At 49.9% G+C, this 143,089-nt stretch overlaps 3 protein-coding genes across 4 annotated transcripts; 1 reads left to right on the top strand and 2 right to left on the bottom strand.

Annotated features, from left to right (window-relative positions):
* Positions 1 to 9,146: 9,146 nt before the first annotated feature.
* LOC132439279 (pancreatic lipase-related protein 2) lies at positions 9,147 to 26,217 on the top strand. 2 transcript variants are annotated; one of them, XM_060033545.1, is made up of 12 exons: positions 9,147 to 9,195; positions 11,725 to 11,879; positions 13,255 to 13,380; positions 15,169 to 15,303; positions 16,040 to 16,151; positions 17,588 to 17,707; positions 19,038 to 19,157; positions 21,161 to 21,279; positions 21,721 to 21,850; positions 24,083 to 24,194; positions 25,078 to 25,226; positions 26,117 to 26,217. In XM_060033545.1, exons 1-12 carry the CDS (start codon positions 9,147 to 9,149, stop codon positions 26,215 to 26,217), a joined length of 1,428 nt encoding a protein of 475 aa, XP_059889528.1. The 2 variants fall into 2 exon arrangements, with proteins under 2 accessions (XP_059889528.1, XP_059889530.1); XM_060033547.1 differs by having other exon boundaries at positions 25,078 to 25,245; positions 26,154 to 26,217.
* Positions 26,218 to 36,984: 10,767 nt separating this feature from the next.
* SPMIP5 (sperm microtubule inner protein 5) lies at positions 36,985 to 43,036 on the bottom strand. Its single transcript, XM_060034324.1, is given in 7 exon segments — positions 36,985 to 37,130; positions 38,250 to 38,350; positions 38,854 to 39,017; positions 39,019 to 39,050; positions 40,467 to 40,547; positions 40,550 to 40,684; positions 42,982 to 43,036. Coding segments are annotated over 7 exon segments (714 nt in total).
* A 2,823-nt stretch (positions 43,037 to 45,859) lies between these two features.
* HSPA12A (heat shock protein family A (Hsp70) member 12A) lies at positions 45,860 to 114,159 on the bottom strand. Its single transcript, XM_060033544.1, has 12 exons — positions 113,979 to 114,159; positions 79,045 to 79,130; positions 77,351 to 77,478; positions 73,594 to 73,780; positions 71,311 to 71,415; positions 65,402 to 65,518; positions 57,377 to 57,548; positions 53,705 to 53,791; positions 53,018 to 53,122; positions 51,805 to 52,063; positions 51,023 to 51,126; positions 45,860 to 50,089 (listed from the first exon to the last, which is right to left on the bottom strand). Exons 1-12 carry the CDS (start codon positions 114,019 to 114,021, stop codon positions 49,452 to 49,454), a joined length of 2,031 nt encoding a protein of 676 aa, XP_059889527.1. The 5' UTR covers positions 114,022 to 114,159; the 3' UTR covers positions 45,860 to 49,451.
* Between the last annotated feature and the right edge of the window lie 28,930 nt (positions 114,160 to 143,089).

Below are 143,089 nucleotides of genomic sequence, written 5' to 3'. Positions count from 1 at the left end.
AGAGGGTGTGGCGAGGATTCCCCAAGCGACTGTAATAAAGGCTTCACAGTCAAGGGCACAGGGTGGGCGCTCAGCAAACCGTGGTGATGGGGGTGGTGGGGCGCACCGAGCAGGAGAGACCCAGCGCTGGCCGTGAACCCGCGCCCCGGGCAAGCAGCACATCCAATCAACGGAATGGAGCTTCTGCAGACACCCCCAAACACCACCTCTTGTGCAGGCACTGGAGTGAGAGGGAAGCCGACTTCCATTCGGCGCCCAGGGGGTGCCCGGTGGTAGGGGGCCGGCACCTAAATAAACACCACCATGCTGCCCACTAGGGCAAAAAGCAAGGTATATGCCAGGCCAGGGGGGCCCAGAAGAAGGAGGAGTAAGATGGGGAAGGCTCCAAAGAGCCGTGGGAACTAGGCCCAGGCTTGCAGGAAGACGACCCACTGAGACTGCAGGCTGGGAGGCCAGCAAGGAGGAGGAGGCCCCCACAGACATCCAGGCAAGAAGTGATGAGATGTATGAGGGTGGCGGGTGGAACCAGGTATAATGAGGGGGGCGGGACTGGTCGGCCATGGTGAGAGGGTCCTTCCTGCTCAAGGACGGCCTGTCTCACCTGCTCCCCAGACTGACAGATACGGCCAATAACTTGGAGAAAAGGATTTTAAAACAAGGAGGAAGCTGAAAAAAGACTGCAGACAGAAGAGGCCAGTTGCCGAGGCTCCCCTAATCTGCTGGCCACACCATAAGCACACAGCGGAGGCTCTGCCCTGAGCCTCGGGTGACCTGGGTGACCTTGGGTTTGACAGCAGGTGCACCGGTAACCTGGGACAGGTAACCTGCTCCAGGGACAGGGAAGGCAGCTGATGGAGACCCGAGCCGGAGCAGGGCCAGCCTCCTGCTGGCTCCTCCCGAGTCCCTTTCCTAGAATGGGTGTAAGTCCTTTAATCGGATATACAGCCTGAGAAAATTCCCAGGAGGGCAGAGAACAGGTGGCTCCACGATCACCACCATTGACCTCGTGTGTGTCGCAGGGGCCAGCGGTAAAGCCAGGTAAGAATCAAGGGGCTGGAGATACACGAAACGTAGCCAATATTCAATTCATGAATCACTTGTTATTGCACACAAACAGCACATGACACAGCTTAGTCAGAGCAGGGAAAATCAGAAAGGTGGTAAATGAACACCCCAAGAAGAAGTAGGGAAGCAGGCATCTCGGCACGAGCAGAGGTCCTGGTCCTGCCACAGGCCTCCAGACAAGCATGAGTGGGAAGTCGCCCTCTGCTCTGACAGGGCCTCGGGCAGCGACCACCTGCAACAGCTCAGCACCTGGGGATCGGGTCCTCCAGCAGAGAGCCTTCTAGTCGCTGGGTTCAGTGTCTCTTTTCAAGGAGTGGGTCAGGAGGTGTAACAGTTACACCCAGGGTACCTTGTCTCTATCAGTTGCTCCTTCAGTTCTAGTGACGTATGTTACCCATCAAATGTCTTATCTAAAGTACCACTCAGTTTATCACTCTAAGACACTCGCAGTCCTACAGCGGACGTTCCAAGACAGCTAATATGGAAGTTCACACTGGCCACTGTGACTATTTTGAACTATTTATTTTGAACTATATCAATAGCTTAAATCCTATACGTTTCACACAAGGTAAGTAGGAACCGTAGCACAGAAGAAATCACATCATAACACCCTGGCTACTTATCAGTGTGGCTGCAGAGCCTCCACTTCCTGTCCCCACACACCCTTGACCTTAACGCACCGCCTGCGAGCTGGATGGGGAGATTAGGGCTCTCCGTGGTTACTCCGGGGGACACTTGCAGTGTCTATGTGGCCCCGGCAGATCTGAAATCCAGATTTCAGCAGCTGCGTGGGGCCAGCTTGATTAGACTTTGTTCTTTTTTGTTCTTTAAATAACAGAGGTGGTGCGTTTTTCAGAATGCATATGAATACGGCCTTTGGAGCAATGAAAATACACCCCATTCATAGTCAGTTTGTCAACATAAAGCTCAGGGGGACATTCAGTCTGGTTGGAAACAATAGGAAAAGGAACTGAGCCAGCAGTCAGGGCTCTAGTCAAGCCTGGTGACCTTGGGCAAGGGCTTTCCACCTCTCTGGGTCTCAGCTTTCTCATCTGTAAAATGGAACAGAAGGCTCCATCCTTAAGTCAGGGAGCTGTAAGATGAGGGAGGCTCCTTAGGGAGTATGGCCACAGTCTGACCCCAGACTCAAAGCTACCAGAAGGCAGCAGGCACGCAAAGCAGTGCTCGTTAGGATGGGCTTCAGACCCACCCAACTCAGGCCCTGCATGCTCACCCCAAGGTGCAGGAAGCTGGGCATCCAGGGGCTCGCGGGACTAGTTGAGGCAGCTCCAGGAGTGCCAGGGTTGCACCAACCAGCCTGCAAACTAGAATCAACTGGGAGCTTAAAAAAAAGATGGAGTCGGGGGGCTTCCCTGGTGGCGCAGTGGTTGAGAGTCCACCTGCTGATGCAGGAGACCCGGGTTCATGCCCCGGTCCGGGAAGATCCCACATGTCACGGAGCGGCTGGGCCCGTGAGCCATGGCCACTGAGCCTGCGCGTCCGGAGCCTGTGCTCCGCAATAGGAGAGGCCACAACAGTGAGAGGCCCGCGTACCGCAAAAAAAAAAAAAAAAAAAGATGGGGGGGTCTTGTCCCAGGCCCCACCCTGACCAACTCAAGAACAATCCCATGTACAGGCCTTTTTAAAAAGTCCTCGGGTACTTCTCCCCGTGCAGCTGGGTGAAGCTCCCTCAGGAAACAGTATTTCCTGAATCCTTTAAAGGCGAGTCTTCTCATCCCAGGCTTCCAAGTGAACTTATTCCTCATTCTCCAAGGGAATTATTAATTTTGTGTTTTCACCTAGATGATAATCTATTTTTTTTCAGTCAGTTACAGAGACAAGGTTTTCTCTTTGTTGTGGTAATTTGCAGTAAGAGTTTTGTTTCCTAAATTGATGTGCAATGAAATGATGTTAATGGGAATGTCCGGGGGGCGGGTGAAAATTTTTAGTGAGGATGGTGTCCTTCTATTTACTCAGGTCTGAGAAACCTTGGAGAGTATGGTCTGGGACTGAAAATGTGGAAGACATGTCCAGTGTCACAGGCTTTGAGAGCAGAGAGTTGGCTTTGGGACCCGGAATGGAAGAGCAAATGTGGCCAGAGAGGAGCAGGGAGGGGTGGGGGAGGAACGAGCCTCGGGGGTGGTAGCGGGGACCCCAGGGGGCTCCTCAGTGGGAAGATACAGCTGACATCCCTGGCAGCAGAACCCACAGGTGCAAAAGCTCAGGAGAGGAAAAGAACAGGTGTATTCCAGAACTGTGTGTCCTTCCATCTAAGCACTTGTAGGGTGGGAAGGCATCAGGGAAGAGCAGAAATGAAGCTGGGCGAGGCCACGTGGTGGCCATGTTAATTTTCTCGGGCTGCCATAACAAAGTACCACATACGGCATGGCTTAAACAATAGAAACTTATGATCTCACGATTTTGGAGGCTGGAGAGCCCAGGACCAAACTGTCACAGGTTCGGGTCCTTTCGGCAGCTGTGAGGGAGACGCTGTCCACGCCTCTCTCCTTTGGGTGGTTGCTGGTGATCTTTGCCATTTCTTGGCTTGTAGATATATCACCCAAATCTCTTCGTTCATGTTCACATGGCCTTCTCCCTCTGTGCATGTTTCTGTATCCAAAGTTCCCCTTTTTATCAGGATACCAGTCGTACTGGATTAGGACCCACTCGAATGGCCTCATTTTACCTCTGTAGAAACCGTAACTCCGAAAGGTCATGTTCTGAAGTCCTAGGGTTTAGGACTCCATCATATCTTTTTGCAAAGAACCCAACCCAACCTATAACAGTGGCCAACCTCGCATGTCCAGCTTAGGAGCTTGGACTCCACTTAAACTGGATCCCTCTCTACCAGATACCCGCAAACTATTCTCTTTAGTTAAAGCCCAAATTACGTAGCCCTGGTACAAGCCCTCTTCAGTGTGCTGTTCCTTGTTAGCTTGTTCAATCAGTTGAAATTGTATTTCTTTTAGGCAATCAGTGTCTGTGCCCCAAGGGACCATCAATTCCATGAGGGCAGGGCAGTAGGATACTCTGTTCCCTCCCTGTTACACCCTCAAGGCTGGAAGAGCAACCAGCACGCTCTGGCCGCATAAAAATGAACACGAAAGAGTGAACAGACATGTGAAACACGCATCTGAGGGCGTCAAGGAGCCACCCACAGGATCAGAGCTGGGAGGAAGCTCTGGGGGAGGCGGATGCGGTGCCCTAGAGAGACGTGATGCCAGCCCCTCGAGGGCGAGGGGAGGGAACAGATAAAAGAGGTGATGAAGGTAAGGAATGAACAGGTCTCAATAGGCCTCAGGGTGCAGGCGAAGGAGAACCCAAGCCATCCCCTCCCCCGGGCAGCGGCTGCGCCAGCTGGCAGGGCTCCCCAGGCTCTGACCCTGCCACTTGCCTACATGTGGCCAGTGAATGACTTTTCCCACAGGTGCTGGCCTTCCCTTCCCTCCCAGGGCAGACAGCTGGCAGGACCTCAGAACCTCAGGCCCCCAGAGAGGAAGGGGGAACGGAGCTGCCCCTGCCACGGGCAGCCAACTGGGAGGCGGCATGGGGCCCTGCCTTGGGTCACCTGTCACAGAGACCAGGCAGGTTCGGGACTGCTTGAGAGCACCCAGTGGGTCTGCCCCCAGCCACTGGTGACTGTGGCAGGGGTGCCCAGCCCTGTGGGGTCAGCTTGGTGCAGGGACAGTGTTCCTAAATCCACCGAGGTTCCCCCATTTACAGGGCAGCAAACTGAGGCCTCCAGGAGAGAGCAGCTGCACAGTAGGAGGCGGCGCCTAAAATCAAGGTTTCCTCCTCCATTCGCCCCAACTAAGCCCCTTACTTTCAGGGCCTCTGTTGCCTTGGCTGTAGAATGGGAATAAAAAAGGCGCTCTAGGAGCTACGATTTGATGGCCGCCGTCTTCTCTCAAGACACCTTTTGAACCAACACCACCTATTTCTCCTCTGATATTCAGCTCTCTCACGCCCTCAGCACCTCTTCCAGAGATTGTATCCCCGAGACGTGTGTGTTCAGCTTATTTCTCATTATCTTAGGTATTGTCACCTCTTGGATGACTCCTTATCCACTTTGAAAGAGGGGTTTCGATGCTGCGCTCCTTCAGGGTGACTCTTGCTTGAATTGAAAGGTGAGTCCTTTCTCTAGGTTGCAGTTTCCAAAATTTCCTGTGGGATCCCGGATTCGAAGACGACCTTGGAAGTACATCGCTTAAGTCACCCCTCATCTGATGCTTGGCTTCTGTCCATGTCTACTCAGTCACCATGTCATCCAAGTAAGGCAGGGGTCATGCCCCACCAGCAACGGCCTATCCTACTTCCCAGTGATTCTAACCTTTACAAAGCTTTTCCTCATACTGAGCAAATCTGCCTCAGTGGGTCCCTTGAGGACAGGGGTGACCACGACCTGCCCTTGGCATTTAGAACAGAGCCTGGTGACCTGGAAATAACAAGAATCACTTCTTGCCTAAATGAACTATAACCCTCCCCTTTCTTTCCAGCTCTGCCCTCCCAGGTGACTGTTGACCAGATGAAACACCACTGGCCACTCAGGTGAGAAGTTTTCCCAAGATTCCTTGACCAGTCTGTAGCTGGAGCCAGGAGAGCATAGACAATGGGAACCACAGATTATCTGAAAGTGTCTCACTAAATCTTTGTCAAAAATGACAATCAGGGCTTCCCTGGTGGTGCAGTGGTTGAGAGTCTGCCTGCCGATGCAGGGGACACGGGTTCGTGCCCCAGTCCAGGAAGATCCCACATGCCGCGGAGTGGCTGGGCCCGTGAGCCATGGCCGCTGAGCCTGCATGTCTGGAGCCTGTGCTCCACAACGGGAGAGGCCACAGCAGTGAGAGGCCCGCGTACCGCAAAAAAAAAAAAAAAAAGACAAGTCACAGAAAGGCTTGGCAGCTATTAGGATGGGTGGTGAAACCAGACAACTACACAGTCCAAACCCTTTCCTAACGAGGATGGAAATGTCCTCATTAGGAATATAGAATCAGGAAAGGGTGGTGCCCAAGGCCCAGCTAACCCACCAGATGGACCACAGGCCTCTGAACCACTGCGACCAACCTCTCTCAGGGGATGTCCAGTGGCTAGACGCACCTGCCAGGGCCCCAGTGACAAAAGATGGCCCAGTCCAAGGGCTTATCCAAGGGACTGTTTACAGAACTATGGACAGGGTTAAGGGAATCCACTAGGGGTACTAAATCACCAGGGATGTAGCAGCAGCTGGGAGCTCTAACTTCCCTGGAATCTGAAGCTTGGAGGGAGGAAGCTGTCGTGAGAGTCTGGAAGGAGCTGGGGCCAGGGGAGGAGCTGCTTGAGAGGGGCTGCAGCTGTCAGGAGAGAAGTGCAGCCACCACCCGACCACAGCACAGAAGGGAGGGAGCCTGGGGAAGAAACACCCCGACCTCTCCCTCCTCCCACCTCCTTCCCATTGACCGAACCCAACCAGAAGGCCAAGGGCAAGTGGTGCAGGGAGGCTGTCCATAGAGACAGCTTCTGGGCACGGAGCAGGGAGGAGAAGGCAGCAGAGATCCGGATGGTATCCAGCTCACCATTAGCTTCCAATGCTTCATCCTTTCATCCAGCAAATGTTTAGCGATCACCTAGTACCTGTCAGGCACTGTCCTAAGCTCTGGTGACACATAAATGATTCTATAGACCTTGACCCTGCCACCAAAGCAAGGTCTAAACAAATAATCCCTGAAATATAATTACCGGTTGGGATACATTCCGTGGAAGAAAAACTAAGGAACGTGATAAGAGATGTAAAGGAAGGTCTGGTTTCTCCACGGGCACTGGAGAAGGCTTCTTTGAAGACGTCACATTTAAGCTGAGCCCTGAGCGATAACTTCAGTTTAGGCAGGGAAAGACTGAGGGCAGTGTGTTCCAGGAAGAATAAACAGAGTATGCGAAGACTCCAAGATGGGCACTTTCAACAGACCACACACAGCCCGTGTGCCTGGAGTTCAGCGAGTGAGACTCCAGGGGAGGGAGGGGAGAGAGGCATGGTCCAGGTAACGCTGCACCCCGGTGAGGAGTTTGTATGTTTTCCCAAGAGTGGTGGGCGGCCACCGGCCCCGTGGCATGGGTCCAGGGCTTCCATTCAGCCTCATACTGCCATTCCAGGCTCCTCAGTAGGGCTCTTGATAAGCATGAGTGTCAGGCCTTGGACTAACCTCCTTCCTCAGCTGCAGGACACCCGCAGGAGCTGTGGGGTGGCAACATTGGGCTTTGGGGTCATTGAGGTATAGGTGACCCCACTCAGGTTCATCAGCACTTTACCAGTTCCACAAAGCTTGACTTTTCTTAAGCCCACTTGAGATAAGGAAGTTCATTCCTGGGCTTCCCTCAGCACCACCCTGCTCACCTCCAGCCTCAGAGTTCTCAGAAGGGAAGTTCACAAAAAAAAGAAGACATTTTCTACACTTGAAACCCTCCGGAAATTGCCGGCAACCTTGTGGGATAGATTGAAGGGCAGGAGTAGAATACGGAGCAACTGGAACTCTCACCCAGCTGCCGACGGGAGTTCATGCAGGTGCAGTCGCTGTGGGAAAGTGTTTAGCAGCAGCTCCTAAAGTTAAGCACGCACACACCCCAGGACCCGGCAATGCTACCTCTGGGGACAAACCTGAGAGAAACGAGTGCAAGTCTAACGAAAGACAGGTACTAGACTAGAAAGTTCCCAGCAGCATCGTCCATAACAGTTCCAAACTAGAAAGAACCCACGTGTCCACCAAGGCAGAATGGATACACCAACTGTGATAGATACACAGAAATGTACCATATAACATAGCGATAAAGAGGAACCAACTACTGATACATGGAACGACATGGGCGAATCTCAAAACCGTGTTGTGCGCAAGAAGCAAGACTCTAACCGGCACATACTGTATAATTCCACGTATATGCAATCCCAGAAGAGACCAAACTAATCTATGGTGATAGAAGTCGGAGCATGGCTGTGCGGGTGGTGGTACAGGGATCATCAGAGATACTTCTGGCTGCTAGAAATGCTTTTCGATCTGGGGCGTATACACAGGAGTATACATTTGTCAAAACTCATTAAACTGTACTCAAGTTTTCAACTTAAGATGTATACACTTTGGAGCATCTAAATCATATGTCAATTTTAAAAACAGCTGGGCAGCACCTGGCTTTCACCCCTCAGCCCTGAAGGAAAGCAAACACTTCCATCTTTCTTATCCCCGGGTCTTAAACTACATTGTTTCCCAACAAAGCTGTGTCTGAACAGTGTTTATTTGACTCTTTTGAGTGCCTCCACCAGCAGGGTTTTTACAACTCTGTCCAGCATCTTTGGAAGGATGCTCTCCACCCACCTCACCCCCAAAGTAACCAAGGGCTGTCTTCATAAACAGATGCTTCCACTGAACGGATGCTTCGGACTGCCCACTCCTGCACGGCTCTGCCAGTGTCTGCAGGGCAATGAGATGAGTTCGGGCTTCCTGTTTCCACGAGGCTTTTGAGTGGGTGGCACTACAGCTTGGAGTCTCCCTCTTATCACCTGGGGAACACGATCTTTTGGCAACTGTACTTGTAAATTCAGATTAACAGAGCCCTTTGCCATCCTATAAAGTCAGTTTCCCTTTCCTCAAATCTCACTTTATAAACAGCCCTGCTCCCCAGCTGAGCTGGCTTTATGTATTTATGATAACCTAGGTTCAAACCTGGCATGTACAGAGCCCTATCTAACCCCCACCCCCGTCCTTTTCTGAGGAATCCAAAGGATAAAGTCTGGTTATAAAAGGCCATGGCCAACCTGCTGGGCTGCAGGTGGAAGCCCTGGGCCACACAGTAAGTCACAGCCCCACGCGGGCAGGGAGCCAGGTAGGGGTAGGGCTGCCAGGGGGACGTGGCCCAGAACAGGGGAGCACAGCAGTGCAAAGACCCTGAGTGCAGGGTCCGAGAGAGGCGCTGCCCAACTCCCTGTGTGCAGGGAGGCCTCAGCCTCAGGGTCCCCACCTCGAGGGAGAGCCCCATGTGTGCTGAGGGCCGCCTGCCCTGTCCGCCAGCCTCGTGCCTGTGCACCTGGTGTCCGTGCGTCTCTGTCTTCATCCCCGAAGATGCTGCCCTCTTGGACCATCGGCCTTCTCCTGCTGGCCACAGTCAGAGGTGAGGATGCTGTCACCATCTCTTTGGTGACCGTGCCTGGGCTGGCCTTTGGGTGAGACAGACAGAGGCATCCTCATCACCTTCTCCCTAATTAATAGCATTATCATTATTGCATGAAACAGCAATCGCTACCAGTCGGGGAGTGATGACTCTGTGGTAGAGACAGGGCACCGTGCTCAACAAGGATTATCCCAGCATTGTCCAGCTTGGTTTCCGTCCTCCTGCAAAGGCTCCAGTGGCTGGAGCAGGCGACGGAGGTGGCAGGCAGCTGGGCCAGGTGGAGAGTGGGACGTTCTTGTCAGGCCCCCAATACCCTCAGTTCCTAGGCATAGACAAGTGCACGTCTGCAGACTAAAATCTTGTGGACGTGTCCCTCTGTGAACTCCCGTCCTGCCCGGCCTCCTGCCCAGAGGAGATGCAGACACCCACGTTCTACTTGTCCTGAAACCTCCCTTGTTACCAAAGCCCCCTTGAGCCCGAATCTGCTTATGCCCATCCCCCCACCTCCTCACACGTGTACCTCGCAGGTGTACCTCACAGGTGCTCTCTTTCCCACACTGCCGGGTCTTCTCACCTCCTCTCCCATCAGTCAGAACCCCTCACTGCCTGGCTCGTGAGGCCCCCAAACCCTGCTGAGCACAGTCTCCCCAAGAACAGACGTAGTCTCCTCCAGTCCCTGCAAGGGCTTGCTTCTGCATCCGGACCCTTTCCCCTTGTCTCCTCAGCTTGCCCCCAGCCCCCTCTTGCCTTTCTGGAATTCCAGCCCAGCCTTGCCGCCAGACCCGGCCCCCGACAGAAGAGCCCGGGTGGGGTCTGGCTGCTCCTCAGGCCTTTCCAACCCCTCTTGGTCTCCTTCGCTGATCTGCTGCTTCCTCCTGCCCCAGACACGGGCGTTTTCAATGGTCACTCCAGGTGCTCTCCTCATGTGTCTTTTCCTCAGGACTGCCCCCTTGTCCAGTCCCCAGCAGCACAGCCCCAGTCCTCCCAAGTTCCAGGCAGCTCCACCAGGGCCTCCCACCATGCCTGAAACTCACTTGTCCCCCACCAGGCTTGGACAGCACCCCCTCGCCCCATCTCCCCGCCTCTTCCTTAACTTCCTCTGCCATCAGGTCAGAAGGCCTCTCCCCTCTCCAGGCCCACAGCCCTGCCCCCAGGCTCCCCCACCTCTGAGCCACTTACTCTTGTCTCCCACCCCAGTCACCGGCTCAGCACCCCCAGCACCTCCCCACTACCCACCTAACACCCAGGTATCTTAACCTGGCATCGAAGCCCCTGCGCTTACCATCTGAAGCCAAGGTTGCTTTAACCTCCTGTGGCCTTTCCTGTGGGACGGTTCCCTCTTCCCAGAATGAATTCAACGCTGTCATTATTCCTTCCCAGTTAGGTTTCCTCTCTTTCAGGGCCGGGTTTCAATCTGATTTGTCTCTATGGCTCCCCAGTTCCTACTTTTATTCCCAGTTAAGCTTCTAGGGTTCAAATCGCGGCTCCACCACTGGCTGTGGCCTTGGGTAGCTGACTTTTCGTCTCCGTGCCTTGGGCTCTTCTTCTGTCAAATAAAGGTAATATTCATTCCTTCCTCATGGGCTGTTTGGAGGCCAATACTGGTAAAACACTAGTGTGGTATCCGGCACATAGTAAACAACAAGTATTAACTATTACCAGTTTTTGAATGAATGACTAATAATTGGCTCCATCAGTTGAGGAAGACTAAGAGAGAAAATCCATCGTAATCCTCTGGATTTGAAATTATGTCACCCCTGGTTATACTGGGGGTGACATAATTGTGAAAATATATCATGGACTAGAGAAAGGACCCTCGGATTTAGATGGGGTTATTTAGGTCATCAACTGCATGTACTGAGCCCCTACTATACACAGTATGATGCAAAAATAAATTCTCCCTGTTCTTAAGACATTTACCTTTTCAAAGAACAACAGGGAAATCTGAAATGGCAGAGAATAATTTGGAAAAAACAAAGGTGCATAGGAGGATGACGTGAAGACATGTGGACTGGACAGATACCCAGGAATGCCTACTGTGTGCATGGCCTGTGCTGGACGTAAGAGAGACCTCAAGACTCATCGAATAGCATCTCTGTGCTACGGCATTCGTAGACACTTGATAAATACATGACGGTTGATGAGTGGATGTAAAGGGCCATCTGGGAGTTTCCTGCAAGAGGTAGTTTTAAGGCTGAAGGTTCCCAGGAATTCTCAGTGATTCCCCAACCTGCCTGATGAACAGGGGCACTTATTAAATATGCTGTTTCTCGGGCCCCACCCCAGACCCTCTGAATCAGAATCTCTGAGGGAGGGGCCTGGGAGTGTGAAGATGCTCATTCACCCTCAGCCCCCAGGTGGTTCTTATCACCACAGAAGTCTGAGGAACACTGACAGCAAAGATAAAGATGAGCAGCGGCCTTCACCAGCCCTGAGCTGTACCCTGAAGAGTCCTCCCGAGTAGCTGAGGTGACATTGCTCCTTCTCAGACCCTCACAAGTGTCCTGTTTGTTCCTCTTCCTGCCCCAGGAAAGGAGATCTGCTACAAACCTTTCGGCTGCTTTTCCGATGAAAAACCATGGACCAGCATCTTTCAGCGGCCTTTAAAGTTATTTCCCTGGTCTCCCAAGGACATTGACACCCACTTTCTTCTGTATACAAATGAGAATCCAAATAACTACCAAGTAAGAGGGGCATAGAATGACCGCATGGTGGGGGATTTGGGCGCCCATGCTGGAGCCTTCACATGGTTGTCTGAGGAATAATTCACTGCCTTGGAACTTTTCACATGACGCTCCCTCACCAGTGTTAGACTTAGAGCCATCTTAGCTCTCGGGATCATAAATCCCTTCGAGTATCTGATGAAATCTATGGGCGCCCAACCCGGAAACGGACACATTCACACACTTGTGCACAGAACTGCAGGGCTTCCCAGGATTAGAACCCTGTTTGGGGAGGAAGGGGGTGTGAGCAGCTCTTATGGAGAAACCCAGACCTATGTATCCCTGAGAGGGTCTGGCTTCTTTCCAAACCAGGCAGTGGAGGGAGCATAGCCCCTCAGAGGGTAGGGGTCGGGGGATATAAATCCTTCCTCAGGAGCTAGAAGGGGAACAGGGGACATTTAATGACAAAGGAGAAATTTGGGGACCCTTGGAGCAATCTTCAGTTCCCAGAAGGCCTGCCAGGTGGAGGCCAGCAGGCTTCCTCCAGGTGCTCAGAAGTGGACAGGAAGAACTTGCTCAGAACTCAAGCAGCTCACAGCTCTGACCCCAAACCAAGTTTGAGAGAGCAGGGTGTCTGTCTATAGGTCCCCGAGGTCACCTACTGTCGGATTCTAGGTGACAAACTACCCACCCAGAGTCCTCATTTAAAAAAATAATTTTAAAAAATAAAATATATTTTATGCAAAAAAAAAAAAAAAAAAAATCCTGAGAAGGGACTCATAGGGTTCCCCAGATGGCCAAAGAGGTCCTGGCACAGAAAAGCTGAGGAACCCCTGGGCCAGAAGCATCAGGCAGAGGGGAGATGCACCTCAACGGAGCAGGAAGGGTTAAATGCATAAAATAAAAAACATTGGATTAAAAAGGACACTAATTATACTGGAAAGCAGTTATCAGAACATTTAAAAAGATAAATATGCTGCTTTATTATCTCACTAAAGAACAAGGTCTAGGAGTTGGTCTAATAACTTCTGTAATTTTAATAGTAATGAGTACAGATGATATTTTTAAATATCTGTAACAACTGTAATATAAAATGAAAATATCTGCCACCTCTATTGGTGACAGTGTATTGCTAAGTCTGCTATGTTTGTTGCTCAATTTCACAATTAACAAAAATGTTACATTTCAGTATAGAAAAATCAATAAACTTGGACGTTCTGAATTCTATCCTCCAACCCTAAGTCAGGAACTCCTGATCCAACTTCGTGGGAGTTGAATCTAGCCTCATCCAACTTCGTGGGAGTTGAATCTGTCACCTTGGCTACGGGAAAGGGCTCTAACGGGTCTGTGGCTTGGAAAGGCCAACATTCAAATTCATCTTTTCTAATTTAACCAGCGGATCAATGTCACTGACCTTAGCACCATCGAGGCTTCAAACTTCCAGCTGGACCGCAAGACACGCTTCGTCATCCACGGCTTCCTAGACAAGGGGGAGGAGGACTGGATAATTGACCTGTGCAAGGTAGGCGTTCACCCTCCTCACCTGGTGAGAGCAGCGCCCAGCACATGGAGGCAAACTCCGCATCCCCTGAGGCTGGGAAAGGATAACTTCCCAGGAGAGACGGGTCCATCCTAAAACCACTGAGGAAAACTCGGGTTCTCATGGCTACCCAATGTCAAGGTCTCCCAACCCACGAACCTCTAGTCAAACATCCCCTTATGAGGCTGAAAAGACCCAGAGTCCAATCAGAAAGTCCCAGAGGTGGAGACAACAGCAAATGACCTGGCGTTTGTCTCTGATGGTTTATATAAAACCCTTGTATGTCATAAAAAATACTTTACCCCCCGCAGCACTACTATCCAAAAGCATTTGCTGTGATGATGGAAATGCTCTATATCTGCACTACCGGATCAGGAGCCACTGGCCACCTGTGCTTACTGACCACTCGGCTTGTGGCCAGTGTGACCAGAGAACTGAATTTTAAATTTTATTTCATTTTAATTAACTGTAAAGAGCCACATGTGGCTCCTGGCCACAGTATTGGACAGTGCAGCTCTATAGTGATCATGAATATTAGGAATGAATTATTATTCATACCATCCATTTCCTGAGCACTTACTGTGAGTCTGGCATTGTGCTAATCATTCCACAGTCCTTGTCCCGTTTCACCCTCCCAACCACGCTGTGAGGTGTTATGGTTCTCATTTTATAGATGAAGAAATTGAGGCAAAGAAAACTTCAGTACTTGCCCAAAGTTGAATCCAGAGGTGGAATGCGAAACGAGGTCTTCTGTCCACAAGACACCACAATCCCGTGTGTCTACAGCTTTGGCCTGTAGGAGGTGCCCGTGGCACGGCTCTTAGAGGCTTAAGCTGCAGTGGGATAAGACCTCGAGCAGCTTCTGCCGGAGCGCTCTTTGTTCCTCTTGGTCTGGGGTTTCACACGTGCCTCCTGAGTTCCAGAGGGAGGCTACGCGGACCTGGGTATTGGAGAGCCAAGGGTATGTGGTCCACCAGGATGCCTTGACCCCCCAGCCAACCACTCCCAACTTCAAAATGCAGTCCAGGACCTCCCCAGATGAACAAAGGATATAGTGTAGCCCTTTCTGATGTTTCTTCCCTCCAGCCCCCAAGGGACCAGTATCTGTGCTTGGGTCACACTACATGATACAAAAGATGCATGTATCCGGGAGAGTTGTCTCCTACCTCGGTCTAAATTTCATCTTATTAAACTTGTCCCTCAATACTTTATATCTCCCATCAAAGCATTTTTGGGAACATAAAAGCAGCCTCTCTGTGGCTTCAACTATCTAGTATAAGGGTCTGCAAACTTTCCTGTAGAAGAGCAGGTAATAAATATTGTAGCATTTGTGGGCCATATGGTTTCAGCTCATATGGCTTCTGTTGTAGCTATGAGGCAGAGGCGAACAATCTGTAAACAAATGGGTGTGGCTGTTTGCAATAAAACTTCATAAAAGCAGTTAGCAAACTACTACCCGAGTGGATTTGGCACTCGGGTAGTCGTTTGCTAACCCCTGACCTCATAAGTCATCTTTCTGACCTGGTTGTGTCAATGACCATCTGTAAAACCTTAGACAAGTCACTCTGTTCCAGGCCTCAGTTTCCACATCTGCTAAGTGGGAGTAAGTATACCCAGTTCACAGCACTGTGGTGTGGATCAGGACGAGTGAGAGGAATGTTAAAGTTCTGACACAAGCTAGATGCTTGACGGTTGTGAACGCCTATCTGTGGAGTGTGCAACCCGTGGCTGTTAATAAACTGGTTTCTCCCTCATGTTTGTCTTTCCCAGAAAATGTTTAAAGTGGAGAAGGTGAACTGCATGTGTGTGGACTGGAAGCGCGGGGCCAGGACAGGATACACCCAAGCTGTCCACAACACTCGGGTCGTGGGAGCGGAGATAGCTTACTTAATACAAGGGCTGTCGGTAAACCCCTGCCTGGGCCACATCCTGTGGGTAGGGGGCAGGGAGAGGGGCAGGCCAGCACCCCGTGGCACCCAGGGGCAGCCTGGGGACCCATGGGTAGAGGCAGAGCCTGAAAGCTGGGAGCCCAAGAAGGACCTTTGCTACATGAAGCTGCAAACTTCCTCCCTCCGGGGTTGTCCTGAAGATCCCTAGCTGTGGGGCCTGAGGCAGACTAACCTCTTCAGGCCTCAGTTTCCCCTTTTGAAATAAGCCTTCCTTGCAGGCTGTTCTGGGAATTGTAGAGCAGGCTGGGCTGCCCTGAAGTTCTCAGCCCAGATGAGTCTTCACTCTCAGGGAAGGTCCCTTACGGCCTCCAGGAAGGTCGAGTCTGGAGACCCCCAGAGCCGGGCCCATTACCACGTTCTGCACTGGCCCAGCCCCTGCCGGGGACGAGGGGAGGGAGGTCCGCGGTGGGCTGCGTGTGGGAGCCGGCAGAGCACTGCCAGTCCCGGCCAGGGCGGCCTGCAGGTGATGCGCTGGCCGCTGGTCAGCACCGTTACCCCGCGCGCCAGCCGGACCCCGGGACCTGCAGACTGTGGCCAGCCAGGGGCCGGGTCGCGCTGTCCTAGGCGGCGGCCTGGAGCCGGGGGTCGTTCCTCCCGAGTTTCCAGCCTGGGTCCTGCCCCAATCCCCGCTCCCCGAGAGCCGGCGCGTCCCCACCAGGTGCTCTGGGACCTGACGCTCCTTCCCTCCGCAGACCCAGCTGGGCTATGGCCCCGAGAACGTGCACCTCATCGGCCACAGCCTGGGCGCGCACACGGCCGCTGAGGCGGGCAGGAGGCTCGGGGGCCGCGTGGGCAGGATCACAGGTAGGGGCTCTGGGCCGGGGCTGGGGGCGGACGCCGGCCCAGCCAGGGGAGCAGGCGGTGGAAGGAGAGACCCGCGCGCTTCCCACGGCCAAGGGCGCCCCTTCCGGTCCTCCTGGAACTGGTTTTAGGTGGTGCAGGGGACTTGAAAAATAATTGTTCATATATTTTCATGTGTACTAGAAAATACACGATTGTAAGCAAAAATACATTTATAAAAAAAGAAAAATATAACTAACACATTAAACTCATGACTTCAGGGTTATTATTGGTAGAGTATGGCAAAGTTTTTTAAAAAGTGAGCTGATTTTTGAAAAAAATCAATTTATCAGTTCCACAAATATTTATTGAATGTCTTCCTTATGCCAGGACAGGCAGAAAATGAAAGTGACTAGCTGAGACCTGCCATAGGAGGTGCTCAGTAAAGAATGAATGGAGGAAGGAAACACCAGGCAGAATGAATACACAGACAGACACAGACAACCGTTTGGTGCACCACATCAGTATGTAACTTAGGCAAACTGTTCAAGTCAGCATTTAATGAATGCGTCTGTTGCTCTGGGCACCAGGCTAGGTTTCGGGTGAAGGATAAAGGGTATTTTTCAGTTTGCAATGTCCTTTCTCTTAGATCTTTCCATGGGATTTTCACAGTAACCCTGCCAGGGGAGTTACTGTTGTTATCCCCACTTTCCAGGTGCAAGGAGGACAGGCTCCTGGCCTTGAGCAGCCAGCACTAGATGTAGGTCACCGAGTCCTGAGTGCCCTGCTCCTTCCACCTTCTGCTTGTCTTTGAAGATGAACTGGGCACGGCCCCTGCCTCAGGAAATCCACAGTCTAGTGCAGGAGGCAGACAACTAAGTAGACAAGTAAAAGTCAAAGCAGAATTAACGAATGCAGAAGAATCCTATGCAATGAGGAGGGAATGACCCAAGAAAGGAGAGGCTATGCTTTCCATGAAGAGGTCGTGTTTGAGGGGCTCTTGGAGGGGAGAGAGATTAGGGGAGAGTGTGGGAGAGCGAGCAGCAGGCCGGGGGCCATGACTGCAGACGCAGGGGAATGGGCCATGCAGGGCTCGGAGACTGTGGAGGAGCTGGGCTGGGCCCGGGAGCTCAGTCTTGGAGGGCCGTGGCCAAACAGAACGTGTGTGAGGGAAGAAAGGAAAAGGGAGACGAGGGGAGCAAGGGCACCATCCCAATCTTCCATGACGCCAGGCAGTGGGGATTTCTGGATGTCCTGTGACAGGCAACGACCCCACTGGCAGCCTTTCTGTCCCAGCCTCTCTCCCAAGCAGATCAGGACCTACAGACTCAGTTCTCCAAATTATGACTGCTGGGGCATGGGATCCTTTGCCCAGGAATCCCCATGGATTTTATGCGTACAGGGTTTAGATCCTGGGTGGTCTTAGAGTGCGGCCTCCCTGTCCACCTCCCCCTTCTTAGGGCTGGACCCGGCACAGCCATGCTTCCAGGGCACGCCAGAAGAGGTTCGGCTGGACCCGTCCGATGCCATGTTTGTGGATGTGATTCACACGGATTCTGCTCCCATAATCCCTTTCCTGGGTAAGTTCCTCACCCCACCTCTCAGGGACCAGGGCTGTAACTGATGAGAGCAGATCCAGGCATGTGCCCCCTGCCACCCTCCCCCACCTGCACACACATACCACAGGGTGGTATTCAAAATGGTTAACCAACCAGTCAAAACGGGTGTCAGCCACAAACAAACAGCAAGTTCAGCGCCAGTGATGTCAGCCTGAGGCCCAAGGTAGGACGAAAGGCTTCTATAACCTGTGGAAGGCTCCCTCCGTCTCCAGACTCTGCATCCTTCCCTAGTCTGTCAGTATCCAGAGTGGCATTTATTATTGATGTTTGACCTGTACTTGCAAAATGCAAAGGTAATCTGCATTTTTTTTCTTCTTTTGTCAAAGCTTTGCTTACAGTTTGTTTTGTTGGAGATTAAATATAGCCCTTAATTGAATTCTTCTAAAATTAACATTCTGTTTTCAATATTTTCTTGTATAACCACTCATGAAATGTACCAATAAAAGGTATGGTTTTGATGATCCTATCACTTATGAAGTGTTTACCATGTGCTGCATTGAACATTTTGCATGCATTAGCTCATTAATCGTTGTAACAACCCTGAAAAGTGGGTATTGTTATTACCACTTCATAGCTGAGGAAACTGAGGCTCGACAAGGTAAAGTAATTGATCAAGTAATTGTCAAGATCACAGATGTGTAAGAAGAACCAGGATGTGATCACAGGTCTAGGTGCTTCAAAATCCAAACCACCTAGCCATGATGCTGTGGTTCTCAATACAACAACAAAGTTTATGTGGTCTCAGTTAACACTATAATGTAGAAACCAAAATTTTAAAATGAATAAAGTAATAAAAAGTGCACCAGCCCTGCCCTGACATGTGTCTTCTGGTGCATAATGGTATCAGGACACCGATGATGGTATCGTTGTTGTTCAGGGCCTTCTCCTTTCTTTTATTTTTTACTTATTTATTTTTTTTTTTTTGTGGTACGCGGCCTCTCCCGTTGTGGAGCACAGGCTCCGGACACGCAGGCTCAGCGGCCATGGCCCACGGGCCCAGCTGCTCCGCAGCATGCGGGATCTTCCCGGACCGGGGCATGAACCCGTGTCCCCTGCATCGGCAGGTGGACTCTCAACCACTGTGCCACCAGGGAAGCCCTCTCCTCCTTTCTTGTCTTGCCAAGTGCTCATCTGAGAACTTCCGCAGAGCCAGAGACAGGGTGGCTGCACTGTGGGGAGAAGTTGCCAAGAAGGCTCTTCCTCCCATTGGAAGGAGCTGAACGCTCTTCGTGGCCACCACCTGACTCTGGAACCACTTCCCTCCCACTCATCTCTGCTGCCAATGTTTCAGGTTTTGGAATGAGCCAAAAGGTGGGCCACCTGGATTTCTACCCAAATGGAGGACGGGAAATGCCTGGATGTCAGAAAAATGCCTTGTCAACCATCATTGATATAAATGGAATATGGGAAGGTATGTAAATGAGGGAAGCAAGACAGCAGCTGCTCCACTTGGGGAGAAGGCAGGTGGTGTGGTCTGTGCCGGGCATTTTCACAGCAGTGGCACAAGATAGTTACTCTGATTAGCCCCATTTTACAGACGAGGAAATGGGGTCAGAAAAGTGATAAAACTTGCCCAAGGCCACCTTATATTTAAGCCCAATTTCTGGCTGCAAAGCCCGACCCCATGCCCAGCCTGCGCCTTCTCCCCCTTAGCAGGATGCTGAGACATGGGCTGCACTGGCGCATCAGTTAGGACCCAGCTTTGCCTTTGGCCCCCATCCTTCCTTCAGTGCAGGCTCCTTGAAGATCTGCAGAGCATAAGCAAAGATTTGGAGGGTTTTGACTTTCTTGCCATTTGCTATTGTCAGGTGCTAGGGATGGAAAGGGACTGAGCTGGTAAGAAGACGATGCGGGGAAGGGGGAGGACGGACGTGCCCTGTGGGTTTGAGGGGCACGTGCATGGAGGCAGAGGCCTGGGGGTCTGGAGGACGAACCTTGTACGTGTCTCCATTTATCTGAGAGAGCAGGCTCAGTACCCCTAATGTTAGGTGACCTAAAGTACCATCTCCATTAGCCGTCCCTTGTTCTGGCCCGGGGCTATTCCTGTTGCCCCTCCCCTGAGAACAGGCGTCACTCTCCTCCTTAAAAGTGGAGGCTTTGAGTCTGTGATCGTCTCATTGTAGTCTTTATTTTTCCTGAGTGGGGAGTTCCCCGAGGCCAGGGGCTGTGGCCTGGGTGACCCGGACTCCTCAGGACCCTGCGCAGGGCCTGGCGCAAAGCAAGCTCTGTGTCCAGCTTGTTACCTTGAGCTGAGCGGCCTTCTGCGGCATTTTGATCTTGCATGTGCTTCATGTGAAAGAGCAGAGTCGATAAAACAATAGCCAACATCCCCCTCCTCTCTGCTCAGCACCAGGTAACTCGAGGGAGGGCTGCTTGGCTGGTCTGATTTCTGAAAGAACACCAGAGTCACAGTGAGGGCTGCCCCCTCTCCGATGGGACGAGCAGGGCACACATAATAGGAAGGAGCCCAGGTTTAATTAGAGAGGTGACCGGTCGCTGGAACGTGCTCCTGTTGTGTGCGTGCAGAGTCTCCCTGGCCGCTGAGGAGCAATTACATCCGCTTGCTTCTCTAACATGGAATCCCTGGTCAGCAATTTTGGATGAAAGAGATAGTTAACTTCGAAACAGGTCCTATTGTCTGGTAATGAGTGTTGGTGTGGGGGTGCACGGGACTGGGGGGCTACAGAGAGCTAATCCCCCAAGCACAAAGGGCAACATTCCTTTCCCCACGGGTGGCGGATGGAGCCCAGCAGACCCCCAAGCAGTGGTCCCCAGGTATGCCAGGGTCACTGTGGATCACTCCATGGGAAGTTTGTACCTAGTAGCTGGAGACAGGAAAAAACAATTTCCCAAACAAGAGGACTTTGGTTTAAAGAGAAAGACGGTGAAAGAGTAGCCAGAGGCCATGGTGACCTTGCTCTCCATTGCTTTTACCTTATGCCTGGAGGAGTAAGAAGGAAGAATTTCTCAGCCTGAGACCATAGACAGAAAAGCTTGGTTCACGCGAAAGGTGAAGTATGATATATCTCTAACCAACGCTCCCCACTCCCCCAAGCCTTCGTTATTCATTTGCGTTACATGCCTGGCCCCCGAGGATTAGACAGAGGTGCTTGTTAGACCTTCTCACTCCCTAACACTTGCCTAGCCCTGAGGGGGGCCACCCCAGAAAATGGACAGTGCCGGGGAGAGGAAAGCGACTCCAGCCAACCACCACTACTAAACAAGCCCCCAGCTTTTCTACTTGCCCCGAAGTATGTCAAGGTCAATGACAGAAATTGTGAATTGTGACCAAGGGGTTCAGGGACACCAACACCCACCTGTGAAATGCAGAGGTGATTCCTCGCTGGGTCAGAATGGTTCGGGCTTCAAAAGTTTAATGCCTCTTGTTAGCGCCCTTGGCCTTTGCCTTCTCAGGAACCCAAGACTTTGTGGCTTGCAATCACATAAGAAGCTACAAGTATTACTCAAGCAGTATCCTCAGCCCCGATGGCTTCCTAGGCTACCCTTGTGCGTCCTACAATGAGTTTCAGGAGGTAGGTCACACCAGGGGCCCAGGGAAGTTGGTGGTGATGGTGGTGTTGTCCCTTTGGCTTGGAACAGAGCAGAGATGTAACTCCACGGCTAATGAAAGGAGGCACTAGAAATGCTGAGGCTTACAGAGCCTTCCTCCCAGGAATAGGATGGGCAGGAGGGGGACAGCAGACTTGAACTGTGCTGGGCCTTCCCTAGATCCCCAACTTTTCATTCTGGAAAATTCCCAGTGTGTGCAGGGATGCATGGGTAGATGGATGCGTGCCTGCATGGGTCAGTGGATGGGGGAGAAGGGGTAGAATGGACACATGAATGGAAGGAAGAATAGGTAGATGAGAAGATGGATGAGGGGTGGATGGATGGATGGATAGACAGGAGGATGGAAAGGAAAATGGGTGAGTCAAAGACCTACGACTCACAGACAGACTGTTTTCTTTCACTAGAGTGGCTGTTTCCCTTGTCCTGCTGAAGGATGCCCCAAAATGGGGCACTATGCTGACCAATTTCAGGGGAAAACCAGTGCTGTGGGACAAACCTTTTTCCTGAACACAGGAAGCAGTGGTAACTTTACTCGTAAGTTTCCATTTTACTCATTTAAAAATTCTTGCAAATAATTTCAGAGTATCAGCCTTATTAGGACCCTTGGTAGCAATTGACAGAAACTCACCTCCAACCAGTTTAAGCTATAATGGAAAGGCAGTAGAATGGCATTTGTCTTGGATCTCAAGTTCACCCCTTTAACCAAAAATCCTGATCAATGGAATAAAGTACAGTGATTGGCCCAGGCTGGGTCACATGTCCACCCACCCCGGTGGCAGGAAGGATGGATCCATTAACAGAAGAGGGCAAGGCTGGGCAAAGTCCCTGTAAGTCAAGAAGTCTCCGGCTAAATACCTCTTCTACCAGTCCCCCTGCACACACACAAGCACGCTGCATTTCTGTTGTTGTTTTGCCCAGCTTCTCATTAAAAAAGTACAAGATAGCGAAACGATCAAGATTCTTTTGTTAAAATTAATATCACACGGTAGCCGAATAGAAGAGCAATTATTTTTCAAGGGATTTTTACATTAAAAAAAAATTTATATAGCACTTCACAAAACTCTTTTCACTTACAGTATTTCATGTGATCTTCACAATATTTATCATGAAAGATCACGGTTTGGCACTCTCTGTAAAGTCTTATATGTATATTCCTTTAACCCAGTCATTCCACTTCTCAGAGTGTACCTTAGGAAAATACTTGCATGAGAAAGTGCTCAAGGGTGTTCACTGCAGCACTGTTTTTAATACCAGAAGATTGGAGAGAGAAACCTGGATACCCACCAACTGGTAAACCACCAAATACTGTACAGAACCGCTAAAAAGAAGGCGATAGCTCTATGTGCTGAGGAGAGATCTCTAAGGCATATTTAGTGAAAAGGCAAGCGACAAAACAGCCTGCAACATGTCATGTATCAGTCAGGGTCCCAACAGGAGACAGAACTCATCCAAGTGGCTCAAATGGAGAGATTTTACTGAAGGGCCTCCTGTTAGAGGTGTGGGCAGGGTTAAAGGAACAAGCAAGATTTTCATGTTAAATTTTTACTTACCCATATTCATATTTTCCAAAATTTTATAATAAAATATTTTTCTTTGTAACAAGAAAAAAAAGGGCAAGGGATGCCGAGGCCCCCGGAATCTGGTGGCTGTGCAGCTCTCAGAATACAGGGAAGGAGGGAGTTTCTGACAGACTCATGGTTCTAGAGCAAGGTGGGGGCCAGGGAGATGACACCCGCACCTCTCTCCTCTGGCCTTCTGCCCTCCTGCATACACCTCGTATTGGCTAAACCTAGCTAAAAGCCAGCAGCAAGGATCCTGGGGTGGGAGGCAAACATTCCGGAACACAGGGCAGGACGGAGAAAGGGAATCATTCTGGGGTGGGAATGGGTGGAGCGAATAGAGAATAACAGCACATACTATTTAAAGAAGGGAAAAGAAGCCCATATTCTTTTATATACATAGATGTGTGAGAGAAAGAGAAAGAGAAAGCTCTAGATCAGCCTATCTCAACCTCACACTACTGACATTTGGGGCTGGATAATTCGTTGTTGTAGGCGTCTGTCCTGTGCATTGCAGTTTGTTTAACAGATCCTTGGTCTCTACCCACTAGATGCCAGTAGCTCTCCACACCCACCCCACCTCACCCCCAGTGTGACAACCAAAGAAGCCTCCAGACATTGCCAAATGTCCCCAGGGAGGCAAAATCTCCCCCTGATTGGGAACCACTGGACTTGATTAAGTATAGAGACCAAAGTGATGACAACAGGGAAGGACCTGGGATGCAGGGCAGGTAGATGGGGTGCTGATGAAGGTTCTTTCTTTTTTTAATTTATCTGGGTTGTTTTTCTATTGAGAATATGTCCGTTGCATGTGAAAACAGCAATAAACTAAAAGAGCAGTAGGTGATTTATCCAAACATTATAGCCACAATCATCTCCCTCTCCCTGTGGCCTTTCTGGGGATGGCCAGTGATGTGTACCCAGGGTACACAGGTACAGTAACCGGTTGCCCTGCATCCATCAGGGCACATACATTGCTGTATCAACAAGAGATTGTGCTGAAGTATAAGATTTACTTCCTCGGAGTCCCTCACCCCCACCTAGAATCTGAATCCCAGGACCCCAAACCTCGTTTAAGGAAATCATTACTCACATTCACCCTTACCTCTCATCCGCGGGGGACGTAGAGCTTGGAACAAGGCTGCGTCCACGGGGTCATTCTTTTCAACAAGAGGAGTTATTCGAATGATTGTATTTCTTTCAACAGGTTGGAGATATAGGGTATCTGTCACACTGGCTGGAAAAAAGAAAGTGAGTGGGTACATCAGGATTGCTTTGTATGGAAGTAATGGAAACTCAAAACAATATGAAATTTTCAAGTAAGTTTGATAGTAAAGTGAAATGACCATACTTTCCATAATAGAGTCTTCATACAAGATTGGGTATAAACTGCTTTATAAATCTAGCCATCTATGATACAGAACCATTGAATCCTGGAATGTCAAACCTGGAAGGAAGGCTTAGCATCTGGTTCAATCACCCCATTTTACACATGAGAGGAGTGAGGCCCAGAGGGGGAACGGGCTATTTAAAATGAGACAAATGCTAACTCCTTTTGGATTGTCAGTCGTTGCTTCCTGACTTAGGTTTTAGGAAAATCAAATTCTCCTTAGGCCAGGCGCGTTTGTATGGCAACTCCCTTCCTGGCAACACACACACAGGAAGCCTGAGGCCAGCTTCTCGTTGCTGTGGTAGCCTCACACCTACTTTTGCTGGACATATGAGATACTTGGTAAATGTGTGTTGGATGAATGCATAACCGTGCTGTAAAATTAGATTCTGGATTTTGCACCAACTTTTACATAATAATTTTCGTGTTAAGTTAAAATTCTTTGACAACTTCCTGTGCTACCTATGAGGGGCTAACAAATGACCTCGGCTGACCCACAGGCATCTTCTAACATAAGACGTTGCATTAATATAGTCCTGCAGTGAACTAATAGGGTTAATACACCACCCCAAATATTTAACTTCCCTCTAGGGACAAACTAAGACAGTGGAAATCTAGAGTCCAGTATTTTTTAAAGGTCTGTTCTTCACAAATACATTTGTGTTTTAGCAACCCCTGGATGTGCATGAAGTCATACAACCTATTTGCAGAAAACCAGAAACAGCAGCCGTTGTTTGAAGAAAAAATAAATTGCTGTCATCCTATGTATTCATATAACCAGCTGATATAACATTTTCTGTCTATGTTTTCAGAGGATCCCTCCGACCAGATGCAAGTCATATGCATGACATTGATGTGGACTTCAATGTAGGAGAAGTCCAGAAGGTCAAGTTCCTCTGGAACAACAATGTGATAAATCTCTTCCGGCCCAAACTGGGGGCTTCCCGAATTACAGTGCAAAGTGGTGAAGACAGGGCTGAGTGAGTATCTTTCATTCCATCTAAGTTTTATTTTCTATATTTAGCTATCAATGTATTCACCAATCCATCCATGCGTCCAATCACCCACCTACCTACCCATCTAGGTATTCATCGACTCATCCATTCGTCCAGCCCTTTCTGCTCATCCACTTACCTATCCACTTATCCATCCAGCCATCTCTCCAGACCTGTCTCCTCACCCTTCTGGCTGTTCAGCCATCCGTCCATTCATCTACCCAACTCTTCATCTCAACTCTCCATCTATCCATCCAATTTACTTTGAAAAATCAATCATTTTCCTTAAGCCAAATTCAACTTGACAGGAGCAAGGCCTCAGTGGTAAGGCATCGATTCAAGAACCAGGCAAATATGAAACTCTTTTACCTTAAGCAATAAGGAAGACACGTGCAGTACTTGTAGGAAATCTCTGAGTTAATTTCAGCTGGGGTGCAGGTATTAATGTAAATTGTTTTGTTTGGAGACTACGGCATGTGTTGGAATCTAGCTTACAGGGGCGAGCTCTTCTCATTCGGAGGGAATAGAATCTTACTTGATAGGAGTTGGGAGAGTACCTAATTGTGTTTAAAATATGGAAACTCCTAACTGTGTTTAAAATATGATCCACCTTAAAAGGAGATCCTCATTGCTAAGCCCCAAACCCCCTAGACTTTGAAAATCTTTGGTCTGACCACTGATTCACTCTCAGCTCATTAAAAGCCCATGGAGGGGAGGAGGTCCTTTGAGTGGATTTGCTGGGTGAGAGTCACTTGGACTCTGCCTGGTGTAGCAAAAAGCTTTTCACTCAGAGAGGTCCAAATCCCAGCGAGCGGGCCAAAAGCCGTTTACTCATCTGAGGTCACGTTTCCACGAGCAAACGAGCCTCATGCTGGAAAGGTTTTCTTCCACAGGTATAATTTTTGCAGCAGCGACATGGTGCAAGAAGACGTTTTACAAACTCTGTACCCTTGTTAAAAATGTGGTGGCCTCAGAAGACCTAAATAGACATTTCTCCAAAGAAGATCTACAGACGGCCAACAAACACATGAAAGGATGCTCAACATCACTAATCATTAGAGAAATGTAAATCAAAACCACAATGAGTTATCACCTCACACCAGTCAGAATGGCCATCACCAAAAAAAATCTACAAACAATAAATGCTGGAGAGGGTGTAGAGAAAAGGGAACCCTCTTGCACTGTTGGTGGGAATGTAAATTGATACAGCCACTATGGAGAACAGTATGGAGGTTCCTTAAAAAACTAAAAATAGGACTACCATACGACCCAGCAATCCCACTACTGGGCATATACCCTGAGAAAACCATATATCAAAAAGAGTCATGTACCACAATGTTCATTGCAACTCTATTTACAATAGCCAGAACATGGAAGCAACCTAAGTGTTCATCGACAGATGAATGGATAAAGAAGACGTGGCACATATATACAATGGAATATTACTCAGCCATAAAAAGGAACGAAACTGAGTTATTTGTAGTGAGGTGGATGGACCTAGAGACTGTCATACAGAGTGAAGTAAGTCAGAAAGAGAAAAACAAATACCGTACACTAACACATATATATGGAATCTAAAAAAAAGAAAGAAGAAAAAAAAATGGTTATGAAGAACCTAGGGGCAAGACGGGAATAAAGATGCAGACCTACTAGAGAATGGACTTGAGGATATGGGGAGGGGGAAGGGTAAGCTGGGACAAAGTGAGAGAGTGGTATGGACATATATACACTACCAAACGTAAAATAGATAGCCAGTGGGAAGCAGCCGCATAGCACAGGGGGATCAGCTCGGTGCTTTGTGACCACCTAGAGGGGTGGGATAAGGAGGGTGGGAGGGAAGGAGATGCAAGAGGGAAGAGATATGGGGACATATGTATATGTATAAGTGATTCGCTTTGTTATAAAGCAGAAAGTGACACACCCTTGTAAAGCAATTATACTCTAATAAAGATGTTAAAAAATAAAAAAATAAAGGAGAAATGATAAAAAAAATGTGGTGGCCTCTATCTTTATGATAATAAAATTTTTAATGGGTTTGTTTTGATGTTGAAGTATTAGTTTGATCTTGAGGTGTTAGTTTGACATTCTCTATGTTCTGGGGTCACATTTCAGAAGAGATTTGGGGGGCTGGAGCCACTTGGCCACAGGTAATGCCTAGAACATCCCACTGGTCCGCCTCTGCCACCATCTCTCTCAGGGCACTTGGTGTGGCCTGTCCTAATGTATTTTACATCCTTAGACAGTGAAATTCTGTCCTGTTTGAAAAGGTTGCTTCCACACGTTGCCCACTCAGCTTTCAGCATCCTGCGGGAGAGAGCAGACCCCATGTGAGAGCAGCCTGTGGCATGAGTGACAAGCTCTAAGCATTATTTAGGTGAAACCTGCCTGCGCCATGGAGGAAGGGCTTTAACATAAGTTACTACAGGGCTTCCCTGGTGGCGCAGTGGTTGACAGTCCGCCTGTCGACGCAGAGGACACGGGTTCGTGCCCCGGTCCGGGAAGATCCCACATGCCGCGGCGCGGCTAGGCCCGTGAGCCATGGTCGCTGAGCCTGCGCGTCCGGAGACTGTGCTCCGCAACGGCAGAGGCCACAACAGTGAGAGGCCCGCGTACTGCAAAAAAAAAAAAAAGAAGTTACTACATGCACACGGCACAAAATGCAAACAACGCAGAAGAGCGCTCATACACAGGGTACTTTCCTTCCAGCCTCGCCCTCGGGCCTCTCAGTTCCTCTTCCCAGAGACAACTTAAGTTTTTTCCAGAAACATTCTATGTATAAATTTTCATGTACCCATCTCACACACCCCAGCCCCACCCCACCATTTTTTTTTTTTCTCAAACAAATGGAAGCATACAACACGCACCGTTCTCACCTTGCTTTCTTCACTAACGGTAATTTTGATATTATTCTCTAATGGTCCAGAAAGGGCTGCTTCATTCTTTGTGTGGCTTCACAGATTCCACTGAGGGATGTGATGTGGTATGTTTGTCCCTGCTGATGGACATATAAAATTTTCCTCTTATGAATATTCATGCAACTACTATCCTTTTATGATATTCTAACATGATACAAATTTGTCTAAGAAATGTTTAGGATGTTTATTTTGATCAGTATTGCCAAAGTACAGTCCAATTTACACTCCAACCAACAACACGGTAGGTTGAACTGTAAATTCAAATTGCCGCTCTTGGGGGCCCAAAAATTCAAATATTGACAATTTCATATGGTTTGTTCTAACATGAGAGTGTTTTGCACCCTCACCAATGTGGCAAATTGTCAAACCTTTTGTCAATGAGGCGCTAAAAGTGCTTTTCCCTATGTTGTGATTTGTGTTTGTTTTGTTATGAATGAGAGTGAACATCTTTTCAGTGTTTAATGGCCTTTTGTATTTCTTTTTCTGTGAATTGTCCAAATTGTGTGTCAATTTTAGGCATCTTTCAGATATAATTTTTACTTTAAGGAACTGTTTAATATTAAGAAAATTGCAATGTTCTGTCGTATGCAGATATTTTCCCCAACTTATCCCTCTCCCTGGGAGAAAACCAGAAAGCTAGTGGGAGGGCCTGGAGCAGGGCCTACACCCCGACCTGGGCCCCAGCTCATACAAAGATTCTGCAGATGCTGTAACCCCAGGGGCTGCCCGGAGGGCTCCACCCACCTCACCTCACACCTGGTCAGCGCTAGGTTTCGGCTTTCCTTCCTGAGCAGGATAGAACCTCAGCCTGCGTGGTCTTCTTTCAAGCCCAATGAGCGGGTAGGAGTCTGTGCTGAGCTCCTGGGGGGCTCGGTGCCACAGCAGGCAGAGCTGCTGTGGCCTGTGCAGAGTGTGGCCCTTCCAGGCTGGCCTCCTGCCCACTCATGGCCTCCCAATAGCTCCCAGCTGACCTGCTCACTCATTCCTGGGGCCCCAGTGAGTAAACAGGCTGGTGGGAAGCAGAGGGAGGCACTTTCAGGGCCTAGGATGGCAGTGGAGGGCACACCTGTTGGGCAGAGTGGGAGTATCCATCCACTGCTCGATTCTGAGAATCCGGAAATGGCTTCACTGAGCGACTCTGTGAATGGCGTCATGGCCACAGGGACTGGGGCTCGAGGAGAACAGCAGGTGAGTCAGCCCCTGAGTTTCCGAGAATGAGGCCAGAAGGAGCCCACCCTTCCCTTTACAGGAATGCCTCGAATTCACAGCAGAACCAAAGCGCCTGAGCTCAATACTTCGGGGTTTTTCTTTCATTCTTCTTTTTTCTTTATGTTTTCTAAATTTTTTTTCTTGAAGCCCTATACAGCATGTAAAATCTCGACCTGGTGCAGTGAAATAGGTCCTTGTCTGAGACCTTCTAGACTTCCTAGATCTCCGTAAAACTAATATAAATTATAGAACAGAGGTTCTCGGCCTTGGCCCCAGCTGTCTCTTTCCCTGTACTACGTGGGCTGGCTTCTTCACTTCTCAACCTCAGCACACCTGGGAATAACAGTATCCCTCCCTCACAGGGCGGCTGTGATGATTAAATAAGACAAAGCATGCACAGCACTTAGTACAGTGCCAGGCACATGGTAAATAGCCAGTAAAGGAGGCAGGAGGGGCAGGGAGGCCTGAGCTATTCTTTAAGAGTAACAGAGACACCAAGGACAGGACTGAAGACAAGAACAGCCTCCGAGAAGGTATTTGAAGTGGACCCAACAAAGGATTTGTATTCAGAGTGCATAAAGAAAAGGACAGCCACATAGAAAAGTGGACAAAATGATATGAGCAGGCAACACACAAAGAGACACCTGAATCATAAATGTTTGAGATTCATCTCACTAGTAATTGAGGCAATACACATGAAATCCTGATTACCCAAAATACAACTTCATCAACGACAGAGAATGAGCGAGGGTCCATATGTATCACCATGAATAGACCTTCCAAAAGTCCTGTTGAAGAGAAAAGCAAGTGTCAGGAAGATGCCACTTAGATAGAGAGGTTACCATGTAAGTACATTTCTGTTCACAAAATACTGCTACTCACTGCAGATGTGATACAAAATATCAAAAGAAGGACGTTTAAAATCCTCTAACAGTGGTGTTATATTTATTTTTCATTACAAAAGGATCTGGAGCAAATATGACAAAATGTTCATCTTTGCTAATTCAAGGTGGTGGTTACAATGGTGTTGGTCAATGTTATTTCTTGGTAGTTTTGATCTTTTATCCAAATTTAGGAGAAAAAGGAGAGAGGGGGGTGGTTTACAATACTTTGGAGTTCGGGACCTGTGGCTAGTAGGAGGGGTCACTGGTGAAAGGTTTCTAAGACCCCAAGATCGTCCCCATCTGTATTTGAATTCAAATCCTGATTTATCTGCCATTGTTCCCAAGACACACAGCAAGAGCCTCTCTCCTCTTACTCATGGGGACTTGTGTCTGTCACATCAAAACTCTCCATCTTCAGTCTCGGACAGTCTTGCCACTTGTCCTCAGTGTCTTGTTGTCGTCCCTGTGTCAGTGGCACTACTGATGAGGACCAAACCCAGGGCCTGGCAGCATCTTGCTGGAGCCAGCCAAGACCACCCTTACGTAAACAGCTTTATTTCTCAGCATTTACCCACCCAGGCACAAACCTTGTAATTCCACAGAGATCTTACTGAACCAAGATGTTAACAGCATCAAAGATGCAATACAAAGCTCTTCGTTAAGAACGGAGCATCTTCATCCTGTCTTCTCAGACTCCATAGGGGAAAAAATAATGTGAATACTTTACAAAGCTATTTCATAAAATGTTATGCTAAACGAACACCAAATTACTTTTTCTTTTACTAGCTTTGAATGCTAATAGTGCCGTTTATTCCTGACCTTCAGAAATATGAGATATTTTAAATGACAACTTATCTTGTTTGAAAACGCAAGCTACTTTAGACTGCATATCATTACTTATAAGTATAAGCGTGTGCGAGCATCACTCATTTCAGCAACCCATTTGTACCTAACTGATACATATTTCAGTTGACATTTATTGTTCCCCTGCTTAGGTGTCAAATTCCTTAATGATGACTCTGACAAAGTTGTAAGCTCGGTATATATAATTTACATTTGCTACCATATAATCGGTGTTATCTATTAGAATGCTATTTGTGACAAATCACGTTCCAAATAAAAATTGAATTGATTTTTCTGTTACTTTAATAGTGTGCCGCTCACAGCAAGCCTTTGATTGAATCTTAAACACTTTAATGCTCTGTTTTTGTTTGAGGCAGATCAGAAATGGAGTCTGCCTGATTCCCAAATCTAAAACGATTTGTAAAACAACAAAATCAAATTTCAAAAAGCATCTTTGTTTTCAAGCCAAGGGAATAAATTTGGTAAAGCTATCATTACAGGGTACACAGCCTAACAACAAGAGCCTCACATGCACAGTTAATTTCTGTGCATCCATTTTCATCTAAATTAGATTTTAACTTTAATGCAGGGTATGAAAAGCCTCTACAGGCCTTTGTTTCTACCTTTTCTCTCAAGCAATTGCAGGCTTTCTCCCGGCTAATCTGAGCTTCACATCACCCTGGTCACTCTCCCTCTTGGCAGTGGGTTTGAGCTACATTTTCAGTTTCCTGGGGTGCATGGGGGTTCTGTTCCCCAGATCCTCCCAAGGGGTCTCTCTCTCAAGAGGGCAATTGCTTGACCCATACTGCTTACAAAATAAATCACTTACAACTAGATCCTGGCTAGCTAGCATCAACCCTTTGGGTTAAGTTCTGGTTTAGAGCAAGGGTCAGTGACCTGGGCCCATGGGCCACCTGGATTTGCACAGACTTCCAGCTAAAAATGGTTTTCACGTTTAAATTTTTTTAAATTCAAAGAAATAATCCTTCGTGATACATGAAAATGATATGAAATTAAATTTTCAGTGTCTATAAATAAAATTTTATTGGAATACAGCCACACATTCATTTATATATTGTCTATCACTGCTTTCCTGCTAAAACTGCAGAATTGAGTAGTTGCAACAGAGACCATATGGCCTAAAATATTGACTATCTGGGCCTTTACAGAAAAAGTGTTCAGCCCCCGGTTTAGAAGGAAGGGCTTTAGTGATTTATGTCCTGTTAAAAGGGTGAGCACCTTCAGGGTAAGAGGCTGAGGTGGCACTCAGACAAAAGGCTGCATTCATGACAATAAACCTCACAGAAAGCTTTTTCAGACACTGGCTAAGAGATCCTCAAAATGTTCAAAAGTAGGTAAAATGAGGGAAAGAAGGACAACCAAGGAAAACAAAACACCTCCAAACTTCACAAAGCTGCGGATGTGATGAATGTGCACACAAATCATAAGTCAGAAATGTCCTTAGACAAATAGGTTTTTTTTTTTTTTTTGCGGTACGCGGGCCTCTCACTGTTGTGGCCTCTCCCGCTGTGGAGCACAGGCTCCGGACGCGCAGGCTCAGCGGCCATGGCTCACGGGCCAAGCCACTCCGCAGCACGTGGGATCTTCCCGGACTGGGGCACGAACCCGTGTCCCCTGCATCGGCAGGCAGACTCTCAACCACTGCGCCACCAGGGAAGCCCGACAAATAGGTTTTAAAATACTTAAAGCATGCACCAAAATTGAGTTGAGTTTAAGCAAATAGGAGCGATTGGAGGTAAACCGAAGCTGGGGTCTGGGAGTGTGGAGGGCAGGGGGATGTCCCAGGCAGACAGAGAGATCTGGGGAGAGTTGTCCTGGGTATGACCTTCAGCAGAACACAAACCGGAAACAAGGCCTGAAGACCTTGGGGCTGAGTGGCCAGCTCCTCTGGGTCATGGAGTACCTAGTGCCTTTTCCTGATGGTTCCCTGGGCTGGTCAGGAAAGGTGGAGAACATGCTTCTTCTTGGCCTTTGGAGAAGCCAGACCCAGTTTGAGTCCAATTATTGACATGGTGCTCTTGTCGGGGATATATATGCCTTTGAAGGAGCCATCTGTATTGTTTTCTGGGAAAAATGGCCCTGAGTGAATCGTTTAACCTCTGTGTGATTCAGTTTCCTCATCTGTTAAATGAAAGTATTTATACTAAGTAATACTAATTAAATGCGCTATTCCAGGTGAAGGACAGAGTCTGACATAAGCGAGCACATTAGCGGGGCTGCTGCTACAGATTTATTATTGGCCAATTACACCTGTTCTGCCTGCCTCGCAGGGTTAGGATCCCTGGAAGAAAAGTGCAGCAGTGAAAAGAACTCTTCAGTAGGGGCCAGGAGCCCTGGTTCTGAACCCTTTTCTGTTGAGAACTCACTGTGTGGGCTCATCACGCTCCCACCCACAACCCACGTCAGCTCTAGCAATGTCCCCAAGACCCTTTACCCCAATGGTAATTGATGGTATTTACTGAGCACAGATTTACATGCCTAATCTCTTCTTAACGCATGAGACTGGGTTGGCTTTTCTGTTATTTCACCTTACAAAATAGAGATCTAAGGCTCAGAGAGATTAAGGAAAGTGCCCAGAGTCACACAGCCAGAAGAAAGCAGAATTGAGCTCTGAACTCAAGGAGTGTCTGACTCCTGGCCACACGCTTCACAGCTGCGCTGGAACAAGGTTAAAGCCGTAACTGAGATCCTGTTTAGAACCACCAGTCACCACTCTGTGGGACAGGGACAGGGAACCAAGGCATCCCCTTCCATCATCCCACCTCTGGGGAAACTGTCAATTCTCCAATACAAAGAGAGAGAAGGGACCCCAAAGGAGCACTTTAACTGCCACAGAATTCAAACTATCCCCACAAAAGGCCCCATTGTCATAAGAAAACATACAAACTCACAACCTCCATTTCTTCAGCATTTCCAGATGGAGGGAATTTTTGTCTTATCAGGTAATAGAATTGTTTTTAGCAGCAAGAATGAGCTCATTACAGATGCATCTTGTGCTAATAATGATAATTTGCTGTGCAGTAAAGTCACCTCTCTCCCTCCCCTGACAGACGACCCTCTAGAAATTACAGGTTAGGGAGAAACAGAAAGGATAAAGATTAAGGAAAAGAATTGCAATGTGGAATTGTTTCAACAAAAGGAGTTTGATATGCACATTGAACTTGATAATCTTAATCATGAAGTTATAGAAGAATTAGATACTATTAGACAATCTTTTAATTGCCTTTATTCGATTTTGTTAGTTCTGTTACTGGGTTGTTGTTTTGTGTTTTTGTTTTACTGCTCAAATCATTTCTTAAAGGTCAGTGCCAGGAATTAGCTAGTGACTTAAATATTGACAAGATTCGATCCCGCGAGTGAAATCAAGATGAAGGCAATTGCATGAAGTGGTTTCGCTCCCGACATCCCCTAATTTCATGGGCAAAGACTTCAAAAACCCTGGGTCTAGAGCAGTAATCTGCAAACTCTATGGGTGTGGGAGAGGGGAGCAGGCAGAACTGCTTCCTGTGTTCTTCATTTCTGAGGGGCCAGCAGAGATGCAGCAGCCTGGACCACACGGCCCTGGGCAGGTGAGGGATCTGTCTCCTGGCTTCCGTCCTGAGGCTGTGGGATCACTCTCCCAGGGTGTTAGGAAAGCTGGAAAAAATCCCACCTGTTCACTGAGCTTGGTCCCGGCCCTTTAAAGAGAAAGCAGCTAACGTCTGTTGAGTCATGGCTTTTTTCTTTAAACATGCAATCTCTAAAAGAGATTTTTAATCACTTCAAATAAGGATCTTATCAATTCAAATAAGGAAAATAACATTTTTTCCCGATTATGAAAACAATACCTGTTGGCTGTGGAAAATTGAAAAAACCACAAGAAAGTAAAAAAGACCAATCGCCCCATCATCCAAATAATCACTGTTAGTATTATGGGTTGGCTCCCTTTACCACTCCTCCCTTGTTTTTAAACAGAAAAACAGGATCATAGTGACGTGTGTGTGTGTGTGTGTGTGTGTGTACACATGGGTTTGCTGTTATTGTCCTGTCTCATGGTCTTGCTTTTCTCATGTACTGCATCAGAAATGTTTTTCCACAATAGCATTCCTCTATCACATTATCTTTTAATAACAGGATGCATTGTAATGCCACACCCCATTGGGTTTGGGGTGTTGTTTGGTATGAAAACCACCCCTTACACACGCCTTTTGTTGTTTCCCAGGACAGGTTCCTTTCCATTGCTGTGCCCCAGACCCTCTGGCTGTCTGATGAACCTATGGACCTCTTCTCAGAACAATGTGTTTAAGGGCATAAAGTATAATACATGAGATTACAAAGGGAGCTAATTATATTGAAATACTATCAAAATACTAAAAAGAACAAATTTGTGAAATAGCCGTATAAGTGTTTGCTTATACATATGTTGAAGAATGTTAGAGTAGACATAGTAGCTCCAATGACAACTGTGATTATAAAGTACTCATCAACATTAACATTATTTCAAGCTGTTTGCAACAAACGTCACATGATGTGAAAAGATCTGGGATTTTTATTGGGTTAAGGTGACAGGTACAGCTGGGGTTTGTTGCCTACATTCAAAGGAAATATTATATTTCACTTGGAGGTTAGTGAAACAAACATGTAACTTTTTTCTCATTCCAGTTCTTTTTTCTCATCCAAGATATGACTCCTGATTTCCACCCATGGAAACTTGGGGGTCCAGGGAGCCCAGGTGAAAATTCTCATCTTGGGAAAAACGCTCAGGTGTGGCTCAGTTCATCTTTCGGCCCGGCAGTTTTGAGTCTTTTGATAACAATGGCCTCACTGCCCCAGGAGCTGCTTTTGATTTATTCTTCATGCCAGTGGCTGCAGAGTGAAGTCAGAGAGAGTGCCTGTCAGTGATAAAAGGTCAGCCAGTGTTATGTGTGGAATTGTGTCCCCCCCACTCTGCCCCCCGCAGGAGGATATATTGAAGGCCTAATCCCAGTACCTCAAAATGTGACTTATTTGGAACTAGGATGTTGCAGGTGTAACTGGTTAAGATGAGGTTATACTGCAGAAGGGTGAGCCCTAATCCAGTGTGACTCGTGTCCTTATTAGAAGACAGCCATGTGAAGACACAGAGACACAGCGAAGTCACATGATGACAGAGATTAGAATTATGCACCGAAGATTGCCAAGGATTGACAGCAAACCCCCAGGAGGTGGCGAAGAGGAAAGGGGTGACTCTCCCCTAAGGTTTCAGAGGGCACATGGCCCTGCTAAAACCTTGAACGTGGACTTCTAGTTTCCAGAAGTATGAGACAATAAATTTCTGCTGTCTCATACCACCCAGTTTGGGGTACCATTACAGCAGCCCTAGGAAACCAGTACAGCTGGTGTGCCAGGGCTCTCCTGGGGACTGGGATTGTGAAACACCAGGGTTGGGGTGGGCATGGCCCTGTGCCAAGGTTGGGGACTGCCATGCCACAACCCAAGGTGGCTGATGGGGGCCGACTCATTAGACGGCCAGGCTAGGGCTTCAGTGAGCGCCCGATCCAGGTGTGCAATGTTACCTCAGCATCGGGAAGAGCTGGGCTCCACCCAGCAAGGTCAGCATAACCTGGGAAACATCCACAGAAGCCTCAGCATGCTGAGAAGTGTATCCTCTTTACTCTCACGTGACAATGAACGGCCTTTATTGTGAATGACATGTTATCACCAACCGGTCAGGGTGCTGCAGGTGGCAGTGAAAAAAATGCTTATCTTATGAAATTTCCCTCGTGCCAGTTGGGGTGTGTGAGGGGCTCTCACGTGAGAATGGCGAGCTTCTGAGCCCCCCTTAATACGTGCCTCTCCTTGGGAGGCTCTCCACTTCTACCCTATCACGCCCTTTACTGAAGAGAGTGGCTCTTCACTCTCTCGGGAGGAGTGCAACTCCTCCCGTTGCATAAGGCATTTGGCCTCTGAGCGCAGCCACACCTCACCGGAGGTCTGGGGCCCTCCATCAGGGCTCTTCCAAGGGTAGGACACCTAGCACCTGGAAGATAAACCAGCCCCACAAATTGCAGGCAGGTGGCCCAGCGAGGCAGAGGGGCTACTGCAAACATCCCACCCGCTTTTTTTTTTTTCTACTTAGAAAACAATTTTTTTATTGTGTTAAAACATACTTAATCCTCACCATCTTAACCATTTTTATGTGTCAGTTCAGCAGTATTAAGTCCATTCACACTGTTGTGCAACATTAGCACCACCCATCCCCGTAACTCTTCTTCTCTTGTAAAACTGCACTTCTGTACCTATCAAGCAATAATCCCCGTGCTCCCCTCCCCTCAGTCCTGGCAATCACTGTTAATTTACTGTCTTTCATTTTGACTACTCTAAGTACCTCATATAAATTGAATCATATGTTATTTCTTTCTCTGTTAGACTTATTTCTCTCAGCATAATGTCCTTTAAGTTCATCTGTCTTGTAGGTTGTGTCAGAATTTCTTTTTTAAGACTGAATAATATTCCGTTGTACATATAGATGACATTTTGCTTATCCCTTCATCCTTAGATGGACACTTGGGTTACACTACTATGAATAATGCTGCTATAATTATGGGTGTACAAATATCTCTACAAGACCCTGCTTTCAATTCTTTCCAGAATATACTCAGAAGTGGAATTGCTGGGTGTATGGTCATTCTAATTTTAATTGTTTCAAGAGCCCACCATACTGTTTTCCATAGCAGCTGAACTATTTTACATTCCCATCTACAGTGTACGAGAGAATCTAAAGGCAACCCACAGAATGGGAGAAGATGTTTGCAAATTGTATATCTGATAAGGGATTAGTATCCAGAATATATAGAGAATTCCAAACACTTGACAACAAAAAAGCAAACAAACTGATTCAAAAATGAACAAAGGGCTTGAATAGACATTTATCCAAAGACATGTATAAATGGCAAATAAGCACGTAAAAAGATGATCAACATCACTAATCATTAGGAAAATGCAAATCAAAATGATAAAGGGATACCACCTCACACCCATTAGAATGGCTAATATCAAAAAAAAAAAGCAGAAAATAAAAAGCGTTAGCAAAGATGTGGAGAAATTGGAACCATCCCCTTTTTAAAACCAGCAGGAAGGAAGGAAAGTCCTCCCTTACCTGGAATAGAGAAATCCGGATACTTTGGCAGCAGCCTTTCATGCAGCAACATTTTTGGAGAAGGGGTAGGAGGAGGTGCTGCAGGCCTAACTCAATATATTCTAAAGTAAGAACAAAAGTCATAGAGTTATTCCTTTCATTAATAATAAAAATAAATATAATCTGTGCAGGTCCCGCATGGGCACGGTGTGTTTATTTCTGATCCTTACGATTTATCCTAAAGGATCATCATCTCCATTTTACAGAAGGGAAAACTGAGGCCACGAGAGCCCCCCGCTCCATGCAGTGCCCTACCATCTCCCTTCCTCAGCATGCTTGAGCCTTAAGTTGCTGCCTGGACAGGGGCCCCAGTTGGTTTTTACTGCCAGCCTCTCCCTGCAAACCAGCAAAGACCAGAAGCAAGGCTTCTGGAACTTGCTGGGCACAGGTTGGGAGCAGGACGTGGCTGCCTACTTGGCAAGTCCTGCAATTACAAACACAGCGCCTTCTGTAAAACAAAAGAGACATAAAAAAAAAAACAGTCCTAGCGCTGGGCTGGGGGCATCTGGAAACCCCTGGCCTGAGATCTGCTCTTCCCCTCGTTCTTGTTACCTGAGTTACAAGCCAGACTTCCTCCTCATATGGTTTCAGGTGTGCTCTCTTGGCCTGCTCCATGACGTCCAGGAAGTCCCTGTAGCAGTTTCTGGCCATGACGGTGTACCGCGTGGCACAGCCTAATTCAGTGACCCTGGCTCTCGGTAGGTAGCCTGCCCAGCCGGGGATGGGGGCGCTCCTGAAGAGGTTTCTTTATGTATTTGCATTCTGTAAAAAGATGCCATGCTTCCTGAGGGCTTTGAGAAGCCACACAGTGGGCGATGCTCCTAAGCTAGCTGGCATCCCAACAATCGCCCCAGGGGAAGCATTAGGCCCCTAGACGTGGTGAGGGCAGCTACCAACGGTTGCGTGCCAGCACCTTGGTAGGGCTTTGCATAGGCTCTCATTTTATTCTCTTACAAACCATAAGAAGTTGGTGCCTTTATTACCTACACTTTGTGGAGAAGGACACTGAGACCTCAGAGAGGTTAAGAAAGTCTTGGCCAAGGTCACATAGCAAGGAAGGGATAGGGCCAGGATTCAAACCCAGGTCTCTCTGATTCCCAAGTTCTTGCTCTTAAACAGATCCCACTCTTTTCTCAGACTAAATACAAAAGGAAAAAGAAAAAAAGCTTCGGACAATGCTCTTTGACCATATGAATAAGGGAATCAAGAGAAGCACGCAGGTCAGGAGAAAGCACAGCAGACGCGGCTCTAGCTGCCCGGCTGGCTGCCCTTTGGTAATTTCACATTTGTGAGATGTGAGACAACTGCCCTTCAGTTGCTGTAAGAATTGAATTAGGCCACTGAGTCCCAGAACCTAAAAGCTGGAAGGCACCCTAGGGAGTGTCTAGTCCATCCTTCCGTGCCTTGGATGAAGGAACTGTAGCCCAGAGAGGGGAAGCAACCTGCCCTAGGTCACATAGCAGATACTCATGGAGCTGGGCTAAATCCCAACTCTTAGGCAGATGTTCCTTGTAATGACTTGGAAATTTTTTAAAGCACGCCAAACATGTGAGTCAGCGTGTGTTCTCGAAAAGTCCCCAATTACAGTAATAATAATAAAGACAATCGGTCCATTACTTTTCTTATAGGCCTTTAGGCCTTAAAAATAGTCTAGGACAAATCATTGTTGTGATGATTCACATTATACAATCATACTGTCAGTTGTCTTTGTCACTGTCATTGTGACTGTTATTCAGTGTAAAACCCCTTCCCGCCCAGCCAGCACCTGAAGGAGCTCGGTTCAAACCAAGGTCTGACCTCAGACAAGGGACACCTGCTCTAAAGTGGGAATAATAGTATCGACTTCAAAGGGTCATCGTGGGTGGTTAATGAAATAACAGTAGCCAGCACAGAGAAAGCAACTAAAAGCGGTACCTACTGAGACAACAGCGGCTCTCTGAACCTCTGTGATGACTGCCCAGGGAGCTTAGTACCTAGCACCCTCCTCCCCACCTGTCTCCCTCTCCCCCTGGAAATGTTTCTTTCTCCTTTTAAGAAACTGAGCCTCTCCATTTTGCACGGACGCCTGGGGACCTGGAACTGTGCTGGACCCAGTGCCCTCAGTGGCAGCTCAGCAAGACGGCCAGGCCCTGTGCTTGGGCCCAGGGTGAAGGGGGGCTGGTTTCTGGGAGCCGGTACCACGACTCAAGGGGCGGTACCGCCGGTAATACTGGTGCAGGGTCCACAGGACCGTCTCCTCTGAGCAGACGGGCTTTAGTTCGGGGCAGTGGCCACTGTGCAGCGTAAGTCCTCCAGCTGGTCTTTACTCCACTGTGTGTTCTCCTGGAAGATTTTCAGACAGTGGGACATGTTGTCCTCACTGGAGCTGCCCTGGCAGCTAAGGTAGGGCACGAAGCCTGCAAGAGCCGATCACGACCTTCAGCGAGGGATTCAGAACCTGCCCAAAGCCCCAAGAATCTCAGCCCACCCCTTGCCGTTTCTTCCTTGGCCGGCAACACTGCATTTTCCCAATGGCCATTAATACGAGCCGCGCTGTTGTTTCCACTGCGGCCGGGCCCTCCCAAGGCCATGAAAAACTGACCTTAGAGCGGGGAGGGAAGGCCCGTTTCAACAAAGGCAATGACAGTAATATTCTTTGATAGCAAAGCCCCTGATGTCAGCCCAAACGGCAAACGGGGAAAGCATTTAATGGACCAAAATGTTAGTCAAAGGAGTAATTGAAATTATTCATCTTTTTAGAGAGAAAGCTTATTTTCTTTGACACTTCCCAAATGCAATTGGGGATCTTTTCTGCCAGACCACCGGGAAATTGCGGGCTTATTAAAAGCAGAGACCTATTACACAAAAAGGTAAATTCATTATCTGTGAGACCCACCCCGAGCACAATTTTTCACCATCTCCCACAAAATAACATGTAATCATTACAATTAGTATGGGTAAAACACAACTATTTATTTAAACTGGATGCTGAATCCTAAGTACTATAACGCTGCCATAATAAGACCAGTTTTTAAAAGAACAAAGGGGGAAAAACTGGTTAAGACTTGGCTTTGAACTGTCAATACATAAATAAGTCAATCCCATTATTGAAGCCCACCATTTTTGCCCTTGTCCCCAGGGCCAGAAAACCTGGCCCCAGGGTTGAGAGCAGCAACCCTCACCCTGTGCACCTGCAAGAAACCTCCTCTGGAAGAATCCAATTACTAAACTGCTCTTGACAGTGTTGGAAGTCTTCCACCCCACTATCCAGTCTCCCCAGTTTTGGGACAATTAAAAGATACCCTCACATCATGGAGGAGATCGTAGACACCCAGGGGCCCTGTCACAGAGGTCTTTCTCCATCAGGGTCTACTTTGATCTGCATAGATTTTACCTGATATATGCACACACACACATAGGAATACAAGCTACCCTTACTGAGTCTTGCTAAGGGCCAAGATATTTTAAACAGGCTATGTGTGCTGGCTCCTTTAATCCTCACAACAGTCTTATGAGGAATCTATCCCTACCCCATGTAATGGGTTGAATTGATAGACCTATCCAAGTCCTAACCCCTGGTACCTGTGAATGTGAACTTATCTGGAAATAGGGTCTTTGCAGACGTAACTAAGGATTTGGAAATGAGATCATCATGGATTTAGGGTGGGCTCCAAAGCCAGTGCCTGGTGTCCTCATAAGAAAAAGGAGAGGGAGATTTGAGACACACAGACACAGAGACACTGAGCAGAAGACCGCATGAAGAGCCATGTGAAGATGGGGACAGAGACCGGAGTGATGCTGCCGCAAACCAAGGACACCAGGGGCCATCAGAGAGAGCACGGCCCTGCCGACATCTTGATTTCAGACTCTGGGCCTCTGGAACTGTGAAAGAATAGACATCTGTTGTTTTACACAGCAGCCCTAGGAAACTAATACAACCATTTAATAGAACTTTCTACTTACCATAGAGAGGTAAGTAACTTACTTACAATCACATAGATAATGGCCAGGGAGAGCTTGGCATCTCAGTTTATTAGAATCCAAAGCCTATTCTCTTAACCAACCAGTAGGACCAGGGTGAGGATGGGCAACCTTGGAATATTCTCCATGCCTCTCCCCACCGAGAATACCTATATGTGAGAGCAGAGGGCCTATGGGGACCACCAGGTTTGTTACCCACAGGGATGTGATTTAGTAAATTCTCGGAAGCCTGAGGAGGAAAAGCCTTTAGGTAGGGTGACCAGTTGTCCTGGTTTGCCAACAACTGAGGGGTTTCCTGGGATGCAGGACTTTTAGTGCTAAAACTGGGACCATTCCCGGCAAACCAAAAAAGTTGGTCACCATCCCTCTAGGGGACACAGGAAGAAATGGGACCATAAGGACAGCCCTAGTTCATGAGAACAGCACAACTTGGGAAGAAGGACAGAGCCTCAGCTTATGCATTGTGTCTATCCTGGTCCAAATGTATATAACAGACATTAATTATGCGCTTCTTACATGCCAGGCCATGTCCTGGGAGATCTGCCTAGATTATATCTCCCCACTTATCAGAACCCAGTTATCTGCCATCTTCAGCAATGAAACACTTTCAGCAAATTTCTTTAAAGCTAAAGTGCCTGTACTGGTCCAACAAGCCGGTCGGACATGGACAGGAGGGCAAGGCAGGGACAGCAATCAGGACCATGGTCCCCCTGCAGGGCACATCACCACTTACCACTGTAGCCTGGTGTGATTGGCAGGTGTCTCATGAAGGTCTTGGAAGACCCCATGATTTTGCTCTCTGTTAATGAAGGGAAGTCCTTGCCTGGAGAACTCACTGCGCATGTGCTAGAGCCCTTGGGCGTCAATAACCTTGCCCGGGGATTAGGACAGAGAGAAAGCACCACAATTCGCCAAGGATGCTGTTAAACATGCAATGTACAGGACATAGCAAAGAATTAGAGTAAACTGTGGCTGGAAAGGATCAGAAGTTGCAAAGGCTGGCATGGAGTCCACGATGGGGCGGGGGGGGGGGCGGGGGGCGGACCGAACAGGGCCAGTTTACGTGGATGCTGTCTCCCGAGCCAGACCCCTTCTCCCTTCTGGGATGGCCTGTGGTGCCCCCAAATGGACCAGGTCCTGCATCTGGCATCTGTTGATGCTTCCAAGTCCTACCCTACCAAGCCAGTTCCTCTCTCAAAAGTCATGCCCTTGTGGCCAGGACAAGTGGCCTCAGGGGTGGAGGGGAGGGCCTCAGGCAAGGTTTACTCAGCAGTGATGGAAATTTTTTAAACAGTTCAGACATTTGAAGAACACCTGCTACAACACGGCTGAAGACAGGACTGTATTCCTGTGAAACGCTAACGGCCGCCCTAAGGCTAAGTTCCTACCTGAGTCCCTATTTTACAGATGGAAAAATAAGGCACAGAGAAGTTAAGTAACTTGTCTGAAGGTCCCTGTGTCCAAGGAGGTGTGACCGAAAGACGTCTACACTCTGGGGGCAGGATTATGTTGCCCAGAAGTGTGCCGCGGGTGCGTGGCCGGCTGCGCAGCCGCAGACCCAGCCCAGAGGCCTGCCTGGAGGAGGCTGAAGGGAAGAGCGCGGAAAGCGGGTGTGCTGGGGGTATGGCCGGGGAGCGGGTCAGAAAGCACGGACACGCCCCCTCCCCCCGCCCCGCCCCGCCCTCACCTGGGCTGGCCTGGATCCTGGCCCTGCTGGACCTCCTGCCCTGGCCCGCCTCCACCAGGGCTCCCGGCCTTTCTGAGCTCACCTCGACCGCGGGGGGGGGGGGGGGGGGGGGGGGGGAAGGGGCGGAGTCGGACCATTTATACCTCCCTCGGGGTCCTAGGGCCCGCCCCTCCCGCCTTCATCACCCTTTGGCCTCCTGGAGAAGTCCGGCCCGGAAGCCAGAGGCCACTGGTGAACCCAAGTGAACTCGCTCAGCGTCGGTCTATGGGGTGAGATGCAGAGATTTGCCTGGAAAATATTTTGCCTCCGAAGCTGTTCTCCGTTCTGAATACACGGTCTCACCCAGGCGAGGCCGCTCTGGGTTTGGAAATTGTGGGGAGGGGTACACAAAGGGATCCGGGTCAAAGCCGCCTTTTCTGATGTAGACACTGGGGAGGCCTGGGCTGGGGGGAGAGGATTGGCGGGAACAGGCCTTGGCAGGGGCGGGGGAAGCAGCCTGGGAGGGAAGCAGAGGCCTGTGTCCCAGACGGCTTCCCCTGGGCTTCTCACACCCCTGTCCTCCTAGCCTCGTGTCTCTTACTAGGAGAATCTCCAGATGGCCAGGACAGGTAGCCGGGCAGAGAGGGACAAAGCACCAAAATGAAGGATGCTGGGAAGGTGGCGCCGTACTCCTAACCGTCCTCACTTTATGGGAGATGAGCCTTCATCTCAGTGGACTGAAACTGTCAACTACAAATTGACACTTGCCATGGGCACTTGCCATCCACAAGGATTAATTCAGGAGCTGCTGAAGTTGCTGACTTTCAACATCCCCTGAAAGGAGTTCAGGGTGGAGAGCAGAAAAGAGGCCCTCTGTGCTCTGGGAAGAACTGGCCCAACAGGTCTTCAGAGAGTTAGATATTTTCAGGAGCCGATTTTATTTTATGAGCCTAATTCTTGCATCTCCTCGTATTTAGAAGAGCACTAAAATCCTTCATGGTGACGTCCGCTCCTCACGACTAGCAGAAACCTGCAAAAAATATGTGCCTGATTGCATGGACTCCCTCTTCACCAGAATCACATGTATACTGACTCCCCCCCCCCCACCTCTTCAGAGCAGTTTCTCAGAACTATCTGAAATGCTGTCCCCCGGGCTATAGCCCTCATTTTGTCCCAAGTGAAACTTAGCTCTCAACTCTCACGTTGTGCACTTCTTTTAAGTCGACAAAACCACGATGCCCACCGTGTGACCCAGATCCAGGGATTGAGTGGCCTTTACAGACGGCTAGTCCCAGCCGCTCCCTACAGATGAGGAAACGGCAGCCACACTGCCTGCTGGCTCTACTCTGCAATACACGTTTGTTTGACTGTACATCCTGGCCTTCCCGACCTCTCCTCATGGGAACTAAACTTCAGATGAAAGCTGGTGTAGCTACCCACTTAGGAAGAACCCATTTATACCTCCCTCGAGGTCCTGGGGCCCGCCTCAGACTATCCAGAAACTCCTAGAGCCAACTCTGGAGGGTGACCCAGACGTAGAGCCTGGAATAAACCCAAGGCCCTAGATGCAGCGGCCAGCCAGTTGTGCCTGCTAGGATACCAGAGGACAAGGCATCAGTCCTTGGCCTTCTGCTTTTTTTTTTTTAATGACCTTCATTTGGGTGCAGTGGAGTTGTCCGTTGTCACTGTGGCTTATCTGCCTTCTCTCTGGCAAGGCTGCTTTCTTTGGCTTCAAGGGAAAAGGGGTTCGTGGATGTCCATGGAGGCTTGGTTCCCAGTGAACAGAGGAGCCAGTCTTATTGGAATGAAAGTTAATAAAGCTTGCAACACCTAGGAAAAGACCTGAAAATCAATTTCCATCTGAGATGGGGCAGAGGGGAAAGTCAGTAATGTATCTATAATTCCATTTACAAATTCAGAGTGCACAAAAGAAGTCTGGGCCACATGAGATCCAGAGTTTTGCTTTATTAGACATCTGTGAAGACAGTTTGCAGATACAGTCAGATTGTGAATTGCTGCCACGTTCTGTGAAGTTCGAATTTATAGTGAACAAGACCCCAGTGGCTGTTATTTTAGAATATATTTCCATATTCCAAGCCGATAAGAGATACGATGTTATGGCCAACAACTTTTATACTAGTCACCCACTTCAGCCATTTCCCAGCATAAATACGCAGCTTAATCACAGCTATTTCATCTCTACAATGTGTGATTCGATCTTCAGCTAATAATGCATTTTGACTCCTGTTTATATAGGTGCATGCGATTCTTTGCCACCCTGGCAATTAACCAGACCTGGACTCTAAAAGCTAAACTTGATCTAAATAACATTCTAGGGGTAGGGCAGGCTCTGTAATCTGGATTCATCTTAGCCATCGGTCTGCAGAAACGCTTGTATGTTTCCTCTTTCCTCTCTTGTCCATGTGACATTCTTGTCTGACATTCAACATTTATTAATGCCTGCTGTGTACAGAAAGGGAAGTTACAAAGGAAACCCTTTGACAGTTCTGCTTCCAAGAAACTTGAACCTCAGATAATACGCCAGGGACAACTGAGTGATGTGTTAAGACAACGGGCCTTTTAGAAACTTTCTAAGATTAGAAAATGTGTCCACATGTACCTATCCAGTGTTCTTACTCTAGAATATTTCTGTGGGGGGGAAGGGGAGAAGGGGTGGATTTGAGGATTCCCTCTAAGAGTCTGACTATCAGGGCTGCATCTCTGGAGCAGAAGAAAATCCAGTAAAATCATCACCCCCTCTCCATCATCTTTTTGCCAACATTGCAAATTTCAACCGTTTCATTTAAGAGAAATAGACAAGGAGACATCCTTAATGCAAGATGGGAAAGGCCTTACATTAGCCAAGAAAAGGACTTGACTCTATTACTCACACTTACACTTAATCCAGTAGAAAAGCTGGATTTGTGTACCACCTGATTCCTCCCTTTGATGCTGGTGTCCTGAAAACATCACACTTTGCCTTCAGAGTGACTGCTTCGCCCCACAAGGAGACGCTGACAACCCTGCAGGGACACAGAGTTTTCGGAGGTTTTTCTGCACAGTCACATGGCTTACAGAACCAGAACGTTCAGCTCTCAAAGACAGTTCAGGAGAATCGATACATTATTATGCACCTTTAAATATAAACTGTGAACCTTTGGGAAGGATGTGTGTGTAGAAAGGTCTGATGGAGCTGTCAATCCAGCCGGTCTATTTCGTAGAGGATTCTGACCCTAGGCACCTCTGTCTGTTGCTCAGTCTGCGCACACAGTCCATAGCTTAGCATCAGTACAAATCAATGTCTAGTAAGCACAATTAAGAAATGAAACCATGGAAACTTAAAGGCAGCAATGTCATCAACAAAATTCAAAGAGCATTTTCCCTTTTTTTTTAACAAGAGCGCATTGTAGAAATCAAGATTCTGTACAATTTTCTAATATTATATGTACATAAAATTATATTACTTATAACTGAATGGAAAAGTCTTGTTTGTAGAGTATGGCTGGCAACACCAAAGACAGACCCATGACATTTAGCTTTTGAAGCCGAGCAGGCAGCGAGAGAACCCTAGAGCCACATCTGTGTCTCGATGCGAAACCCCGCTACTAAGTATGTGACCAGCATCCTCTAGTTCTGGGTTTGTCAGTGTTTCACGTTCTAGTAGGGAATTCTGCAGCAAGCGATGGGAAAAAGAAGACACTTAGCATGAAGTTGGAAATGCTACTTAAAATCTGCATATGATAATGGGTTTGTGAATCCAAGTATTCAAAGTTAGTGGCTGAGTCATCCACCCTCCCCTCATTCGTTATGCATGCCTCTGGTGATTTAAAATCGAGTTAACTCCAGCAGGTGGAAAAGACAGCTTTGAACAGATCACAGGGGCTGAGTCAGGTTCTTGATGCTTTTCCTCAGTTGGCTCCTGAATGTTGAAGACTGGCTTTGCAAGTGGGGAAGGATGGAGAGCGGACACACACACCCGTTGGTTCCTCAGCCCCATTCTGAGGCTGCTTTTCTTCCAATCTTTTTCCTCCCCGGGCCCTTCCTGTGAAGGTTAAAAGCGCCCTCCCCGAGCCAGCTGGAGCTCCAGCCCCACTCACAAGAGGGCAACGTGTGGGATTGTGGTTCTTCACTTGCAGACTCACTCCCTAAGGGAACCCAACTGGAAGCTGCAGGCTCTGGTCTGGGCCCCAGCTTTCCAAAACCCTAAAGATAGGAGTTTTCAAATTCCAACTGAACCACAGTCCCCTGTGGCATTTACTAAAAATTGCAGATTCTGGTTCCCCTCTCCAAGACTTGAGTTCATAAAAGGGACAGAATCCAGGAACCTGTATTTCAGAAGCGCCCAGGCAGTTCTTGCGCGGGAGATCCACAGATCTGCTTTGAAAAAACCCAGCTTCATTCACTAAGTACAGATCTCTGAATGCCTTTAGATAGACTCTTCAGTTCTAGTTTTAAAACTGAAGATTTTAAATGAAACATTTCGTTAAACAGATTCTCTGCCCAGGTATCACCAATGTATTCTTTTCAAAATGTCGAAATAAATGGCCAAATCTCTTAGGGAGATGAGGGCAAGCAGGGAGGAGGGAGTTAGTTTAAGATACGTGTGCCTGTCAAGGGGAGGGGCTGTTCCGGACTCCCGGGCTTGGTGATGTGAAGGAGGCAACCTGCAACTTCATTTTCTCACACAGAATCCTACGAAGGTTAATGCAGATTACTTATGAATTCAGAAATCAGGATTTGGCCTTTGGGGAGTTCTATCACAGCATATAATTTGGGATATGTCACTAGCTCAATATCCATTTCCCTCGAAGCAAATTTTTACCTGCTGAAAAGTCGAGGTGTCAGCTCTCCCACTCACAAATCCTAGTGGATTAGCTGAAGCTACAGTTATTCTTCACTAACCCTTTCTGGAATTTAAATTATGAGAACCTAAAATAGCGCCCAGTGTAGGCAGTCTTCTCCCACCAGCTAAAAACCCTCCAAGTTCCCGGTGAATCATCACTTTTAATCACACCATGATGAAAAGAAATTAACTGCAGATGGATGGCATTTTATAAGCGACTGCCATCCAAAACATGTAAAAAAGAAAAGTCTCAAGAGAGATGAAGAATCTCCTCCTGGCTCAAAGATCTTATTTCAAATCTGGAAGGATCACGACAGGGCATCCTAAGTTCTCCATAAGGGAGATCTCTTCGACCCAAGCCCGATCACTGCTGCAGAAATGTACTGATTCCCTTGTGGGGCGGCGGGGGGTGGGGGTGGGGGTTTCACCACTTCGTACCTATGAACACTAGCTGCTTTTCTGGGATCCTCAAATTCCTTATTTCCCCACCTCCATCTTCACTGCCAACAGTTTTTCTGACTCCAGTGTGCCCTCAAAAATCCCTAATTATTTCTAGCCCTGGCTGTTCTCATCTTCCCTGCTGAAATTCAGACGGGTGATGGCTAGGGTCAAGGGCAGGGAAAGAACAGTCAGGGTTGAGGTCAGCAGATGCAGGTGAGCTGAGCCCAGGGGGACAGGCGGCGGGGAGGGCCAGTTAGTAATTTAAGAAGTCGATCCCAACCTTGACGCTCTTGGAAGTGGCTACATCCACGGCCGTGGCCTTGATCTCAGTGTCCCCGAACTGCATGAGCGTCTGGATCTCCCTGCGGGTGGGCACGGCAGTGCCGCTGGTCCCCGTGAGATCGAGGCGCAGCGTGCCGCACTTCTTCACCCCGGGGTCGGTGATGAAGCTCACGTTGTCGAGCTCAGAGCTATAGATGTTGATGACAATGACCAGCTGGGAGGGCTTGGCCGGGGTGTAGCTGCGCTTGACCAGCTCGCCCAGGGCCACGGACTGGTCAGCGGAGATGAACTTGTCGAAGACGTCAGTGCACCAGCGAGTGCCGTCCTTCACCAGCAGCTTCTCGGGCGGGTGCTTGCCCTCCACGTAGCGGTTCAGCACCCCAACCCCGTAGGTGAGCGGGGACCGGCGCACCTTGATGACAGTGGGGTCCAGGCCGAAGAGGACGGCGCCCTTGAGGATGGTGAGGCCCACGTCCTGGGGGATGATGATACGGCACTGGTCGCCGAAGGCAGCCTGCACCGCCTGCTGCAGGAGGGGCGCCTCGGCGAAGCCGCCCACCAGGAAGAGGAACTTGACCGTGGACACTTCCGGCTTCTGAAACAGGTCCCCTGAAAGGGAAGAGTAATGGACAGAGACCTGTCACCAAAAGCCAGGGGGGGATTGGGTGGCCTGAGAATGTGGAGAATGGACAAAGCCGCTTGGGCCAGCTGGAGGACAGGCTTAGTCTGACCTTGTTGAACGGAATATTTTTGTAGAGCCAATCTTTTAAAGAAAGGAGGGGTTTGTACATCAATATGTTCAGGAATAAAAACCAAAGCTACTGCTAAGCAGAAACTTATTTTAACAGCTAGACAGTGATCAGTTTACGTAGTTCTTTGTTACACATAAATGAATACCCCTTGCCCTCTCCAAACCTGCGGCTCTGTTAAGGCAGGCTGTTATCAATATTATTCTTTGGTTTTCATAAAATTCCCATCCCACCTCTAGGAGTTCTGACTGTGTAGGTGCAGGGTGGGAAGTGTGTGGAGGGCCTGGACACTGAAAGAGGCCCCTGGTGAGCCTACTGTTTGTCCCTGGGCGAGGGCCCCTGAGGGAGCAGGTTAAGTGCACGGCCAGATTCCGTTTGCTCTCTTGTGGGAGACCTTTCTTTGGTTTACACAACAGTTCCTCCTCCCTAGCAGAGGTTGTGATTTCTAATTTGTTCTGATACAGCAAAGACCATCCATTCCCTAAGGCCTGTCACTCGATGATAATATCGCTTTAGATCTCCCGCCTCTCTGACTTTTGAAGCCAAATGGAAGCCCAAGTGAGAACAGGCTCTGGGCTGCTTTGCAGTACCTGAGGTGAGGGATCCACAGCCAGTGCCCAGCAACCGCCCTCATGCATGCCCAGGCCCTGCCCACTCCTGCCGGGGCCCTGGCCTGCGGCTCCAAGACCCAGACCCCCTGCCATCCTGACTTCACATACACTGGTTGGTGATATTGGAAACATCAGTCCCCATTCTTGGCCACTGAGTGGCCGAGCCCTGGCTGATCACTTACGGAGATGCTCAATGATGCTATCAATGGTCGGCTTAAAAAGGGCATTCATGGCATCTGGACTCATCCTCAGCATCCCCTGCGAGGACCACTTCACAAAATCCACACTGTGGAGGCATGGCAGAGAGAGAACGAGCGGTGAGTGTATAAAGGATACCCGGGCTAACCTGCATAGTCACGGGCCCTGGTAGAATGGTTGTCACATCCGAGGGGGCTGAAGCGGGCTTGAAAGTCCAAAAAACCCTTAGAAATACACTAAACCACCAGGACCTAGACTCTTAGAAGCTTCAAAGCTAAGGCATAACCTCTTTTGTTTCTCTTTGCTTTTGCCTGTGGCCAACATTCCCCTGAGACAGTGGAAGCCAAAGTCTAGTGCAGAAGGCAGGGTGATAAATAATTCAACAAATATTTGCCGAGCACCTACTACCCATGCATCAGGTCCTGTCGTAGACACTGGGGCCCCAGACAAACTTCCCTGATTTCACACAGCTTATCTTTTTAGTGCGTAATCATAGCTGACACAGAGGTAGTATTTTCCAGGTCTCAGGCATTGTGCTAAGCATATATGAATACATTTCATCCTCACAACAACCCTTTGAGGTAAGTGCAATTATCATGCCCATTTTCCAGGTGAAAAAACCAAGGAACAAAAAAGTTGAGTCACTTGCCCAAGGTCACACAGCAAGTGTGTCGGATTGGAACTCAGAGTCCATACCACCTTCCTCCTCCCCACGAACACATTCTACCCCCCAGACTGTCCCGAGCCAAACATGAGCCCAGCTCACTTGCTCTTCCTCAAGGCGTGCTCCACGCTGTGCCCACGGAACTTCTTGTAGTAGTCAATGAAGGAAAAGGGCAGGGTGATATTCAGAGGGTTAGTTCGGTCCGGGGCAGCTGCCCTTTTGCGAGACTCGAATGCAATCATTAAGTCAACCCAGGCCGCAGGACGCTTGATTTTGAATTGCTCGATAAAATCCTCCCCGAATATTTTACACAGAAGCTTTTCAAATTCATAATCTACTCCTAAAGATCCGTAGGGTCCACCTGAGTCAAGGACACAAAGGGAGACCACTGTTAACAACGGCCAGAAATAGAAGCCGGCGTCTGAGAAGCAGCCTGCCCTGGGTTCTGGGCTCTGCTCAAAGACAGCAGCACAGCCTTGGACCCACTTAGCCAGCAGACCGCAGCTATGCGTTTTTACTTACACTTTAAAACCCTTAGGTTCTTCTCATTCCACGTGGAGAAACTTTCCTACAGAAATCACTCGTCAACAATCTGTTTAAAATCAATTACATTTTAAATAAAATCAATACATTTAACTAACTAGGGGCATCATGGTCTTCCCACCCAGGAAATCCAAGGACAGTGTCTGGAAAACCAGCAGACCTCACTTAGTCCCTGTGATCTACTAATGACTCATCCCCACCCCACCAAGAAGAAGAGAATGTTCTTTGGTTTGATGATCTTGAATCAAGACCAGGCATCGTGGGACCTCCCTAGAAAGCTTAACCAAATCACAGGTGACGATAGTGGCCAGGATCTGAAACAGGCTCACTTTATGCCCAAACCCAAGTTATGGTGGTTTGTGTTTTAAAGGCCATTTAACTGCAATTTTTTTTTTTTTTTTTTTTTTTTTGCAGTACGCGGGCCTCTCACTGTTGTGGCCTCTCCCGCCGCAGAGCACAGGCTCCGGACGCGCAGGCTCAGCGGCCATGGCTCACGGGCCCAGCCGCTCCGCGCGCGGCATGTGGGATCCTCCCGGACCGGGGCACGAACCCGTGTCCCCTGCCTTGGCGGCGGACTCTCAACCACCGCACCACCAGGGAAGCCCCATTTAACTGCATTTTGCTCTCTGGTCTCATGCATCCGTATCCTCCACTGCCTGTAATTCCACATGCTGATGGCACTGAAAGAATGAGATACTGAGAGAAATCTGAAATGGGTAAAACAGCTCAGGTATGAGAAAATTAGCCATTTTTCTCATTTTCTCGGGCTTACCTGTTGCTTTGTACAGTTCTTTAAGGTGTCCCTCCGGTAACCGTATCTGGTGGACTGTCAGGTCTACGGTGCCACCGCCACTGTCCACTACCACATACTTGTCACCTGGTACAAAAACAGCCAACCTTTATACAGACCACTTGTCCATCACGGCCTGGAACAAGCTGCCAGGATGACTTGGTGCACCCAGCTAAGCACCATCAACACTCATTAGTACAATAGTTTTGCTAATTAGCCACACAGTGAGTTATTCATGACTAAAGAGATGAGATAGTGTCTGCCCAGAAGTGCCGGTTAGCATGGATGATGAACCCAGATGAGTGAACCTTTAGGACTAAAGCATTCAGGTCATGCGCTGCTGCATACCTGACACGTGTGGACCACTTCCTGCCAAGTTAATAGCACCATCAAATGACCTGCTGTTTAGCACAAGACTCACTCTGGAACTGGTGAGTTCCAATTCCTACTTTTCTTCTGAAGAACCTATATGGTTTTAGAACATGCAAAATTACAGCTCCAAAAAGAGCTCTCCCTGGGTGAGTGGTCTGTAAAACCAACTGATCTGGAACATTTTCCAAAAGTACAAAAGGAACAAATAGAAATGCATTTTTGCCAGCAGCCCCCGCCCCCCCCCCCCCCCCACACACACACAATCCAGCAGGGGCAAAGGACGTTTAAGGATGCTACCTTCCTCCAGCTCGGACCAGATTTCTCCTATGACATTCTCCACCAAAAAGGTTCGACTCTGCCGATTACGTCGTGTGTGTTCCTTGGCTAGTGGCCAACAGAAAGAAAATAACGACGGGTAAGAAAACATGAAAAAGCTGGCAGTCAGTGGAGGTAAAAGAGCCTGGGGGGTTTAGGAACAGAACATTTGGCGATACTTGATCAAAACGATTACATAAATGCAACATAGGGAATGACAGAGTCAGCTCTTCCAGAGCAAGTAGCTATTTCCACCAGCCTTCATCTATTCATCTGCCTGGCAGCTCTGGCCAATGCCCTGCTGAAAAGCTCACCCTGATGAGATTCCCTTCCTCCAGGGACACTTTCAGGGGAATGCGCATAAAATAGGCCAATTTCCTGGCTTTGCTGCCCCAGTGAGGAGGCTGTCTGCCAAGCAGCCTTCAGTGCGCTTGGCTAAATAATTTCACATCAAGCAGCTTTGTCTGATAGAAGGAATGCGGGGTATGTTTTCCTAATCTGGATCCTGGATAAACGGCCAGGAGCCCTTTCCAGACCCCGTTGAAGTCGACATGCTCTTCAGCCACAAGGTGGCGCTTCAGCCGCAAGGTGGCACGGCTGAACCTAGAAAAGTCGGCGCTGCCTTTTTCCTGCACACCGCGGGACAACCTGGGGGTGGCTCGGGGTACTCAGGGGCTGTGACTCGCATGGGTACTTCTTGCCCCGCAGGCCTCCTGACAGCCCCGTGAGGCGGACAGGCACAAATCATATCGCCCTGTGTTCAGACGAGGAAACCAGGTCAGGGAGGTCAAGGGACTTGCAGTTCCCACGACTCTGTCTTGCAGCCTGAAATTAACCCTCAGGCCACGGACCCCCTCTGCCTTTGAGATTTAACAATTTAGAGTGAAGTCTGAAAGAGCAGAATACGAATGTTAAGAGGTGAGAAAGGTGCTGTGAGAGGGAGCCTGGGAAGCAGCAGAGCACCGGCACGATGGGAATTTGGGCAAATCACTTAACGTCTCTCACAGGCAGAGCAGGGACCAGCCGTCTGATTTATCCTCAGCACCCACTGTGACACCAGGCACACAGCAAGTGATAAGGAAGGCAAAGCACCAAGTGTGAGACTGGGAACCCAACAAATGATCACTACAATGAACAGTTTAGAGCAATCCTGGCTTTACAGACGAAGGCTCTGTCCACCACTCGCTGTCCCATCCCACAAGTGTCCTCCCGACCAATTTTTTTTAGTCTCTAAGCCCTACAAATCCATCTGTTGCTGGTTATCCAATAAAGAACCCTTGACCCTCCAGCCTCCTTCAGCAAGGAGCACAGTGTTTGCAAAACATCTTCTCTGGGGATTAGAATGGCAAACATCGGGCCAGCCTTAAGTTCCTCAGGCTCTGGTTTAGAGCAGAGAGGCCGCCCCCCCCGCCCCCCCCATCCCGATTAAAGAGTTCCCGCAGGCCTGGGAGGGATCTCCAAACTCAGGGCTTCTCTGCTGTTCCCAACACCGGCTCCAGGTGAACTTATATTGCACACCTCGTAGTGGGCACTGGTTTTCTAAAACAATCTAGATGACTAAGGAAATGGCATTCATAATAAACATCCTAGTGAGGCTAATAAAACATGTTCTAAGCTTCAAAAAATTATCTCATTTTTCGGGCAAATTAAGCCCAAGATTGAGAAAAATGTAGCCTTTTCTAATCTCGTTAAGTCTTTTTGGAGTAAAATAATACCGACAGCAAACCCTGCAGTGCTGGAGGCAGAGTGCCAGCTCTGGTCTCCTCAGTGGTGGCCACTGGGAGTCCATCAGGGAGGAGCATCGGAGGGCAGAAAACAGCCAGGGGGTCTCAGGGTATTAATGCCATCCTGGGTATCCCGGATTAAGTGCTCTGCCAGGCCTCGGCACATAGCAAGCACCCCGTCCTTCCGGGAGACAGGTTCCCACCGTAAAGCAACGCTGAGATAGAACCCCTGTCTCACTGCCCCTCTGAGGGATGGTGGCCAACAATTTGAGGATTTCAAAAACCAAAGACACCCCTCTGAGCACAGGAAACAACAGTAAATCCCACAAGGCACAGGACACAGACACAGCAGTGTGAAGGTAGGTAGGATATGGTAAAGAAAGGGAAGCGAAAACTGAGCTCTTGGGGAAGGCAAGCATTCAAAACAATTCCCCCCTCAAATGTGAATGTTATACTTAAGAAGCGTCAATGCCGTGTTGAATTAGCTAATTCTGACATGAGCTGCTGTTTATGAACAATGGCGAAAGAACCAGCATATGAAATACAGAGCCCAGTCAGTCACTCCTCTTTTTTCCAGTTACAACAATGAAGAAGGAAATGTAAATAACGAGATCATCCTGAGTATTTAAAACATGAATGCATTGGATTTAGTTAGCGGTGAGGCCAGCCTTGGCACGATGGGGAGGCCAAGCATTGTGAGAAAAAGGCAAATCAAGCCCTCAAACTTGAGGGGAAGCCCGTTTCCATTCATTCTGGGTGAATCAGATCCAGGGTGTGAACACGTGGCCCCAGCAGGCTGAGGCAGCAGCCTGGGGACAAGCGAACTTCCTGCCACTGTCTTGTGGCTGAGGTTAACAGACGCCTCCACCCTGGGTTCAAAATGAAGAGCAGTGGCTGCCGGGGCAGAGTCACCCTGGGAAGAGGAAGAGAGGCCTGTCTGGGCAGGAAGAATGTGTGCCTGCGAAGCGTGAGCCTGGGCCCCAGCACCCCAGGCAGTGCAGAGACAGGTGTTGGGAAGAGGACCAAGAAAAGCTTGGGACCAACTGGTGATCGTCCTCACTGATGGCATCCCTCTCCTCCTGGGCCTGGGCCTTGCAGGGCAGGATGGAGACGGGCTTGGGCGATGGGGGGCTTTCTGTCCTCGGAGCCCTCACCCGGGCACAGAGCTCAGAGCTGGGGCACACAGCGCCACCTCCCCGGCTCCCATCAGCTTCCATGCTCACTCACGTGGCTGTGAGTGATCCAGGGTATCTGCAGACTCCGTGGTCCTGGACAGACCGACGGAACCCTGCATTCCAGGGAAAACAGTCCTGAGGCACAAGATTGTGAGCAACTTGCATATAGTAAACATTAAAGAGAAGAAGGCCCTTAAAATGCCCATCCCAGGTCTCCATGGGCGATGCTCCTTCCCACAGCTAAACGAGCATCAGCCCCTCAGGACACGTCAGCCCTTTCCATCTCTAGCTTCAACTCTCGCCAGGTTTACAGTTAAGACACATACTGAGCTCATCACACACGAAGCGGCCCCAGTGAGTGAGTCAGCAATAAATCAACAATCTTAACGGAGGAATTAATAACAAGCAAGTGGGATGAGATTAAGAATCAGTTCATAGAGAGGAGAGATTAAACGCCCAGTAAAATGCAAGGCCGAGAGCCGCTCTCAGGCCACCCTTGGGTTCTTGGAGAGAAGTGCTCTCCCCTAAGGCACTTGGGTGGGTGACGAACTAGGGTAACCACTGCTGAGTTTACAGGGGTCCTTGGAGGGGCCAGGTAGGGGGCTGAGCACAGAGGTACTTAAGGGCCAACCTCCTTCAGAAGCATCTTGATTTCTCACGACCGCACTGAGTGCCTTTAAAACTCCAAGGCACAGAAACATGCAGGGGGCTGGAGGGAAGACAGCAGGGAGGGGGAGAGAGAGAGCAGGAGGTACCCTGTGCAAACCCAGCTCCTACTGTGTCACTGGCGCTGTACCCATTGACCGCGGCCTTGCTGCTCAGCTCGATCATCTGGTGCAACCGCAGCTTCCGGCAGTAGATGGAGGCCGCCTCGGGCTCCAAGGCAATGATGAGCTGCTCTGAGTTCTCGGGGGAAGCCAGGCCTGCCTGGAAGACAGAAGGCAAGGCTGGGACCCAGGCTCCCTGGCCAGGACCCCTCCAAGGACACCCACGCCTTGGGCTGACACCCGCAAGGAAGGGACACTCACAAGCTGCTTGTTTGGGAAATCCCCTCCACAGCCCTCTCCAGAGCCTAAAATCGGGGGTGATCGGGTGCTGGTCCCCAAGCCGGGTACCCAAACGTCACAGAGTGGGGAACGAAAATGTACAAGCGCCTTTGGGAAATTCCAGGCTCTGTGAGCCTCAGGGCCTCCTGCACTTGGGGCCTGCTTGGCCCAGAACTGAGAAGCACAAAGGGGCAAAGGACCGAAAACTTTGAAAACCACCACGGGATGGAAGGCCGATGGTCTGTTTCCGGTTCCAGGACTAAATGGTCTGACCGGATCGTAGCAAACCCCGATCTTTGGTGGCCTAGGAAACAGAAAGGCCATCACTGGGCCTCAGCTATGCAAGCGTCTGATTCTGTCGTGTGGGAATCTGATCTGTTATCTCCAGAGCACCAGGAAGGTTCCAGGAGAAAGCCCCCCGTGGAATCCCACAGAGTCCCCCTTTCCTAGAGTGCAGGGGGAAAGGCCACTGACAGTTATCTTATTCAAAGCCTCTACCCCTTTCACAGCAGAAATGCTTCTGCCCCGTGACACCGGGCTTGCTCCAGTCACAGCCCCTCCAGGCTTCACGAAGGGCAGCCAGGAGGCTCCGGGACCAGCCTTCTGAGGGTGCTCAGAGACACGGCCCGGACTGGCCTCTCACGGCCTTGACCTGGAGCACGAGATCTAGCTTGCTTGTTGAAGCCGCCCAAGCTCGCGGCTTTCCGTGGTCGCCAGCACAATAGGAGATAAAAACTAGCTCCTTCGATCAGCACTGCGTTTGCTGACTTTGCTGCCATTTCCGAGGAAACCCGGGATGCGCCTTCACGTGGTACCCCTTTGGAGAAGGCTCCCAGGTGTCCCCAGGCCCCTGGGGGGTTAGTGGGCTCATCTCGTCAACCAGGGACAAAGGTCTGCCTAATGTCACACACGTACAATGACCCGGTGGGGAAGAGCTGGCCTAGAGTCACGGGCGTGCGTGGAAGGAGCTTAGGAGGGTCAGTTACTGGGCAAGGAGGGGAGGGGAGCTCAGGTTAGAAATTAGAAATGCCTTTCGTCCAAGCCCTTCACTCTATGAAGAAGGAAACCAAGGCTCGGAGAGGTAGGGCAACCAACTGTCCCGGTTTCCTGGGGCACGGGCCTTTCAGTGCTAAAACCGGGCCAGTCTTAGGCTCCAGCGTATCCCAGAGAAGTGGCAGAGCAGCCCAGGCCCAGGTCTTGAGCCTTGCAGACCAGCTCTTTAATTGGTTCTCAGCTCTCCTGCTCTTAGTAATTCCAGGTACTGGGGTAGGGCCCAGGCCTCTGTACTTTGACAAAACCCGCGGGCGCCCCTAATACTCCTGAACTGGTTTGAAGGTACGCTCTCTACTCATTTACTCTGCGACAGTACCGCCTAGACCTGCTGTCATTCACTGTCACTAATAACCACACCCCAAACGAACCAGTTAATTACGTCTTAATGAGACACCATCAGCCGGCAGGTGACTGAAAATCTCCACTCTGCCGAAACCATGAATGCCTCACAAGGGCAGAACCCGTCTGGACCGAACCGAAACCATGAATGCCTCACAAGGGCAGAACCCGTCTGGACCGAATTACAAAAACAGATGGAACCGCACACGCCTACACCCTCCGCCAGGAACCCGCCTCCTTCCTGCCTTGTACCCTTGGCTAAGGCCGACCACATGGGCAGCATCTGGGCCCATCAGCAGGGTCCCCGGGTCAAAGAGGCCAGGTCTGCCCTTAGCTTACACGGGTCAATAGGTTAGTGACACAGATGCGCGACAAGATTTCCCCATCCAAGGGAATGAAGGTGCCCCCTCCCCCAGCCTCACTTCCTCATAGTGTCTCCTCGGACACCCTCAGCACAAAGGCAGACAAAGGTTAAGATGCCCGATGAAATAGGACATGGGTTACACGTGTCAGGTGCCACCAGGAACAGTGAAACCTCTGACCCTTTATCCCCAGGATCCCAGAAGAAGAAATCCAAAGTGACACCAGGAGGAGCCCCGTCTATAGAACAGCGCTCGTGGACTGGTTCTTCTATCCTCATGGGTTTGTACGTAAAGCCAAGGCCCTCCTAGAACAGAAGCTCATAGGCCCAGCTCCCACAACATGGGCTGAGGGAGAAGGAGACGCGTTACAAAGCAACAATGGGCTCTGGATGTACAAGCCTTTCCTCCAAAGTTCAGGATGGAGGATAAACTTGGAGGAGGCTGGGGCGGGCAGAGCAGAGTGGTGCCCGGGACTCAGTGTGGAGGAACGGCACGGGCTCTGCCCACGCAAAAGGCACATTCCTGTCATTGTGTCCCACTGGGATGTCAACCAGCCAGGCAGCTCCCATGTGGCCGGTAAGAGCAACAGGGGCCTGGGCCCAGCGGGAATGGGGACGGCAGGGGACAAAGGAGAGCAGAAAATAGACGCCCTTATTCCCCTCCATGCCTACCCAGAAATTCTGAGCAGGGTCTCTAACTTATATGTGAAATATCTACGTGGAAAATCACATCAAGAGGTCCAGAGGAGTGAAGAGCCTGGAGGAAAATGTTACATTTTCCTCCAGGCTCTTCACTCAAGGGCATCCGAGGGTACCTGGTGTGTGACTGAGACCACCCCCCACACACACACCGGATGCTCCCACCTCCTGAAGATGTGAAAGACAATCAGGCTGACCTGAATCTGCCCCAAACAGCGTGGGCTGCACCCCTCGGGGGGCCTTTCACCTGTCCCTCCCCAGCTGGGCTGGCCTCAGCTCCACAGCCAAAGCTTTGACCCATTTCCATGGGGGCTTCCCCACAGTACCCTGCTCAGGATGCAGACAGAAGCAAAGGTGAAGAGGACCCCAAACCAGAGGGGAGGGGAAAGGCAAGGTCAGTGGGGGCCCCGGCAGTGCCTGGGAGACCCAGGACAAAGTAACAACACTCCATTGCTTAAGCCAGCCCCCCTGTCCACTCCCCAGTGAGAGTGAGGGGCCGTGTCCCTACCAGCAAACTCTCATGGACGTCACAGGGAGAGGGGAGGGGGAGGCAAAGGGAGGCAGCTGCCTCTGCACAGATTCCCAGTCACCAGGAGGCTTCCCAGAGCTGCTGGTGGGCTCCAAGAGAAGGAGGAAATGCGAACGTCTCTGCCACACTCTCAGAAACCCAGATGTCTTTATCTCTGAGAGAAGGATCCAGTGCCCTGAAATGTAAGCTTTGTTTCCGCATGAAAACACTTGCCGTCCTTCTCAGCAGAAGCCCTCTGGCCTGGCAGCTGGCAGGAGACCTGGGGGTCTTTTCCTGGGATCAGGCCAGGGTCAACCGGGGCAGGACAGCTCTCTCTCCGCTTTCAATAATTCTGCCTCTGGAGCTGGTATCTCAAGGCCACTGTTCCGTTCCAACGTGAGCTCTCCCTCTGCTCGGCCCCCGGCCCAGCACCTGGCATATTCTGCCCCCGACTATAGATCCATGGAGACCTGTCTAGCCTCTCCTGCAAGATGGTACATCTTCTAAGGGCAGCAGTCAGGTCTTCTTGCCCCGGAGCACACAGTAGGTGCTCAGAGAGCAGCTGCCGCAGGAACGAGTCACCCATCCCTCCAGCCAGCCTTTATTCTGCAATTTCCGGCCCTTCTCAGGAGAGCATTTCAAACACGACCTGAGGATTCTGCAATCAGAAAGCGTCTGAACAAGGAGGTTGCTACCCCATTTGACTTCACGAATCTGGGCAGCAAGAACTCCATCGTGGTAGTTTGTAGCGCTCTGCTTCCTGGTCACAAGCTCCACCTGAAAGGAGCGGGTGGGTGAGAAGACCGCACTCCAGGGAGGCCGAGGACGTGGGCAGTGACCACCTCGACCACCGCTCCTTGGCCCTGCAGTCAGCCAGGCAGATCCGCCAGGGGCTGTGTCCACGGCTGAGAAAAACGGCTGGACCAGCGGAGTACTCAGCTGGCCTGGTGTCAGACGGCAAAGAGCTGCAGCTGCGCGGCTTCTAAGCGTCATGGGGCTGGCTTTCTTTCCTGACATGATTACTTTTCACTGCAGTTTGTTCAGAAAGGGAGGCAAATGCAAGCTGCAACTCCGCGTTAGAGGAGATCAGCGTACGTGGGGGAACATCACTGATTTAACAGGTTTCTGAAACCTACCAGAGTTACACATTTTAGGCAAAATGCCTCTAGAAATACACTGGACTACCTCCTATGCATGATGTGCTCAGGACGCAGTGGAACTATCTCCTCATTCTGGGTCTTTTCTGAGGGCCTCAGAAGAGGCATCAGCCGTTCCTTCTGCCACCATCTTTTCACTGAATGTTCTTAAAGGGTCTAAAGCTGTCCCGAGGCTGTGGATTATAAAAGATGGAGACTTAACCCACTTTCTCAACAATCACCTGACATAAGAGGAGTTTTGGAAGTTTCACAGATGAAACTGTGCCCATGTCAAGTGCTGGGCAGCCCTCACTGGCAGTGAATCTCAGTCCTCCAAGTGTAGGCCCCAGGCCCACCCCCTGCAGGCCTGCTTCTCCACGGGAGATGCTGCCCAGAGATTCATCTCCTGGCTCTGGTCCAGGCCTCTCCCCCTCCCCCAGGCCGGTGGAGGATGACCTTCAGCCTCCATGTGACCGTGCCATGAACTTGGGCTCGGGAGGCCTCCCATGAGCCCGGAAGGAGGGGCTCCACTTGCCACAGGCAAGCGGGGTGGACAGACGAGTTTCCCAGCTGCTCTGACGGAGAACCATCCCACCTCCTTCCTCATCCTTCCTGTTCATCTGTCAGAAGCCAGGCCGACAGGCAGCAGCACATCAGGTGGAAGGGCTGGTGGGCACTCTCAGATTTCAGAAGCTGGGCGGGCCAAGAACTGTGTTTTTTGCTCAGGTTCTGTATTTATCAGGTTTCTCCAGAGAAACAGAGCCAGTAGGATGTATGCATATGTAGAAAGAGCTTTATTATAAGGAACTGGCTTACGCGATTATGGCGACTGTCAAATCCCAAGACCTCAGCCGGCAAGCTGGACAGCCAGGAAGGCCGATGGTATAATTCCCTTGCCGGCAGGCTCAAGACGCAGGAGGAGGCGATATTTCATTTGGAGTCCAAAGGCAGGGGGAAAACAAGGCTCCAGTCTGAAGGCAGGCAGGCAGGCAGACAGGAGGAATTCCCTCTCATTTTATCTAGGAAGGTTCAGCCTTTTGTTCTAGTCAGGCCTTCCACTGATTGAATGAGACCCACCCACCTTAGGGAGGGCAATCTGCTCTATTTAATTGATTTAAATGTTCATCTCATCCTGAAACACACTCACAGCAACACTCAGAATGATGTCTGACCAAATATCTGGGTATCCCTAGGCCCAGTCAGGTTGACACATAAGCGTAACCATCACAGGTATGCATCCTTCTTACTCTGCATAATAAACGGGAGGTGAGGAGGGAGAGTTGGAGAGATGCTGATTTTGGAGAGTAGCAAGCTCTATTTCCATCTTGTCATGAAGACTCTCCCAGAAGACAGGCTGAAGAGGGTGCCCTGATATGCCACCTGCCCCTTGGCAGAAGTACAGATGGCTTCAACGAACCACCTGGATGCAAGTGATTTGAGAGCAGGGCTCCCGTCCTACGACTCGAGCGCCCACCACAGTTCTGGCACAGGAGGCCCCTGGCACAGGCTGTTCAATGAATAAATGAACGAGTGAACAAAGAATGAATGAATGGTACCTGCCATCTTAGAATCCATCCAGTGACTGTAAACTGAACACAAGTATCAAATCAGAGCTACAAAGGGCCCAAAATTAAGCTGCACAGACACTGTCCTGGACAAACGTTACCCGGCATGGAGAGGACATGCCGGTCCACAGGGTGTCTCTGGGCCTCAGGAAGCAAATTCCCCCATCCCCTCCGTCTATGCTGGCCACCTGGGCCCTGCCCAGGAGCTGCCGGCCCTCCTACTGCCTGAGGTGCCAAAGCCTAGAGGACGCCACACCCCCCTCAGCCTGGTTTCCCCCTTGGCCTCCCCAGTGTAAGGGGCCTCTCCCCACACTGGCCCCACCCTCTCAGAGAGACAGTCCTTGAAGAGCCGGCCCAGGGCTCCATGAGCCCCGACAAATCTACAAGTCACCGCACCTCTTTCTTTTTCAGGCTAAAACTAAGAACTGTCCCCTTTCCGGGTCACGTGTTTGTTGCTGAAGTCTTCCCATGGGCTGGAAAATGAAAGTCAGAACCATGATTCTTGAGTATCCTTCCTGGGAAAACTCAGGATCCCAGGCTGTGTCTTAGCAGACAGCCATGTCCCGGTGTCCCATCTTTGGGTCTCTGGACACTGCCTGAAGCCTGACACCAAGGAAAAGCTCCCTGATGCCCAGGGCTCCCATGGACAGTGAAACTGCATTTGTGTCTCTTCCTTTTTAAAGAAGTTGCCTCTTTCTGGAACTTCCACCTTCTCCCTTCATCCCTATAAAAACAAATCTATTTTTGGCAAACACAAAGACTGAGCCAGATTCTCACGCTGAACAGAGGAAGGGGAGAGCAGAGGAGCCAGCCTGGGGCAGGGAAGGGAAGGAAGGGAATGGGAGAGCACGGGGGAGGGCGGGGCGGAACACTGCCCTTCCTTGAACTCTACCTGCAGCCTGGAGTAAAGCCTCAAGCGTCCAGGACAATTCATGACGCCAAGGTGCCTGGGGCCATTTGACCGTGTTCAGAGATCAGCGCTGATTAGATGGGCGTTTTGAAAGGAAAGGTTTATTTATATTTATACATATGGCCACAGACTCAACATCAAAGGTGTGTCTCCAGGGAAAGGTGGCTCTCTCCTGAGAGGTGTGGCAGGGGACAAGGGGACATCTACGACCTTTGTGATCTTCCCCAGCCCACTCAGGTTGGAGGCTCTGAAAACTGAGTCTCAGCACAGACTCGACCCAGGCCCCAGGGTCGGCTTTCATTTATGAACCCCGGGGACTATGTACAACAGGGGCCAGCTCTGTCCCCGGGACCGGAACAGCAGGTCAGGACGGCCTCTGCCATTCTTGCCACGAAGTCAGACACTCATGGGAGCCCCATCGTGGCACAGGTTGTCCGCAAACAACGTGAGGGTTGGAGGCCACGGGGGTTTTGGCACCAGGGGTGCCCGCTGCACCCACGAGGGATGGGCGGGCCGTCGACGCTGGGATGTTCTGGCTCCGTGGCGCCATGTTGACTGGCTCGCTCCCTAACTGTACCACTGCCCTCACCCCGCTGTGGGCGTCCTCCACCAGGCAGGTCCAGCAGTCCCCTCCCCTGTCTGGGGCGCCTGTACATGCCGTGCTCCTGTGTCGCTCCTAAGATGAACTGTGCAGAGGACAACCGTACCCCCTTTATTTCCCAGCCGCATAGGTGCAGCTTTCGGCCTCCACCAGGCTGATGGGCCTGGTCCATGGCCATCGGCATTGTCTTTATTTCTTCCTTGTTCAAATATTCTTGTTCCCCAAGCCTTTTCCTTGAGGGTCTCACTTCCATTTGCCCACAGAGAAATACCTCTGAACCTCAGTTTGCAATTCTAGCCCCAAGGAACCTACAGGGGCAACAAGACCTGGAAATGAATAAAGTCAGAAGGAAAACTGAGCCCAGCCCCTCCCCTTGTCCGTCTGACCCCCGCTGCTCCCCGAGGAGGAAGCTGAGGAATGGGAAGGCTCCTGGCCCCCCACCTGTGGGAGACCCCTCGCTGCCTCCCCAAGGAGGCCTGTGAATGCTGGGGGACCCTGGAGTGGAGTGACAGCCACCGCCAGGTGTATCTTGGGCCCTGCATGCCCCCAGCCCCGGACTTACCTGGTAGGCAGCTTGTCTCATGAACTGCTTGGCGGGCTGTTTCCAGATGGCAGGCACTGTGATAACCCATCTGACATCAGAGTTCTCGAACTCTGAACCCGTCTGATCGCTCAGCTCCTAAAGCCAAGGAAAATGCAGCAGGTCAGGTGGACAGAGCTGGTCCTCCTGTGGCTTTGCTGAAAATCCAGGCTTCCTGGCCGTGAACTCTCGGGGCATCTATTCCGCGGCCCCCCCGAACTTATCAGCGTCAGGAACAAGAGTCTGTTTTCCGAATATACAGCAAACAGGGAGCCCCCAGCTCCTTCCACTCCCTGGATGTGGCTGCAGGTGGGAGATGGGCAGATCTGAGGCCTCTGGCCACTTCCTAGTCATGTGACTTAGGGCAAGTGACAACCTCTCAGGCCTCAGCTTCCTTATCTGTACAGTAGGAATAACAGTAAGCTCATACAGTTATTGGGAGGATTGATAATTTCCCGAGAGCTACACTTCCTGGCAGCTTGCTCCAGTGTCAACCTTGTTAAGCCCTTTCCATAGCTCAACCGCCATTAATCCACTTGAGAATCCTGTTAGGAAGAGATTCGCACTGCCCCTCTTCTACAGGTGGCAAACTAAGGCCTGGATACGTTCGGTATCTTTGTGATGATTGCCCAGCTAGAAAGTAGCAGAGCCAAAGTTTGGACCCAGACGCAGGTCTATCTTGACTTGAAAGGCCAAGGTCTTAACTAAATTGTTACTTTTGGTCTCGTATCTGATCAGTGCCTGGCCCACAGGAATGCTTGACGACTGGTAGCATTTGTTAGCAGAGTTGTGTCACTGTCACCCACCTTACTGCAGGCCCAGCACATCAGTGGAGTTTTCCTGGCAGGATGGTAAGGGTAGGAACAACATGACCTAAGCAAGAACCGTGCTGCCCTTGACTTTCAGTTAATGTAAAACCTATCTACAAAACAGAAACAGACTCACAGACATAGAGCTCAGACTTGTGGTTGCCAAGGGTGGAGGGATGGGGAGGTAGGGGAGGGAGAGGGATGGACTGGGAGTTTGGGCTTGGTAAATGCAAACTATTGCATTTAGAATGGCTAAACAACAAGGTCCCACTGTATATGCAATCTCCTGGGATAAACCGTAAAGGAAAAGAATAATAAAAAAAAAAAGAATGTCTATATGTGTATAGCTGAGTCACTGTGCTGTACAGCAGAGACGGGCACAACACTGTAAATCAACTCTTCTTCAAAAAAAAAAAATCAGTGGGACCCATGTGGATAAACAGGACGGGTGGAAGCATCAGAGGTTTCCATCAGGCCCAGGTAGACAAAATATGTCTCTAGAATAGCTCTCAGACTCAGTATTCCCACCGGTAGAATGGGAAGAATAACACTAACCCACAGCGTTACTGGCAAGATTAAATGAGAACACACAGGGAACATCCGGCCCAGAGAAGACTTCTGGTTGATGCTTGTCCCCCCCTTCTCCTCCCCTTCCTGTTGCCACATTCACCAGACAAATCTGAAATCAAACCTAAACACACACTGATGTGCTTCTGCATCAAAGTCCGCTCTGGGGACATGTTTCAGAAGATTAATAGGCTGGCGGTTTTTTTCCTAATGGGTATCTCATTTTCTCTATTGTTTCACATAGTTATCTTGGGGCTGACCCACCCTCTCACTGAACTAACTTCCTCTTTGATCGGTAAGTTTTTTTTCCCTTTTAAAAAAAACTTTTCATCTTTCGTTGTGAGAAAATACACGTAACATAAAATTCACCATCTTAACCATTTTTAAGTGTGTGGTTCAGTACATTCACTAAACTTTTTTTTAATAAACATGTTTTTAAAAACATCTCTGCTTTAGACCAACACGAAACAACCTTTTTTTTTTTAAGTTGAGGCATAACTGATTTACAATGTTGTGTAAATTGCTGGTGTACAGCAAAGCGATTCAGATAGATATATATAGATATATATACAGATATATATATATGAATGAATATATATATAGATATGAATGAATATATATATGAACATATATATATATATATATATGTTCTTTTTCAGATTCTTTTCCATTATAGGTTATTACGAGATACCGAATATAGTTCCCTGTGCTATACAGTAGGTCCTTGTTGTTTATCTATTTTATATATAGTACTGTCAAACTCCTAATTTAAATCCCGAACTCCTAATTTATCCCTCCCCACCCCTTTCCCCTTTGGTAACCATAAGTTTGTTTTCTATGTCTGTGGGTCTATTCCTATTTTATATATAAGTTCATTTGTATCATTTTTTTAGATTCCACATATAAATGACATATGATATTTATCTTTCTCTGTCTGACTTACTTCACTTAGTGTGATAATCTCTAGGTCCATCCATGTTGCTCCAAATGACCTTATTCCATTCTTTTTAATGGCTAATATTCCATTGTATATGTGTACCACATCTTCTTTATCCATTCATCTGTCGATGGACATTTCGGTTACGTCCACGTCTTTGCTATTGTAAATAGTGCTGCTATGAACACTGGGGTGCATGTATCTTTTTGAATTTGCATGTATCTTTTCATCTTTTCCGGATATTTGTCCAGGAGTGGGATTGCTGGTGAAAGAGCCATTTTTTGTTCGTGTTTATTTTTGTTTTTTTAATCACGTTTTATTTCCTTGCAGGTCTGCGCTGGGCTTTAAAAGCAGGTGAGCATGTGATGGGTTGGGAGGGATTCTAAGTGTGGTGCCTATAACATTCCAGGCTATTTTAAACTCTTTAAACAGGAAAAGGCTCAAAGGTGAATGATGGGCTTCCCTGGCTGTACGGAAAGTTGTCTGATGAGCTGTTTGTTTGCCAACGGGTGGAGATCAGCCTGGAAGGGAAGGAACCCGGCACTGACTGAACATCCCACGTCAGGCACTTTCACTGACTGTCCCTCGTGAATAGTGAGACTGCTCCAGGGACGTGATTTCTGAGATATTCTACTTGAGCTTATTCTGGTCCAACATGCAATAGTCCCCCTCTGCACTGAACCCACCTGCCCCTCAAACACCAGCCAGCCTCTTATGCAGGGCCTAGTTCCTATACACCTCCTCAAACAGCTCTTCTGCATGGAATTTCTTTACAACGTGTTCCCTGCTCAGAGAAGGTTCCGGAAGCTTCTGGCTGAGCCGACAGGTCCACAACCACCCACCTACCCACGCCCGTGCCTGACCTCTGCCCCCTCCACCTCCTCCCTCCCTTGAGAGATGGGCTGTTCACGCCTTTCTTCTTGGCCAACTTGAAACACACTCCAGTGTCGCAGACTTTCTCAAGTTCTACATCTTCCCTGAGTCCCCACGGCTGCTCCTCTTATTCCGGAGACCCCCACCTCCCTCTGCCCCTTCATCTTTCTCCAGGAGCTGAGCCCATCCCTCTGAGATCCTTCTCTTCAGGCCGACAGAGGTCCACCTCCTCTCTTGCTTCGCCGTCTCCTGGACCAATGGCGGCTTCCCTTCCGCAGGTCCCCGCCGGCCTTACTGCTCCTGCCTCTGGCTGGTCACCACCTTCTTCCTGAAGCGAACCCAGCCCACCTCCCTCCCACTTCCTTCCTTAGAATCCTCTCCCCACCCCTTGTCATAGAAGAATTTTTTCCCAGGAACCACTCCCTCCCTCCACCCCACCACCTTTATCTCCCTGGTTTTCATGTTCCTCAAATGACCCCGCAATTGGAGTCTCAGCCTCGCCCTCAGCCCTCGGACAGACCTGCTTCAGGATCTGGGTGAGGTGCTAACATATCACTCTCCTCTACCTGCAGGCCCTCGGGACCACGTGGTCTCCCCTCCTCTAAGCTATCCTTGTGGCCATGGCAACCCATGTGAGAAATCCTTTGAGGGCTCCCCACGACCCAGGAAGAATTCCTTCGCCTGGCCCTTGGGGCTTCACACGATCTCCGTCGGAGCTTGCTGTTCCCTCTCTCTCTGCAGCCTCGCCCTTTGCCTGCTCCAAGCTGCCTGCTTCCCACAGCGGTTTGCTATGTTTTCTTTCCCCTGAGCTGTGCCTGGGCCGTTCCACCGGTGCAAAACACCTGCCCTTCCAGCTGCTGCCTGTCAGAGGCCCGCAATCCCTCTCCTCCGGGGAGGATTCCCTGCTGCTGCCCTTGGGCAGAACCTCTGCCTTCACCGAACACTCAACACCCACGGTTACCCCCTCATGACACCCACCCATCGACTGTATGCACTGGGTTTCTTTCCACGTGGCCAGAACTTGCATAGCACCTGGCTCACAAAAAGTACTCAAAACAAGAGGTACCTGAATGGATGAAAGCAGTGTTACGACCTCACCTCTTTGTCTCCCTCTAGCCCTATTTCTAGAATTCTATTCTACTCTATTTCTAGAATTCACTAAATTTCTTCTAGCAATCACATAATACCAAATGCTTCTGAAGTTCCCAATTCTTTTTCGATAGAGTTTAATACACGAGGCTCTTGAATCATCTGATCTACAGCCGCTCATCGCCACGCTATGCGAGGGGACACCGAGTGGATGGCTCTATTCCATTCGGAAATTAGCCATTTTCTTAATTCTGGGCCATCACTGAACAAACCTTTGCAAGGGCCAACCAAGGGGGCTTATTCACCTGGTCAGTTTCTTGCATGGGGTCTGGGGTGGGGGACATGGAGGAGAGGGGGGACAACAGCAACTATTTACCAAGTAAGTAGTTGCTGAGCCCCCAGGGAGGCAGTTAACATCTAATATTTCACTTACTATCAAACGACCCACGAGGCACAGTTATCTGACCCCCTTTTCATGTTAGGAACGTGGGTATCAGAGAGAACGAGCACCTCACCCAAGATCGCACAGCTGCTGCATGTCTCCCGCCTTCCTTTCTCTTGTTTGTTTTACTGAGGTATAATTCACATACCACAAAATTCACCTTTTTAAAGTGCACAGTTTGGGACTTCCCTGGTGGTGCAGTGGACACGGGTTCACGGCCAATGCAGGGGACGTGGGTTCGATCCCTGGTCCAGGAAGATGCCACGTGCTGCAGAGCAACCAAGCCCGTGCGCCGAAACTACTGAGCCTGCACTCTAGAGCCCACAAGCCACAACTACTGAAGCCCTTGTGCCACAACTACTGAAACCCACGGGCCTAGAGCCCATGCTCCGCAACAAGAGAAGCCACTGCAATGAGAAGCCCACACACCACAACGAAGAGTAGCCCCCGCTCGCCGCAACTAGAGAAAGCCCGCGCGGCCAGAAAAGTAAAATAAAATAAAGTGCACAATTCAGTGGGTTTTAGTATATTCACAAGGTTGCGCAACCATCCCCGCTATCTAACTTCATCACCCCCCAAAAGTAACCCATACCCCCTGGCAGTCACTCCTCTGCCACTCCCCCAGCCTCTAGCAACCACTAGTCTACTTGCTGTCTCTATGCATTTGCCTCTTCTGATCATTTCCTACAAATGGAATCATGTGTGGCCTTTTGTATCTGGCTTCTTTCACTTAGCATAATGTTAGCATAATGTCTTCAAGGTCCAGCCATGCCAGAGCAGGTGTCAGTACTTCACACCTTTTGAAGGCTGAATAATATTGCAGCGTATGGGTGAATCCCATTTAGTTAACCATTCATCCACTGATGGACATTTGGGTTGTTTCTGCTTTTTGGTTATTATGAATAGTGCTGCTAGAAACATTCATGGACGAGTTTTTGTGTGAATATATGTTTTCACTTCTCTTGGTACATACCTAGGATTGGAACTGCTAGGCAGATGGTCACTCCGTGTTTAACCTTTTGAGGAACTGCCAGGCTGTTCTCCACAGCAGCTGCACCATTTTCCCTTCCCACCAGCAGTGCACAAGGGCACATTCTCTGCCCTGAGGCTGTCCCTGCTCCCCTAGCTGGCAGGTGCCCCCCTGCCCCCAGCGCAGGCTCTGGCATGTACCTACCTTCAGCGCCTGTTCCTTAAAGTACCGCAGGGCATAAGCAAAGATTTCAAGAGCTTTGATTTTCTTGCCATTTGCTGCCGTCAGGTCTGTATCCATGGTGAGGTCCTAGAGCCGGGACAGGAATGAAATAGTAAAAAGAAGGAGAGACATGCCTTCTGGCTTTAAGCACTGTCACTTGGAGACCTGGGGAACCCAGTGAACCATGTCTGTGTTTCCTGGTGTTTGAGGGGCAGCCTAGGACGGCACGTCCCCCAGGACAGGGCTGGCAGCAATGTCCCCTTACTGTGTAGGGGGCCCTGGCTGCTCCCCTCAGGCCCCACCTCCACTGCTCCCTTCTTCCCTCCTTCCCTCCCTCCTTCTTTTCCTCTCTCCCCTGGATCCTCTGGGGGCAGAGGTTTCGGGGCAGCAACAGAGCCCAGGAAGAAAAAAAAAAGGCAGCAGATGCCACTCCTGATGCAATTTACATACTATTTCCACATGACACATATGGTCACCCTTGGGAGCCCCCCTAATGGAAGCCTAGATAATCACACCAAATCACTGACGCGCACGGTGCTAAACAGACACGAAGCTTTCACTTCCCGATGAGCTGCCAACCAAGTCACAAAAATAGAAGGGCTCCTATTTTAAGGACTGTGCGGTCTAATCCACTGGGAGCCCAGCATCATTGCCTTCCTTCCTCTGCCAGAAGCTACAGCAGTTGCTGAGTGCAGTCCTTGGGCGTAAGATGCTCCGTGAGATGCCGGATGGACTGCGGTCATTAAAAAATGATGAAAATAGTCCCCAGAGGGTGGGAATGGGCAGAGAGGGGAGCAAAAATCAGGAGAAAACCCCCGAGTCTCCTGGAACCAGAAGACGCGTTGCCGCCAGGGAAAAAAATCAGTGTGGTCTCGGGATTGATCCAGGCTGGCCTTTGGTCTTTGCCTTTGGACTGTGAAGGGGTATCAAGCAGCTAAACTGGCCTTGTGGGGCCTGCCCATCATCCTGAGCCCTCTACACATGCTCACTCCTCCCACATCTGGGGCTCAGCAAAGACACCCCAGCTTTGGGGTGGTGGCCCCCAGGCGGCTTCCGGGCATCAGGAAGCCACAAGCTTGGAATTGAAAAATTCAAATTGAAAAAAATTCCTGGGCTTCCACCTGCAGGAGATTCCTATTGGGCACTGCTGAATCCTATCAGGTGAAACAAGAAGGGTGCATTTTGAGGCGAAGTCAGTGTGCTTCAGAGAGAGACACACACACGGGTGAGCACCGAGCCCTGGAAGGCAGGGTGCTGGCTGCAGCGTTTCCCAGTAACATTTGTTTTGTCATCTGCAAACACTTAACAAGCAGACATATGAAAGCAATAAATAATAGACGCTAGCAATTGACTTTAACTAAGGACCGACCGGCATGGTTCTGAGAGCTTTGTGTATTTTGATTCCTTTAATCCTTACAACGTCCCCGTAAGAAAAGCACTGTCCAAGTCTCCATTTCACAGATAAGGTAAAGCAAGGCAAGGAGAGTCTAAGTGACTTGGATTAAGTATCTCAAAGGTGTCAGAGGTGGGATTTAAACCCAGGCCATCTGGCCTCATGGTCTGTGGTCTTAAACACTATCACCATCCTGCATCTCTAAGTACTGAGAGTTAAGGAAAATTTAAGGGATAAAATGCTTAAATTGAAAAAATTCTATCCTATGGCTCAACATTTCGATGAAGCTTGGGGGAGGGTGCTAATCAACTTGGCCATCTTACAAAACCCTGGCAAGTTGAAAGCAGAACTACTTCAGGCATTGGGCCTCCAATTATTGGGCCCTTGACTTCCTGAGCTACCTCCTTCCCCACAGAGAAGGTTAATGAGCCATTGTTGCTGGTTGTTACTTCCAAACCGGTTAGTTATAACCACTACCCTGAGCCCCCAAAATGCTCCCTCGTCCCCGAGTCCTTCCTTCAGGATTCCTTGATCTCCCAACAATCCTGCAGGTGAAGGGGGATCTCCTGGCACAGCAGGGGTCTCCCAGCCCCCTATGCCTGTGCTCCATCCAGGCAGTGTCTCTCTGACTGGTCAATTCCCAAAGCAAACAAGTTGCTAAACATTCTGAATATCTCCCTGCCCGTGTGTACGTCAGAAAGTGCTGTGTGTTCCACAAAAGTGTCATGTGCTCCAGGTTGTTTCTAAACTCGAGGTGAATGGACATTCATTTCTGCTTGGGAGAAACCTGAGGGCCCCCAAGGTCTGGAAAGGCTGGAGGAACCTCGGCTCTCGAATGTGGAGGACGTGGGGCCGGGGAGTGGCTGGCTCACCCCAGTGGTGTGCAGCTTCATCTTGAACTTCTCCAGGTACAGCCACTGCTTGGCCTCGTTGGGATCCAGGTCGTGGTAGAAGTCCCTGGCGGCATACCCGAAACTGTGGAACTTCCTCTCCGGAGTCAACAAGATGGTGGTCGGAGTCTTCTGGTTGGACACCCCAGGGTCGCCTCCTTCCCATCGCCTGCCACCAAGGAAAGGCAGAGGTCATGGGCCTTCTTGCGTAATCCCAATGCAGGCGGCACTGGTGGGAGCACCTACTGTGTGCGTGGCCGTTACAGATGTGAGTGCCCATGGTGGCTGCCAAAGGCGCCCTCTGGTTTAGCTGGTTGAGTAGCGACTAGAGACACAACTTCAGTCAATAAGAAAAAACGAAAGGGACAAGTACCAGGTTCTTGCTAAGTAACAAAGTCTGCTTCATCCTTTCAGCGTTTACTGAGCATCTACTGTGTGCCAGCTGCTAGCGACACAGAGATGAAACATTTATGTCTCTGCCTTCAAATAACTCACAACCTAGTAGGTAATGGTTTTTTTTGTTTTGTTTTTTGGCTTGGGTTTTGGTTCCTTAATTTGCAAGCACTCAATAGCAGATGGATAGCTGGTCTGCATCCTCTTTGAAACAGGTAGGGTATAAACAAACACATAAATACCTGCCTCATCAGATGGAAATGAGGGGCCCAGGGAAATGTCCCAGAGGGGTCAGAGGAGACAGAGGCGCCAGAGCTGGGGTCTTGGAAAGAATGCAGGGCTCAGGAGAGACCTGATGTTGAAGGAGGGAAGGACACTGCAGGCTGCTCTGAGGTGGGCAAGCTAAGTGACTGTGTAGGTTTGGAGAAAGCGTGTAAATGAGAAGGGTGCTTGTGTACATGTGTGAAAAACGAGACTGGGAAGGTGGTAGGAACCAGGCTGAAGAGAACCCTGAGGAGTGAGAGATTTAATCAGTGAGTAATAGGGAACCACTGAAGGTTTCAGAGCAGGGGCAGGACAGAAATCAGAGCTACTGTTGACTGCAGCGAACTGGACCAAAGGGCGGGAGACGGGAAGCCAGGTGGCTGAGCAGGAGACTCAGGCCTCGAGGTGAGGGAGCTCATACGGGGGTGGAGAGCCCTGGGAAGAGAGAGGGGGGACGACGGGGGAGGAGCCGTCCAGCGGAGAACCGAGCCAAATGGCCTCGGTGGTGAGCAGGTGCAAGGAGCCCCAGAGGTTTCAAGCATGGGAACCTGGAGGAGACAGTGCCCCTCACAGATGCCAGCAGCCCTGGCCAAGAAGGAGGCAGGAGGAAACGTGGAGAGCTTTATTTGAACGTTCCGGCATTGAACTCCCAGGAGGGGCTTGAAGATACAAGCCTGGGGTTCAGAAAGAGATCCAGGCAGGAAACAGACCTGGGCACCCCCATACTGGGGGAACAGTCACAGCAACAAGGTGGGTGAGAGTGCTGACGGGAACCGTGAGGAGGGAAGGAACCCTATCCTGCACATCTATATGCTGAAGAGGACCCAGAAGTGGGGAGGGGTGGATACAGACAGACGGGCAGGCAGATGCGACGGGATTACGTCCTGGAACTGACGGATGGGTGTCATGGAGCAATCAGAGGGTAGGCTGAGCCCCAGCAAAGCTTCCTTCCTTCTCGCAGATAGAAGGAAGGAGAAAAGTAAAGAGTAGATGCTTCTCCCTCCTTCAGGGCCACGGCAGAGACGCCCCGGCTGCCAAGAGGCTCCACGAGGAGACCCCCCCAGGTCCTGGCTCAGCAGCTGGCTCTGGTCCTGCCACTAAGCACACGACCCCTACGAGCAGCCCCCGATAGAGACACATGCCCGAGAGGAAGCGCACCTCTCTCCCTGGCCTGCCCTCCTGGGGAGGTGGCTGTACTCCTGGATGGGCTCTCACCTGCCCCTGGCATCACAGTCCAGACGGAGCGCCAACCTCCACCTAGATTTGCCACACAGATGAGGCTGGAGTCATCCCTGGCCGGTTTCCCAGTCAAGCCCCATGAGGATGCAGGCTTCTACCCAGGGAGCCAAAGTCCCCGTGGTGACCCCACCGAGACGCACGGGGGAGCAGCAGCTCAGCTAGACACTGGCACCTGGGCCAGAGGCGCGCTCCACACCTTTCGGAAATGGATTTTCCATTACTATTAACACTGACATTTTCAGTAGGTAATGGACTTCCTGAGGTTTTGCCCTTCAAATTTTTAATCCTTCATTCCTATTTAAATACAAAAACTTACACTTTCTCATTCATAACTCTGTCCGTCTGGATCATGGTTATGTTAATATGTTCTGACTGAACTAAAATTCAGGTAGAACCTCCCTCCAGAAATCTCTACGATAACGACGATAATGTCCCTGGAGACCCTGCATCTGTGGGTGTTTTGTGAGAATTCCTCCCCAGCAAGTTCAAAGTTGTTTTTGCTCTTTTTTTTTTCTTCAGTTTTCATTGTATGACTATCCCTTCGAAATAACATTTCTTAAAACAACTAGAAGCTGATAAATGTTGACTCTAGCTTTTAATACAGAGCTCTTTTCTTTCCGAGGTTCCCACCTCGGGAGACGGCAGAGCGGACCCGCACAGCATCTGTCCCACGAACCCGAGGCAGAATCTCGGTGGTGACTGAACACCGAAGGCTCTGCTGCAATCGGGGTTCTCTACTAGAAATGGCTTTTTGTTATTTCCTGATGAGACGACACCCACGGGTCTCTGAAGCATCTTAGGACACCCAGTTTTCCAGAGGAAAGGCAGGGCCTAAATCAAGAGTGGGGTAGGGATCACATCTATCATGACTTATGTTTCAAACAGCACTCTCTATAAAAAATGCTAAGATCTTATTCTGGGAGTGATAACTAAATTCCACAACGACCAGCTGAAGGAATTGCAAAGCCCCTCACAATGTATCTTCAGAGCCATCCTTGGATTTGGAAAATCAGGGTGATAAATCCCTGGTTCCCAAAGCTTTGAGTGGCCAGAGCCTGCAAGAAGGCGTGAGCCAGTCTTGGGGAGCAGGCACTGGTGCCAGGATAGACCAGGGTCCTCGCAGACAGCTGATCACACGTGGATGGGGTAGACACCAGGGCTGCTGTGTGCATGAGTGGGGGGGCGGGGCGGGGGGAGTGGCCCAGGAGACCCAGGGCAGCTTCAGGGTGAAGTTGGCTGAAATTCACCCCACTCTGCTTTTCCTCAGGTGCTTCCCACTTCCGATTACTGTCATCTCAGGACTTCCCTTGAAAGAGCCAGCACCTTCCCTGCTTACATCTTACTACCTGCTAAGTGCTTGATGGGAAATCTCGTTACATTTGCACACACACTCTGTCAAGCAGGTACTGCCATTATCCCCATTTCACAGATGAGGAAACAGAGCTTTAGAAGGTTCAGCAATCGCCTGAGGTCACACAGTGGTGAGTGGAGGCCTGGATCTCCTCCATCACCAGCACCTTAAAAGTCAGCACCTCTTGCCCAGGCTGTACGCTGGAATCACCTGGTTTCAAACATACTGTCCAGGTCCTTCCCCAAACCAAGTCAGAATTAAAGCAACACATTGACAGACCAGGAACCTGGAGCCCAGAGATCAGAAGTGGCTTGCCCCAAGTGGCATGGTGAGTTTGGGCCAAGCGGGGCCAGAATCCAGGACCCGCCGACTACGTACCATTCACCTGCTCCCTGTACTAATCCCTCTCCCCTCCCCCAAGGCCCTCCCTCAAGTCTCCATAGTTACAGCGACCGGCGCCAGCACCTGCCCCTCCCTGCCCACAGCACTCACCTCATTACATGGATGCACTCTGGCTCCTTGGTGAAGCTGTAGGCATAGCCGCTGGATGTGGTCCCGAAGTCGACAGCCACCACCACGAGAAACGTCTGCTGCTCAGAGACGTTTGGGTCGGCATCGTTCTGCAGATAACCGAGCGGGGTACAGGGAGTGGGTGGGGCAGTCAAGCCAGGCTTTCAGAAGGGCTCCACCCTGCCCTGCTGTGTGCCCACTGTAGACAGAAGCATACTGCACATTCTGGTTCAAGGCTGCCATGTGGTGAGTCCTGGGGAGAGGGCAGGCTTTCTCAGCCCCTACCTGAGCAACTCAAGGAGAGATGGAGGTGTCTCCTGAACAAGGGCCAGGCCACTGGGGAGGGCCCCTGCCGACACTTGCCCAACACTCCCTTTATCAACTGTGCACAAACGTGGCTAATTACGGAAACTCTTCCATCTGGGCTGGAACCCCAGTGGTTCCCTGAGTGACACCCCCCTCTGCCCCCCATTGCCCTCCCCCAGTCCCTGCACAGATCTCCAGACCCTGCTCAGCTGTGCCCTGTGCACCTGCCAGGTGACCCCTCCACCTGCCCGGGCGTGTCATGCATGGATGTGGGGCTCAGCATACCAGGGACCCTGCCCGGTCCTGCCATAGACATCATATGACCCTGCTGAGTCCTGCCCCCTTGGGGCCTCGAGCCTTTCCTCATCTGTCAAGTGAGTTGGTCAGGCCATGACAGACTTCCAAAAAATCCTTTAAGCAAATGTAGACTTTTTTTTTTTTTTTAACATCCACAGAACTTCAAATTATACCAATAATTTTTGGATTTGAAGAGTATTGGTTAGAGCAGGGGGTGAGAACCCCACATGTCTGGCCTTTCATCACACTGCCCCCCATCCCGTTCAGCTTATCCTGAAGTTTTACAGGGAACCCTCGGGGTACAGAGTTTGAAAACCACAGGACCCAGCTGTTAGGTGACCAAGCCTCTCAGTTTTCCCAAGCCTGAGGGAGTTCCAGGATACAGGACTTTGCGTGGAAACCAGGATGGTTCCAGGAAAACCAAGACAAGCTGGCGTCCCTACCTAGTGATGGCTCTGAAGTTCTTCTCAGCAGGGTCTGCTTTGAGGCTCTGAGCAGCTTGTACAAAGCCGCCCTTTCCTCCGGGTACGTCTCTCTGGTTGGCTACATGTAAATCCCTGGAACGGCTGCCCCACAGTATCCACCTTTGCAGTGAGGGGCAGGGTGGGAGCAAATGCCCAGCCTCCAGCCCCCCGTGCTGCCCAGGTCCTCTCTCTCGGGCAAGCTGGTGCAGAAGCCATTACAGCCACAGCTTTTGGTCACGGCGGTTAACTACAGTGGAAAAGCCACTGCATTTCACTGACTCACCCGCCAGCCCAAAGTGGCTGCTTCCTCCCAAGAGGATGCCTCGCAGTCTCTGAGCCCTGAATCTTTGAAGAGCTGCTCCCACCCTGCCTGCTCATGTTACCCACACCCAGGCCAATGGCTCCAGGAGCACCATCCACACCGTGGAAAGCCTTTGCTGACCCACAGTGGCGAAGGGGCTTGGTAAGGCTCACGGGGCTGGTACGAGGACAACTTAATCTCCACCATGAACGTGAGGAGCCGCTCAGAAGCCCATCACGTGAGAGGCGCCTCTGAACGCAAAGTAATCAGCACACATACCCCCCTCCCCACACACACACATTTCTTACCACAGTGTGGGAAGGGGACAGAGGTGTTATTCCTGTGTCCCCCAGACTCCGGGCTGGAGATGAATATGCAGATGTAGGGGCCATTTCTGAAAGGAAAGACAAGTGCGCTCCTTAGAGGTGGTGTGGACTGAGCCGGACAGCAGCAATGCGGGCTGGGTGGCTTTGCTCCTGCAGGGACTGTTGCCCCTGGAAAGCCAGCTAACGTGGGGCGAGGCTGAACTCCAGCCAGAAAGGTAGGGTGTCTGATCTGTCCACCCCCTTATTTGATATTTAAAACTTGACCAAATGAGACGCTCCTTTTATCACAGTGACCACCAGGACTCTCCCTATGTGCCAACCAACTCCCACTTAGCAGAGAGGCTGCCCAGTCCCCACATCGCCTTGGCACCTGGCTCATGCCCTCTGCAGAGCTGGTCCTTAGCCCAGGCGCCAGTATGGACCAGAGGAGCCTGTAGCCCCCTGAGATGATGTGCAAATTTTTCATGCATTTTCTTGGAAGGGCATCCACAGCTGTCAGGTTCCCAAAGGAGTATGGGACCCCACCCCAAAGATTAGCAAGCCTAATCGTAAGAACAGAGGACAGGAGTGCGACTTCCAGAAATAATTCCCTTGCTTTGTGGATGCAACACCTCCTCCCTCCCTCTGGCACGAGGCCCTGCCAGAACAAGGGGAACTCATCTCTCTTCAGTGATGCTGAAGGGTTTTGACATTCAATTTAAAAAAACAAAACAAAAAACATAGCAGAAAGACAGACAGATTAGCATTCCTGGGTCCCCCAGTCGGGGCCCTGCAACAGACACGCGATCAAATCAGAGAAGAGCCAACAGCCAGGCAGCATGAATAGCATTTTGTCGATTCTCCTACTGCTCTTACAATTACTCAGGCACAGACATTTGTTCTGAAACCTTGCCAGAGCCCCGTGGCTCTCCCCCAGGGATGAGCACCCAAGGAGAAGTCGCCCTGTCCCTGGTCAGTGCTGGAAGCTCCACCCACTCTCCCTGCCCGCTGCCCAGGACCGACAGGGCCTGCAGGGCAGCGGAACAAGCACTGCAGGCTCCCCCTGCAGAGGTGCTGGCCAGACCCTGGTCACCAACAAATCCCAGGTACCATCCAGTACGTTCTGCAAATACTGCTCCATTCAGTATATAGACTAATACCTGACGGGGAAAAAAACGGGTAATGTGCTACAACAACACCTGTAGTCAAGGAAACCCAGAGGGTATGAGGTATCTGAGAAAGACCTGTCTGCTTCTAGGGAAGCACTAGGAGTGGCTCCGTCTGCCTCTGCTTGCCAAATCACTTTGGTTAATCCCACGCGCTTACTGATTTTTTTTTTTTCCTGCTTAGTGAGAACTCGAACAGCATCATTACAGTGGGCACCAAATGGGTTGAGGGAATAAAATGAATCATGAAAGAGTGAATATGAAGCTTCAAATCTGCACAGCCACCTCCCCAATCTGCAGGCGTATGCTCCCTCTCCTCCTGATAAGGCGCAGTTCCAACCTCTGGGAGAAAGGTTCAGAAGCAAGTAAGTACAGAGGCCATGAATCCACTGGTGGGGCAAAGGACTTAAACAGACATTTCTCCAAAGAGCATACACTAATGGTCGATAAGCACGTGAAAGATGCTTAACTCATTAGTCATTAGGGAAATGCACTCATTAGTCATTAGGGAAATCAAAACCACAGTGAGATACTGCTTCACACCCACTAGGATGGCTCTAATGGAAAAGAAAAAAAGGAAATAACAAATGGTGGCAAGGATGTGGAGAGATTGGACCCCCTGTATATATCTTGTGGGAATGCAAAATGATACAGCTGCTGTGATAAGCAGCTTGGTAGTTCCTCAAAAAGTCAAATATAGCCTTACCATAGACTCAATTCCACTCCTAAGAATTCCACTCCTAAGTAACTACCCAAAAGAACTGAAAACAGGGACGCTTGTATGTACGTGTTCACTGCAGCATTATTCACAAAAACCAAAAAGTGAAAATAACCCAAGTATCCATCAACAGGCAAATGGATAAACAACATGTGGTATATCCATTCAATGGAATATTATTCAGCTGTAAAAAGGAATGAAATTCTTACACATGATACACCATGGATGAACCTAGAAAACATTATGCTAAGTGAAATAAGCTGGACACAAAAGGACAAATACCATATAATGTTTAGAACAGGCAAATTCATAGAGACAGACAGTAGATTAGAAGTAGCCAGGGGCTAGAGGGAGGAATGGGGAGTACAGAATTTCCATTTGGGGTGATGAAAAATTTTGGAAAAAGTAGTGACGGTTGCACAACATTGTGAATGTAATTAATGCCACTGATTTGCACACTTAAAAATGGTTAAAATGGTTAAAACGGCAAATTTTATGTTATATATACTTTACCACAATAAAAAAATTTTATTAAAAAAAACTTGCTCGGGGCTTCCCTGGTGGCGCAGTGGTTGAGAGTCCGCCTGCCGATGCAGGGGACACGGGTTCGTGCCCCGGTCCGGGAAGATCCCATGTGCCACGAAGCGGCTGGGCCCGTGAGCCACCCTCTCTCCACCCGCTACCTGCAAGGCCTGCAGCCATGTGTCCACATTTGCACAGAAGGTTTTGGAAGACACCGAATGTCTAATTGCCCAGAAAATCTGGTGCCGGCAATTAGCAAACAAGCTATTTATCTGCAGACAAACCATCCACCCCGCTGTCTGCTTGGTTCTAATTATCCCATCACTCAGCCCTTCTCAGAGCATGTCCTGCTGACTTGTAAAATAGCATGTGTTGGGCCACACACTGAACACATGCCTTGGGCCCCCAGAGGACTCCAGGGAATTTGAAGACAAGAACCAAGGATGTTTTTTGGTTCTCCCTGTACCTCCCTCCCACCCTGCCTCTGGTTCAGTACGAAATAAATCATTTGACTTGCTGATCACTCAGCCAGGCCTAGAGGCAATTGAACTTCATGGATTTTCTCCATTAGAAATTAAAATGCAGCTACGTTGTGCGATGATTTAAAACTGATTTGCACAGAAGGTATGGAGGAGTAACATTTTCATAGACATTTGCATATCATGCACACCCACATCTATAGCTCTCCAGATCCCAAATCAAAGGTAATTCACCAGTTAATGGGCGCTGACCCTCCACAGAAATATAAAGAGCCTGCAGTGATAACTTTGTTATCAAGCTAATATTTCTCTATTTAACTATTTAAGATGTCAAAAAGGTGCTCAAAAATTTTTAGGGAAAAGAATATGGAAAAGCCTACTTTAGCCCCTGCGGGATGTGAGAAGTTTCTGGTGTGCGTATAGTCCCAACCAATCTTGAGAGCTTTCATTCAACAGGTAAGTGATTAAGAATAAACACAGCAGGGTCAACAGAATATTACCTATTGGTCTATGGATAATTGACAGATCTAAGCTAACAGACAAGAGGAGAGAGTTGATACATGGAACGTCTATATGTACAAGGTACATGCTGTGTGTCCTGGCTACCAATTAAACCTAGGCCATTATCCACAGTAAGAAACACCAACTGTCATTCATTGTGACCCTGTTTAAGTTTCTCTGTAAAGCCAATATAATAACATCTGCCCCATGACTGCTCCTGCCTATCTGATATTCCAGTTCAGTACACAGAGTGTCCTGGGCACATGAGGAGCAGAAGAGAAAGGCAAAGCTAAAAGCCCAAGAAGAAGAGAGATTTTTAGAGTCCAGGCTTGGAAGAGAGAAAGGAAGCTGATGAAAAGAAAAGGGATACTCACCTGCGGAGGTAAGGAGAGAAGACTGGTGAAAGAGATGAAAGGAAAATGCTCTACCAGAAGTGTAGTCAAGGGCAGAGCCGACGGATCAGGGAGCTTTAAGAAATACCTAGTCCGCCGTTCCCACAAGATTAAACAGACACTCAAAGCATCTTCCCATTTCAAGCACTAAGTTACTCTGAAATGCGGTAACGCAGAGGGGTTTGATGATCTCACATCACAGAATCAGAAAAACAAGGAACACTTCAAGAATGCAAACTGTCAGCCACAGAATCAAGCCAAGGAGGAAGAGACCGGAAGCTTCCTAGAAAACCAATAGAAAATCACCTTCAGGTCTTCTTTGTCATTCGTTTTAGATGATTTACCATTACTTATGTCTTATATACTTACTGTATATAAGTAAGTAATCTTTATTATATAGAAGTATATAATCTTTTTTAGTTTAGTAAATATAGAAATAGATACAGGTGTTCCTAGGTTCACTCTTAACCTGGGACTCAGCCCACGAAACATTCTTCAACCAAGTCATTTAAAAAATAATTTTTGCAGCAAAGAGGGATATATAAATAAATGAAAATATTTATGCAGCCAAGTAGAGGAGATGAACAAGTAAAAATAGGATTCAACCAACAAGTCTCCTGCCACAGGATTTTTTAGACCCCAAAGCAGAGAGCAGAGGAGAAACTAGTTGAACTTGTGAGGTTAATACTCATCACCTGCCTTAACAGTGTAATAATTAAAATACAGGCTTCATCAGGGTTCCTGCTATAAAACGTGAGACTTGTAAAATCCAGACACATTCTCATTTGCTCCTGGCTCTCATGGCTTTAATCAAAGCAGACACTCCTAAAATAAAAAGTAGTTTTAATAAGAGAACCTCAGAGACAGCCATAATCATGAACTTGCTCGTTGCTCTCCTCTGCTGGAGACGTTAGTCAGCAAGGAGCTGTGAGCAGAATCGTGGACTTTCTGAGATACATATCAACTCGATCCTGCTCCATAAATACAACATTTTAAAAGATGAAGACGGAACCATTGGGCTGACTTTATTCTACAAGGCTCCAGGCTCATGTGAAATGACAGGTGGTCTCAAACAATGGAGACTCCCCAGCTTTTTCAAATAGGCCTCCTTGCTAGCTTTCAGATTTATGTTCTATCAAACAAATGCTCAATTCCAAAAGGATTTTTAAGGTCCGGTCCTTATGATTTTTAAAATGCAGTGTATGTGTTCATTTCTTTTCTCCTGCTAGCCATGAGATAATAGGTTATTTGCTGACAGTTGCCTAAAATCAGGCCATTTGAAAAAAGCTCTCCCTTTCTCTCTCCTTATATGCCCTCCCTGTAGTGTCATCTTTGAAAATTGATCAGCTCAAGGTCATGTGTAGGTTACTGGCAAATATCTTTTAAGAAGGAAAATTTAAAATTCTTATTACCCTATAACAGGCTGCATGGCTAGCTGAACTAATGCATTATTACCGTAAACTGAACTCCCATTTCAGTAAATAATTTATGGGGTTTTTTGCTCAATCACCATGGTTGATGTCCAAAGTAAATGGAAATTTTATTGGTGTGAACTGAGAGAACCTCCTGACTTCAAAGAACACTGAGTATAAAATAGCTGCTCTCCAAATGCTAAATAACAATTATGGAAATGAGCATTTATTGTGGCAGAAACCACAGCATCAGCACCAGGGGGCTGCGTCAGGCCCATCCTGACACTGGACGGCAACTTCCAGTTACCGTCCCCATCACTAAATGGATTAGGAGATAAGATACCCCAGTGAGAGAGAACTGGGGCATCGGAGTTTCCCCGGAGACAGTGAGATCCCCGAGTTCCTGCAACCTCAGTCCATGTGTGGTGGCCGTTCACAATTTCTCTCTTCACCATAGGTTCACAGGAACATGCATGTTCAGGCAGCTGCTGGGGGCGGTGAGGAAATGCTTTCTAGACCAACAGGTCTTCCTACTAATTTTCATGAATTATATTCAGGATCCACACAGCCTCTGCCCACTGGGACCCAGCATTTGAAGGGGCTCCACCAGATCACCCCATACACAGGATAAAGATACTTTTGTCCACCCAACTTCTCTTTCACAGACTCTGGGCTCATCTGGGCAAGGCCATGCCTTATTTCATCTTTGATTCCTCAGCTCCTGATTTGTCACAGGCACTCAGTAAATGTAGGGTGGGTGGATGGATGGATAGGTGGTTGGGTGGGTAGATGGATGGATGGATGGGTGGATGGGTGGATGGATGGATGGATGGGTGGTTGGGTGGGTAGATGGATGGATGGATGGATAGGTGGTTGGGTGGGTAGATGGATGGATGGATGGGTGAATGGATTGATGGATGGATGGATGGATGGGTGGATGGATTGATGGATGGATGGATGGATGGATGGGTGGGTGGATGGATGGATGGATGGATGGATAGCTGGTTGGGTGGGTAGATGGATGGACGGATGGGTGGATGGATGGATGGATGGATGGGTGGATGGATGGGTGGATGGATGGATGGATGGGTGGATGGATGGGTGGATGGATGGGTGGATGGATGGATGGATGGGTGGATGGATGGATGGATGGATAGGTGGTTGGGTGGGTAGATGGATGGACGGATGGGTGGATGGGTGGATGGATGGGTGGATGGGTGGGCGGATGTTTCTAACGTGTGCCCAGAAGTGGACTCAGTGACTATCCATATACTTGGAGGGTCACTGAGGTCTTTCCCAACTGAGGCATCAACCCCCGAGTCAGGATATTAGTAACACCTTTCCTGAGTTACCTCCAACAACGTGGGATCAGCTCTCAAATCACCCCCAGACCGGCCTCTCTCCTCAAATGTCCCTTTTGGTTGGTGCAACCCCCATAGCTCCCAGAAGGGAGGTTTCCTAGGCTTCTCCCTCCCCTCTCATTGCACTCCCAAGCCCTGTCATTCCTACTTCTTAGCATCTCTCACAGTCACCCTCTGCAGCCTCACCACCACAACCTTGGTCCAGACCCTGCTGACCTTTATCAGGGCTCCCACACAGCCTCTTAGTCTCCCCACTCTGAGTCGCCCCATCCAAGTCACGCTCCTCCGCAGTCAGAGCCATCCGGTCAAAACTGAGGTCTGCTCACGTTATTCAACCAGGCCAGGGCCTTCTATTCCCATCCCCCACTGGATAAACCTAGCACACAGCTAGCATCCAGGCCTTTAAAAGTCCACCCTGCCTCCCTCTGCAGCCTCATCTCTCTCCATCGCCCCCATCCCTGGCTCCACCCAATCCTTTCACAGGCCCTGGAACATCTGTGCTCAATCCAGCCTCCAGACCCCTGCACACACTGTTCCCCTGCCTGGAGTGCACCCCACTTCCACCCCCTCCTCCGGGGAACTCCACCTCCAAAAGTCAGTCCCCTCTGTTTGAGGGAGAAAAGCCTTCTCTACTCTCTCGGTACAGAGGAGAGAGGAACTTCTTCGTCAGTGTCTGGGGACTGACTGGCAAAACCCAGACTTGCGGAAATGCTAAGGACAGCAGCCAGGTTTCATCAAGAAATAAATTACAGGGCTTCCCTGGTGGCGCAGAGGTTGAGAGTCCGCCCGCCGATGCAGGGGACACGGGTTCGTGCCTGGGAAGATCCCGTATGCCGCGGAGCGGCTGGGCCCGTGAGCCGTGGCCGCTGAGCCTGCGCGTCCACAGCCTGTTTTCCACACCGGGAGAGGCCACAGCGGTGAGAGGCGCGCGTACCGCAAAAAAAAAAAAAAAAGAAAGAAATTACAAGGAAAATACAGGGGAAAGAAGGAGGGGAAACTATAGATTAAAGGGTCTCTCGAACTTTGATCAGAATCACCTTGGAGCGCTTATTAAAACAAATGTGCTGACCCCACCCCCAAAGTTTCTGCTCCAGTAGGTCTGGGAATGCTGGGTATCTGCATTTCTAATGAGTTACCAGGCCACCTGGGTCAGCCCCAAAGGCTATACCTTAAAAAGACACGTAAAATACAAAGTAACTCCAGTCACTGCAACACTTGGATCTTTACTGGACCATGATTCAAATGAACAAAAAAATTTATGCCATTTATGAGACAACTGGAAATGTAAACACTGACCAGATATTGATAATACGAAGAAATTATTGTTAGTGGTGTAATTATGTAACTTTTAAGAGTTTTTATCCTTTAGAGATACATTCTGAAATATTATCAGATGAAACAATATGATATCTAGGATTTTCATCAAAATAATATGGGATATTAATCCTTTGTCATTGCTTCATTTGCAAATATTTTCTCCCATTCTGAGGGTGGTCTTTTCGTCTTGTTTATAGTTTCCTTTGCTGTGCAAAAGCTTTTAAGTTTCATTAGGTCCCATTTGTTTATTTTTATTTCCATTTCTCTAGGAGGTGGGTCAAAAAGGATCTTGCTGTGATTTATGTCATAGACTGTTCTGCCTATGTTTTCCTCTAAGAGTTTTACAGTGTCTGGCCTTACATTTAGGTCTTTAATCCATTTTGAGTTTATTTTTGTGTACGATGTTAGGGATACAGCCACTATAGAGAAGGGTATGGAGGTTCCTTAAAAAACTAAAAATAGAACTACCATATGACTCAGCAATCCCGCTACTGGGCATACACCCTGAGAAAACCATAATTCAGAAAGAGTCATGTACCACAGTGTTCACTGCAGCACTATTTACAATAGCCAGGACATGGAAGCAACCTAAGTGTCCACTGACAGATGAATGGATAAAGAAGATGTGGCACATATATACAATGGAATATTACTCAGCCATAAAAAGAAACGAAACTGAGTTATCTGTAGTGAGGTGGATGGACCTGGAGTCTGTCTTACAGAGTGAAGTAAGTCAGAAAGAGAAAAACAAATACCATATGCTAACACATATATGTGGAATCTAAAAAAAAAAAAAATGGTTCTGAAGAACCTAGGGGCAGGACAGGAATAAAGACACTGACGTAGAGAATGGACTTGAGGACACAGGGCAGGGAAAGGGTAAACTGGGATGAAGTGAGAGAGTGGCATGGACATATATACACTACCAAATGTAAAATAGATAGCTAGTGGGAAGCAGCTGCATAGCACGGGGAGATCAGCTTGGTGCTTTGTGTCCCCCTAGACGGGTGGGATAGGGAGGGTGGGAGGGAGATGCAACGGGGAGGGGATATGGGGATATCTGTATACATAGAGCTGATTCACTTTGTTAGACAGCAGAAACTAACACACTATTGTAAAGCAACTATACTCCAAAAAAGATGTTAAAAATAATAATAATAATACGGGATGTTAAAAAAATAATAATAATAGTAATGTTAAAAATAATACAGGCTGTTAAAAATAATAATAATAATACGGGAGGGGAGGGACAGAGATTAAATGATATTGGCCACAGATTGATAATGACTGAACCTGGTGACTGATTCGTCGGGGCTCAATCCATTATTTGCCCTACTTTTGTATATGCTTTGAACTTTCCATGATAAAAGAGTCGGTGTTTTAATGTACCAGTTTCATGTCCATCTCCCTCTTGTCAGGAGGGCAAGAGGATATTTTTCTCGTCCTGTGTATCAATCAGAGCACCTGGCCCATCCACGGTAGGTAGGTGCTCCAGACATTTGTCAAGCGAGTGAATGCGCTAGTAAGAATATATATTCATTTAAACCGATACACGAGGCCTCTGAAGGCCTGGGAAGGTTTCAGACCTGGGTCACCGGTGGGTGAGGGGTACAGGTTCAGCTGGCTTCTCTGGAGGTGAGACTGTTGGGACAGCTCTTGAACGAGTCTGAGTTTCAGCAGAACCCACCTGGCCCCCTTGCAGGTAGCAAAGCAGGTGTCTGACCACCAGCTGAGTGGCTCTAACTCTGAGGCGGGCTCCAGCAGCCCAGCCTCAGATATGAGGCCCTCCTAGACTTTGAAACCACCTCTGTAAACCCAGGGCCTCAGAGGAGGCAGGGGGCTGTCCCCCACCCACTGCTGGATCCCTCCATGTTCTGAGAAATGGGGAGATGCCCCTGCAGACAGGCAGGGTTTCTCTAAAGACCAGGACACACCCTTTTTGCTGTGTTCAGACTCGCTGGGCTCCCAACTCCATGTGGAAGGGATGAGAAGCCTCAGTGAAGGCCTTGGCATCTCCTCACCCCCCTGAAGAATGGCCAGGTGCAGTGCCAATGTCAGCTGTCACCCTGGGACCCTTTGTACTGAAAGAACAAACGCTGAGGCCTCCAGAAAGGGAGGTGTCCTGAGGGGACCGGGCTGCAGGAGCAGCACCCTCCATGCTCAGGCAGGGCAGCCAGCTTGGGCTGCAGGGTCGAGGGCCATGTCTCCCCAGAACCGGGGCAGCTTGAGAACAGGAGCAAAGCTGAAGCTGGCTCCTTAGCTGCAGTTCTTAAAGGAAAGTAAGGAAAGCAAAATGGCTTCTGATGATGGAGAACATGGCGTGGCAGGTGGAGAAAGCGGAGGTCTGGACACGGGCTTGTGAGCCTGGAGAAACTACCTCACCTCTCTCCGGCGCATCTTCTCCCTCCATGAAGTGGGAATTTGGATTCTCAGGGCCTCAATCACTGTGTTGCAATGAGCAAAAGAGGTAAACCCTCAGAAATATGGAACAGTCCGGGATAAAAGGATCGAGGAAAAGGAGTAAGTCTGTGAATAAAGGTGATGAATTTGTCGTGGAACGTATTTCATTGATGTAACCGTGGAAAACACAAATGAAGGTATTCAGGCAACTGGAAATGCCTATGCATTCCAGGGAGAAACGTCTTATTCTAAATTCAAGTTCTTCCATTAAAGCTCATGCTTTGTGTCAATATTACCAAACTATTTACATGTGATTGTTATTTAGTGTATCTGTTCAATAAATATTGGTTTAAACATTAAAAAAAAAATCACGCAATATGTAACAGCCCTCACCCACCATTTGCTGAATTCCTTCATGGGGTCAGATATTTATGTTTTTTTTTAGTTTAGGCTCTTTTGCAAGTTTATTAAACTCAAATTATTAATTTGAAATTGTTAGAAATGTACTAACTCAGAAATCTATTAGGAAAGCTATCATGGTCGGCACGCACTGAATGCGAATTTCATGCCACGCTAAGAGCTTTACAGGTGTGGCTTGAGAAAGCCTGCTGTTAGGGGCTGGAGGTACTGGCATTCTTCCACTGGATGGGCGAGAAACATAAGGCCTAGAAGGTTAAGAAAGAAGCCCACATTTTTAGGATGCGGCCCGGCTGGATTCGGAGCTCGCCACCTCTGAGCCTGTGCCCCACACAGTACCCAACACCAGGTCCTGCGCAGGTATTGTTTCTCTTGAAAGATGAAACTACGAGAGAGGTGTTAGTGTTAACTTAAATCCCCATTTCACAGGGGATTGGCAAATAGTGCGGGGGAGGTCAGGGGATCACAATCACAGGGCACCCCCAAGCCCCAGTGGCTGTCTCTGCCTCCGGGCTCAGAAGACGGCATGGCTCACCCTTCCTTTGGCTCCGAAGCCGCACAGTGTTCTCCATTTCAAATGCCATAATTCTTCAAATCCAAATATCAGCGTGGGGAGGAGCCATGATAACACAGAGGTTCAGAGTCAGGAAAGCCTGGCCTCAAATCCTAGCATGGCCACTTCCCAGAGGCAGGCCCTGGGGTGAGCTACTTAGCCTCTTCCAGCCTGTTTTCCCACCCCTCCTGGAAAATGGGGGGGAGGGGAATCATGATGATGGTGATACATTTCATAGGATCACTGTAAAATAATGCATGAATAAATGAAACAATATCTATAAAACCTGGTGCATGGCGAGCACCTGATAAATCATAGATGACATTTATCATTGTCACCATGATCATCATCACCACATCGGTCCACCTGCTGTTGAGAGAAAGCACCCACGTGCTTACACCAGGGGACAGAGCTCCCACTTACGCACAAGGGCAGCAAATGCATTTTCTTTACATTATGCTTCTCTGGGCTGCTTAATCAAGGATAAAAAGTCTCACCAGACAGAAACTTGGCAAATGGGACCCTCAGGAAAACTCAGTGATGGGAAACACAAGGGCCTTGCTGCCGTGGGTGAGGGAGACTGTCTGGCCCTGACTTCCCGCTCAGGCCACCTGCTCGCCTCAGGGGCACTTTCAGAATAACCACGGAGACCCTGGGAAGCCACGTGACCCTCCGCGCCAGGCAATAAACTCAGGCTTTCCTGTCCTCTGCGATGAAGCACATTTTCGAACTGACCGGGTAAATGAAGAATCAGTCTCCCACCAAGGAAAAGATTCCACCTGCCTAGGCACCTGGAAGGCCAGGGTTTAGACTTCCCCAATTTCTACCGTGAACAGCCTTGGGATGGCTCAGCCCACAGAGGCCATGGCACAGCTGGCGCTGACGGTACTGAGACTAAAGCCAGGGGCAATGGCATTCCAGCCTGTTGGTCTCCCCCGGAGCGGGATCTTTCCCCTCCCAAACACTCATCATCTGTCCCTGGGGAGGGGAGAGGGAGAAGCAGAACAGGAGATAAGGGATGGGGACACAGACAGCTGGTTCACCCCCTTCAGCTGAACCCTCCTGATGAGAGAAAGCTGTACCACCTCCAGGCAGGAAGGGTTGCCCTTAGCCCGCTTGTACCCCAAGCCAGAACCAGAGCACAAACCTCCCGCACCCTGCCGGTGCCTGAGAGCTGAGGCTCGTGCACGTTACAGATCCCTCCGAGGAGCGTCTTAATGGAAGAAATGTCCCAAAACAGCAGCGCAGTTTGTGCAATGCGCAAAGGCACCGCCTTGAGGGCCATCACCCAAGCAGGACCGCACCCACCCTTAGGGATGGGTGCCGTTTTCTTACCCCAAAGGTGCCCTTCCAAGTCATGAACTAAAGGGCTATATCACCTAGAGTGAGCACCTTTTTCCAATTTTTGCACCCAGAGAAGATCTGTTTCTAATTCATCTAAAAGCACCATAAAAGGCAGCCATAGCACTTAATAATCTAAAAAAAGGAAGGAAATGCCTGGAGAGGTACTGAGTTCCCCATCACTAGAGGAGTTCGAGTTGAGGCCAGGCAATCACTTAGCTGTAGAAGAGCAACAGTGGGTCAGAAAGAAGGAGATGGGACTCAGGAGGAGTGGAAACCAGGCTGTACGGATTGAGGCATTCGACCAAGATTCACTGAGCACTGCCTGCCGGGAGCTGCAGAAGCTGTGCAGCACTGCGGTTAAGCGCAGGGGTGCTGGGCCTGGGGAGGCTGTTTCAAATCCCAGCTCAGTTATTTATTGATCTTGGTGGATACTGCGGCATCCACCCCAAATCCACTTCTCCCTTCTTAACCAAACCCTATTTTACATGACTAGGGGAGGGGTGACCCTGCCCCAGATCCAGGGTAGATCCTGAGTAGTCTGAACCAATCATGGCAACCCCCTTCCCCTTCCAATGATGGACATGGGAATGGCTTTGTGACCCACAGCTCTGGCTGATGGGACATGAAGGGAAGTCTGCCGGAGGCTCCTGGGAAAGAAACATCCTGACTCTCAAGGGAGCCCATGAGGCCAACACCTGTGGCTGCCATCCTGCCGCCAGCCCAAGATGCAGTCAGCATGGAAAGACCCTCCATCCATCCTTCAGTGGGTCCATGAGCTGCCTAATACCTGCCTTGGAGCCTGCCAGACCTCTGGACTTCCCATTCATGGTCATAACTAATTTCCTTTTTCTAGAAACAAGATAAAGTCAGTTTTTCCATGCTTTGCAGCTAAAAACTGATGCAAAGCTGTGCAATCTTGAACAAGTTACTAAGCTTCTTTGTGGTTCAATTTTCCTTCTGTATTAAATAGAGATGATAACTCTTACCTCCTGAGATTAATGAGGATTCAATAAGAACAATGCAGGCAAAGGTCTTAACAAGTGTAGCTATTATTCCTCACAGTGTCTCATTTTATCTTTACAAACAACCCAATGAGGTAGGAAATCGGTAGATATTAGCCCCATTTAACAGCAGAGGAAACCAAGGCAGAGAGAGGTTAAGCATTTCCCTAAAATCTCACAGCTAGTAAGTGCCTTTCTCTAACGCCCAAGTCCCTTCCCTCCACCACGTTCCAGCCCTGAGGTTCCAGGGGCCCTGAGCCTGGCCTGAGCCTGTACCACGGAAAACTTGCAGCAAAGAGCAGTGAAAAATCAGATCTCTGGAGGGAGGGGGGATAGGGAGGGACTACTAATGGATATGAGTTTCTTTTGAGGGTGATGAAAATGCTCTGGAATTTGATAGCGGGGATGGTTGCACAACCTCATGAATATATTAAAAACCACTGAATTGTAGACTTTAAAATGCTGTGTTTTATGATATGTGAATTGTATCTCAAGAAAAAAAAAAATCAAAGAGCTGCAGGAAACCACACTGTAAGGACAACTGTCTCCTAGCCCACCGCCAGGATGGCTGCCGACGACAGCTAGGCCGGGGGCAACAGCTGGCACGGGCCTGTCCCCAGACACCCTGCTCTTTAGCAACACAAGAGCGTGGGCACAGAGCAGCGTCAGTGCCTCAGGTCACCAGCTGTGTCTTCACTTTTCCCCTAGATGCTCTGAAGCCGGCTGGCCAGAGCTAAAGGGCCAGGAGACTCCCAAGGGCCAGGCGTCCTGACAGCGAGCTACAGACAGGGGGCTTGTCGGTGCTTCTCCCCGGATAAGTAGTTTCAAGGGATTCTGGAATAAATGTCAGGAGAAGGTGCCTGATAACCTAGCCACACTAGCCCTCAGCAGGAGTCACGGCCTCATCTTAGCAGGAGGGCAAACTGCATCAGCATTAAAACATTCTTCTGTTAATTATTTGCAAGTGCCCACTGCCTGAGCCTGGGTCCTAGGCCAGGAGGTGCTCAGGAACCTGCCTGAGAAATTCCTGCTCCCAAAATACAAAGGAAAAGAGAAGAGAAATGCCACAAGGGGCTCAAAAGAGCCCCTGGGGAGGTCAAGCATGGCCCATCCACTGCAGCCTGAAGGGAGGCTTCCAAGGGGGTGACCAAATGCCCTCCAGCACAGGCAGCCTGACACCTGTACACAGACCATTCCCCACACACTAGGCGAAGGCTTCATGTCAGCTGGAAGGAAAGAAAGTCCATTCAGAGACTTTTAAGACTGAGTTTAAACTCCCTAGTTCTTACTCTTTTTAATCAAAACCTTCACTGATGGACTGACCTTCTTACAAAAATGTAATTAGTAAACTGGGTTAAGATATTGATTAACTTTAGACTTTGCTAAATTAAGTATACATGGCAAAATTTCAAGAGTAACTACTCTTGAAAGGAGTTGAAATCGAATATCTAACTTCCAAGCAGTAACAGGCGATAAAAACAAAGCAAACTAGTGGACAATTCCCCCAGGACCGAATTTGCTCAAAGCCTTTGCCAAAAGAATATAAAGACCACGTTAAGGTACTTTCCTGAGAATGGTGCTTACTTCCTCAGGCTACTCCACAGAGCAGGGGGAAAAACCCTAAGCCACCAGGACCCAGAGGCTCCCCCAGAGCACCCCATGGCCCACCTAAGGCCAAGCAGCTGTGATGAGGCCCACAGAGCCTCCCCACTGATACACCAGACCCAGCTCCCGTCCCAGAGCGAGCAGAGGCTGAGCACCAAACTCTGATCCGTTTTTTAATCTGCACTTCAAGCAAGTCAACTACAATGAAAACCAAACCAAACCCAACCCTTGGGGTGAATCACAACAGCAGGGTAAGAGCAAACAGACCGCAAACCCCTGCCAATCCCCTGCAATCCCCGTATCTCCCATCCCTACCACGCAGAAAAGCAAATGCGAGTCCTTCCAAATCTCCTGAGCTGAGGTGGGGAAGGCAAGCCTCAGAACCATATGAACCGCAGGAAATAAAATGCATATTATGTTTAGGGCCCACAAGGAGGCCACACAGACGGCCCCAGATGCCAGACAGTTCAGATGCAGCACGGGTGCCCACACCCCCTGGTGCGGGCATCAGATTCGTGCATGAGTATTCAGGACACGTGACCTCCCAGGACCCCTGATTCCAGCCCCTGCAGGGCCCAGATAAGCAAGAACCGAGGTCCAAGGAATAGGACTTTGCCCCCTAGCCGCTACCTGTGGATGGCCAGTTGCCCAACCTCGGGCTTAGGAAGCCGTCTGGGCCTCCATAAGCCCAGGGCGGTGTTCCTCCGGCTTTCCATTGCTGCTGCACTGCGGGCCTGTCCCTCCTGGCACCCGGGCCTGCCCACTGCGCTAAGTCTAACCGTGCACATGAGGGCTTCGGGCCTCATGGTTCTCCTTAACAGCTCCGTCTGCAACTCAATTAGTCAGGGGCCATCTCCGCTTCAGAGCAGAATGCTCCAGATGCAGAGTGACCAGCCTGCCACCCCCAGGCACAGCCCCACCCACTGAGCCGGGAATGTGTGAGCACAGGGCAGTGACCTCCAGGAGGGGCCCACGGGAATGCCTCAGGCTGGGAAAGTGGCAGCTGGTCACAGGGACACCCACCTGGGCCCGTACTCCCCGCCTCGTCTCCCTGCCCCTCTCTCTCCACATACCTAGTCTGGGAAGGTCCCAAAGGTTTGGACACAAGTCTGGGGACAGTCTGCATTAGTGAACAAGAAGACTTCCGGAAGCTAAATGTGTAACAGGGAAGCAGGCAGGGGCCCAGGGCGTCACTTCAGCATTTCCTGGGAAGTCCGTCAGCGGAGTGGACGAGGGTCCCATCCCCCACCCCCCCGTGTGCCCACACCCTCCTCTGCCCCATCCCCATTGGGCTCCATTAGTCTTGTCTAGTGGATATCCATCACATGGGTATTTAATTTATGAGAATCCGACTACGAGTTCTCAGGCCACTACAGAGCAAGTGACTTCAATTTAAATACTGTAATTAAGAACACCGGGAAATTCTATCTTGCCCATGAACTCTTTATTAGACACCATGGTGAGTGCCATGGGGGACTGAGGTGGGTGGGCAGCCCCAGGGTGATGCTGTTTGGCCTTTCGAAGGGCAAGTTTGCTGAGTGGACAAGATGGGGAGGGAACCCCAGGCAGAGGGCAGAGCACGAGCAAAGACAGAGAGAGCAGTGTGGAGAGCTACCCAGAGGCCTTGCACCCTCCCTCCCGGCTGCCCCCAGCTCACATCACATCACAGCCACCAATTTCATCAGGTTACTCCCAGCCTCAAGCACCTGCTGTGGCGCTCCTCTGCCCTTCATATCAGACCTAACGCTTTAACCAATCAGACAGCTCCATTAGCGCCCGCACCACTGCCGCCCCATCATGACTGCCCCCAGACAACCCCCTGCACCAGCTGGGCTGTGTTCTCTGCCATCTGGGAAGCCATTCGCCATCCCCCAGGCCCTCTCGTGCACCGGTCTGCAGGGAGAAAAGGCCCCACTCACCTTCCCGTGGGGGGAGCTGACCCTTGTGGCTGCCCTCCCACCAGGCACAGCCTTGAACTACTCTTCCAGGAGTGGGGAATGGGGCCAAGGACACAGAGTTAGCTGGGCTGGAGGAGGACACCTGGTTCCACCCGCACCAGCTCTGCCACAGACAGGACTCTGTCCTGGGCCTCAGTCTCCACAGCTGCAACCTGGGCTAACGACTGCTCCCCCTCACAGGGCTGCGTGGAGACGGCAAGGGAAGACCTAGGAGAAAATGACAGCCCCGAACTGGGTGCAGAGCAGGTACTCAGGAAGCACAGGCCCACCCACCGTTCTGAGGCCCAGAGCGCACACCTGCTGACTGAGGTTTGCCACCTACATTTCCACCGGAGGGCCACTTACTCCCCTGCCCTGGACCAGAGGAGGCCCCCTACCACCACGTGTGCGTCCCGGAAACCACTGTGGGCAAGAAGGGTGGCCATCAGCCTCCGGTGCCCAAGGCCAGCCAGGCTGACCCACGCTCGTGCTTCACAGCCCCAGCATTTCTGCTTGAGCTGAGCATCCCCACCCTGTGACTCAGCAACTCCACCACCAGGATTCTACCCAAGAGAAATACGTACGTGCCCCCAAAAGGATCTGTTCCAGAATGTTCACAGCAGTTTTTTTTCATAATCGCCAAAAACTGGAAACAGTCCAAACATCCATCCACAGGAGAACGGATGAACAAAGTACGGTCATACGATGGCCACACAATGAAATATGACTCAGCAATAAAAAGGGAGCAAAATCCTCTACACCCAACAACAGGAACAAACCTCAAAAGCACTGTGTTGAATACAAGACCCTGGTCATGAAAGAGCAGATGCTCTAAGGTTCCATTCATATGAAGTCCAAGAACATCTCAGATGAAAGGTATCAGAACAATGGTTACCTCACAGGGTGGGTAGATAGAGACCAGGATGGGGCACAGGGAACTTTCTGGAATGATGAAAATGTCCTGTATCTTGCCTAGTGTGGTGGTTACACAGCGTATCAGCATCCTATTACTGCTGTCATAAATTATCACAAACTCAATGACTTAAGAGCAGACAGTTCTGGAAGTCAGAAGTCTGACACGAGCTAAAAATCAAGGTGTCGACCGGGCTGCGTTCCTTCTGGAGGCTCCAGGGGAAAATCCACTTCCTTGCCTTTTCCAGCTTCTAGGGGACACCTGCACTCCTTGGCTTGTGTGCCCTCCCCGCATCTTCAAGGCCAGCAGCAGAGTGCCTCCGAATCTCTGACTCTGGCCCTCCTGCCTCCCATTGTCCCTCTGCCCTTATAAGGACCCTTGGGGTTACACTGAGCTCACCCCGATAATCCAGGATAATCTCTCCATCTCAAATCCCTTAATGCAGTCACTTCTACAAAGTCCCTTTGGCCATGCAAGGTAACATATGTGAATGTTCCAGGAGAGTAGGACGCGGACATCTTGAAGGACCATTATTGGTCCTTCAAGTATATGGATTTTACATATGTAAAATCCACGAGCTACGCACTTAACGTGTACGCTTTACTGTATGTGAATTCTACCAATTATAACAGGAAAGAGCAAACAAGAAGGGCACCTATAACCTGGGCTGTAGATGTCTCGTCCCGGGCATGGCGCTGCAGGTACCATCTCACTTAATCCTCATACCCACCCTGCACCATCAACTGCTTTCTCGCAACGGAGGCGTGAGGAGAGAGAAAACCTCGCCTGCAGCTGGCAGGAGGCAAAGCCAGCTTGAATCCAAGCTCTGCCTGCCCCCCAAGTCACCGAACACTCCTGCTACGGGAGAGGCCCTTTGATGCCCCATTGTTATTGCCATGTGAGTACTAGAACTTTCCCCTAACTCGGTTCTGAGAAAAACAGTGGGATGAGAAAAGAAAACTCAAGGTAGGGACAGCAGGGGTGGTGGAGGCTGCGCACTGGAGACCCCCTGCCCTGTCCAGAGGGGTGACCGTGCTTTGGGTCCACCCAACAGAGGAATCAGAAATCCAGATTTTTAGGTGAAATCTCTCATCCATTTTAATTACAGGCAGAGTTCAAATGGATGAGCAAACCTTTGTCCACAGGCCTCCGGCCAGCCACCTTGCACACCCCTCCCACCTGCCCCAGCCGCAGCCTCGCCCCTCAGAACCCCGCTCTGCTCTCTGCAGGCCACGGGCACCCGCGGGGAAACCGACAGAAGGACACAAAGCTGCTCCGGTGAGAAGGGACCTGACCGCTCCTAAAGGGAGCCCACGAGGCAGCTGTAATGAGGCCTCCTGCCTGCTGGGAACGCACACTCCAGCGGGGACCAGAGGCCCCGTTCCTGAGATCCCTGCTGCTCCCACCACTAAGGGACCTGCAAAAAGAAGGTCTGGGGCTTCCAGGCAAATTTGCCGTTTGCCCACCTGAGGGCCCCTGACCGCACCTTGATAGCTGGGGCCCAGGCCACCTGTGTCCAGGTTCAAGCAGAGCTTTGCTGAGCCATCCACAGCTGGGAGCCCAGGCACCTCAGGCAGCACCCGCCGTGAGCTCTAGGAGGAGACAGCTCGGTTACTTTTCCAGTCCCCCCGCCTCTCGTGCCCGCGCAGAGCCCTGCACCTGGGCAGTGCCCAGCCCACCCTGCTCCCTGGATGGTTGGTGGTGTAAGGGAGCCAAGGGGTCTTGTGGCGTGGCTTTCTTGCCGAGGGGGCAAAGCATGTGAGGGAGTGTTACAGAAATTATCCAGGACAAGGGTTTTTGAAGAACACAAAAATCTAAACTCGGAAGCCATCAGGCCGCCTCCCCACTCTCTCCCGTGGGGCCTTAACCAAGAACCACCACCTTTAGAGCCTCTGTGTCCTTGTCTATACAAGGAGGATAACACCCCCTTCCCCAGGCACTGGGTTTTATGAAAGCACATCTATCGGTTCTGTCTCACCTGGCCTGGTAAGTCTGGAAGGCTGGACACCCAGCGGTCAACAGGGGCTGCTCTGAGGGGTGTGGCCCTGGCTGTTTCCTCCTTTCTTCCTTTGGATTATACTTTCCGTGATGAACATGTAGCACTTTTGTCATGAGAACCAACGTTACCTTGGTTTTTACCCAGTCCCTGCCCAGGACAGAGCGAGGACAGAGGAGACTGGGCAGGGTGGGGGGAGCAGGGTGTGAAGCTGGCCTTCACCCAGCAGCGCCTGCAGCCTCTCCGCTACTGCTCAGCCCCGGTACTGGTCCTGCCCGAGGTCCCTGCCTGCTCCTCTGCTTCCCACACCAGGACCCCCAGCCTCCACCAGCTCCCAGAGATCGCCCGGCTCCCGCACCCTGGGGCCACGCTCTGTCTGGCAAACCTCCCCAGCGACCCTATGGAGGAGGCTGTACCTCTCAGCTGCATCCTAGACATGAGGAGACAGAAGCTCGGGAAGGCTTCCGGTCCTGCCCAAGACCTCACAAGGAGTACGCTGCAGAGCTGAGACGCGCACCCGGGACTTGAGCTGGTCCCACCATACCACGCGGCCCTCCAGAGCTGAGCGCTCAGCTCAGGGACCCACCTGGAAGGAGCTCTCGAACTGCCTTGACCTCTTGGCCTCCTCCAGGCCCAGGAGAGGAGCTCTACTTAGTGGGTTTGCTCTGGCTCTAACACTCGACCCTCCAAACGTCCCCAGCTGTCCCCTGCCTGAAGTGGGCCATTCTTGGTGCTGAGACAGAAATCTTGCCACCCTGCGGGGGGGGCAGGGGGGGGCTTTCTGCTTGGGTCGCAGGCCTCGCCCTGAGCTCCTAGGTCCTGGCTCCACCGCAGGGCTCCAGCCCCTCCAACCCGCACTGCCCTCAGCTTTACTCATGCACCTCCTGGTAGGAGTCCTGCTGTTCGGTCCCCAAATCTGGGAACAAGCCTGGAGCTGGCACTGTGCATGGGACGGCCACAGGGCCCCCCCATGGGCTCTGAGCCCTGAGGGTTCAGCTGGGGGTCGGGGGAGGCATGAGGGGGGTCACCTTTAATTGTAAGCATCTTCACAGATGGAAACCAATTGACAAATTCTTCTCTGAGGGTGAGGCAAAACCAGTGTGAGCACGGGGAGAAGAGTGGGGAGGGAGGCGCTTTGCTGGCAGAAGGAGGTGGGAGGGGCCTCTATCTTGCGACTGAAATCCCTGACTACTTCTTAATGAGTCACAGGCTGCGCGGGGCCACCCCTCTGCCACGGTCATTGCATTTTCGCCTTCTGTTTGTGTTTGCAGCTCATTTCAACCTCACTGCTAGTATTTCAGTAACAAGTGACCCCACCCTCCCCCGCTCCCCCCGCACTAAGATTTTTGAGGGGCAGTGTTAACAGGACCCCAGCTGTATTCTTCAGCATGCTTTATTCTATCTTAAGGCCTTGCTCTACAGGAATACATGTCCATTTCATAATACATATAACTACATAACTATAGATATATTGCAGTATATATACTATATATTATATATATAATATAGCTCACTGAGGAAGTCTGTTTTTTCCATAGAACTATTCATTCAACATACAAGGTTTAGATCAAAAAATAAGTAGGACAAAGTGAATTCTGACATTCCTACTGCGCCCTGATAAACCCCATCCCGTGGGTTCATCTTCCTTCCTGAGAACCTCAGGCTCTGCCCCCGGCATGTAGCACTTGGGGATCTCACTGGTGAATGTGCAGGAAAGGCCCAAGGAATGCAGCGTTGGGGAAAAATCAATGCCCACAACTAGCCAAGTCCTTGTGGGTTCATGTCTGAATGAACCATACGAACTCCAAGGGAAGACCTATGAGAAGCTTCCACAGTCTCTGTCTCTCTCTTCCTCTGTCTGTCTCTTTCCTTCCCTTTCCTCCCCTCTGTTGCTTCCTCTCCCTATCGCTCCATACCTGCATGCACACACGTACTCACGTGTGCACACGTACACACACGCGCGCACACATACACTCCCAGCAGCCTGTCCTGAGACGGGTCTGGAAGGACCCAGTGAGCCCAACAGAATCAGGTCTTCGCTGGGTCTTTGGCACCACTGCTCACCACTCCCCTTCGGACTAGACAATCCCCTTTCTTCCAAGTCCCCTCCAGGGCCCAAGCTGGGCGCTGCCACCCCAATGTCCCTATCCTCAGCCTCCCCCATCCTCAGTATCGCAACCCAGACAAGCAGTCTTCGCTTGCCTTGAGGGACAGCAGGACCCTACTCGGCCACTAGGTCACCGTGTGTTCTTCAGGTGACTGCCACATTCTAGGATTCTGTTTCTTTATCAGGAAAATGAAGAGGTTGGCTCATAGGTGCTGAAAGCCCCATTGGACCTTCCAGCTTTAACCATTTCTCACTCTGATCATCAAAGTCACACCAAGTGCTGATGGCTGATAAAGACTCAGATCTGCACAGCAACTCTGCCCCCAGATCTCCACCAATTCTGGTTCCATGATGCCTCAATGTACCAAGCAATAAAATCCCCTCTATGTGGGCCCAATAAAGTGTCATAAAGTTTTTATTTTGCCAAGGACAGACATTAAAACTGTCTTATTAAACCTATTATCTGCTATTTTATTCAATTCATAAAAGAACGGAAAATAGGACTGCACTAGTTATCTACTGCTATTAAGAAAAAAACTGGGCTTCCCTGGTGGCGCAGCGGTTGAGGGTCCGCCTGCCGATGCAGAGGACACGGGTTCGTGCCCCGGTCCGGGAAGATCCCACATGCCGCAGAGCGGCTGGGCCCATGAGCCATGGCTGCTGAGCCTGCGCGTCTGGAGCCTGTGCTCCGCAACGGGAGAGGCCACAACAGTGAGAGGCCCGCGTACCGCAAAAAAAAAAAAAAAGAAAGAAAAAAACTGTCTCCTACAGGTAGTTATGGTGCTAGTAACCCGAATAAGTCATTTGCAGGAGATGGTTCCTAGGTGAGGGCTGTACATACAGGTATTTCCCTGAAAATCTTCACATTCAGCAAAATCCTATTAAAAATAACAGGATTCATGGGGAAAATAGGGTTGTTGCGTATCAGTCAACACCTACAGAACCCTGCACCTGAGCCTTTCCAAAACCAGTAATGGCTTGAGTGATATCCTGGTCCAGCGGCTACCGGGCCCTGGACCCAAGACCACACCATGAATAAGTCACTGGCTCCTGTTCCTCCTTTGAGATGAAGGACCTCAGGGGCACTCACTTCCTACAGAGACCGATCTCATCAAAATGAAAAGCCCCATCCGGAATGTCACCTGCATCACTGCTTTCTTACCGGGGCAACGCCTTCCAGCTCCTTCAGCTGCCCTCTGAGCTTTCCCATACAGCTTAAGGGGATGGAAAGATAAAACATGGCCACAACTGGCACTAAAGGAAGGTGAATCTACCCATTTCCCGTTTTCTTCTTAATTCTTATTGATCTTTAATCATGAGAAAGCCCATCCTGATCTACCAAAACATAAGCACACAGGGAATATTTGCCACTGAGCCAACACAGCTTCCACGTACACCCACATCGGTCCCCCATTCGTCAATCATGGAAACGCATGTTGTAACAAACAAACAAATAATTTCAGGTGTAAGATAATGGGAAGTGGCTTTGAAGAAAATTCAACTGTGAGTAACATCTCACAGTTTACAAAGGGCTGATTTCTGGACAACTGGCGTGCACTCACAGAACGTCTTAAAAAGTAAGAAAATCCAGCCTACAAGTTGTTTGAAAACATACGACAAGTTTTTAAGGTTTGTACTTGTATCATGTGAGTCAAGCTGACTCAGATTAAAAATAGCCCCGAATTTTTTGCAGCACCTCCCATAAAGAGGTGGAGTCTATTGCTCCACCCCTTGCCTCTGGCCGGCCTGGTGAATTGCTTCGAGGACGAGAATGACTTCTCAGGAAGGTCTCAAGGCCTTGCAGCCTCCCGCCTCCTCCTCTTGCTGCCCTGAGACCACCACGTGCAGGAGCCCGAGCTAGCCTCCTTGAGGATGAAAGACCACATGGAGAAAGAACCCAGCTGCCAGCCAGCACCAACCCCCAGGCCCATGAGTGAGGCTATCTGGGCTCTCCAGCCCAGCTGAGTCATCAGACGGCTGCAGTCACATTAGTGACCCCAGGCAAAGTCAGTGAAAGACCTACCCAGTAGAGACCTGCCAATAGGATGAGGAGCAAATACAATGGCTATTGTTTTAAACCATTAAATCCTGGGATAGTTTCTCACATAGCAGAAGCAGATACAATGTGATATTTTGTAGACAGTTCACTAATTCTTTATTAATTTAATAGTTTCCCCCACTTGGGAGCCAATAAACCTTTGATTCAGGTCTCAATGATTCCATAGGCCCCTCAGAAGGATCTAATCCAGCCCCAAAAGTGGCAGTGTCTCCAAAGACCCTACCAGGATTGACTAAAAGCCAAGGGCTGACCAACAGCCCAAACTCTAGGAAGGCATCATGCAGCAGGTTCGAGAGGAACCCGACAGATGTAAAACACAGAGGAGAACAGTTCCCAACAGTCACACTGCTCCTGGGGGAGGCGGAAGACTCTGTAACCAACGCACCTGAATCTTCCTGACTGTGGTAGGCTGAAAAACGCGCCGCCCACCCCAAATGTGCCTGTGTTCTAACCCCTGGAACCCATGAGTATATGAAAAAAGGATTTTGCAGATGTGATTGAATTAAGGATCTTGAAAGAGGGAGATTATCCTGGATTATCCGGGTGGGCCTAATAAGAGATCCTTATACAAGGGTCCTTAAAAGAGGAGGTAGGAGGGGCAGAGTCAGGGGAAGATGTGACAATGGAAGCAGAGATTGGAGTGATGCACTTTGAAGACGGAAGAAGGGGCCGAGAGCCAAGGAATGCAGGTGACCTCTAGAGGCTGGAGAATGCGAGGAGGCGGGTTCTCGCCTAGAGCCTCCAGAAGGAACACAGCTCTGCCAGCACCTTGACTTTACACCGATGAGACCCAGTTTGGAATTACTTCCAACCTCCAAACTGTAAGATAATACAGTTGTGTTGTTTTATGCCACTGAGTTTGCGATCATTTTTACAACAGCAGTAGGAAACTAATACACTGGAGAATTCCTCCTGACTACAAGAACGTTAACTTGGAACTTTTATCCGTATAACAAAAACAGCTAATAATAACAGCCAACGTTAATTTAGTGTCTACTTTGTGGCTCTGTTCTAAGTGCTTTTCTTGTACAAACTCATTTAATCCTCACAAAAACCATATGAAGAAGACTATTACAATCCGTATTTTACAGATGAGAAAACTGAGTCTTTAAGAGGTTAAGTAACTCGCTAGGGCCACAGAACAGGTAAACGACACAGCCCACAGCTGAGCCCAGGCAGTCTGACTCCAGACCCCACATTTAACCATTACATCTCCCAAATCAAACCAACAATGATAATAATCAATTACAGCCATTTACTGAGCCCCGTCTAGGTACCAGGCTCATGCCCAGCCCTGGACATACTGTCTCTCACTTAATAGTCACAACACCCCAGTGAAGCAGGATTATTTTTCATCCTTATTTACAGCAGAAGAAACTGAGGCACAGCAATGTTACACCCAGATGTTAAACACATCTGAACCTAGAAGCATCAGAAGCAAAAGCTCGAGTTTAACCACACACCCTCCTGCCTCCTTCATCCCACTTGAGGCCCAGATGGCTGAGAAGAGGACAGAGATAAGTAGCACGACCACATAATTTATCTTCCAAATTGAGATACTGAGAAAGTGAACGGAGTCACTATTAATGCTTTCACTGGGGCAAGAGGCATAGAGCAGAACTGTCCCGGCAAACCCAGACACATGGCCACCCTAAAGATAAGTGGACTAAAATCAAGGTGCATACTCTGCAGGTCACGGTTCCCCAGAAGGGGCGCTGTGGAGCAGCTGTTGGCCCCTCCTGACATCTACAGCTGCCAGGTCACCGTCAAGGCTGGAAAAGGAGGGTGGTCCTGGCAGAGCTCAGAGCAGAATCTGCAAAGCTCCAGATCTGGGGTGTTATCACGGCGGGCCAAGTCTTTCCGATGGTGGACTGGAAGTCCACTGAGGGCAGAGGTTGGGCAGCCCTGGATAGAGCCCAGGTATGCAAAGAGACCTTGAACCCCACTGGTGCCCAAGTCAGAAATCCATCGTGGAGCTCAGAGGCTCGGCAAAGGGCTAAGTGAGAGCCAAGCAGGGTCAGCATCCTGAGACACCAGCTCTCCTCTAAAGACCTGGGTCTGAACAAGACAAGGTTGCCCACTCTCACCACTATTATTCAACATAGTTTTGGAAGTTTTAGCCACAGCAATCAGAGAAGAAAAAGAAATAAGAGGAATCCAAATCAGAAAAGAAGAAGTAAAACTGTCACTGTTTGCAGATGACATGATACTATATAGAGAGAATCCTAAAGATGCTACCAGAAAACTACTAGAGCTAATCAATGAATTTGGTAAAGTAGCAGGATACAAAATCAATGCACAGAAATCTCTTGCATTCCTATACACTAATGATGAAAAATCTGAAAGAGAAATTAAGGAAACACTCCCATCTACCACTGCAACAAAAAGAATAAAATACCTAGGAATAAACCTACCTAAGGAGACAAAGACCTGTATGCAGAAAACTGTAAGACACTGATGAAAGAAATTAAAGATGATACAAACAGATGGAGAGATATACCATGTTCTTGGATTGAAAGAATCAACAATGTGAAAATGACTGTACTACCCAAAGCAATCTACAGATTCAATGCAATCCCTATCAAACTACCAATGGCATTTTTCACAGAACTACAACAAAAAATTTCACAATTTGTATGGACACACAAAAGACCCCGAATAGCCAAAGCAATCTTGAGAAAGAAAAACGGAGCTGGAGGAATCAGGCTCCCGGACTTCAGACTATACTACAAAGCTACAGTAATCAAGACAGTATGGTAGTGGCACAAAAACAGAACTATAGATCAATGGAACAGGATAGAAAGCCCAGAGATAAATTCACACACATATGGTCACCTTATCTTTGATGAAGGAGGCAAGAATATACAATGAAGACAGCCTCTTCAATAAGTGGTGCTGGGAAAACTGGACAGCTACATGTAAAAGAATGAAATTAGAACACTTCCTAACACCATACACAAAAATAAACTCAAAATGGATTAAAGACCTAAATGTAAGGCCAGACACTATAAAACTCTTAGAGGAAAACACAGGCAGAACACTCTATGACATAAATCACAGCAAGATCCTTTTTGACCCACCTCCTAGAGAAATGGAAAGAAAAACAAAAATAAACAAATAGAACCTAATGAAACTTAAAAGCTTTTGCACAGCAAAGGAAAGCATAAAGAAGACAAAAAGACAACCCTCAGAATGGGAGAAAATATTTGCAAATGAAGCAACTGACAGAGGATTAATCTCCAAAATATACAAGCAGCTCATGCAGCTCAATATCAAAAAACAAACAACCCAATCCAAAAATGGGCAGAAGAGACCTAAATAGACATTTCTCCAAAGAAGATATACAGATTGCCAACAAACACATGAAAGGATGCTCAACATCACTAATCATTAGAGAAATGCAAATCAAAACTACCATGACGTATCACCTCGCACCAGTCAGAATGGTCATCATCAAAAAATCTACAAACAATAAATCCTGGAGAGGGTTTGGAGAAAAGGGAACCCTCCTGCACTGTTGGTGGGAATGTAAATTGGTACAGCCACTATGGAGAACAGTATGGAGGTTCCTTAAAAAACTAGAAATAGAACTACCATATGACCCAGCAAGCCCACTACTGGCCATATACCCTGAGAAAACCATAATTCAAAAAGAGTCATGTACCACAATGTTCATGGCAGCTCTATTTACAATAGCTAGGACATGGAAGCAACCTAAGTGTCCGTCAACAGATGAATGGATAAAGAAGATGTGGCATATATATACAATGGAATATTACTCAGCCATAAAAAGAAATGAAATTGAGTTATTTGTAGTGAGGTGGATGGACCTAGAGACTGTCATACAGAGTGAAGTAAGTCAGAAAGAGAAAAACAAATACCGTATGCTAACACATATATATGGAATGTAAAAAAAAAATGGTTCTGAAGAACCTAAGGGCAGGACAGGAATAAAGATGCAGACATACAGAGTGGACTTGAGGACACAGGGAGGGGGAAGGGTAAGCTGGGACGAAGTGAGAGAGTGGCATGGACATATACACACTACCAAATGTAAACTAGATAGCTAGTGGGAAGCAGCTGCATAGCACAGGGAGATCCGCTCGGTGCTTTGTGTCCACCTAGAGGGGTGGGATAGGGAGGGTGGGAGGGAGAAGCAAGAGGGAAGAGATATGGGGATATATGTTTACGTATAGCTGATTCACTTTGTTATACAGCAGAAACTAACACACCATCGTAAAGCAATTATACTCCAATAAAGATGTTAAATAATTAATTAAATAAAGACCTGGGCCTGCTGGACAAGAACCCGGGCACCTGAGGCTCAGGTTGTGTCTGCCCCTTCCCAGCAGTGGGATCTCGTCCAGCCCTTCTTTCCTCTGAGCCTCCTGGACGAAATGCAGCCTCTGAAAACTGCCCTATCTCCATCCACAGGATTCATAATAATAAACAATAATAGTGGACAACAGCAAGTACTCACCATGAGCCAGGAAGTGTACTCAGCACTTAGCAGGGGTTATGGGAGTAAATAAAATCCACTCTGGGATGGGTGCATAGGCTATTCCCACTTTACAGATGAGGAAACTGAGGTGGGGGGGGAGTAAGTAAATTGCCCAGAATCCCATTGCTGATAAGTAGTGAAGCTAGGATTGGAATCCAAGCTGAGTGCCCCTGTAAAATCCTATTGGAACATTCTCTCTTCCCCACCTGGCCAACCCAGAGCGGCGCACTCTAGTTAGTGCAGGGATCCCCAGAGGGAGGGTCCCATTCCCCTGGTGGACCAGGGACCAGGCAGTCACGTTTCACACTAATTCTCGACCAATTATAAGACTCATTGATAGGCTTTGCAAATATATCCCCAGGCCCCATTTCCCTGATGGGCCTAATTCCAGAAAATCTGGGAATGAGAATTTTAATGACCTCCCCCCAGGTGATTCCTAAAGCTTTTCCCTTCCTGTTCAAGACCCTCTTGAGCCTGATTCCGTGAAAGAGTCTGCTGCTCCCATGTCCTTGACCTCCTCTAAAACGCTCTAGTCTCCCTCTGGACCCAGAGCGCAGCCTCAGCAGAAAACCTTCTGCAGGCAGCAGGATCTGTCTAAAGTACTAACTTCATGTGGGTTCCATGCATTTGGGCTATGGTTACCTTCTGTTTGTGGAAATGATACAGGTTTTCTATTTATGGAAGTGATATAAATAAGACTCTTAAAATAAGTGCATTAAAGAAAAACAGTAGGTCAATTTTTTAAATAATACATTATAGTTTGGGTGGTCGGTACAAAAAAGGGGAACCTCAAGTAGCTAAAGACAGACGGAGAAGCAGTTCCCTGAGGATAAGAGGTGCCTGAGGAGGCTTTCCTGACAGCCCTGAGCTCTGTTCTAGCACCAGCCCCAAGAGCTAGGTCACCCGGGGGGATGCATTTAATTCCACTCAGCCTCAGTTTCCCCCTGTGTAAAATCAGCCACTTCGTGGAGTACTTGTGAAGATTTAATGAGATGAGACAGGTGAAGTATTTAACACAGGGCTGCTGCTTAAGACTCCCCGGTGACTCAGACAGTCCAGCACCAGGGAGTGGACCGTGTCCGCTCCCTCCCCTCCACTCCCACGTGCTAAGGTCCCAAGTCTGAAATGCAGACATGTGAAAACTCAGTGATTCTCAAACTTGGCCACTCTCCCAAAGAGGTCCTGATATAATAGTTCTGGGATGAGGCCTGGGCACCAGGAATTTTAAAACACTCTCCAAATGCTTCTAACAGGCAGCCAGGATTAAGAACCACTGTGGTAACTAACCCCAGGGAATGTCCAGTGGCCAAAAAGTGTGGCTCCTAGGGCTTCCCTGGTGGCGCAGTGGTTGAGAGTCCGCCTGCCGATGCAGGGGACACGGGTTTGTGCCCCGGTCCGGGAAGATCCCACATGCCGCGGAGCGGCTGGGCCCGTGAGCCATGGCCGCTGAGCCTGCGCGTCCAGAGCCTGTGCTCCGCAGCAGGAGAGGCCACAACAGTGAGAGGCCCGCGTACCGCAAAAAAACAAAAACAACAACAAAAAAAGTGTGGCTGCTGACACCACCCACTCCAGGACCATTTCTGGATGACAGCTGCCCTCATTCTTGCTTCCCACCAGTGGACTCTGCAAAGATGGGGAAAGGTGTTCAAAAGCATTCAAAACAGTTTCCTGCCCATCCGTTATCTTCACTGTTCCCACAACAGACCCAGCAGGCATCATGCACCCCTTTCACAGACCAGGCAAGGAAACCTTAGGTGGAGCTGACCCGCAGTCTTTGGGCTCCAAAGCCACTTTGCTCCTCCAGCCCTCCGCACCTCTAGTGCACATCTGGACCAAGAGCAGGACTGGGAGTCATTTGCAATAAACATAACACAGCAGGGATTTGCAGAGCCCGCTGCGGGGGGGCCCGGGTGGGAGGCGATCGCTCCCTGCCACATGCTGCTTATTCATTAAACCGCTGGTTCCTCCCTGCCATTCTAATTATGCGCAGCGATAATAAAGAAGCTTTCTCTCTCACCAAAGAGGCTTATTTATGCGAAGAGAGCACTTCACCCCCACAAGATTGAGTCGTCACTCAAAGCCTTGTTGGAATCAAAGTCGCATCTCTTCAGCGATTGACTGAACCCCACCCACCTCCCCCTCCAGCTTCCGCCCACCCCTGAGCATCAGCGTTTCTAGAAGCGCCACTTCCCTGTGGAGTGGGCAGGATGTGGATGCCATTCCCCACTGCTGTACTCCCTCACAGTTTGCTGACTGAGATTCACTCAACACACAGTAGGACAATTATTGAGCACCTACTATGTGCCTCCCTAAAAGTATGGAAATGCAAGACACAGTCCCTGCCCCTGCTGGGAGAAGAGTGAGTGAGAGAAAGAGCACAATCTTTTAAGCTCCATGACCAATTCATACCCCATCTCCAGCATTCATTGGCTGGGTGAAGAGATTCATTGGCTGGGAAAAGTTACAAAATTTCTCAAAGGCCTCAACTGCCGCATCAGCAAAATGGGGTAATAATAACACCAACCTCATGGGGCTGTTGGGGGAGTCAGTGGGATATTCCCATAGGAAACTGGAATGAACGCTAGTTGGGATTAGCCATGGTTAGCACCAAAGGCTTTGCCCCACACAGGCAGGATCTCATCCAGATGGAGGAGTCCAGGAAGGCTTCCTGAGAAGTGATACCTGAGCTGAGTTTTGAAGGATGAGCAGGAGTTTGCTAGAGAAAGTGAGGATGTTCCAGACAGGGGGAACTGCATGAGGGCCACAGAAGATGACAGGGCTCTGGGAAACGAAGGAGATGGAAAACGCAGGAGACACGCACAGGGGTGCATCACGGTGACAGGGGACAGAGCTGCAAGGCAGGTGTGGACATGCAAGTGGATCCCATGGCCACCGCCCTAACTAGCGATACCCAGAGCATCACTTCGACTTTTTCCTGGCTCCTTTGGGAGTCACAACCAGTACCCTTCCACGCCCATCCGGAGTTCAGTGGCCACAGGAAAGTGGGGCAGCCACGCTCTATTAGTCATGCACTCATTCATGCAGATGCTCAGCACAACTCCCGGAGGGCCCAGCACATGCTGCGAGACCACCTCCTAACCCTCACTCAGCCCGTTTCCAGATGTGCCACGCTGGCCTGGCAGCTTTCTCCTCAGTGAAATAGGGGTGAAAGTGCCCCTTCCTAGAGTCATTCATCCAATAACAAATGTGACCAGGGCTAAGTGAGATAATTCAGTATTCTCAGATTTCAATACAAACTAAGTCCTCAATAAACGTCACAATTTAAAATGTTTATTTTTTATTACAATTATCTGCCAGGATGGTAAGAATCCCATCTCCAAAGCCCAAAGCACTGCTTCTGGAGGTACCCCCAACCCAGGCAAAACCCCTGCCTGCTGTGCCTCTCCTTACCCTCCCCCAACCCTGGAGCAAATGACCTGGTTTCCACTGCCCACACCTAGCCCTGACTCAGTCACCACAGGAGCTAGTCCAGCCTGAACCACGCCAGCCCCCCAGTTGACCTCATCCTTCTAGGGCTCCACATGTCAACCAACTCAGGCGTTGGTGGGAGCAAGCCTGAGGGTCATCTCAGCCTTTTTGGTCCAAAGCTCCAGGGGTTAAAGGGTGGACCTTCTGATTTTATAAAGTAACTAATTTAAATGTTCTATTAACGAAATTTGCAAACACATACAAAGCAAATGGAATAGTAATGAACCGTCAGGTACCCGCCACCCAGCTTCAGTGACCACCAACCTGCCATTCTTGTTTCACAGGCACGTCCCCCACTTGATTTACTGGGAAAAGTTTTATAGCTTTGTGGCCATCCCTTCTAGCACACCCCACCACCCGGGGTTCCCACTGCTCACAAGTCCCATCACATTTTGATGCCTCTGGCACCGAGAGAATCCTTGAAATAATCCCCTGAAGAACAATCATTTTTATGTCCCTAACAGAATGGTAATCACTGGCCCACGGGGCTGTGCAGGATGGTGGTGAAGGGCTGGAGCCCTGGAATCAGGACAGCCTGCTCTGTGTCCCAAGTCCATGTGCCTAGGTCCAAATCAATACTCACTAGATATGTGACCTTGGATAGGTCATTCAACCTATGTTTAGATTTCCTACCCAGTAAAGGGGCAATGCTGGTACCAGGTTTCTTGTGTGGCTTTAAAAAATAAAATAATGCATGTTCATTGCCCAGCACAGAATATGCAATGAGGAAACCTTAGAAATAGATGTGTTAGGTGGTGGGTGAGCAGGCTCGGCTCCTATGAGATACTATTAATATCTCTCATTTTATAGATGAAGGGATGGAGGCCAGAGAGAAGCAGTGAGCTGCCAGGGACAGCCTGCTCTGTGTCCCAAGTCCATGTGCCTGGAATTGTCACAGCATGCCTGGAACCACAGATCACTGGAAGTGAAGAAACACTCTAGAATAGATGCAGGCAGCAGTGGCAGGTAGCCCAGCACACCCCGCATGTCTCCCCATTCTGGATGGGGAGCTCTCTCAGCCTGAGAAGAGACAACTACACAGTGCCCCTGTGAGTGTGTGCAGGGTAGGGGTGCTGAATTCCATTTTTCTAGACAAAGCGGGGGAGGAGGCTGGTACACATCGTTGCTCACTCTTCTGATTTGACAAATCCTATGGCCAACCTTGCACTGGATATAGCCACCCACTGTTCTAACATAAGAGGCAAGAAACTGCTTCACTAACTTAAGCTTTAGCAATCCTTAGCAGTTCTGATGTCCCTCCCTATCATCCTACTTTTTTTTTTTTTCCAATTTAAAGGGTGGGGAAAAGATAAATCAATCCAGTTGCTGAGTGATGTTCAGACAAAGACAGCCTCCAGCCCACTGCCCGTGTTTGCCAGCTGAGGAAGGGCAGGAGAGGGGGGCAGATTCGAGATGCTGTATTTAGGCCCCGCCTGGACTCTCCACGTCCCTTCCAGGAATGAGCCTTGTCAGGATCTCCCCCTCCCCCCAGCACTCCCCCACCACTGCAGTGCTGTGTCGGGAGGCACCTCCCAGATCCGCAGGAACAATGGGCTGGGGAGGGGGCAGGTGCGACTCCGAGCTCATCAGAGGGCGAGGGGACGCGGCCACAGACAGCAAGACTGTGAGTACACTTCTCGTGGTGGTTGTGCTGCCACCTGCATCAGTTTCCCCATCTCCAGTGGGGTCCCCGCACAGCCGAGCGCTCCTTTCCTGGACGAATTTCCCTTACGCCCTAGGCATTTAATTTCGTCCCCGCTAGGAGGCTTGCCTTGTCGCTCCGGAGGAAGCCCCCGGGCCACGCTCCCCTCCAGCAGCTGCTACTGCCAAGGCCCTGCAGGTCAGGGACGCGCGGCATCCTTCGTGCGCCCAACTTTCCCCACTTGGGACCCACAATCCTGGCCAGCCTGTCCCCTCTGCTGGCGAAAGCCATGATTTATAGCCCTGGGATCCAAGAGCTGCCCCTCCTCTTTCCCCCACTCCCAGGTCCAGTCTCGCTCCTTACCCTCCCTCCCCCCACTTTCTGAGCCTGAACCACGCTTCCCAAAGAAAGCGGCCCTGGCACATTTGCTAAATGCGAGCGTCTGCCCCCTGCACTGGGCGCCGTCTCCTCCCCCCAAGCCCGGGCAAGAAGGGATAGAGGAGCCCCCGCCGCTTCCCTCCTCCTCAGCCCAGAGAATCCCCGGGGGTGGGCGGGGATGTAGAGTGAGATGCAGTTCGGCCCGGAGCTACAGCCGCCACTCCGGGTGCATCTGTCCGGGTGAGAGAACAGGTCCAAATCTCTGACTCCCCCTGGTGCCCACCCCCGCCTCGCTGAGTCACGAAAATGAGCCGCTGGGGACACCGGGTCACCCCGAGGCCGGCCGTTTAAATGGCCAGCGTGGGCGTCCCCGCATAGCACGCAGGGGACGGACATGGGGGAGGGTCCTCACCCAGACGTGCATTGGGCCCCCGCCGCAGGCGACATCCCGCGGCGGGGACAGTGGGGTGTCCGGGCGGGGGCTGCGGTCCTCGCCGCAGTGTCCGCACCCCAGCTGGGAGCGGAGCACGTGACCAGCGGGCCACCCTTGGCCCCCTGGACTCCCGGCCCCGCCGCGGTGCTGACCCCGGCCCTGCCTGCTAGGGAAGGATGGAGTGGGGGCGCCTACTTTTCCGTGGCCCGCGAGGGGACTGCGGGGCGCCGAGCGCGCCTCATCCCTTCCTCCGCCCGCCCCGCCGCAGCCGCAGGACCCGCACGCTGCGCTCACCTCGGGGCCCAGTGTCGCTGCCGCCGACCTCCTTGTCCGCCATGGTAGCGCAGCCCCCGCCCGCGAGAGGAGCCTCCGGCGCAGCGCCCGTGGCCGTGCAGGTCCCTGTCCGTGTTCTCCGCGGGCGCTCGGGCCGGGTCTGAGCCGCCGGGTAGCAGGAGCACTGTTCTGACGCGGCCGCCGCCGCAGCTCGGGCTCCTCCCCGTGCTCCTCCAGGGCCCGCCCCGCGCCCCGCCCCGCCCAGCCGGCCCGCTTGGGAAGGAAGGCGCGGCGTCCGGCCCAGCCGGAGAGCCCCGGGTCCTCCCTCCCTGACCCGCCGCGCCTAGCCGGGCCCCTCCTCTCCAGGGCTCACCCCCGAGGCGGCCGCACCCCGGGTGGTGGCGCGGCCCGGGCCCGGGGGCTCCCTAGCCGGCCGGAAGCAGGCGCGCACAGGGCGCTCGGATGGGCGAGCGGCGGGGACTGGATTTCAGGCCCCCTCGGCCCCGCTACGCGCCAGACCTTTGGAACGGCCGGGGGCTGAAGCCCTACAGCAAGCACTGCACACGCACCCCACTCTCCAGAGGACGCCCGCTCCAGTTTATTTCTCTCCCCTAGGGTCCCAGAGGAGCGGTCAAGCACCCGCGCAAAGGCGGAACCCGGCGCGGCCAGCGCTCGGGCCGCAGACCGAGGACCTGCGCCGGGGCGGTGCTGTGGGCACCGACGCGGGCGTCCGCCTCCAGGCCGCCTGCCGGACTCCATGGCAACTCGGGACCCGGGAGGCGCTTGCTGCGGAGGCTGCGTGGAGCCTTCCATATATGGGCTCCCACCCGGGCCCTCCTTACAAGTCTGAGAATAACGACGTTAATAATTCAGGGCTTGGGAGGTCAGTGATTCATTCTCCCTGTCCTCTGGCTCCACCACACACGTGCCATGGGCACCTGTTCGGTCCTGGCCAGGTGGCTTCTGAGTCCGCTGTGCAAAGAGGCAACCAGGGCCGTGATAACATTCTAATGATCACAGTCGCTGGATCCTTCCCTTGTGCCTGACACTATGCTAAGAGCTTAAGAGCCTTATCTCACTTTCTCCGAATAACTCTTAGAGTTGGGGACCACAGGTCCCCATTTTGCAGATAAGAAAACTGAGGTTTGAGGCTGTTAAGTGATGATTCGAAGAACACACACAGCAAGTAAGTGCCCAGGCTGGAATCCCCACCTAGGTCAAAACCACCAGCTTTCCCTCTGCCTTGAGATGGGCCACAACTCCAAAAGGCATTTAGGGGAGGTGTAATCGTGCAGCCCGTTTTTGGAAGAGCGGGTGGGCAGAGGGCTACAGGGAGAGCCCAGAGACTGGGGTCTGCTCAGAGGGTAATGGTCTGGGTGATGAGTTAAAAGGATGAACTTGTCGTCTATCTGCCTGCATTAAAAATCCCAAATGTACAGTCTCTGACTGTGTGTGAGACCACGGGCAAGTTATTTAACCTCTCCGAGCCTTAATATTTTCATCTGTGAAATGGGTACGACAGGAGAACCCACTTCCTAAGACTGAAGAGGACTAGATGAGATGATGTGTGTAATATGTTTCACTTGGGGTCTGGCGTGTGATATGCAGTCCAACAAGTATTAGATATTATTAAGTCATAAGCTTTTTAAAAAGTGGACAATGGCCAGTTGGGTGGGGCAGTGGGCGGTAGGGGCATATGGAAGGGGGGCTTCCAGAGTAGAGAACAGTGTCTTCCTGCAGAGCACCCTCTCCTTACCAAGGTGGCTTGCTTGCTCAGAGGCAGACCCAGGAGATGGTCTGGAGGCCAAACACAGGCAAGAGGAAGGGCTGAGGCAGCTGTCCAGGTGACAACCTGGATGAGCAGGCTCAGGATGAAGAGCAGAAGGGCCGCCACTGGCCCTGCATCAACCCGAGAGCTGCCTTCCCGGTTCAGCTCATATGTCTCCATTGTGTGAAGATGGCCGGGCTGAGGCTCCCTGGAGTGGAATATGAGAGGGCAGGGACAGTCACCAGCACTCTCTCCACTGAGCATCAGTGTCACATGGACGCATGCCTAGGCAGTGATGCCAGAAAGAGCTTTTTGTTAAACATGGTTCTGATTGAGTCTCTCTTGTACTCAAAACCATGCTGGGCTTCCCTCATCTATGGGAAAAAGCCCTGACTCTTTCAGAGAGACATGCAACACGTTTCACAATACTAGTGAGCCCAACCTTCCGCTTCTGTAGTCTCTTTCCCAAGAAGCCTTTCCTCCACCAGCCTTCCTCGGCCATGGTCACAAGCTGCCTCTATCTCCACGTTTGGCACCCCCTTCACTTCCCTCCTCCACCTGCCCACATCCAGACATCCTTCAAGGGCCCAGTCCAAAGCCATCAGCCCAAGGACACCTAGGACACTGCCCCGCACCCCCAGGCTCCCACGGTATTCTGCATACTCACACACCTCTCTTCTTCTCCTCCCTCTACACTGTCTGCCGCCCAGTACTCAGGAGGCTCCACCGTCTATCTGCAGGGAAGCCCACCTCTACACCCAGGGCTGGACTTTCCTCCAGGGCTCCAGACCTACTGAAGTTCTCCCCAGGGTGCTTCCCAAGCCCTTCCCACTCAACCAAGGCCCGGCTCATCCTCTCCTGCCCTCCCTCCTGGGTGCCTGGTCTCAGTAAAGGCAGTGCCACCCTCCAGTCGCCAAGCCACACACCTGGGTGTCAGTTTTCAATGCTCTCTCTGCATCCATCCAAATTTATTCAATCTCCAAGTCAAGTGTTGCCCAGTTGATCTCTCTGTCTTCACGGCCACCTCCTGGTCCAGGCCCCATCAGCTCTCACTGCCTGTGGGTCTGCAGGGTCCCCTCACTGGTCGGACCTCTGGTTCCTGTCCTGCCCCCTCAGTCCATTCTTTGGGAATCCAGTCTGCCCTGCCCACCTCTCCAGCTCCAGCTCTCCCCTACGACTTCTTTCAATCCCTCCCGCCCACCCCTGTCTCTCTTATGCTGGGATTTCAAACACCTTAAAATGCATTTGAGGTTTGGACCACTCCTCCCCTCATCCTGCTACCGCCAGCAACCTGGAGAACTCAGCATGGGTCTCCCCAGTCCAGGAAGCCTTCCCTGCACTCCCATTCTGGCCTGGGTGCCCCTCCTCAGTGTCCTTATGGCACCCTGTCCCCACCCATCAGGGTCCTGACCCCCGGTGTCAAGACCTCGGCCTTGGCAGCCTGTCAGAACCAGCAGGAAGCCCACAGCCCTCGCCCTCCTACCGCCTGCTATGGAAAGGCCTTGGGCACCATCTTCCCTCTCCCCTGACCCCCAGCTGTAGTGACAGGAGAGCATGTGAGGCAGATGAGCAATGACATGCAGGCCCTGCCGTGGGCAGAGAGCAGACAGCTCCAATTTTCAGGGAGCATGAAAGGCGAGGCACACTCTGCCTTGGATTTGCCCTCGTGGCGTTAATAATCATCACAGGAGTTAAGAATCGCCCTGGTGAGCACATGCTCAGCAAGCCAGGTGCTGGGATGGTCTACACGCACCGTCTCACCGAATTGTCGCAGTGGCCCTTGCTGTTTTATGGGAGAGGACATGGAAGCACATGGAGGTTGAGGCACCCGCTTGGCTTCCTCAGGCTATTAGTAGCAGAGCTGGGATTCAGGGCCAGGCCCATCTCTTGTCACTGGACATCAGGAAGGGCTCCCTCCATCCTCCTTTGATGCCCATGGTCTCTTCCCTAACAGCTGCCACAACCCTTCTGCTGCTACCAGATCCTACATGAACTGGCCTCCTGACGCCTCTTGACTCTCACTCCTTCAGCTCTCCCCTCCCTCAAGCACAGGTCACCCATCTGAGCCTGCCAAACTGGCCCCACCTCAGGGCCGCTGCTCTCGTTGGTCACAGTCCCCAAGAGCATCACGGGCCTTGCCCCTCCCTCCCAGTGCCTAGGAAGGCACTGGCACCTTCCCAGACCATTCCATCTGAGGCCACTGCCTCTCCCCACTAGGAGTTAAGCTCCATGAGTATAGGATGTCGGACTGTGGTGCTCACCTCTCTATCCCAGTGACCAGAACAGTGCCTGGCACATGGCAGGTACTCAATAAATGCTTGATGGTGGATGGACTGACTCAGTAAGTGAAACCAAAACACAACAGGCTTTGCCCAGCAAGAAGGACCAAGCCTGCCATCGGGACGTTACCATGACTCCGGGGGCTCTCTCAGCCGTTTCAGGGCAAGTCAGGTCCAGATTTGTGGGAGGTCACTGGGCAGCAAGTCTCCTCCAGCTCCCCTCCAAACCTCCTCCCCGCAGTGCTCCCTGTGGGTGTCCCACAGCACCCGCCATACAATTTCTTCTCCACCCTCGGCCACGGCGGCAGTGAGGATGCCCCGCCCCACCAGTACCAATTTCAGATCTCAGCTGGACACTTGAGTCCCCAAAAGAGGCCCAGGCCAGAACCAAGTCACCACCTTCCAGTCCCCTCATGCTGGTCACTCCAGCCACATGGGTCTGTCCTCAGGTTCCCCAAAAGCCCACACCTCCACTGGGAGCCCATTCTCCGCTCATCTTGCCAGGTAAACCTCTCGCCTCCTCCAGGTCTCAGCTTAGACGGCACTTCTTCCAGGAAGCCCTCCAAGACAGCATGAGGCCCTCCTCTGTCCTCTGCACCTGACTCCCCAAGCGTCCCTGTCCTAGCACCTATCACAACTCAGGGGTCAGTGTTATTATTAACCCACTGTATAGATGACAATACCAAGGCCCACCTAGTTAAGAAGCCGCAGAGCTGACACTAGAACTCTGAGATGAGAACTTGGGTTGTTCTCGGGTTGTTCCAACTTTAGGCTGCCCATCTCCCCCTGTAGCTGCAGCTCCCCAAGGGTAGGTGGGCCACGGCCACATTTGTAGCTCCCAGACTCTGGCATAGTACCTGAACAGACAGTTAAATGTTAAAGGAAAGCAGCCTCCTCAAGCTTCAGGCCCTCACCTTTCTCATCCTCTCCAGGATCCTCTTCACCCAGCAGTCCACAGACACCTCCCGCCAACAGCCTCCCTCTTTGTTCTTTGGTCCAAACAAAGACGTACACTCCCCCCTCCAATGTCAATTCATGCAAATGGAAGCCCAAGCCCAGAGGCCCACCCAGCTAACTACTCCACCAGGCAGCCAGGATACCCTGTCACCTGCACCCACCGCCCACTGTGAAAAGGGCTCAACACGCTGGACAGGTGGGGAGTGGGTGGCCGAGGGCAGTGGCTGAGTCCTCCAGCCCCAGCTCGGACAAAACTGCAGAACATTTGCTCATGGATCTACCGCTGAGGGTGCTGGTCCTGTGGACTCATCGGGACATGGGACAGGGGAAGTACAACCAGAGGAAGCAGAGTGGAGAAGAGCATGTGTCAGGGGGTCAGCCGGACCAGAATCCAAATCTGGACTGAGCCCCTCCCCGCCCCCTTCAGGTGACCTGGGGACACACCTCCCTTGGTCTGTTTCTTCATCTATAAAAGGGGTTGATAATCATAGGTAGGATAATTATGGGAGATAATATATGTAAAACACTCAGCACAGGGCCAGGCTATATATGCCACAGTAAATAGGACTTCTTATTGTTTGATTTGTAAATTTGGACCACAGAAATGCCTCCTCCTGTGTATTATGAGCTATAGAATGGATCTAAGCAAAATTTTCTTGGCTGATAAACACACACAGAAGATTCAGGGGTGAGAGGCTTTTTTTTTTTTTAATGTTTATCCCCCCCAAAATTTTTTTTAAGTTTGAGAAACACTGATACTCATCCAAATCTGAGCTTTTATGTAGGAAGTTTCCAGTAAAAGCTGCTTTGGACTTTATGATATGGCACCAGAATTTTGTCTATAAACTAAATATCATAAAAGTGACTCCTTTATAGCAAGACCAAGATTCAGATGAGCTAAGGCAACATAAAAATCTATGGGGAGGGGCTTCCCTGGTGGCGCAGTGGTTGAGAGTCCGCCTGCCGATGCAGGGGACGCAGGTTCGTGTCCCGGTCCGGGAAGATCCCACATGCCGCGGAGCGGCTGGGCCCGTGAGCCATGGCCGCTGAGCCTGCGCGTCCAGAGCCTGTGCTCCGCAGCAGGAGAGGCCACAACAGTGAGAGGCCCGCGTACCGCAAAAAAAGAAAAAAAAATGTATGGGGAAAGCCTGGGCATGTGTCAGGTCCTTGACCTCTGACTTTTAGTACATTTTAAAAACCCAACCTCAAAGCCGAATCACGGTGTACAGTTTATACATCCTTTTCCCTTGAATTTCCATCCCATCTGGTGTGAATCAGCCTCTCCATTAACATTGCAAAACACACTCCACATATACAACATGGGCTGCTGCCTGACTCTTCCAGTGGAAAAATTCAAGGGCCAGAGAAAATTATTTCTCAAGATATTACAATCACTACAACCTGCAGTGTAAACTCTGGAAATGCCTGCTCAGGTAATGAAGGGTTATGCAAATCTTTTTGATAAATATTTTAAACAGCAGAAGAAACGTCTGTGGTTACTCGCTCAGCAGCATTCTCAGAACTGCTCAAACCCTGGCCCTGTAAGCTCCTGGTTCATAATAAAATGGAACATTCTGGAAGTCACATCTCAAGGGGGACATTGCAAAGTGAAACAAGGCTCAGAGAAGGAAAATTGAAATGATGGTATGGCCAGGGGAGGTTTCACAAGAGCTGCAACGAAAGATAGACTATTACAGCCAAAGGTTTTCGTGTTACAGAGGAAAGCTACTTCTTTCCTCTTCTCTAGCTCATAGCCCAGTGCCCGGCTCACAGTAGGTGCACGATAAGTATTTGTTGAAGAAATGAATGAATGGTGAAATACATCAGTGATGGAGTGGAAACTGGGGCGATGCTAAATCTCTTGTTCAAAGTCGCATGATTGGTGACAGAGCTGGGGCCAGACTCCAGCCCCCTGACTCCCAGCTCAGCTCCACCACAAGCCCACCCCACACGCGTCCCCCTCTGCAAAAGGCCCAGCAGGAGACGGCTCCTTCTGTGACTGACTGGTGATGACTGACCGGGACTCTGGTAGAGGCACTAAGGCCATTTCCAGCTCTTTGGAAATGAGCCCGGTGGATGACAATATCCATGTCTTGGTGCCTCGACCCCCAGGATCCCTCCTCTCTAGCTTTCTAGAATTCTATAACGGGCACGGAGCACTCTGCATAATGCAAAGATAAATCTGAGCGGATCCAGCCAGGTCCAGCCACCTGCAGCCTCAAATGCCAAGAAGAGCCCTTGAAAACTCGAATCTCCCCCTAATCATGGTGCTGCCTGGTCACCCACACTGCTACAGCTGCCTATCTAGATTGGTCTACCCCATCCCAGGGACATATGCTCTAGATAGAGGCAGGCTGGTGCGCCCTCTCGGTCTGCACAGTTGTGCGTTTACTTCCTGGTGGCAGACTCATCGTCACGGTATTTGCCTGGAAAAGAGGCATAGGCAGCTCTGGGCTGAAAGGAAAGGAGATCCATCTTTAGGTCACCAAGTTCCTGAGCTCAGCCTGGTGGGATCTTATTTCTGGGCCTCAGTTTCCTCACCTGTAAAGTGGGGAGGTTACATTAAGGTGCTTTTTAAGTCTTTCCTAAGGGCCCATGAAAAGATGTCCTTCAGTTCTGAAAGCTGTAGACCTTCATTTACTCCTTCTACAGATATTTCCTGAGGTTTTACTATGTACCGGGCACTGTTCAAAACAGCCAAAATGTATACTCTTGGCCAGCAAGTCTCTATCTTTATTAGGGGGAAAGGGTGTCACAAACCCTCTTGGGAAACAGAGCTGTGACTCTCCTTCCCAGGACCGTGCACAGATTTGTACTCACCACCCCCCACCCCCACCCCATACAGCTCCAGGGTCTCAGCACCCTGCAGCCCAGCCGAGGACTCTTCGATGTCACATTAACAGCCAAACTCCAAAGCCTCTGCCGCTTGGCAATGAAACAAAATGGTGGTTTTTCTGCGGGCGGGGTGGGTGGAGGAGGCTGTGTCATGACGCAGCTTGTGATGGCGAGGGCTCTGGCATCAGACAGGCCTGGGTGACCCTGGTCAGGTTATACACCTTCTCACAGGCTCCACCTCTCCCTGTACAACGTGGATACTGATGGCATCAACCTCACACGGTGGGAAGATCATTGGAGACAGCGCAAATGGAGCGCTCGGCGTCTGACCCAGAGCCAGCACCCCCCAGGCAGCAGCTGGGCCTGACACAGCCGAGCCATTGCACCAGGCCTGGCCCTTCTACCGGCACCTCCATCCAGTCCAGCCTCAGATAGGCTCATCCTCACTCCCTTTATTAGAAAATTCCAGATCCATATGCTTGAGATGGATTTCCAATCTGGATAAAGCTCCAGGCCGTGTGGGAAGAAAGCACAGGCATCTTGACCTAAGTGAGGAGATGGAGAACTGTGGGGTCTTTGAGGACTTCGTGGATTCAGGAAAAAGAAACAGCCTGTGGCTATAAACTCTCTTAAGTCCTGTCTTCTTCTCCACATCTCTCTTTGATTTTTACTTTCCCTTGGCCTTTTCCCTCATTAACAACTGAGTGACGAGCATCACGCCTCTGCGCGGCCAGCATCATCATGCCGGCACAGACCACCTCTTTCATCTCTTATCAGCTTCAGTCCCCTGAGCCCTCCAGCCACTACTCTCGCGTCCCCTTCAGTCCAGCTTCTGAAGCCGCCTGAGGGATGGCTGGAACATTTGTAGAGATCTACCTTTCCTCTGGCCATAACCCCTCTGAAGACTTCCCACCGGAATGAGGATCAAACCCGTACCTGTTTCCCAGGCCTGTGAGGCCCTGCAGATGTAGCCTCGTCCACCCTGCCAGCCTTATAACCCGGTCACACCCCTGTTCCCTTCTCCAACTCCTGGGCCTCTGCTAGCCCATATGACATATTTGCAACAATTAGAACAAGGGGTCCCGTTATTAAGACACTTCACTTCCAACTGCTGGAAAACCAGCCAAATATGCTTGGTCGAAATAACATACTCGTTCCATGTTCCAGAAAATGGAAGTAAAAAAATATGCAGACGCACAACGTCTAGGATGCCTCCCAGGGTTGATCAGTTCACAACCTGCCCATACTTCTATGTCCTGTAGCAGGCCCAGCTCTTCCTGTCTCACCCTCTGCTGACCTCTGCCCCCACCTCCACCCCTGCTTTATATCATCTGACTGGCTCACCTTAAAGGTCAGCTCCTCGGAGAAGCCCTCCCTGGCCTCACCTGCTGTTCCCTGTCTTATCATGCCACCCCATTTCTCCATGGCACACACATACTTTCAAGTCATTTTGCTTATTTATTTATTGTGAGCCTCCCCCGCTAGGCTATAATCTCCATGTGGGCAGTAGTAATAATGAACATTTATTAAGCACTTGCTGTGCGCTAGACACTGCTGGGCACTTTACTTCTATTGCCCCATTCAAACTTCCGCAATGCAGAAGAGGAAACGATATTATTATTGTCCCCATTTTACAGACAGGGAAACTGAGGCCCACCATGGATACCCAGGGAGTAAGCAGCAGAGTCAGAATTTGCACCTGGGCAGGCTGAGCTCAGGAGAGTGCCTGGGTCTATCCTGCATCCCATGGAGAGTTGCGCAGGGCTGTGTCCCCACACCTAGCCTGGCACCTGGCACCTAGCAGGGCCTCAAGAAACATGTTGAATGAATGAACCAGTCATCGAATCTGGAAGGCAGAATTATAGTTTAAAAAGCACCCTCACATCTCACTTGAATCATAAAGTACTCGCAGGGAGGCGTCACTATTCTCAACATTTTTAGGATGAAAAAATGGAAGGCCTGGTGAGATCATGAGTAACCTTGGCTGAGATCGTAATTCTAAGGGGCTACTTTAAGCCATTCATTTATTTTTGTGTTTTATTTTAAAATTGCGTGTATATTTTGCACTGTATTCAGTGATATACCTGCATTTGTTTTCTAAACAAAACTAACATCTCGAATTTATATTACTTGTTTTTAAAATGTCTTATTGCGGATAATTTCAAGCATCAACACAAGTAGAGAGAATGATATAATGAACCCCCAGGTACCTATCACCCAAATTACTTAATTTTCAAAAACTAACTCTCCCAGGAAGAATTCACAGTAGCTGTCATTTACACATTTTGTGTAAATATGCTCATTTAATGTTCACAGCCCTCCCTCTAAGAAGTACAAATTAGTATCAGCGTATATTTACAGATGGGGACATTAAGGGTAGGGAGGTCAAGTCAATTGCTGGAAGTCTTGGAGCTAGAAGAGGCAGAGCCAGGAGTCACCCAGAGCCTGCCAGCTACTTGGCAGTAAAGTACACGCTCTTAAACAAGTCAAGCCAAGGAAATGGGCCCACGCCCTCTTCCTTTTATATCTAAAGTTCGCATTAAAGTCGCACCGTTTCCAAAAGCATCCCACTCCTAATCAGCTAAGACACCTTGCCGTCCATTCATCCTCTCCTGCCTTCTTTCCCATTCATTCTCCAGTTCCATCAGACACGTGCCAGACCCCTCACTGTGCTGAGACACAAAGTCTAGCCAGACATGGACCCAGACCTCTAGGAGCTCCTAGTCTCAGTGGAAAGGAGAGAAACAGACAGGCATAACCAAAATGCAAGCAGACCCTGACCAGTACCCAGGCATGCGAAATGTATAAGATATATGCTCTGGGCCTCACCCACCCTCTCTCTCCTCCATCAGGAAGTAAGGCCCTGGAGGGCAGGGGCCAGGGAGCAGAGTGGTTAAGGGGTGTGGATTTGGGAGTTGGATTATACTTGGGTTTGAATTCCAGCTCCATCCTTTCCTAGCTGTGTGGGCTTGGGTAAGTCATCCATCGTCTCTGAATAACTTGTGAAAGAGGATTGATAAAACCACATATTCTAGAGCCATTGGAGCATTACATTAGATAATACTTAACCCGGTTTCTTCAACAAAGGAAGCTTCCCATCAACGTTGGCCATTACAATTGGCTGTTACTCACAACCAGTTCCCAGTAATGGGTCCCAGCTTGCCTGAGTGAGGCAACTTTGTAAAAGAGTGTACACTTTTCCCAGTAGGATGCTTTTCTTAATCGCCCTCCCCTCAGAAAATCTGTAAATTTGGAAAATAAAATAAAATAACTTCTTAGCCTTCCTACTCAGCTGGCCAAGGTTTTCGGCCACTTGTGAGAAGAACAATCTGGTGGTCAGTGGAGCAAGGACAAAGATGCCCTGATGTTTCCCAGACCCGTGCTGGCACACACCCATCATTCTACAAGCAAACCTGTGGCCAGCAGGGGCCAAAGATCAGGCTCAGGCCATCCTGGGTCCCATCCAGCCTCTCTCCAGGACTTTCTCCCAGGTTCATAAGGCCCAAGAAGATCCCAGAAGGACACCAGGGATCCTGGGACACACAGAAGTCACTTTGCCTTCAGAGGTTATCACTGTGTCGGTAGTGGGACACGCAGCAGACCTGGCCTCAGGATCCCTGGCTCCAAGAACCAGGTGCTGCACGTATTTGCTGTGTGGCTTTGGGCAGGTCACCAAGCTCTCTGATGCCCAGTCTCCCCATTTGTACAACACAGATAAAATTCACACTTATTGCTCCTGCCTCATCATGCCTCTTGCACTGTTGGTGGGAATGTAAATTGATACAGCCACTATGGAGAACGGTATGGAGGGTCCTTAAAAAACTAAAAATAGAACTACCATATGACCCAGCAATCCCACTACTGGGCATATACCCTGAGAAAACCATAATTCAAAAGGAGTCATGTACCACAATGTTCATTGCAGCTCTATTTACAATAGCCAGGACATAGAAGCAACCTAAGTGTCCATCAACAGATGAATGGATAAAGAAGATGTGGCGCATATATGCAATGGAATATTACTCAGCTATAAAGAGAAACAAAACTGAGTTATTTGTAGTGAGGCAGATGGACCTAGCGTCTGTCATACAGAGTAAAGTAAGTCAGAAAGATAAAAACAAATACCCTATGCTAACGCGCATATATGGAATCTAAAGAAATGGTACTGATTAATCTAGTGCAAGGGCAGGAATAAAGATGCAGACATAGAGAACGGACTTGAGGACACAGTGGGGGAAGGGTAAGCTGGGACAAAGTGAGAGAGTGGCATGGACATATCTACACTACCAAATGTAAAATAGCTAGCTAGTGGGAAGCAGCTGCATAGCACAGGGAGATCAGCTCAGTGCTTTGTGACCACCTAGAGGGGTGGGTTAGGGAGGGTGAGAGGGAGACGCAAGAGGGAGGGGATATGGGGATATATGTATACATATAGCTGATTCACTTTGCAATACAGCAGAAACTAACACAACATTGTAAAGCAAATTATACTCCAGTAAAGATATATATATAGATATAGATATATACAAAGGTTGTCATTTTCTTCATTTCTTATTTTGTCTTGTGTCTGATAAACTTCTAAGGTTGGAGCAAGAGAAGAAACTAAAGAAAAAAATCAAAGTATTGAACTTAAAAAATTGTTTCTGTTTTTCAGAAACAAAGCAAATTGAGGATAAGAAGAAAAAAAGATGAGGAAATTGTTGGCATTACACGTGATCTAACAGGCAAGTGAATGTATATGATTATCAAAGTCTAAGAACTAAATATGCCAAGGTCACAAAGAAATATTCCCAAGAAGAAAGCAAACAGTTAAACAAGCACATGAAAAATTATCAGTCTCATCGTAATTTATACATGTGTGTACACAGTTAAACACTTATTAAACATGGGGTAAATTATAAAACAGTGAACCAATAATATATATATATATCTGATGATGATGAGACTGTGTTAATATCTATACTTTCATACATACATAAAAAGTGTCATCATACACTAAGTAGTTTCACACTTTGGAAAATCATATGGTAACATTAAAAACACTTCTATCAATTAATCTTCATAGGAATGTATTCTACGTCAAAAGAAAATAACTATGTTTATTCATGTATTTTTTTTAAGTGGAGTATAATTGCTTTCCAATGTTGTGTTGGTTTCTGCTGTACAATGAAGTGAATCAGCTCTATGTATACATATATCCCCTCCCTCTTGGACCTCCCTCCACCCTCATCCCACCCATCTAGGTCCTCACAGAGCACCGAGCTGAGCTCCCTGTGAATTGGGAGATTAGGATTGATATATATATATATATATAGATATAGATATAGATATAGATATAGATATATATTGAGATTAGGATTGATATATATATATACTACTATGTGTAAAATAGATAGCTAGTGGGAACCTGCTGTATCCATGTAGTTTTAAGTTTATTTCATGCAAGGAGCACAATTGAATAAAATTACAACTGTAAGTATGAAGGTGTAACAACATGGGGAAATGTCACAATATAATATTAAGTGAAAAAGAGCAGAAAACGTATATAGGCATGATGATCAGAACCGCTAAAATGACGCCCGCATGGGGACAGATCCTGGCATGCAGCAAAACCAAGCACTTGTACTAAGTGGACGGATAGTGAGGGAGGCTTTGGCCCTTTCCAGATTTCTTTTAAGGCTTTATCATTTTTTTCTATCTCCCTGTTTCTCCAAACTTTGCCCTGAGACCGGCCCTCACGTCCTGGGAGGGGCGAGGAGCTGTGTCCTGCCTCCATCACCGCCCCAACTCTCGCCATTTGATTTGGTTCCTAAATTGTGTTGCTGTTTCTTGAGACTGCAGTTCTCAAAACAAGCTGGTCGGAGGGTGTGTGAGCTCAGACAGCAAACAAGCCTCAGCAAATACTTCATTAGAGCCAACACATTCAACCTTGCGTTGGGGCCAAGGAATTTCACATTTGGACGCGAAATGTCAGTCCCTACAAAAGGCCCTCTGAGGCTCCGGGAGTGAGCTCAGAACGCTGCCCTTCCCCACGCTTGCTGGCCACGGCACTGGAGCTCCCCAGGCAAGGGCCATGCAGGGTGGGGCTCACTCTACCCCCTTAGCGGCCTGTGGCCACCTCTCAGCCCTTTCTGGGTCACGTGCCCCATTGGGAATTTGCCAAATGTTCAGGCTTTGCAAATCGTTTTGAGGTGTTCACAGATCTATATGGTGGGACTTGATTCATTCAGCATTCACTCATTTGTGCACTAAAACAGGCATGTATTGAGGACCTATTATGTACCAGGCCATGAGGATCAATACAACAGTGGGAAAACCTGGTCCCTGCCCTGGAGGAGATCACCGTGTCTGGAAGTAGACAGAGAACAAGAAAATACAATTTCCAATGAATTTAGGTTAGGATATTCTGGGTATAAAGTTATGCTAATATCAAAAGCTAATATTTACTGAATGCTTATGCGATGCCAGGCTTGGTTCTAGACCCTCCCCGTTACTATTATTGTGGGTTACGTGGGTTATTGTGGGTCACGTGGGTCATTGTGGGTCACGTGGGTCATTGTGGGTTATGTTTAATTCACTTACTCTCCCAACAACTCCAGAGGAAGATACTAGTATTATCCTATTACGGATGAGGAAACTGAGGCACAAGAAAAATGCAATAACTTGTTCCAGGCTGGTCAGCAAAGAAGTTTCAGACCTGGGACCCCCACCAGTGCTCAGGCTGGTAACCGAGCGGCCCCTGTCACAGTGTGACTCACTCAGGGACATAAGGGGCTGATCAGTAAATGGAAGGAGGCCAGCAGGACCCCTTGGGCGCCCCCTGTGAACAGATGCCTTGGTGGACTGCATTATGTCTTGTTCCTGAGCTGGGTTCATAGCAGAAGCCTCCCTGGGAGGATCAGCCCTCACACGGGCCAGCCCTTCTGGGTTCTGAGTGATGGGGAAAGGATCAGGCCCCAGACAGGGAATTGCTCACTTAGGGCCATGCTGAGTGCACCCGTGTGGACAGCCAGGCTCCTCTCCCCGGGCCTCCTGACCTCCCTCCAAACACCCCTTCCCTTCAGCAGCAAAGGGTGACTCCAGAGTTAGACTCAGCAAGTCCACATGTGCTGGATGAGACCACACAAATACAGAGTCACATTAAGAGACAGAACATCTCTTTAGGCTGAAACCAGGAAGAAAGAAAGGCAGTTCATAGAGGTCACAGTTAAAAACATAGGCCTGAGGTCAACATCTTGCTGTGTGACTTTGGCACTTCTGGGTACCTCAGATTCTACATCTGTAAAATGGGGATAATAACTGTACCTGCTTTATAGGAATGTTATGAAGATTGAATGAGTTAGGACATGTGCACAGAAAAAGGGGCTGGCACATACACCCCAGTTTTCTCATTTGTAAAACAGGGATGCTAATAGCATCGCATAGGGTCTTTTCTATGATTACCTAAAATAAGAAAATAGTACCTGTGAAAGTGTTTCCAACTCTGTTAAATGCCACCAAGTGCAAGGGATCAAAAATTCCCAATATCTGCTAGAAACATTTGCTTATTTATTCAACACATAATAACTAAATAAATGATACTAAATTATAAGTGTGTGTAATCTTCCCCTCTCCCTGCTTCTAACAGAATGCTTCTGTGTACATGCTTGGTGTTGGCTTTCTATGATATTAATGGAGGTAAAGGATAACACACACACACACACACACACACACACACACACACACACACAACTTGAGAAGCCAGAGACAAGCTGATATATGTGGGAAAGAGAATTATAACTCTCACAGAGTTAGAAAAGAAAAGAAGAGGGAAAGAAAACAGCCCTAATCTAAAAGGTGAAGGTTGAAGAAAAAAAAAACAGAACAGGGGCTTCCCTGGTGGCGCAGTGGTTAAGAATCCACCTGCCAATGCAGGGGACACGGGTTCGAGCCCTGGTCCAGGAAGATCCACATGCCACAGAGCAACTAAGCCTGTGCACCACAACTCCTGAGCCCGCATGCTGCAACTGCTGAAGTCCGTGTGCCTGGATCCCGTGCTCCGCAACAAGAGAAGCCACCGCAGTGAGAAGCCCACACACCGCAACGAAGAGTAGCTCCCGCTCACCACAACTAGAGAAAGCCCGCGCGCAGCAACGAAGACCCAATGCAGCCAAAAATAAAAAATAAAAAAATAAAAAAGAACAGACACTAAGAAGGAAGTTTGCAAATCTGGAAAGAGAGGAGAGAGATGTTGGAGGTGACTGCCATGGATATGAGAAAATAAGAGTTCAGGGAGGCAGGCAAATATTAACTGAGCTTCTCTACACACCAGGCACTGTGCTAGGCTCCGAATTCACAAGCTCTGGTCCTCACAGAGCCTGAGACATAGCATAAGCAACTGGCCCGCTCCCCGCCCCACTCTCTCATCCTGGGGGTTGCCAGTCCCCACAGACGCCGACAGTCACTCCTCTTCAGCCCCGAGGGCACCTCTCAGGTCAGGCCCTTGCCATCTCTCCCTGGATTATTTTGTCAATGGGCTCCCTGCTTCTAGCCGCAATCCCTCCCCCACAATCCATTTTCTACACTGCTGCCAAAATGTGTTTTTTTCCCCCAAAATGCAAATCTGATCACGACTTGCCCCTATTTTAAAACTTTAAATCTTGACTTCCTCCTCACCCCTTACAGGAAGAAGCAGTAATGCCCAGGCTCTCATGCGAGTGACCTGAGTCTGGCCTAACCCATGACCCCTCCCTCCCCTATATCCTCTGCATCTCATAGCCTCACATTTTCACACTGTCTGAAAAACCCACTAGAGTCCTCTTTTTCACCTCTTGCTCTTTCGAACTCAGCCGAGCCTCACTCCTCTTCTCTGGGTATCGCTCACCAGGCCCCCACCTCGGACGAAGCTAACCCTTCCCTTCTAGGGCATTTCTCTCTTTTCTCAGCAGTGATCTGTATACATCTGCCCCTGATACTCAACCGCCACCAACTTAGGGACAGTAATGCATCATGGTCACCTCTAGCACAGTGCCAGGCATGCGGTAGATGCACTAAGAAGTTTTGTTGCTGATGGTGACAGAGATGACAGGGGACAGAAAGATACCTCCTGCTGCTGGGAGGGTGTGGCACTACCAACTCAGCAATTCAACTGGAATTATGCATGGTGGAAACTTGCTGCTTTTTTCTAACTCATGGCACATGTGAACCAAGAGAAGTCAATGACCTTTCAGCTAATAAAATGTTCTCAAATGACACAGTGAACCATGATCATGTTCAAACAATAACAACAAAATAACAGTAAACATAAATAAGAAAATTAAAATCTAGAACACACCGCCCAGAGGTAACCACTGCTGACATTCCTACAGTGGACTCTTCAGAACTCTTTCCCATGCATGTGTTACATGGGTCTGTGCAGTGTAATATGATCCAGGCTTTCCATGCCCAAAGGGCTCCAGCCTCCCAGAACCTCGTGGAACTTCCCCCAGTTGGTTGGGGCCAAGAGACCTTCCATTTGGGGCTTTGGCCCTGGGCAAAGACATAGCTGGCCCCAGTCCCAACTTGGGGCCGTCACCAGGCAGACACAAAAGGGGCATTTTTCTTTCTCTCGTGTACAGAGTGTGCTCCGGACTGGGAGTTTTTCTGGGTTATGAGATTCAACTCAATTGGAAAAGATCATCTGAGGTTTCCCAAGAAAGTCGGATATAAAGACAGCATAGACTGAAGTTTTATTTTTGTCCAAAATGATTATGAATTATGAAAGCTGAGGGAACAGCTGGCTTTTGTGGGAAAAGAAGGAGTATGGGTAAGATCTGTAAACGGATAGAACCATTGAAATGACCCTGAAAGGACCATTGAGTTATGGGAGGGACTCAGCAATGAGTCTCTCTCACTTCCCTGTATCCTCCGGTGGGGCGTTCACATAAGGAAGTCTGTGACTGAGGAATTATGGGTGAGTTAATGTTAGGATTTGCCCAATGCCAGGGCTGAGTCCCATAGGACCCACTGGAGGTCCTCTGTTATGGCTGCCAAGGAAATGATAACACACTTTGGGGAAAATCCATCTGTTGGTACTACCCTATGGAAGCCTTAACTACATAGGGATTTATACTTTGACCCAGTAATCTCACATCTAGGAATCTACCTGCACATATGAAACAACAAGGCAAAAATTGGGATTATTTGCAATTGCAAAATACTGGAAACAACACAAACGATCTTCATAGATTAGTTGAATAGAAACTAGGGTAATCCATTTAAGGAAATTCTATGTATCCATAGAAATGAATGAAGAAAATCCCTATGAATTCACGTGGAGCAATTTCCAGCATATATAGTATAAAGTAAAACAAGCAAAATACCAAAAAAAATGTATTTTATATTTTGCACAAGAAAAGTGGAAATATACATATATATGTATGCTTAGTTTTGCAAAAATAAATAGAGAAGCAATAAACTAGAAGCTAATAAACATGGAGAGGGGAAAAGGTGAAGGAGATGGAGATGGCAGAGAGACAGCTATGAATTTACCTGTTTAGATATGATTTAACTTGGAGTGTTTTATATATCCAAAATCAAAATTAAATCTAAAGTATTTTTAAAATCAAACTCTAAATTTGACATAAAGAGAAACAAGCAAGTCTTACCGTGCATCATGAGTGGTACGTATGAAATAACTATACAGAGAAAATCATTAATTCAAGTAATTTTGGACAGAGTATTCTGACTGTTTATCGTTACATGACATTTTCTAATGACAAAAAGGACTGCAAAGACATATTGAACTTAATGTAATAGGTTTGTCGTTGGTAGAGATACTGGTGGTATACTTCTGAAACTATTTTTCTGTGTGTGTCTATTGAAGGATAGAGCAAATGAGTAAATATTGGATGTTGTTGGAGACCAGGGTTTTAACTGTGGAGAGGGAAGATACAAATATAGAATGGGGTAAGGTGAAGAAAAACTTGTTATTAGATTTGAATTAAATATATCAGTGCATATTCACGGTTTTAAAGAATATATAGTTCTTGGTTCCATTCACTAAAAAAGCCTAGAAGCAATGACACCCTAGTAGCAATGAGCCCCCTAGAGCCCAGATATTGTTTTCTAAATATCATGCCCCACTAAAAGGAACCTGGGCTCCTTGGAGATATAGCTAATTCTGGGACTGAGATGGAATAAATACAAGTTAAGCCTGAAACACCTTGCTTTGGCGGCAAGTAAACACATGCTCCAAGACCAAAGAGGTATGTCAAAAGGACACAGGAGCCAATATGAAGGAGTTCCCACTAGCCAAATCTGAGACAATATGAGCAAGAAAAAAAGCAATAATGATGATAATTTATTAAATACATCAAATTTAAAAATTAGATCTGAGTCCATAATATTAAAAAACAAAAAATTAATATTAAAAACAAAACAAAAGATGTTTACTGAAAGAGAAAAGAAGGAGGAAGGAAGATTTTGATGGTATTTATTGTATTATTCTTGTGGTTTATCTGCAGGGTTTAGAATTTTCAAGATTAGAAGTTGAAGGGATCATTGCCAAAAAATATTGCAGTTATATGAGGTGATGGGTGTGTTAACTAACCTTATTATAGTAATTATTTCACATAAATGTATCAAATCACGTTGTACACCTTAAACATACACGATGTTGTATGTCAATTATATCATGATAAAGCTGGGGGAAATAAAATATTCAAATTTTTTAAAAGTTGAAGGGGAAAAAGAAACATGCGTGAAGGGAAGGACATACCAGTAAGATGCTAAGAAATGGGTCAGGAGACCCCAGCAGGCAGTTGTTTCCAAAGGGGTGATAGCGCCCCCAGAGAGGGCTTACAAAGTCAAGTCTCCCTGTTCCCCACAGTCAATGTTCTCACAGTTGTTTCAGAGACGGTCAGTCTCTCTGTAGACAAGCACGTACACATGTATTTTCTCCATTTTCTTACCCGCTGGGAATACACTGTACACTGTTCTGTGCCTTTGTTTTTTCTCCCTGCAACACGGTACTTGGACTTTGTTCCATGGCCCATAGAACTTCTGTGTTCCTTTCTGCAGCTGTTTGTCATTCCATTGCCTGAATGGACCGTTAATTCACACAACCAGGTCCTATGTGATGGGTATTCGCTCCTTCTCACGGTTCGGCTGGGTCCATCTCCCTTCTTTTCCACCCTTCACCTCCTTACCTCCTTGCCCCTTTGCTTGTCCACACCCAGCACTGGGGTTGATCACTAATGTGAGCCCTGAAACTGTAAGGTGACCAACTTGTTCTGGTTTGCCTGGGACTGTCCTGGTTTAAAAACTGAAAGTCTTGCACCCCAGGAACTCCCCCTGTGCTGGGCAGCCCAGGGTGGTTGGTCACTGTACCTGGGAGCAAAGTGTCTAGTGGCCTCAGCAGGAGGCAAACTGTGGTCCTGAGTAGAATTCACCTAACCCTCTCCAGAAAGGTCCTCCAGACGCCTCTGCCCAGGCCCCAGAATCTAAAGACCTGTGAGAAAGGAACGCTTCCCGCCCGTCTGCATCTTCAGACAAGGCTGCCCCACCCCTGAGTCCCTCGCCTGGACGCTCGACCCCTGTCAGAGGCATTCACACGAAAGGCCAAAGCTCCCCCAGTGGTTTGAATGCCTGGAAATGGCATAACAAACGAACCCAGATTATCATTTCTTCCCCGTGATTCAATCAGCTTGGCCTGGCTCGGGGGAATCCCCTCGTTTTAATCATGTTTCTCTTCAAAATTCACTCTTGCTAGGAGCACGGGATGCCATTCATGTATCTTTGGTTCAAATCGTCTCTCACCTATTCTTTCCTCGTAATTTAATAAGCTACTAATTTTATTGAGAGACTACCTTTAAATGATATGCCAGCGACTTAAAAAGGAAAAGCAAACATTGGGGTCCCCAGGGAAATGCTGTGTTTGCATCCGCGAGTCATCCCCAGAAAGATCCAACAGGCTGACAGCCAACCGTGTCCTGGTTGGGGAGTGAAGAGCAGCAGTGCCCCTAGGGACCCCTGCTGTCTGCCTCAGATCTGTGACCGGGAGGTGGGCTGTGGTGGCCAATGAGGGGCTGCTGGCCTCCAGGGCTGGGGGTGAGGCCCCGGCTGGTTCTAGCAGGTCCTAATGAGTCTGTTCCACAAGGTCTCCTCATCTGCTGATTGACCTTGAGGGAAAACTGGCCCAGGAGACACAGGCCCTGGAAGGAGGCAGCAAGAGACAAGCGGAGGACAGGGGCCTGGGACCCGCTGGGCCACATAGGCCGGAAGGGGCGAGGGGGCGGCATGGGAGAAGGCTGATGCTCTGACCCCTCAGCCCTGGTGCAGGCCCTGTGCCAGCCCCCTTTCCTCACCAGTGATAGCAGGGCTCTGTCCCCAAGGCAGGGCAGACAGGAGCAGGCACTGCTCCTCCTGTCACCCTTCACCCCCTAGGGCTCTGTGACAGCCTGGGCTCAAGTCTGTTAAGGAAGGTTTTTTTGGGTTTTTTTGTTTTGTTTTGCGGTACGCGGGCCTCTCACAGCTGTGGCCTCTCCCGTTGCGGAGCACAGGCTCCGGACGCGCAGGCTCAGCGGCCATGGCTCACGGGCCCAGCCGCTCCGCGGCATGTGGGATCTTCCCGGACCGGGGCACGAACCCGTGTCCCCTGCATCGGCAGGCGGACTCTCAACTGCTGCGCCACCAGGGAAGCCCTGTTAAGGAAGTTTTGCTTGGCCAGCTCAGGGTTACTCCTCTGCCCTGGGACAGCCTCTACTTGGCCCCATATTCCTTAATCACCCCCTTTCAACAGAGGGTGACTAACTCTTCTAATCTCTTCTAACCCCGACTTCTGACACGCAGGGCTACAAAAGCAGCCCTCGGACACAGTTTGGCAATTACTCAAAAAGTTAAACCTGGAATTATCAAGTGACCCAGCAGGCCCGCTCCTAGATGTACGTTGAATACCTATCTTCACATAATTACTAGCCCAGGAATGTTCATAGCAGCACTGCTCACAATAGCCACGAGGTGGAAACAACCCAAAACTCCATCAGCTGATGAATGGATAAATAAGATGTAGTTTATCTGTACCATGGAATGTTATTCAGCAATAAAAGGGAATGAAGTGCTGACAAGAGCTACAGCGTGGACGAACCTTATGCTAAGTGAAAGAAGCCAGACACCAAAGGATAAATATTGCATGATTCCATTTATATGAAATGCCCAGAGTAGGCAAATCCACAGGACAGAATGCAGATTAATGACTGCAAGGGGCTCGGGGAGGGGGCATAGGAGTGGCTGCTAATATTAACAGATATGAGGTTTCTCTTTTGGACGATGGAAAGAAATGTTCTGAAATGAGATAGTGGTGACAAATGCACAACACAGTGAAAATACTGAAACCCCGCTGAACTGTACACTTTCAGTTGGTGAACTTTATGTTTTGTGAATTATGTCTCAATTTTTTTTAAAGAAAGCAGTCTGCTGGAGTCACCCTTTGACCCCGGCACTGTTCTATATTCCCGGCAAGCTTGTTCCTCTAAATGGTCTTTAAAGTCCCTACGCTGCCCTCTGCTTCCCACAGGCAGGCTCTCCTCCGCCCTGGCCCAACTTACAGACGTTGCCCGGTTCTTCCCTGCCCCAAATACCCCTGCTGCTGGCGAGCAGACAAATGTGGGGAGAATGAGGGGGTGACATCCAGGACAGCATACTGAGACACAAATCAGACCATACGACATCTCTGTCCCTGGAAGTCCCCTGGCCCAGCTACCAGCAGGGTCTCCCCTCTGACCAGTCATCACTCCAGCCTCCCCCTTCCTCCAGCCACCAACCTTCCTGGAGGGCAGACCCTCCAGGCTAGACCGTGAGGTCCTGCTCTTTGCAACAAAGCCCAAGGCGTGGCCTCAGGGGTCACTTCTTCTAAAAGACCTTTTCTTTCCTCCCTGCTATGGCATTGCCCTCAGTCCTCTGCTCCAGCCCAGGAAATGGAGACTTCGAGAAAGTCAAGTCTCCCAGCTACCAAGAAGGGGTGTGTGTCCCCGACATAGACCCTTGAGGTCTTCTACTGTGAGGGCTGGGGCTTAAGGGCGCCAAAGCACCAGGAACTTGCCCTCGGGAGCCATGTTTCCATCTGGCTGTTCCTTTTACTCAGAATGATGCTGTGGGTAAGCTCTGTCCAGCCCTCCCCCACCCCCGCTTCTTCCCTAATTTTCTTGGCTCAGGACAGCTTTGCGATCAATCCGCCCATCTAAACCCAGGACTCAGAAGCAATCCATGGCGCTGAAACATGCTAATTAGGTTTAGGCAAGAGAGCTCAATAAATTGGAGCAAAACGGCGATTGATTCCACTATCAGCTCTCCCGGAGACGCACAAAGCAGGGCTCCAAAGACAACGGGAGGAGAAACAAAGAAATCACCTAAGAAGCCCATTTACTCCCCAAAGGTTCGGTTTTCATAGCAAATTTTTTGAAGAAAATGCCAGCTGGGGGAAGACGTCTTAACAAGTGCAAGCTGAGCTGGCCTCGGCTCCTTTGCTTAAAATTCCTTCCGTCTCAGGTACAGTCCCGACAGGGCCAGCTCTCTGGGAGAAAGATACAGGAGACGGTGGCCGCGGAGCCCTGAGGTCATTCAGGCCATGCCTCAGAGAGGAGCTGAGCTCAGACCTCCTCCCCACCTCATGCAGAGAGAGGTGAACAGCAGGGAGGAGCCGCTGCTTTTAGTGAGTGTGGCCTCACGCCAGGCACTGGACGTGCCATGTCCCAGTCAGTCCTCGGAAGAGCCTGATGAAAGAGGTGTGGTGTGATCCCCACTTTGTGGAGGAGGAGACTGAGGCTCAGAGAGGTCAGTGACTAGTCCGTGGTCACACAGCTGCCAAAAAACGGAGACCCCCCCCCCCCCCTGCATTGGCTCTCACATGCTTATCAAGACTCTGGCCTATGTGGGCCCCTGTGAACCCTCCTGGTGAAGTTCAAAGCACATCCTCAGATGAAAGGCTTTCTGCAGAACCATCAACACAGGCAGCAGGTGCAGACAGGGGAGGTCCTGTCCAGAGGCCACCCTGTGTGCCCCTGTGGACAGCACCTGGATGAACCAACCAACCACAGGCCCTCCTGGGGTTTGTGAATTGGTGAAGGAGGCAGAATGGCTCAAAGTGGCTCAAAGCCACGAGGCACACGGGTGGGGGAGCGAGGTGATACCAGGCAAGGGGAAGGAGGTGAGCCGGTGACTGGGGCCAGGTGGGAGGGGGCAGGGGGCAGAGGGAGGCGCTGAGACCCCACGTGGCCCACCCAGAGCCACAGCGGGAATGTCGGGGGGTCCCATCTTCCTCGAGGCCCCCCTGGCTGGCTGGGTGTCACCAGGTTTCTCCCCCTTCCCCTCCCTCGGCGTCCCCACCCCCCAGCAGCCCTCTGGTTTGGAGATCAAGGAGCATTTCTCCCGGAAGCTGCCCCACCCACCAACCTTCTTTGAATTTTCTTAAAACATAAATGCGCCAGCGGCCTGAAAGCCTTTTCTAAGGACGTGCAGGAATCTCTCTGGGCGAGGTTTTTATTTTTAAAGGGAAAAACTCCTTCTCTTTGCACGGGCTCTGTGTGCGCTGGGAGAGGGAACAGTGGAAAGCAGGCTGGCGCCTTCTCAAACAGGTCAAGGGGCCTGTTTGCCGACCCCGGGGCTCCTGGAAAGGGGGGTGCAAGGGAGAGTGGCAGAAGGACGCAGAGGCGGTCCAGGCTCAGGACAGCCCAGAGATTTCTGTTCCTACAGGTCAAAGGCCACGGATTTTGTCCCCACAGAGGACCTGGCTGGGCTGCCCCACTGACATACTCTCAGCAGGGGCGCATTCATGGAGCAAATAAGACTAGAAGCTCCTTTGAGGGCCTGCGCCGCCAAGCAGGGGAGGTAGGGTGGACAGGAGCCCTGATGGCCATTCGGGACAGAGGCCAAGACCGGAAACCTGGGGGTAAGCCCTGCAGTGAGGTCAGTGCCAGGCCTGGCGGGGTCCAACATCCTCTGGGAGCTAAAACGAGAACTGATGGGATTTTAAGCTGTGCAAGAACCCAGGGCAGAGTGTGGTCTGAATCATTTCCAGAGCCTGGACACAAGGGCCACAGAGGGTATTTCCAGGAGGAGTGAATCCACAGGGATGGGATTGCAACTGTGAAATCCCATCCCGGGGAAGCCCAGCCTGCCCGCGAGTTTGACAGGGGCTCTGGGAAGGGAGGAGAGGAAGCAGGCCTGCAGTTTCTCTCTGCGGTGGATGAGGGCCTCCCCCAGTCAGGGGAGCTTGTCTCAGGCTCCGGGCCCCAGGTCAGGAGGACGATGATGGTGAAGGGATGCTGCCCCTGGGATCCCGGGGACCAGAAACACAGAGCTGGCAGGCCCATAAGGGTGACGGGGTGGTGGTCCCCTCAGGTCCACGCTGACGCCAGCACTCGTCCAGGCAGCTGCCCCAGGGGCTGCACCCCTCACTCCCACCCTAGCCACGGGAGCACCTAACCACCCCCCACCTGCAGCTCCAGCTGCTTCCTTTGCAGAGCCAAGTCCCAGCAAGGCAACAGCAGGCCCACCTGGGCCCGGGCATTTCCCCCACCTCCCCCCGAGGCCCAGGACGAACTTCTGGCCTGATGTGAGGCCCCAAGAAGGCGCAGACGTTCGTGCAGCTGAGCAGCAGCAGTGGTACAGGAGCACGCCTCGCACACGAAGAGCCAACAGTGTTTCACTTCTCAAAACCTCAGCTCCGGGGGGCTTCCCTGGTGGCGCAGTGGTTGAGAGTCCGCCTGCCGATGCAGGGGACACGGGTTCGTGCCCCGGTCCGGGAAGATCCCACATGCTGCGGAGCGGCTGGGCCCGTGAGCCATGGCCGCTGAGCCTGCGCGTCTGGAGCCTGTGCTCCGCAGCGGGGGAGGCCACAACAGTGAGAGGCCCGCGTACCGCAAAAAAGAAAAAAAACAAAAAAACACCTCAGCTCCGGAAGGGACCACCAGGCAACGCTAGCCCAGCAGGTGGGTGAAGGGCAGGAGGCCTGGGCGCTGTGCCTCGTCCTGAGCCAGGCTGGTGAGGGAGAATGGCTTTCCCTGCTCCCAGTGGGTTCCGAGAAGGGAGCAGAGGGAAGCCGGCCATGGTGCTGGGCCACCTCCCTCTGTCACCTCTAAACCTTACTTAAAATAAGGAAACCAAAGAACCAACTGTGACCCACCTCCCTATGCCCCCGCCAAGTCCTCAGGGGGTGCTTTCAGCCAACAGTCGCCAATTACAGCCTGAGAAAGCCGTTCTCACTGAGCAACACCAGGAAGGAATTCAACTCCGCTAGCGCTTATTAAGCTCTATCGGGGCCCAGGCCCCGGTCAAGAGCAAACCTGCACAACAGGCCAGCCTCAGGAATTCGCAGCGCGAGGCATGATGGTCACTATCACGGTGAAGGAGCGGAGGGCTGAGAGCTGGCAAATCCAACTGCACATTACGACTCTTCCACCGTTCAGCCCAGTGACCTGGGGCAGATCACTTACTCTCTACGATTGAGTGTCATTAGCTGTGAAGTGGTGGTGAGGCAGCGGGGGCAGGTAACACTTGCCACAGAGAATGCTTTGAGGATCCCAGAAGTTACTGGTCCGAGACCACCGTGTCAGTGGTTCTCAAAATGTGGTCCCCGGACCAGCGGTATAAACGTTACTTGGGAACTTACTAGAAATGCAAGTTCTCTGGCTTCACTGCAGACCTACTGAACCAGAAACTCTGGGGGCGGCTCAGCCATTGGGCTCTAACAGGCTCTTGCCGCAGCCTGAGACCCCCTGGGACAGGAACACCAATGGTTCCTCACTACCTTCTGGTTAGGAAGTAGGTGTTTGTGGCCCAGCTATGACTCTTATCAGGAAATACTGGAGAACAGAAATATTAAGAAGGAGGTCTTCTGCGTGTCCTCAGCCCCTGCCACCAGAAAAACCCGGGACCACCATCCAGTAAGCTCCTTCCCCAGGGCCGGAGTCTCGCTCGCGCAGCGCTGGCCTGATTCCACGGGGCAGACCACTTGGGCCCTGAGCTCCTTCTTCCCTGGACCCCCGGCTCCTGCAGGACCCACTTCTCCTGCCTCATGGCCTCCTGCTTGGAGGCACTGCCCAAGACCCAGGTCCCGCTGCTGCCCCGTCATTCCCACCTCCCTCTCCCAGGGGTCTCGGGTCACCCCGGCCCCTCAGCCGGCTTTCCACCACTGGCCCCTCCAGGCTCCTTCCTCTTGACAGTTTCTTATCACCCACCAGCCACTCTGCCCACCCACCCTGCTTCTTTGGGGGACCCCAGCATTCCCTGCCCCCTCCTTCCCATCTTGGGCCTGAATGAGCGCTGATTCACCCTTCATTAGTGTCTTCCAGAAAGCCTGGCACGGTCCCCCCGAGGGGCTGGGCCAGAAGCCAGTCACAGCAATGGCTGCCATAGCAGTGTACTCATCACGGCCAAGGATGCACAAGTCCTTCACATCAGCATCTCCATGACCTTCAAACCTGCGAAGGGGCCTTACGACCCTATTTCACAGATGAGTGAAATGAGGCATGCTCAGGGTCACACGGGGTCACACAGCCAGCAAGAGGGAGGCCTGGGGTTTGAACTCCCGCCAGTCTAACTCTGGGAGGGAGTCTCTAAGGTTAGAACTAACCAGTATATCTTCCAGAAATGGGAAATCTAACATTGACCGTGAAGTTATTTCCTGTCTGTTCTGTATTAGTTCACTCCAGCCCAGACCTTCAGGACAAGTCTGCTCCCCCAGATAGCCTCTTGACCCTGGACTCTCAGAGTGCCTGATGAGGGACGGCCTTCTCTCCCCACCGCAGGCCTCCTCAGGGATCCTCAGGCTGGGGTGAGCCCTGACTTCCCTCAGTGCTTGGGATGGAGCTGGGCCATTTCCTTTGATTGTTAGGGAAAGGCTGAGCCCAGAAGGCCTTGAGCCCAGAAGGCCGATGCCCTGAGGGACAGCAGGGGTTCAGAAGAGGTTTCAGTCCCTTCCCAGCCCCTCACTGAGCAAACAGCCTGGCCTTCCTGCATCCTAGTGGCCTCTCTGTGGGTGGCCTCTCGTGGGGGGGCGGAGCTGCACTGCACGGGGGCTCCTGGGCCCGTGGCTGTGCCTTTACTGTGGTCCCCGCAGGGGCCGGGAACAGAGGCAGGCCTGGGACACACCCCTTGTGCGCTGACTCCACCAAGGGCTGCACGGGGCAGCTGAGTGTCGTAGAGGGCGTGAACGTGGCCTTAGGGTAGTGCGGGGAAGGGCTTCGTGTGCACCCGCTGTCCTTTGGGTCCTCTCTGGCCTCCAGTTAGGTGTCCCATCCCACTCGTCTCCGCCGACCTAGCCTTCGAGTGCCCCCAGCACCCACTGCTGCTAAGCTGGGGCTCTGCCACTGCTCGCAGGTCCCTGCTTACGGCCCACCTCGCCCCTCCCGCCTCTGCTTGTCTGCCGTCATCCTGTCAGCACCTCTGTCCCTCAGGAGACACCCGAACTCCCGGGCCTTCTGTAGGAGACACGCTGGTCTCACTGTGCACACCTGGGGCACTACCTCGCGTTCATCTACTTAGATGTGTCTTCTCACCTCTGGGTTCTCTCAGAGCCCCTGTGTCTCGCCCCCCACCCGCCGGCCACATCCTCATGCTGCTCTTACCACCAGACCTCTCCCGGGCAGGGCGGAATACTTTCTCCTTTCCCTTCTGTCTTCTGGGAACTTTGCTTCCATCGAATGGTGAATTCCTTCTAGTTACGGCTTATGGTAAAACTCTGTGATCAAAGTCAGAGGTACTGTCGCTTCATATTTAGGGCGAAGCTTTGGAATTTAGAAAACCTTTTTATCTCTTAACAAAGCCCAGCTTTCAAGACTATTATTGTTTTGCCAGGGAAGCAAAACAAAATAAAAAGTCAAATTTGATCGTCAAAGCTGAGCAATGAATTTATTACTCTAGCAGAAACCTACCCGTTCCCTGAAGCACTTCAACGCATTAATTCAATGGATGCCACAGAGCACCAGGATTTAAGGGCAATTAAAAATACGTCCGTTTTAGTTCTTAGAATTATCTCCATATACGATGCTTAAACCTCTACAGACTGGTACAACATGGAAGGTAATCTCATTAGTTAGAATTATAAACAATATTTAGGAATATATATATATAAATAAACAGATATCTTTAAGTGCAATGCAAGTATAACAATTCAGGGATGCAATGCATCATATAAATTGCTTAATGACTGTAATAGGAACCTGGACTTGGTTCAAGAATGGGAGATATGGACAACTTGGACTAGTTTCAAGTTTGCTTCCAATTTGATTTACTCCTGAAGCAATGCAAGGGATAAACAGGACCCAAGAATGCCTCTG

Source organism: Delphinus delphis, chromosome 16 (assembly GCF_949987515.2).
Source record: "Delphinus delphis chromosome 16, mDelDel1.2, whole genome shotgun sequence".
Taxonomy (NCBI): Eukaryota; Metazoa; Chordata; class Mammalia; order Artiodactyla; family Delphinidae; genus Delphinus; species Delphinus delphis.
Note: the sequence above shows the minus strand (reverse complement) of the source record. Positions and strands in the feature narration are given on the sequence as shown.

Excerpts from the sequence above, each read along its gene's own strand:
- LOC132439279 (XM_060033545.1), top strand. The coding sequence starts at position 9,147 with ATGCTGCCCTCTTGGACCATCGGCCTTCTCCTGCTGGCCACAGTCAGA. Across the intron at positions 13,381-15,168 it reads GGATAATTGACCTGTGCAAG|AAAATGTTTAAAGTGGAGAA; the intron begins GTAGGCGTTCAC and ends TGTCTTTCCCAG. Across the intron at positions 15,304-16,039 it reads ACTTAATACAAGGGCTGTCG|ACCCAGCTGGGCTATGGCCC; the intron begins GTAAACCCCTGC and ends TTCCCTCCGCAG.
- HSPA12A (XM_060033544.1), bottom strand. The coding sequence starts at position 114,021 with ATGGCGGACAAGGAGGTCGGCGGCAGCGACACTGGGCCCCGAG. Across the intron at positions 77,479-79,044 it reads TGTCCCCTTCCCACACTGTG|AACGATGCCGACCCAAACGT; the intron begins GTAAGAAATGTG and ends GGTTATCTGCAG. Across the intron at positions 71,416-73,593 it reads TGAAGCTGCACACCACTGGG|GACCTCACCATGGATACAGA; the intron begins GTGAGCCAGCCA and ends TCCCGGCTCTAG.